The following is a 144,179-nucleotide window of genomic DNA, read 5'->3' as shown; positions in this document are numbered from 1 at the left end:
AAAGCCGTCTTCATCCTGAAACAAAGAGAACATATCACAGGCTCAGAGCTAAGTGCTGGATGGATGAATCGTGGAGATTTATCCGCAGAGATGCAGTAGCAGAATAGGGTGATTTATGTAGATGCTAGCTACACAACGGCATTTCATGTAGAATAGCTGGTGCTCTACCACACCAGAGTGAGTTACGTAGATATTTTAGCTAGCAGATGAGAGGCTCTATCTGTAAACTATACATATATACAGTGACTGCAAGAGAAAAGAGAGTCAGTGTCTTCAATGTTTACTCTTTACTTTCCCTGGCCTGCCACATCTTCTCGTTAGACCCCCTCACCCAGGACCCTGGGTGGTAAATGGAACCAGACACAAAAACAGCTCTTTATCTCAACACCTCTGGGGCTTTTCTTATGCATCATTCCTTCCACACAATCATATTTATTCTGTATCATTATGGATGTTAATACACATTGTTCAAAGTGTGCCGGTTTAGGTTTTCACAAACCCAATGTGAATATACAGTACAGTACTGTAGAGCAACAGTACCAGCACATTAGACATGGAAGGAACCACATATCCTTCTTCATGTTGTTGCGTATAATCACTTGACCTCTTCTTCAAAATAATATTTTAGCAGGGTTCCGAGCTAATATTTGGCTTGTGGGCATCGACGGACACGCTTGTAGTGAGGGCAAAGGAAATAATGTCACAGTATTCAGCCATGATTATCGCAGTGAATGAGGGACTGCTGGCAACAGCAACAGAAAATGGAGCTTTGACTAATTCCACTTTTGACACACTTATTGACAAAACGCAATGAGAAACTAATTATGTTTCATCTTTAGCCTCATTTCAAATGGCTGGAGGTCTAATGTCTTGCTTTGGTATAACGCAAAAAGAGCTGCTGGATCAGAGCACGGAGAACAGAGGAAACCTTGCTGTAGGAACGTCCGTTAAGTCTCTGCCGGTATTGTGAAAGACCACATAAAGAAGAAATAGTCCACACCAAAGAGTATCACTGAACACAAGATTCTTACTCTGCTATAGAAATGTATGATAACAGGATTCCTAACTAACAGGCCCAGCATGTTCGTCATGCTATGCATACAGTATGACCATTTCCATGGCAGCTAGCAGAACACCATAGACTTCCCATGAACTGTAGGCTTCTCCTGCTGAGCAGCCCCCCCACCCCTCCAGAGGGCCCTCTGGGTTGTATGTGTAGTATACTGTGTACCTGTTGTGTGGCTCGGTCCAGATGTAGAGGGTGTGGCGGATCCACTCCTCCGGGTGGAAGGGCTCCTGGGCAGGCACCAGGTGGTCACACACACCCAGGAGCCAGTGAGAAAAGCTTCTCTCCCAGCTTGGGTCCCGGTCAGGCAGCCCGATGCAGGCCAGCACAGCCCCCTTGCAGACACACACACACACAACCAGGCAGGCACCGTGACCATGCTGCTGAGGTGGACAGAGCAGAACCACAGTGTCGGAGCCCCTAAAGGGAACTACCCTCAGCTATCTATCTCCCCTCAAACACTACTCACTCTCATTCCAGGTGACTTCTGATAGAACTGAATAGGCATACGTGGGAAGCACATGTGCATCCACCTCATACCCAATAAGCATGCACACACACCCACCATTCAGCTCTCTCCCATTCCTACTCATCCACTCTCCTCTCCAGTGCTGTGCCCAGAGGGTTGATCCCACTGGGCAGTGTTGCCCCCCTGTTGGCCAAGCAAACACTGCCCCCTAGTGGGCTGGGGATTTACAGGAGTCCTGTCCAACCCATTTGTTCTCTGTATCCTTCCAGTACTATAGTCAGATGGATAAAACATAAATACACTGTATATATCTGTTCAGTCTTTCTCTGCAGTCTTTCACAGACATGGATGAAGTATTGTGACTCCTCACGGGGCAGTAGCCTGGTGTTATAGTCCTTAATGCTGTAGGTTTTATGTTTTATCTCCTCCATATTGTTTCAACCACTCAGTGCTCTCCAACAATCTCACCATTCCTCATGTAACAGTATAGCTTCCGTCCCTCTCCTCGTCCCTACCTGGGCTCGAACCAGGGACCCTCTGCACACATAGACAACAGTCACCCTTGAAGCATCGCTACAGATCACTCCACAAAAGCCGCGGCCCTTGCAGAGCAAGGGGAACAAGTACTTCAAGGTCTCAGAGCGAGTGACGTCACAGATTGAAACGCTATTAGCGCGCACCCCGCCAACTAGCTAGCCATTTCACATCGGTTACACTCACTTTCTACCCAGTCCATTGTTGTCCTCTTCATTCATTCTCTCCCTTTCTCACTCGTCCATTCAGTCAATCCATACATTCTCAATAAAGAAAGACACTGTATGTATCTCTATGGTATTCTCTCCCTCCCTTCTCTCCCAGTGACTCACTGTTGAGAGAAGTTGTGAGAGAGGAACTGCTCCAGACTGAAGGTGTCTTTCTCCTCAATGTGGACCGGGTCCCACCAGCGCCCTGGGAAGTGAACCCCAGGGTGATGCTGGCCCAGCTTGGCCACGTACCAGCTGTACGTCATCATCTGGAAGAGCAGAGAGGTCAACAAACAGGAGCCTTACTAGGATCTTCTACTGTCTATCATGTACGACCTCTGTTTACAATGCTGTTATCATAACGCTGAATGAATGGAAGTCCTGACCTGGACTTAAAACCAATGCAAATTACCTTAAGTGGCAAAGTAGTAAACTCCTGGTCAACGAGGCATACGTCAGGCCAGAGCCCCTGTCAGTAGTGCAGGGAGTTCCCTGGGAGGTCTCCCCGGGTCAGGATGATAGAGTCTGGAGGGACAGAGACCAGAAGCTCCCGCCCAAACTGCTCCACCACACTGTTACTGCTCTGATCACACTCCCTGGGAGGGATGCAGCACAAACCTCTACAAGTCAACAGGAGTTAACATATATTTTCTTACAACTGTGTGTCTGTGTACATTTCTTTTGAGTGGAGTTATGTTTGTCCATCTCCACTACTGAGGATGGTCTCCGTGTGTGTGTGTGTTTGTACTGTATGTATGTATGCCTTCAAGTGCCTCTGTGGTAAGTTGTCAGTCCCCCGCCCCAGCTCTGTCTATCTAATCGTGGGTAGACAGGTGTGATGGGTCTGACAGCGTATGCCCTCCCCCTGATCAAAGCAGCTGTGTGATGCTCCCTCAGTCTGCCTGGCAGAGCGCAGCACCACACTGGTGTAATCTGCTACCTCTCACAGCTAACATCTCACACTCAGCATTCACAGTGGAATCTATGTGCTAACCGTGCCTCTCTTTAGCCCCTACCATGGGATGAGGAGAGACGGGAGAATAAAATACCTGGCATGTGGAGTGCAGGGCCCCAGTTTGAAGTACAGAGAAAATTATTGGGTTAGCTCAGGTGAAACAAGTGCATAGATATTTGTCAGTAAAATTCTCAAGATGTTTTGTGTGTGACCCTCTAGCTCAGGGGTATCAAACTCAGTTTGTCCCTCGGGCTGCATTCTGTCTCCATCGAGGTCCGGAGGACCGCATTTAAAATGGATTATATTTTCTTGCCGGCTAAATCTGCAAAAAAATGGTCCTCTTTCCATCGCTTTAAAATTGTTCGATGCTCCCTGGCTGTCAAGCTTTCGTTTGATGACTGTTAGTGAGCTGGACAGAGTGAGGAGACTATAAACGTAGGTCATTATCATTTCTACACAGTTTTGATTTAGTTTAAGTCATTTCAATGTCGCCTGAGATCGTTATTTCCCGCAAAAATAAATATTATTGAGTTTGACACGTGCTTAAGCTACAAGACAACATTTATTTTCCAGTTTGTCGGTCATCCTGAAATCAGTTGGTGCAGGTAAAGATACTACAGTGTTATAACACCACACCCAGGATGGTGCCATCAAGCCAAAGTCAGTTGATTTTACTGGATACGATGTCTACCGATGGTTGGAGCGCATCATGTGTACCAGGAGACCTATAGTGAAGAGCCAGCCTCCGGCCCTCCACAGACCCCCATGGCCTAGCCTCCTCTCCAGGCCTGTGTGTGTCCATTTCAGGCCCAGACAGCACACACACCACAGCATCACTCTGAAGCCAGAACCGCTCCACCTGCAGAGAGACTAAACACACAACACAGCCTTTACCTGGGGCAGAGGAGACTGTGGCAGCCTAACTCAGGCCCATCCAGTCACCTCCCAGCAGTAGGGGTCTGCTGGTGTCCAGGTTGGCTCTCCAGGTGAAGAACAGGAAGTAGAGTAGCAGCATGGCCATCAGAAGCCAGGGAACAACACCCTGCGTCCTGAAGGGACGCATTCATCACCGTAAGACCACTGGCCTTACACATAGTTACAGTATATAGACAGAAATACCATATACAGTGCTTTGCGTAATTATTGGGACAGTAACACATTTTTGTTTTGTTTTACCTCTGTACTCCAGAACTTTGGATTTGAAATGATACAATGACTGAGATTAAAGTGCAGACTGTCAGCTTTAATTTGAGGGTAATTTCATCCAAATCGGGTGAACCGTATAGGAATTACAGCACTTTTGTACATAGTCCCCCCATTTTAGGTGACCAAAGTATATGGACAAATTCACTTATATGTATTAAAGTAGTCAAAAGTGTAGTATTTGGTCCCATATTCTTAGCACACAATGACTACATCATTGTAAGAATATGGGACCAAATACTACACTTTTGACTACTTTAATACATATAAGTGAATTTGTCCCATTACTTTTGGTCCCCTAAAATGGGGGGACTATGTACAAAAAGTGCTGTAATTTCTAAACGGTTCACCCGATTTGGATGAAAATACCTTGAAATGAAATCTGACAGTCTGCACTTTAATCTCAGTCATTGTATCATTTAAAATCTGAAGTGCTGGAGTACAGAACCAAAACAACAAAAAATGTGTATCTCACTCTCTCAATACATGTGCAGGGTACCTGTTCATTTAACAAATCACATTTATTTTCAATCTCATAATCAGTACATGAAAATACAGTACATGCAGTGCAATTCCCTCCCAAATGTATCGAGGTACAGGAGAGATAACATCCCTCCGCCTGTAGACAGCCACACTATCACAGCTAACATGTTCTGGTGCCCACAGCATGATTGCTTTCCTAATGCTGGGTCTGGATGACAGAGTGTGAGTCACTGTGTGATGGGGCCTACCACTCTGCCTCACATCAACATTACAACACAGAGGACTGTTGTAAATGTTTTTTATAAAATAACGACAAAACACTATCCCCTAGTGGTAATCTAAACACATATGCAATTTGAAAACAAAAAGTGGAAATAAAAGTACATATTTATTTGTGCTGTATTTCAGAAAACTTTGCTGACATTTTCATGGAATTTCAATGGAATGACCCACGTATGTTTGCGAGTGTGTTTGCGCACGTACATGCTTGTGTGTCTGTGTGTGTGTAAAGCCAAGTGTCTGGGTGCCCCCCAGGGAAGGCAGGGGGAGGCAGGGGGTTGGCAGTGCCCTGGGGACTGCCTGGCTCTGCTCTGCCTTATCAGTGGCACCCAACCGACCCCAGCATAGCACTACTGTAATGAATTACTGCATCAGAGAGCACTGCTACATACAGATACATACATTCACATCATTACAACTAGTAGACAAACACACACATCAAAATCTCCCTTTCTTCTTTTAATTGTACAGTGCCATAGCAGCACGACAGGTCGAATAGTTCATTTTCATGTTAAAAGCACTTGGCAATGGTTTTATTTCTCTAGAAGGAATGAAGTGAGTGAAAATGGACTTGGATTGTGCCTGTCTGAGAGAGTGATTTCTGTCTGTCTGGTGTGTTTCCTTACCTGTCCCAGGAGGAGAGGAACAGGCCCAGTCCAGCCAGGACCAGCACAGGGAGGGACAGGTCAGCCATACAGTGGGTCAGCTGAGCCCTGACACACACACACACACACACACACACCAAAAACCTCTGATTAGCAGACACCAATGTCTCCATGACCGCATCCCTCTAACCTCCATCAAACTGAAGGACACCAATTATTGAATAACCTCCCACTTCCCTTTCTTGTGACTGGAAGACACAAATAACTGACCCCTCCCCAATCAAACAGACTAACTCTAATGACTGTATGCACCCTTCCATCCGATTGACAGACACCAATGAATGTGTCCTCCACCCAACCCCTGTCAGAGAGCCTGTCAGTCAGAGAGCCTGTCAGTCAGAGAGCCTGTCAGTCAGAGAGCCTGTCAGTCAGAGAGCCTGTCAGTCAGAGACACTTCCCCAGAGCAGAGATAGCTCCCTGCCTCTTCTTTAATACCCATCTCTTTCTGACAGCGTATTGAGTCTCTATATCATTGAGTGTAGACCGATGTGTGTGTGTGTTATGTGCATATGTGCGTAAGACTGTGTCAGCTTCTCTAGGGAGGTTTACGTTCCCAATGTGACATGTTTGTCATGTTTGCCTCTCTCCCTCGTCTTGAATGTATGTTTGTCCATCAACCAGCGGGGGTGATGGAAGTGGGTGGGGCAAGGGCTGAGGGGGTTGGTGGTGGGGGGTCTTAAGAAGCATCAGCCGTAGAAAAATACCAGAAGTAGGATGACGGGGGGGTAGAGGGGGTTGTTGGAGGAAAACACAATCTCTCCAGCTATATTACAGTGTCTGTCATCACAGCTTGTCATGCTTAAACACCAGAGCAGAGTGATCATTTCAAACTGCTGGAGAAACAGAACACAGAGATGTGGTCCTCTAAGCAGGTTCAGTTATGCTTTGATGGTAGAGAGGGGAGCGGGAAGAACAAAAGCTGGGGAGAGAGGAGAAAGAGAGGGAGAAAGAGAGGGAGAAAGAGAGGGAGAAAGAGAGGGAGAGACAGGCTCCAGTACTGGCGCTGGATGGATTCCCTCCTTCAGAACAGAACTGATGGGTTTCTGTGTGATGTTTAAACCTGTCTGTCTAGAGCTAAAAGCATCAGAAAACAACTCTTTCACTTCTACAAATCACATTATCCAATAAATAACCTTCAATATTCAACATTTAATGTAATATACCAGAAAACTGTTTCGAAATAAAATACCCTAAAAGCTCAAATAAATGGAAACAATGTGTAAAACAAACTGTTCAATTAAAATTCATGCTATAGCAATGACTTCATCTGTAAAATAAAGTGAATAACACTCACTACCATATCTCCCACACTAGAGTTTGTGGTAAAGCTCCAATATCCTGTAATGTATGTTGGTACAGTATATGTAAATGTATATAAGTGTGTACCAGGCTAAAGCCGCCGTACTCAGTCCTCTGTAGGCGAGTGAGGAGGCCTGAGAGGGAAGTCTGGCCCCCCCAGCTCCAGCGACCTATGTCCAGGTAAGAGACAGGCAGGAAACCCCCCAGAAAACACAGTCCCAGAGACATCAGCCCACATACAGACAGCTCCTGACACAATCACACAATAACATCTATTCAGCATCCTTACAGATAGGCCAGTTCTTCTACCTGGTTGTGTTACGTCTCTATGGCCACTCAGATGGAGAAGAGTGGTGTGTCGTTATACTTCCTCTGTTAGAGCAGAGGTGGGGCAGGACCCTGGGAATGATGACCACCACGCACAACACCAGTGTGCTGGTTACACGGGCCCAGGCCACAGCACAGCGCCCCCCAATGGGCAACCTGACAACAACAAGACGAGACTTAAAGGAGTAGTTAGATGGTTCCTCACCCTGAAAGTAGTCTATGGGCCAGTATTAACTGTAACCCATGGGTCAGTTCTCTTTAAACAGCCACTACAAACTTCAGTTAACTTTGGCCACCACAAGCTAACAATTAATGAAGTGATGTGAGCATGTTTTAAAAAAGAATTATGGCCAATTCACCTTTAAGTAACTGCAAACCAAATATGGAGTTGATTTGATTTCAGGTGATTTCAACATCATTTTGTAAAAACATGCTCACATGCCCCCATCACATCCATTGATTGTTAGCTTGTGGTGGCTAAGGTTAGCAGACGTTTGTAGTGGCTGTCTAAAGAAAAGTAAAACCTGGATTAGTTTCTCTTGGCCCATAGACTACTTTCAGGGTAAGGCACCATCTAACATCAAGTTGTAAAATCGTGAACAACTCCTTAAATGTATCAATATAAGGCATTTGTCATTGAAAAAATAAACAGTCTAAATTCACATACCATATTTCTATAAATTGTACCATATAGTTTCCTCAGGCACACAGTTGTGATATCACAATGGAACAGTCTATCTGGTTTCTAGTGGCTGATATGCATGTCTTGTCCTGTGTGAGGGTGGATGGTATAGGAGGGTGTAGTTACCTTACTCCTCTGGGGGGCACTATTTGCACAGTGGAAGCTGGCAGTCAGGGAGAAGAGCACCAACGAAGAGGTTGAGGGAGAAGACCTCACCCACCACCGACCACTGTCAGCAGGGCCTGGACACAGCAAACACCCCCCAGCCAGCAACGCACCTGGCCCCGGGTCTGCCAGTCTGGAGGAGTGGCAGGGGGATCAGGTACGGGGGTGACCACATGTCCAACCCCAGGTATGGGTAAGGGTATGGTTCGTGGCTATCCAAAGTTAGAAAACTCATATTGATGATAGACGGATATTGTTGACCACGACTGCAAAACAAAATCATTGACATATTTTTGAAAATGTCCAAGTACCTGTCATTGAAACAATTCTATTTTCATAGCCAGAGGTACTATCTAAAGCTCTGACCATTCCCATACCACATCCTTCAGGCCTCTCTCTCCAGAAGCAAATTCATCCGCCAGCCTGACATAGATAACCACTGTGGGAGATATACTCCTTTACTTCAAAAGTTTCCCCCCCTTCTTCCTCTCCTGCCTCCATCTCTTTAGTGGTAACTGAAGCAAACTTGGGATAAATCTGTCATATGCAAGACCCACCACTTACTAAAAAGAGACACAGAGGGAGAGGGACGACAAATGATGAGGAGGAGAAGGGGAAGACAACTCAAATAGTACAGAGATGTGTGAGTGGGGGGGTCAGAGTACGTGAGGATGAAATGAAGAAAACAGAGAAAAAAGTTGGAGGAGAGGGGGAAAAAAGAGTAAGAAAAAAAAGCCGCCCAGTCCCTGGCACGCTGGCTCTGAAATATGAGCGGGCTCCACAATTAAGGAAGTCAGGCAGTATGGCCGTTTCCGCCATTGTGCAGAGTGGCTTAGAGTCCTCATCAGCCTATCAGCTAACTGACAGGCAGAGAGCTGCTCTATTCAGCACGGCAGATACAAGCTGCAGGCCAAACGGCTGCCAGGTCCCTTATGACCCCACAATCCCTTGCCGGTGACAGCTTCAAGCTCCATGGCAAATTAGGCGCTCTCACATTACAATCGCAGAAGACAGATTCCATTAACGGTATCTGAAATTGAGTAGAGAGCAGGCCCGTTATCAGACCTGACTCATAAGTACCGTCATTAATCACAAGGCATGATACCATTTATACATTTCCAGCTCTCTGCCTGCCGCTGTGATAGTCAGCCACAAAAGGCCTGATGAGACTTAGGCTAGGGGAACAATGGAGCTTTCTGAGGAAAGCGCCGTAAATCAGAAAAAAAGGAGAGGGAGGAGAGTAAAAAAAAGTATTGCTTGCTGACGACTTTTTTCCTTCATTTTTTCCCCTCTCCTTTCTGCCAGTCTTTTTGCTCTGTGTTCTATGTGATGCGGGATTGGGTGGGGGGTGTCTAGTGGTGGGAGTGGGGGGGTCAGTCTTAGTAAGAGATAGCAGCGTCTTTCTCACTGCATCGCTCCAGGAATTAGCTGCAACTTGAATGGCAGGAGAAGGGGGTGGGGGGCGGATGGGGACTTTTCTTGAGACGCTCCTCACCCTCAATTCTACCCCCCTGAGCGGCAATTAACCCCCAGCCCACACGCTTAGCAGGGGTGCTGGTTTTGGGGTAAAGCAGGGTGCTGAGCAGTAGTGGGGGTCCTTGGAAGTAATATGGATATTACACCAGGCTCGCTATGGCTTCTACGGACATGCCTGTCTAGACACAGACTCACACACACTCCTGTCCTCTCTTTCTGAGAGGCTGACATCTCTCTCTCTCAGGGCCTGTCAGTGTGTTAAAACTCAGTGATGTGTGTACACTCAGGTTTAAATGACCTGTCTGTCTGCAGAGGACCACCTGGGTCCCAGTCAGCCTCTCTATGGCTCATTCTCTGGGCTGGGGATGGGGCTAGCTGCTCCCATGGTAGGGAGATGAAGAGGGAGGGAATATGACACAATTGTGGCCATGTTTCCTGTTATCAAAGCTCAATGTGGTGCAGGGTTCTGCTGTTCTGTAATGTAGTGGCTCAGTGACAATAGCTGTCTGGTTGAGACATGGCAGGAGAATAATATGTTCTCAGTGAGGGTATTTTACCCTGAACTGATCCAGCTTGCCAGAATGTCTCAGTCTCATCACTTGGGTAATTAACTGGATGACATAGGAATTCTAAACAGAAATTTTGTAAATAAATTGTATTTCATGAATTGGGAGATCTTAGCTCTGCAAAAAACATACAAAACACTTAATAGAAATGAATTTCATTAAAATATGTTTTTAAATCCTGGGAATTTGAACCATAATCATCAAGCTCTTATATGACACCATTAAAATAAATCTACCAAAATCATATAATAATTCACTTTCTAAAATAAAATATCCTAAAAAAGAGTATATCAGTCAGTAACCAGAACAAGAAAAAATACCTTCAAGGAAACACAAATACCCATAAATACTCCTAACCACAAACCCTGTAGACATTGTCCTCAAACCAACGCCGACATTCAGTGCATTCGGAAAGTATTCAGACCCCTTCGCTTTTTGTTACGTTACAGCCTTAATCTAAAATGTATTTTCAAAAATCCCCTCATCAATCTACATACAATTTCCCATAACGACAAAGCAAAAACAGGTCTTTAGAATTTTTTGCACATTTTTAAAAACAAAATAATGAAATATCACATTTACATACAGTACCAGTCAAATGTTTGGACACACCTACTCATTCCAGGGTTTTCTTTATTTTTACTATTTTCTACATTGTAGAATAATAGTGAAGACATCAAAACTATGAAATACCACATATGGAATCATGTAGTAAACAAAAAAGTGTTAAAACAAATCAAAATATATTTGAGATTCTTCAAAGTAACCACCCTTTGCCTTGATGACAGCTTTGCCCACTCTTGGCATTCTCTCAACCAGCTTCACCTGGAATACTTTTCCAACAGTCTTGAAGGAGTTCCCACATATGCTGAGCAATTGTTGGCTGCTTTTCCTTCTCTGCGGTCCAACTCATCTCAATTGGGTTGAGGTCGGGTAATTGTGGAGGCCGGGTCATCTGATGCAGCACTCCATCACTCTCCTTTTTGGTCAAATAGACCTTACACAGCCTGGAGGTGTGTTCGGTCATTGTCCTGTTGAAAAACAAATAGTCTCACTAAGCGCAAACCAGATGGGATGGCGTATCGCTACAGAATGCTGTGGTAGCCATGCTGGTTAAGTGTGCCTTGAATTCTAAATGAATCAATCATTGAGTGTCACCAGCAAAGCAAGCCCACACACCATCACACCTCCTCCTCCATGCTTCACGGTGGGAACCACATATGCGGAGATCATCCATTCACTTACTCTCCATCTCACAAAGCAAATTTGGAATCATCAGACCAAAGGACGGATTTCCACCGGTCTAATGTCCATTTCTCATGTTTCTTGGCCCAAGCAAGTCTCTTCTTAATGGTGTCCTTTAGTAGTGGTTTCTTTATAGCAATTCGACCATGAAGGCCAGATTCACGCAATCTCCTCTGAACAGTTGATGTTGAGATGTGTCGTTTACTTGAACTCCGTGAAGCATTTATTTGGGCTGTAATCTGAGGTTCAGTTAACTCTAAAGAACTTATCCTCTGCAGCAGAGGTAACTGGGTCTTCCTTTCCTGTGACGGTCCTCATGAGAGGCAGTTTCATTATAGCGCTTGATGGTTTTTGCGACTGCACTTGAAGAAACGTTCAAAGTTCTTGAAATTGTACTTATTGACTGACCATCATGTCTTAATTTAATGATGGACTGTCATTTCTCTTTGCTTATTTGAGCTGTTATTGCCATAATATGGACATGGTGTTCTACAAAATAGGGCTAACTTCTCTATACCACCCCTACCTTGTCACAACACATATGATTGTCTCGAAACACATTAAAAGGAAAGAAAATCCCCAAATAAACCTTTTATTTTATTTTTATGTAACCTTTATTTAACTAGGCTTTTAGCAAGGCACACCTGATAATTGAAATGCATTCCAGGTGACTACATTATGAAGCTGGTTGAGACAATGCCAAGAGTGGGCAAAGCTTAACACTTTTTTGGTTACTACATGATTCCATGCGTTATTTCATAGTTTTGATGTCTTCACTATTTTCCCACAATGTATAAAATAGTAAAAATAAAGAAAAACCCTTGAATGGGAGTTAAATCTTGGTTTTATCAGACCAGAGAGTCTTGTTTATTTTTATTTTATTTCACCTTTATTTAACCAGGTAGGCTAGTTGAGAACAAGTTCTCATTTACAACTGCAACCTGGCCAAGATAAAGCAAAGCAGTGTGACACAGACAACAACAGAGTTACACATGGAATAAACAATAAACAAGCCAATAACACAATAAACAAGTCAATGACACAGTAGAAAAAAAAGAAAGTCTATATACAGTGTGTGCAAAAGGCATGAGGTAGGCAATAAATAGGCCATAGTAGCGAAGAATGACAATTTAGCAGATTAACACTGGAGTGATAAATGAGCAGATGATGATGGCAAGTAGAGATACTGGTGTGCAAAAGAGCAGAAAAGTAAATAAAAACAGTATGGGGATGAGGTAGGTAGATTGGGTGGGCTATTTACAGATGGACTATGTACAGCTGCAGCGATCGGTTAGCTGCTCAGATAGCTGATGTTTAAAGTTGGTGAGGGAAATAAAAGTCTCCAGCTTCAGCGATTTTTGCAATTCGTTCCAGTCACTGGCAGCAGAGATCTGGAAGGAAAGGCGGCCAAATGAGGTGTTGGCTTTACGGATGATCAGTGAGATATACCTGCTGGAACGTGTGCTACGGATGGGTGTTGTTATCTTGACCTGTGAACTGAGATAAGGCGGAGCTTTACCTAGCATAGACTTATAGATTTATCTTATGGTCTGAGTCCTTTTTGGTGCCTTTTGGTGAACTCCAAGTGGGCTGTCATATGCCTTTTACTCAGGCGAGCCTCCTGTCTGGCCACTCTACCATTAAGGCCTGATTGGTGGAGTGCTGCAGAGATGGTTGTCCTTCTGGAAGGTTCTCCCATATCCACAGAGGAACTCTGGAGCTCTGTCAGAGTGACCATCAGGTTCTTGGTCACCTCCCTGACCAAGGCCCTTCTCCCCGATTTGCTCAGTTCGGCTGGGCGGCCAGCTCTAGGAAGAGTCTTGGTGGTTCCAAACGTCTTCCATTTAAGAATGATGGAGGCCACTGTGTTCTTGGACCTTCAATGCTGTAGAAATATTTTGGTACCCTTCCCGAGATTTGTGCCTCGACACAATCCTGTCTCGGAGCTCTACGGACAATTCCTTCGACCTCATGGCTTGGTTTTTGCTCTGACATGCACTGTCAACTGTGGGACCTTACATAGACAGGTGTGTGCCTTTACAAATCATGTCCAATCAATTGAATTTACCACAGGTGGACTCAAATCAAGTTGTAGAAACATCTCAAGGATTATCAATGGAAACAGGATGCACCTGAGCCCAATTTCGAATCTCATAGCAAAGGGTCTGAATAATTATGTAAATAAGGTATTTGTTTTTTTATGTTTAATACAACTGCTTTTCACTTCGTCATTATGGGGTATTGTGTGTAGATTGATGAGAAAAAAAACAAAATTATAATAATTTAATCCATTTAGAATAAGGCTGTAAGGTAACAAAATGTGGAAAAAGTAAATGGTTCTGAATACTTTCCGAATGCACTGTTGTTACCAGTGTCTTCCACAAGGACAGACAGTAGGACACTAATAGCATGCCACTGTCACATTGAAGAGTCAAAGCAGAAACTGCCTCATTTACCCCCTCAGTTCCTAAACATGGGCCAGAGGCTTGCCAGCACTACACTGCAGCCCAGCACCAAATGCCTGCCTGTCTGGGCTGGCCACAATAATACCACACAAAGCGCCACCACCAGCGGCAGCAGCCGTCTGTAGTGAATGTGTAGTGAATGAGGCAACACAAAGGGCCAGACCAGGGGATGGACTGTCACACAACACCCCAGGGACCACACAATGCCACAGCTGTGCCATCGCAGATCAGCCCACCACTGTTCCCTCACCCAGAGAGTGGCGCTTTGAGAGGGACATGGCTGGAAAAGAATCACACATTCCTGAAGAGGCTAGGATGAAGCCCATGAAGTGGTGTCCCGGCCTGGTCTGGTGCGAAGAGGGTTCCAGCTGGCCTTGGCTCAGTAACACTGACACCCCAGGGCTTAGCTGTGGCCAGGACAGGACAGTGGGCTGAACACTGAGGATCTTTAGATAATATGACAGTGTTTGTGGCTTAGTGCTCTGTTGTATCACATTTGGAAAGCAGACATGCAAACCTGTTTTTGGGCCAAGCTAGGAGAAATAGGGGTAACAATTTAACTACCGTAATTTCCGGACTATTAAGCGCACCTGAATATAAGCCGCACCCACTGAATTTAAAAATATATATTATTTTGAACATAAATAAGCCGCACGTCTATAAGCCGCAGGTGCCTATTGGTACATTGAAACAAATGAACTTTACACAAGCTTTAACGAAACACGGCTTGTAACAAAAATAAATAGGCTTTAACGAAACATGACTTCTAACAAAAATAAAAAATTTGCAGTAAGCTTTAGTTGTCTTTTTGCACTGAGTCAATTCCTCACGCTGCTGTTTCCAACGTCTTATCATCGACTCATTAAGACCAAGCTCCCGTGCAGCAGCTCTATTTCCTTTTCCAACAGCCAGATCAATCGCCTTCAACTTGAAAGCTGCATCATATGCATTTCTCCGTGTCTTTGCCATGATGAGGGTGACAAAATGACTACCGTAATCAGAATGATGGGAAGTTTGAGAGCGCTCAATTTAATTTAAACAGTAAACAAAAAAGTTGTTTGACCTTAACCCGTTCGGCAATTTCATTGGTCTAAGTCGCTCTGGATAAGAGCGTCTGCTAAATGACTTAAATGTAAATGTAATGAAAGCTTCATCCCGCCAAAAAACTGAGCACGTCACAGAATGTGTTTTTTTGGAGAAAAAAAAATTGAAAGCGGGAAAAATCCATATATTAGCCGCGTCATTGTTTAAGCCGCAAGGTTCAAAGCGTGGTAAAAAAGTTGCGGCTTATAGTCCGGAATTTACGGTATATCATATAAAGCATACAGTACATTACACATGTATAGTAGATCATGAATATGATTGTATGGCTGCTACATACAGTAAAAACTCATTCCAGGGTTTTTATTTTTATTATTTTCTACATTGTAGAATAATAGTTAAGACATCAAAACTATGAAATAACACATATGTAATCATGTAGTAACCAAAAAAGTGTTAAAACAAATCAAAATATATATTAGATTCTTCAAAGTAGCCACCCTTTGCCTTGGCATTCTCTCAACCAGCTACATGAGGAATACTTTTCCAACAGTCTTGAAGGAGTTCCCACATATGCTGAGCACTTGTTGGCTGACTTTTCTTGACTCTGCGGTCCAACTCATCCCAAACCATCTCAGTTGGGTTGAGTTCGGGTGATTGTGGAGGCCAGGTTATCTGATGCAGCACCATCACTCTCTTTCTTGGTCAAATAGCCCTTACACAGTCTGGAGGTGTGTTGGGTCATTGTCCTGTAGAAAAACAAATAATAGTCCCACTAAGCGCAAACCAGATGGGATGGCGTATTGCTGCAGAATGCTGTGGTAGCCATGTTGGTTAAGTGTGCCTTGAATTCTAAATAAATCACTGACAGTGTCACCAGCAAAGCACCCCCAAACCTCCTCCTCTATGCTTCACGGTGGGAACTACACATGCGGAGATCATCTGTTCACCTACTCTGTGTCTCACAAAGACACGGTGGTTGGAACCAAAAATCTCACATTTGGACTCATCAGATGAAAGGACAGATTTCCACTGGTCTAATTTTCTTGGCCCAAGCAAGTCTCTTCTCCTTATTGGTGTCCTTTAGTAGTGGTTTCTTTGCAGCAATTTGACCGTGAAGGCCTGATTCACGCAGTTTCCTCTGAACAGTTGATGTTGAGATGTGGCTGTTTTGCTATCACAGACTGGAACATGTTCCGGGATTCTTCCAATGGCATTGATGAGTACGCCACATCAGTCACTTACTTTATCAATAAGTGCATCGAGGACGTCGTCCCCACAGTGACTGTACGTACATACCCCAACCAGAAGCCATGGATTACAGGCAACATTCGCACTGAGCTAAAGGGTAGAGCTGCCGCTTCAAGGTGCGGGACTCTAACCCGGAAGCTTACAAGAAATCCTGCTGTGCCCTGCGACGAACCATCAAACAGGCAAAGCGTCAATACAGGGCTAAGATTGAATCATACTACACTGGCTTCGATGCTTGTCTTATGTGGCAGAGCTTACAAACTATTACAGACTACAAAGGGAAGCACAGCCGCGAGCTGCCCAGTGACACGAGCCTACCAGACGAGCTAAATCACTTCTATGCTCGCTTCGAGGCAAGAAACACTGAGGCATGCATGAGAGCATCAGCTGTTCCAGACGACTGTGCGATCACACTCTCCGTAGTCGACGTGAGAAAGACCTTTAAACAGGTCAACATACACAAGGCTGCGCGGCCAGACGGATTACCAGGACGTGTGCTCTGGGCATGTGCTGACCAACTGGCAGGTGTCTTCACTGACATTTTCAACATATCCCTGATTAAGTCTGTAATACCAACATGTTTCAAGCAGACCACAATTATCCCTGTGCCCAAGAGCACTAAGGCAACCTGCCTAAATGACTACAGACCCGTAGCACTCACGTCCGTAGCCATGAAGTGCTTTGAAAGGTTGGTAATGGCTCCCATAAACACCATTATCCCAGAAACCCTAGATCCACTCCAATTTCAATACCGCCCAAACAGATCCACAGATGATGCAATCTCTATTGCACTACACACTGCCCTTTCCCACCTGGACAAAAGGAACACCTATGTGAGAACGCTATTCATTGACTACAGCTCAGCGTTCAACACCATAGTACCCTCAAAGCTCATCACTAAGCTAAGGAACCTGGGACTAAACACCTCCCTCTGCAACTGGATCCTGGACTTCCTGACAAGCCGCCCCCAGGTGGTGAGGGTAGGTAGCAACACATCTGCCACGCTGATCCTCAACACTGGAGCTCCCCACGACTGCATGGCCAGGCATGACTCCAACACCATCATTAAGTTTGCAGACGACACAACAGTGGTAGGCCTGATCACCGACGACGACGAGACAGCCTATAGGGAGGAAGTCAGAGACCTGGTGCCAGAATAACAACCTATCCCTCAACGTAACCAAGACAAAGGAGATTATTGTGGACTACAGGAAAAGGAGGACCGAGCACGCCCCCATTCTCATCGACGGGGCTGTAGTGGAGCAGGTTGATAGCTTCAAGTTCCTTGATGTCCACATTAACAACAAACTAGAATGTTCCAAACACACCAAGACAGTTGTGAAGAGGGCACGACAAAGCCTATTCCCCCTCAGGAAACTAAAAAGATTTGGCATGGGTCCTGAGATCCTCAAAAGGTTCTACAGCTGCAACATCGAGAGCATGCTGACTGGTTGCATCACTGCCTGGTACGGCAATTGCTCGGGCCTCTGACCGCAAGGCACTACAGAGGGTAGTGCGTACAGCCCAGTACATCACTGGGGCTAAGCTGCCTACCATCCAGGACCTCTACACCAGGCGGTGTCAGAGGAAGGCCCTAAAAATTGTCAAAGACCCCAGCCACCCCAGTCGTAGACTGTTCTCTCTATTACTGCATGACAAGCGGTACCGGAGTGCCAAGTCTAGGACAAAAAGGCTTCTCAACAGTTTTTACCCCCAAGCCATAAGACTCCTGAACTGGTAATCAAATGGATACCCAGACTATTTGCATTGTGTGCCCCCCCCAACCCCTCTTTTACGCTGCTGCTACTCTCTGTTTATCATATATGCATAGTCACTTTAAGTATATATTCATGTACATACTACCTCAATTGGGCCGACCAACCAGTGCTCCCGCACATTGGCTAACCGGGCTATCTGCATTGTGTCCCACCCACCACCCCCTCTTTTACGCTACTGCTACTCTCTGTTCATCATATATGCATAGTCACTTTAACCATATCTACATGTACATACTACCTCAATCAGCCTGACTAACCGGTGTCTGTATGTAACCTCACTACTTTTATAGACTCGCTACTGTATATAGCCTGTCTTTTTACTGTTGTTTTATTTCTTTACCTACCAATTGTTCACCTAATACCTTTTTTGCACTATTGGTTAGAGCCTGTAAGTAAGCATTTCACTGTAAGGTCTACACCTGTTGTATTCGGCGCACATGACAAATAAACTTTGATTTGATCTCTGTGAAGCATTTATTTGGGCTGCAATCTAAGGCTGGTAACTCTAAGGAACTTATCCTCTGCAGCAGAGGTAACTCTGGATATTTCTTTCCTGTGGCAGTCCTCATGAGAGCCAGTTTGGTTGAAGACATGGATGTCGATTAAGGCAGCCCCCCACACCTCTTTAATTCACCCCCTTTCCCTTTCATCAAAGCACTTGATGGTTTTTGTGACTGCACTTGAAGAAACGTTCAAAGTTCTTGACATTTTCCGGATTGACTGACCTTCATGTCTTAAAGTAATGATGGGCTGTCATTTCTCTTTGCTTATTTGAGCTGCTATTGCCATAATATGGACTTACCTTTTACCAAATAGGGTTATCTTCTGTATACCACCCCTACCTTGTCACAACACAACTGATTGGCTCAAACGCATTGAGGAAAGAAATTCCACAAATTAACTTTCAATAAGGCACACCTGTTAATTGAAATGCATTCCAGGTGACTACCTCATGAAGCTGGTTGAGAGAATGCCAAGATTGTGCAAAGCTGTTATCAAGGCAAAGGGTGGCTACTTTGAAGAATCTGAAATATATGATTTGTTTAACATTTGTTTGGTTACTACATATTTCATAGTTTTGATGTCTTCACTACAATGTAGAAAAAAGTAAAAATAAAGAAAAACCCTATAATGATTAGGTGTGTCCAAGCTTTTGACTGTTACTGTGTATAATTATTATAACATAATAAATGTATTCATAATGCCTAGTATGTGCCTTCCAACAGCTAGTAAACTAACCTTCCTCAATATGCACCCATTTCTGTTTAAACTCTCCAATCAGGCAGAGGCAGCATCAGCACCAAAGAGAGGAGCGATGAGAAGAGGAGAGAGGTAAAAAGGACCTGAGAGCGGAATGAGGCTCAGACACCCCTCCTCCAGGAGAGCGCCCGCCCGAACGCGCGTGCAAAATTAATCACCACAATCCTGCTCAAACAATGCAGCCTATGATATGACAATTTGTCCCAGAATGCCATCTTAATCTCCAGACCAACACACAAAAATTACATAAAACAGAAAAAAACAAATTACAGAAATCCTATGTTTATGCAATTCATAGAAAGCCATTTTTATACCGCTGCTGCTGCTATTTTAACAAAGCCATTAGGCAGCCACCACTGATATATAAATGTTGCTCTACAGATTCCATTAACTAATTCTGGAAGAATTGTAATTGCCGAGTGTGATCCATCTCCTAGCCTGGTGCCTTATTAAGACTGCCTGTGGTGGGTGAGGGATGTAATATTGACGTCCGAGGCCGACACAATCTCAGGCCCACGGGCGAGAGGAATATTAAAACTGGTACTTTGTTATGCTGTCTATCTACCCCACTCTACCCCCCTCCTACCCCATCCCACTGCCAGTAATGAGGAAATAACATCTTCATTAAACATCTGTTTAACTGCGTTACAGAATGAGTCCTGGGGGGAACCATTGGTCATGCTGAGGATGGGGGTGAGAGGAGCAGGAGGCCTCATGTCTTAGGAGACAGGATATCATACAGACAGGGCAAAGGTCCAAACATAGGAGCTTTTAAATAGGTTATCAAACAATACAACTCCCCACTTCAATCTATGGTTGAGAGAAGCTATGGCTCTGAACAGCGGATGGGGATAGAGGGAGATGTTCAGCTGTTAACCCCTATAAAACCCCGGACAAAAACCCACATAAGCACCCAAAAAGACACATACACAGACTGATCCAGTGATGACCCTGCCACACATGTCCCTCCAGCAGCACCAGCCCTGTGGAAAAACAACCCATCTGAGGGAGCAGCAAAGGGAAGGGGTTGCACAATCAGGACCATGTGGTGGAGGCCCGTTTAAGGGGCCTGGGCCACAGCACTGGGCACTAGGCAGGGTCTGGCACACTGCCCGCCCCTGCCGGTCCACTGAGTTATCAGCTGGTCCACAGAGGCCTGCTCTTGGCATTTGATTGTCTCGCAGGTGTACCTTTGGGACAAGGGAGGGGTATGGGGCCCATCTGGTGAGCCTCACAAATCCTGTTGTTTTGTAATCTTACTATCACACAACGTGTCAAAAGTGCTGATTGTTGGATGTTAGTGGTTGTAACAGACAATGTTGTTGTTGTTTTAGCGTTCCTCTGGCTGTGTCCGTGTGCTCTGTCTCTCTCTGGTCTCTCAGGATTACCATGGGAATGAAGTGAGAGAGATTCCTCCCAGGTAGCACAGTTTCAGAGGAGCTTTAGCAGATAAACTGTGAAATGAGGGAGCACCAAATACTGAGCTCTCTGGATTATCATCTAAGACTGATAGGGCCCCATATTATTCCTACGAAGTTTCAAGTGCAATCGATACTAATTATTATCATTATGGCCACCATCTTCAAAGGCCTATCAAGTCCTGGTGTGAAAACATAACGAGATGTGCAATTTGGCCATCAAACCATGTGATCAAGCCAAGTGTGCTGTAATTGACAAATCAAAGGGAAGCTAAGTGCTACATCTTAAACTTATGCAACTGGCAGTTTAGGGAGAAATGGCTTCCAAGCCTATCAACTTACATTCCACCACATTAAACACGGCAATCTGTCCAACTCATTTAAATTGATACATCAAAGGCTTGCTATGTTGGCAATATTCCAGACAAATTTCAAGGTCTTGCAATTTACTGTTCATGAGAAACTAACATTTCAAGTAAAAAAAAAAAAAAGTGCATAACATGTAATAACTTCAATGCAATAGGTCTGCAGACAATTGATACTAAGTCCCTATGCATTTAAAACTGTGACTATTCCTCTGGTGCACCCACTTCCATAACCACTCTCAAAATTGTGCTGGGGTACAAACAAAACTTATGCAAATTGGATACAAACCAGGGGAAATGCCAATCACAGCCATATTATAGGCATTACTAGAATTCCACTTATTTGAGCTTAACTAAAATGTCCCTGAGAGGGCTAGGCAGGTAGGAAGTGCAGACTGGTCAGGTTTGGCATATAGTCTGAAGGACCGGTCTGGCCGGAGGGACCCCCACAGGGGAGTAGCATGCCATCTCTGCCACCCTACCGGGCACGGGCGAAGCACCCAAGGCCCCCAGACAACCATTCCGGAAACCATCTACCCCCTTGCCCCCTCAAACCCTACCAGTACCACACCAAGTCTGCCAGCTGAACTCCAGCCACGGGCTAAACCCAAACCAAGCCCCAAACAGATAATGACTAAAACCTTTTATGCCTATTTTTCAAATTGAAAAGCTAGATTATACATACTTAAGAGCTTACAGGGTGTGGGTTGGTGCTCTGGCTGAAGTCCTCAGTGCCCATCAGCCCAGTGGGGGGGGGGGGGGGGGGGTCTACATAATGACTTTTCACTTAGTCTAACTATAATCCAAAATTGGATCTAAATCCTTAGAGATTACAAACAGGGCTGCACTTTGCATGCGCTGTGGTCCAAATATCTTCAGACAGCATGCATAGCTGCTGGCTCCAGAAATCACAGTATGGAAGTGGCTAGCCAGAGCTTAGTGAAATGGTGCTATTGAAATGGTGCTAACAAATTCCAAAATGGAGTTGAGTCCATATCAGAGAGACAGAGACTCAGAGAAAGAGATCCACAGAGCCCAAACAACAACAGAACAGCTCCAGAGCAGTGAGTAAGAGTGGAAAGGAAAGGGAGAGGCAGGGCAGGGGCTAAGGCTGCAGTCAGTCAGTCCGGGCTGAGGGCCAGTCCACATGGGGAGAGCACTTCCTCCTCAGCCCCTGTCCTGCTCCAGCCTCCAGCAGGGCTAACCCTGTACCCTGACCCCTCCAGCACACCTGCCACCTAGCCCATCACCGACCAAGCACACAGGAAATGGACCCAGCCCACTGCAGCCCACATGGGAGCAGTGACACTCCCAGCCCTGTATCACCTGCTTTCTCTGGCCCAAAACAGCTTGCTGATAAGTACTGTATCTGTGCTAAAACACTTTTTAACATATGCCACAACTAATTTGTTGGATCGGTAAATCAAACACAGCGTATGGTATATATTTAAAATAGCACTGCATGCATAAATGGGCTTTGTAAGATGTAAAACTATGTCAAAGGGGAAACATTCTAACACTAAACTGCCACCAACGGTGCACAGTGCACACAAGTAGGAAACTACCTCAATCAGAAAACGGTTATGCAAGGTATGCCAGCCGACAGTGTGAGATAAACACACACAAAGAGAGAGAGTGGAAAAGATTCATTTCATGATGGGGTCAGCAGGCAGGCTGAGCTGTAGGAGGAGCACCACAGGCGGGGTGGCATGGGAATGTGCAGAGACACAGTAACATAACACATTCTGAGCTCATGATTGAGGGAGGGGGGGAGGGAGGGAGAGCGAGGGAGGGAGGGACAGCAAGGGAGGAGTGGTGATCCTGTCCGTCTTAGACCCAGGAGGGCAGAAGGGGAGAGATTAGAAATCGTGCCATGTCAGGATTGGGAGCATGCTGGGCGATGGGAGGGGGGTCAGGCACTTGGAGGGGGCGTGACTGTGTGACACACAAACACACACACACAGTGACAATGGGAGGGCAATGGGTAAACAGGCTGGGTGTGTTTGTGGGTGAGGAGTGTGGTGGAACTCTGTTCTGAATACAGAACAGGGGATCAGAAACACTACTAGCTGAAAGAGACTACCCACAAATATCACCAACCCTTTCTCTAAGCAGCAAGATGCAAACGTCAGTTGGAAAATGTTCAGGGATTACAGAATTATTATTACTGCTCTTTGGGAGTTGAAATGTTGTGATAAAATGCCATTTGTTGGCTCATTTAGTAATTGACCAGGTTAGTTATTAGGCCAACCTAAACATACATTATCTATTAAAAACAAGAAGGTTTGTTTTTTAGTTCCATGTTTTTTACACCGGAGGTTGATTTTCTTTTAAAAGAGCATTATAAAACTTTTCCAAATGCAAAGCCTGATTTTTTTAAGCAACCAAAAGGCCGTCATTGGCAGTGCTATTGTAACCTGTAATGCGGCATCTGACAAAAGGTCTGGACCTTAATTAATGGCACAGGTGGTGTACTTGCATAACTGCAAAGGTTGCTGGTTTAAACCCTGGTCTGCTGGCTTTTGCCTTCTAATAGCTCAAATAAAAGTTGAACTAACTATTAAAGTATGTGTAGAATTTACCACTGATAGTCAAAAGTAATTGTCTGCAGGTTTCAGAAGGTGATCGCTCAAGTAAAAAGAAAGAAAACTGTTTTATGTCATTCACTTTTGAAAGTCATATAACTCAGCCATAGAGACTAAACAAAGATATCTCCATTTACACTAGAGGTGTGTCTTTCCTGTGCCTTTTACAGCTTGTTTCTAGCCTAAGCGTTGCAGCGTTATGCATCCTATACATTTATATAATCCAAGCCCTCTCCCCTAGAGCTGTACACAGCAGAGTTGTTGACAAAGATCCAACACATGGCAGAATTGCTAGTTTGGCACACATTTGGATAAAGATTTCAAGAAGACAAGTGAAGGAGCGTACTGGAATTTATTATGGATGGTAGAAACTGGTGAGTTTTTCTGATGCTAAAAAGCATGCATTTGACTAGTGTACAACTAAGGCACTGTTACATGTGGAGTTAGCTAGCAATTCTCAGTATGAGTTGTGTCCTTTCTGACAGTGAAATGTGTCAGGCAGACTAGCTAGCTATGTTTTGTGGAAAAATGTAGCACTGGAATTTGTACATGAGCTAACATTAGCTAGCTTCTGTGTTGAGGTCAGCTGTAGTTGTCTGGCTCTAGCTAGCTAGCTAGCTAATGGATGAAGGAATTTGTTTAAAAACCTTAAATAACCAAATATAGCTAACTACCTTTCTTTGCCTTTCTAGCTAGCTTTCAGCTGACTGGTGTTAGCTAGCTACAGAGCCTAGCTGCTGCACTCACTAACATTAGCTAGATAGCTACCAAGCTAATCAAATGATCTGTTTGCATTTATTGATAAACCTCAGCTTAAATACCACCATATAGCTAGCTATCTACAGTAGCCGAGGTTTGTTCTCATACACTTCTTATGATTGGCAGCCTGGTGAAGCAGCACCTGTGAGTTTCCAAGCAACCAAGTTGCTCGACCTGGTGTTAGAACTCTGAGCTTGGGCTGAAAAAGATATGAGCTTCGTCAGAAATGCTACAAAAAGGTAGCACATAGCTGGTTTTCTATTGGCAGGTGAGAGTGATAAATGATCAATTTAAATCAAAACTGTTGCCCCTACAAACTTATTCAGTCTGAAAGGTGGCAAGTCTAATGGTCACTTTATGGATGCTGTAGTCTCCTTCTTATCCGAGGCCTAGATATTGCGCTAAGATGGGGCAAGAAAGTGCCTTATTCCTAATGCTAACGACCCTGTTAAAAATCCGGTATGTGGTTCTTGGTAACGGTCTGACAGCTCATGACGAGAGGAGGGAGTTTATTGTGTACCTCCAAACAAGGTGATTTGCGAATTTTCATCAACATTGGCGTCATAATGGCTTAGATATGATGATAGGAGATTTGAATGTAACATTGACCTTCAAGCCTACTATTGTTGCGGCGGTCCATTAACAGACGTGTAACTGCAGAATACCAGAGTTACAGCACTATTGGATGCAGCAGACTAATCATGTTGACTATGATGAGTAGATGAGAAGGACCAGGAGTTTTCACTGACTAGGTGGCCTGACCAGAACTCCTGGCCTTGGCGTTAAGTTGTAGTCCTACCTGTAGACAGTGAAGCAGAGGGCCCTGCTGGCCCTGGCAGGCTGCTCAGTAGGTTGACACTGTGGGCCGGAGACATGGAGAGGTAGGGCAGCAGGGACAGAGCCAGGCGGGCCAGCAGGGTGAAGACGGGGTAGTGGGTAGCCCGGGGGGTGAGCCACCTGCCCCGACCAACACAGAGAGAGAGAGGACACGTCAGTAACCAGGGGAGGGATTATGAAGAGAGAGACCGGAGAAAGCCAGCTATCAGTCCCAGACTGAGAACATCAGGGTATAGGTAGATGTTTTTCCTGGTCAATTCAGGAAATACTCTTGGCCCTGGATATCAGGCTAAAGAGTTTGAGGAGTGCAAAATGAAGTGCGGTGGAAGAATACAGTGAGGGAAAGAGAGGGGGCATGGGGCTGAGGCAGGATGAAAGGGAGAGAGGGTAGAAGGGTAATGAAAGCCTGCCATTTTAATGAGCCCCACTGCCACCAGCGCTGTATGTGAGCTGCACCTTTGTCTGCAGTGAGTGTGTGACCCTGGGGGAGCGGTGGTAGAGGTGAAGGGATGGATGGAGTGGCAGGCCTGGCCTAGAGAGCCATAGTGTTACTGTGTGACCTGACCGCTGACTGACTCCTCAATGAGAGGGCCTCCCAACCCTCTTTCTGCTCTCTCCCTCTCTCTACACAACCCATTCCTCCTTCTCTTCCTCCCCTCATCACTTCCCAAGGACAAGGCACCTCTCTGGAGTCCGTGCTGTAGCACGTGGTGCTCTCCGGCCCTGGACCCAAACTACCTCGGTGCCGCAGCCACTCCCGCCCTAGGGATCCCAGAAATCACTGCAATTAGCCGCTAAGTCTCCTCCAGGCCGATAAGGGCTCAGTCATTAAACACAGACTCATTCCCTGGCACTGATAAGGCTGGGCCAGCCAGGGAGCAGGGGCAGCTCTTCAAATGGAGCCGCCACTGAGAGGTGAGAGTGTGATTACCCCACCAATCATCACGGACACTGCCGAGGGTCAATGACCCTTGGCCAGTTCCACAACAACCAGCCAGGTCTGAGGAGAGACTGGAGGAGCTTTTAAAGCTAGGGAGGTAAATGAATGGTCAAAGGGAACGAGACAAGGAGAGTGGATGGTAAAAAGGAAGAGTGAAAGGGGAGGAGCCCGAGAACGAGCAATGAGAGAGAGGAAAGAGACAGACAGCAAAGAAAGAAAGAAAAATAAGGGAAGACATTCAAAAATCCCAGTTTGGTAAACAGATGGTTGTATCAGACAGGCAGGCAAACATGAGGTGGAGGTAGGAAAGAGGGGATGTTGGGGCAGATTTAGACGGACAGGCTCTTAGTTAAAGAATGAAAGGACAGCGGAGGGGAACCAAGGCCACGGGAAGCTGTGGGCAGAGGTGAGCTCCAGAGCTCTGGGGATTGGAGGGAAGGGCCGGAGGCCCTGGGCCCAGTGAGGCCCTCCGAACCCTGGGGAGGCCTGACAGGCAGACGGGAAGGCCACACGGACTGCGGCACTAACGACAGGATTACTGGCATAGTGACACTGACACAGCCTCCCTAAAAGGATCACAGCGGCGTAATAAACTTTATTAAATAATACAACTTATTATAACTGTTAACCCGATTTAGTTCATTCTTCGCGGCTTACACACACATACACACACAAAAAGAGGGGTGGATATAATAAGCCTTATACCCTACATAAGGCAAAGCCTACAAAAGCCATCGCCTTACCATTGACTTTAATTGGATTTAAAAAACGGGATGCAAATTATAGCATTCTCCACTTCTAACTTGGTAAAATAAGTGTATTGAAAAGAATGGGAAAAAAATGTGGACTTAAAGTGAATTAATCTGCTTTCTGCCCATGCTTAATTAAACTCCCTTAATGCTTATAAGAGTTAATGAGTGAATTGATTAAACAATACGGCTAATTCTTACCCCCAGCTCACAAGCAGCGGTGATCAGCTCTCCTGTGGAAGTGAATAGGGGAGGAAATGAATGTAAACCCAATCATTATTATTAAGAGACGAGTCTGCTCCAAAGTTTTTCCCAAATCAAATACTTGCACTGGGGTTTTGCATTAATTTGCCTGGATGAAAACCTGCAAATCTTCCCAGTGTGACATTTCCTAAGCGGCACGCTCATTCTCTTCATCTCTTGCTTCTCCCCTGACTCCCCCCTCCCCACACACACACAACTCCCATCTCCGCCACACACACTTACACGCACCATAACACTCCCTCCCCAATGCTCCACCACACAGGCATACACGTAGGCTGATCTGAGAGTATTGCTCAAAGTCCTCCCCATGCACCAGGTCCCTTCTCTTCCTATTCCTTTCTCTCTCTGTTCCCACACTCCCAGCCTCTCCTTTGGTCCAGAGAGGACACAGAAACAGTATTGGTGACAATGAAAGCATGATGAGGTAAGCTTAAGGACACAAGAGCTGGTTGCAAAGTTTCTAACTGTCTCTACCTCTGTGTGGGGAGCAGCGTAAACCGCATACAACCCACGCTATTTAAGGATGCCTCAGATCATTTTGGGCACAAACCCATGTGCCAGAATACACCCAAAGCGCGTTCAATTAAACTGATTTTTCACCCAATGTTTGCATCTCCCACTCATGAAAATTGAAATTCTGTTCAGATTAAATTGATAAATGTGTGGGTCTTACACATAGCACCCTCTACTGGTGCTATATATATATATATATATATATATATATATATATATATATATATATATATATATATATATATATATATATATATATACACATATACACACACACACACACACACACACACACACACACACACACACACACACACACACACACACACAGAGTGCATTCGGAAAGCATTCAGACCTCTTGTAAAAAAGTTATAATATCATCAATCTACACACAATATCCCATAATGACAACGCAAAAACAGGTTTTTACAAAAAATAACATTTATTACAAATAAAAAAACAGAAATACCTTATTTACATAAGTATTCAGAACCTTTGCTATGACACTCGAAACTGAGCCCAGGTGCATCCTGTTTCCATTGATCATATTTGAGATGTTTCTAAAACTTGATTGAGTCGATCTGTGGTAAATTCAATTGATCGGACATGATTTGGAAAGGTACACACACCCATATAAGGTCCCACAGTTGGCAGTGCATGTCAGAGAAAAAAAACAAGCCATGAGATCAAAGGACTTGTCCGTAGAGCTCTGAGACAGGATTATGTCGAAGGCACAGATCTGGGGAAGGGTACAAAAACATTTCTGCAGCATTGAAGGTCCCCAAGAACACAGTGGTCTCCATCATTCTTAAATGGAAGAAGTTTGGAACCACCAAGACTCTTCCTAGAGCTGGACGCACAGCCAAACTGAGCAATCGGAGGAGAAAGGCCTTGGTCAGGGAGGTGACCAAGAACCCGATGGTCACACAGTTCCTCTGTGGAGCTGGGAAAACCTTCCAGAAGGACATCCATCTCTGCAGCACTCCACCAATCAGGCCTCTATGGTAGAGTGGCCAGACAGAAGCCACTCCTTGGTAAAAGGCACGACAGCCCACTTGGAGTTCGCCAAAAGGACTCTCAGATCATGAGAAGCAAGATTGAACTCTTTGGCCTGAATGCCAAGCACCACGTCTGGAGGAAACCTGGCACCATCCCTACGGTGAAGCATGGTGGTGGCAACATCATGCTGTGGGCATGTTTTTCAACTCATCCTTGACCGCTGGCTACGTCCCTTCCGTCTTCAAGAGAGCGAGAGTTGCACCCCTTCTGAAAAAACCTACACTCGATCCCTCCGATGTCAACAACTACAGACCAGTATCCCTTCTTTCTTTTCTCTCCAAAACTCTTGAACGTGCCGTCCTTGGCCAGCTCTCCTGCTATCTCTCTCAGAACGACCTTCTTGATCCTAATCAGTCAGGTTTCAAGACTGGGCATTCAACTGAGACTGCTCTTCTCTGTGTCACGGAGGCTCTCCGCACTGCTAAAGCTAACTCTCTCTCCTCTGCTCTCATCCTTCTAGACCTATCTGCTGCCTTTGATACTGTGAACCATCAGATCCTCCTCTCCACCCTCTCCGAGCTGGGCATCTCCGGCGCGGCCCACGCTTGGATTGCGTCCTACCTGACAGGTCGCTCCTACCAGGTGGCGTGGCGAGAATCTGTCTCCGCACCACGTGCTCTCACCACTGGTGTCCCCCAGGGCTCTGTTCTAGGCCCTCTCCTATTCTCGCTATACACCAAGTCACTTGGCTCTGTCATATCCTCACACGGTCTCTCCTATCATTGCTATGCAGACGACACATAATTAATCTTCTCCTTTCCCCCTTCTGACAACCAGGTGGCGAATCGCATCTCTGCATGTCTGGCAGACATATCAGTGTGGATGACGGATCACCACCTCAAGCTGAACCTCGGCAAGACGGAGCTGCTCTTCCTCCCGGGGAAGGACTGCCCGTTCCATGATCTCGCCATCACGGTTGACAACTCCCTTGTGTCCTCCTCCCAGAGTGCTAAGAACCTTGGCGTGATCCTGGACAACACCCTGTCGTTCTCCACTAACATCAAGGCGGTGACCCGATCCTGTAGGTTCATGCTCTACAACATTCGCAGAGTACGACCCTGCCTCACACAGGAAGCGGCGCAGGTCCTAATCCAGGCACTTGTCATCTCCCGTCTGGATTACTGCAACTCGCTGTTGGCTGGGCTCCCTGCCTGTGCCATCAAACCCCTACAACTCATCCAGAACGCCGCAGCCCGTCTGGTGTTCAACCTTCCCAAGTTCTCTCACGTCACCCCGCTCCTCCGCTCTCTCCACTGGCTTCCAGTTGAAGCTCGCATCCGCTACAAGACCATGGTGCTTGCCTACGGAGCTGTGAGGGGAACGGCACCTCCGTACCTTCAGGCTTTGATCAGGCCCTACACCCAAACAAGGGCACTGCGTTCATCCACCTCTGACCTGCTCGCCTCCCTACCTCTGAGGAAGCACAGTTCCCGCTCAGCCCAGTCAAAACTGTTCGCTGCTCTGGCACCCCAATGGTGGAACAAGCTCCCTCACGATGCCAGGACAGCGGAGTCAATCACCAGTCAGGATTGAGGGAAAGATGAACGGAGCAAAGTACAGAGAGATCCTTGATGAAAACCTGCTCCAGAGAACTCAGGACCTCAGACTGGGGCAAAGGTTTACCTTCCAACAGGACAATGACCCTAAGCACACAGCCAAGACAACACAGGAGTGGCTTCTCTGAATGTTCTTGAGAGCCCAGCCAGAGGCTGGACTTGAACCCGATCAAGCATCTCTGGAGAGACCTGAAAATAGCTGTGCAGCGAGGCTCCCCATCCAACCTGACAGAGCGTGAAAGGATCTGCAGAGAAGAATGGGAGAAATAGCCCAAAAACAGGTGTGCCAAGCTTGTAGTGTCATACCCAAGAAGACTCGAGGCTGTAATCGCTGCCAAAGGTGCTTCAACAAAGTACTGAGTAAAGGGTCTGAATACTTATGTAAATGTGATATTTCCGGGTTTTATTTTTTATACATTTGCTAAAATGTCTAAAAACCTGTTTTTGCCTTGTCATTATGGGGTATTGTGTTTAGCCTTCCCTGTAGCTCAGTTGGTAGAGCATGGTGTTTGCAACGCCAGGGTTGTGGGTTCGATTCCCACGGGGGGCCAGCACAGAAAAAAAATGTATGAAATGTATGCATTCACTACTGTAAGTCGCTCTGGATAAGAGCGTCTGCTAAATGACTAAAATGTAGATTGATGAGGGGGAAAAAAACTATTTAATACATTTTAGAATAAGGCTGTAGCGTAACAAAATGTAGAAAAAGTCAAGGGGTCTGAACACTTTCCGAATGAACTGTATCTATTAGAGGTCGACGATTATGATTTTTCACCGCCGGTACCGATTATTGGAGGACCAAAAAAGGCCGGTACCGATTAAATCGGCAGATTTTTTTTGACATGTATTTATTTGTAATAATGACAATTACAACAATACTGAATAAACACTTATTATAACTTAATATAATACATCAATAAAATCAATTTAGCCTCAAATAAATAATGAAACATGTTCAATTTGGTTTAAATAGTGCAAAAACAAAAGTGTTGGAGAAGAAAGTAAAAGTGCAATATGTGCCATGTAAAAAAGCTAACGTTTAAGTTCCTTGCTCAGAACATACACTGCTCAAAAAATAAAGGGAACACTTAAACAACACAATGTAACTCCAAGTCAATCACACTTCTGTGAAATCAAACTGTCCACTTAGGAAGCAACACTGATTGACAATACATTTCACATGCTGTTGTGCAAATGGAATAGACAACAGGTGGAAATTATAGGCAATTAGCAAGACACCCCCAATAAAGGAGTGGTTCTGCAGCTGGTGACCACAGACCACTTCTCAGTTCCTATGCTTCCTGGCTGATGTTTTGGTCACTTTTGAATGCTGGCAGTGCTTTCACTCTAGTGGTAGCATGAGACGGAGTCTACAACCCACACAAGTGGCTCAGGTAGTGCAGCTCATCCAGGATGGCACATCAATGTGAGCTGTGGCAAGAAGGTTTGCTGTGTCTGTCAGCGTAGTGTCCAGAGCATGGAGGCGCTACCAGGAGACAGGCCAGTACATCAGGAGACGTGGAGGAGGCCGTAGGAGGGCAACAACCCAGCAGCAGGACCGCTACCTCCGCCTTTGTGCAAGGAGGAGCAGGAGGAGCACTGCCAGAGCCCTGCAAAATGACCTCCAGCAGGCCACAAATGTGCATGTGTCTGCTCAAACGGTCAGAAACAGACTCCATGAGGGTGGTATGAGGGCCCGACGTCCACAGGTGGGGGTTGTGCTTACAGCCCAACACCGTGCAGGACGTTTGGCATTTGCCAGAGAACACCAAGATTGGCAAATTCGCCACTGGCGCCCTGTGCTCTTCACAGATGAAAGCAGGTTCACACTGAGCACGTGACAGACGTGACAGAGTCTGGAGACGCCGTGGAGAACGTTCTGCTGCCTGCAACATCCTCTAGCATGACCGGTTTGGCGGTGGGTCAGTCATGGTGTGGGGTGGCATTTCTTTGGGGGGCCGCACAGCCCTCCATGTGCTCGCCAGAGGTAGCCTGACTGCCATTAGGTACCGAGATGAGATCCTCAGACCCCTTGTGAGACCATATGCTGGTGTGGTTGGCCCTGGGTTCCTCCTAATGCAAGACAATGCTAGACCTCATGTGGCTGGAGTGTGTCAGCAGTTCCTGCAAGAGGAAGGCATTGATGCTATGGACTGGCCCGCCCGTTCCCCAGACCTGAATCCAATTGAGCACATCTGGGACATCATGTCTCGCTCCATCCACCAACGCCACGTTGCACCACAGACTGTCCAGGAGTTGGCGGATGCTTTAGTCCAGGTCTGGGAGGAGATCCCTCAGGAGACCATCCGCCACCTCATCAGGAGCATGCCCAGGCGTTGTAGGGAGGTCATACAGGCACGTGGAGGCCACACACACTACTGAGCCTCATTTTGACTTGTTTTAAGGACATTACATCAAAGTTGGATCAGCCTGTAGTGTGGTTTTCCACTTTAATTTTGAGTGTGACTCCAAATCCAGACCTCCATGGATTGATAAATTGGATTTCCATTGATTATTTTTGTGTGATTTTGTTGTCAGCACATTCAACTATGTAAAGAAAAAAGTATTTAATAAGATTATTTCATTCATTCAGATCTAGGATGTGTTATTTTAGTGTTCCCTTTATTTTTTTGAGCAGTGTATGAAAGCTGATGTTTCCTTTTAACATGAGTCTTCAATATTCCCAGGTAAGAAGTTATAGGTTGTAGTTATTATAGGAATTATAGGACTATTTCTGTCTTTACGATTTGTATTTCATATACCTTTGACTATTGGATGTTCTTATAGGCACTTTAGTATTGCCAGTGTAACAGTATAGCTTCCGTCCCTATCCTCGCTCCTACCTGGGCTAGAACCAGGAACACATCGACAACAGCCACCCTTGAAGCAGCGTTACCCATGTAGAGCAAGGGGAACAACTACTCCAAATCTCAGAGCGAGTGACGTTTGAAACGCTATTAGCGCGCACCCGCTAACTAGCTAGCCATTTCACATCGGTTACACCAGCCTAATCTTGGGAGTTGACAGGCTTGAAGTCATAAACAGTGCAATGCATTGCGAAGGGCTTCTGGCAAACGCACGAAAGTGCTGTTTGAGTGAACGCTTACGAGCCTGCTGCTGCCTACCATCGCTCAGTTAGGCTGCTCTATCAAATCATAGACTTAATTATAACATAATAACACACAGAAATACGAGCCTTAGGTCATTAATGTGGTCGAATCCGGAAACTATCATCTGGAAAACAAAACGTTTTTCCGGTCAGTGAAATACGGAACCGTTCCGTATTTTATCTAACGGATGGCATCCCTCAATCTAAATATTCCTGTTACATTGCACAACCTTCAATGTTATGTCATAATTACGTAAAATTCTGGCAAATTAGTTCGCAACGAGCCAGGCGGCCCAAACTGTTCCATATACCCTGACTCTGCGTGCAATGAAAGCAAAATGACACAATTTCACCTGGTTAATATTGCCTGCTAACCTGGATTTCTTTTAGCTAAATATGCAGGTTTAAAAATATATACTTCTGTGTATTGATTTTAAGAAAGGCATTGATGTTTATGGTTAGGTACAGTCGTGCAACGATTGTGCTTTTTTCGCAAATGCGCTTTTGTTAAATCATCCCCCGTTTGGCGAAGTCGGCTGTCTTTGTTAGGAAGAAATAGTATTCACACAGTTCGCAACGAGCCAGGTGGCCCAAACTGCTGCATATACCCTGACTCTGTTTGAAAGAGAAGTGACACATTTTCCCTAGTTAAAAAAAATTCATGTTAGCAGGCAATATTAACTAAATATGCAGGTTTAAAAATATATACTTGTGTATTGATTTTAAGAAAGGCATTGATGTTTATGGTTGGAGCAACGTGTACCTAAGCGATTATATGCAACGCAGGACAGGCTACATAAACTAGTAATATCATCAACCATGTGTAGTTAACTAGTGATTATGATTGATTGATTGTTTTTTTATAAGATAAGTTTAATACTAGCTAGGAACTTACCGTGGCTTCTTACTGCATTCGCGTAACAGGCAGGCTCCTCGTGGAGTGCAATGTAAAGCAGGTGGTTACTGCGTTGGACTAGTTAACCGTAAGGTTGCAAGATTGAATCCCCGAGCTGACAAGGTAAAAATCTATCATTCTGCCCCTGAACAAGGCAGTTCACCCACCGTTCCTAGGCAGTCTTTGAAAATAAGAATGTGTTCTTAACTGACTTGCCTAGTTAAATAAAGGTCCACTTTTTATTTTTTTTATAAATAAATAAAAAAGGCCAAATCGGCGTCCAAAAATACCGATTTCCGAAAATCAGCCCTAATTAATTGGCCATTCCGATTAATCGGTCAAACTCTAGTATCTATACATATTATGTTGATTACGGTTTTGCATGAAATATAACTTGACCAATGCATTACTGTGGATAAGATTCTTTCCAAGTATTGTAGAAAATGTCTATATGTAATTGTATTGAATGTGGTCAATTTGCAATAAAAATCGGTAGGCTAAATAGTTGTAAATAGTTAGTTATTCCAGTTCTATGCTATATTTACCAGAAATGATTGAATTGCAAGAACTAGGGTTTTTATGCAATACCAAAATTACAGAACATTGCAGTATAATTTCATTTGCATTTAACCTCTGTGATACACTGCATCATCACATTTGAGTTTCTGGAGCATGAAGCATCCTCAGTCGTATCAGTTTAATAGGCCATGAAACCACAACCCTATTCAACTGCACAGCTCAAATATTTCCATTGGTCCATTTCACCTGGCATGAGAACTTCCTGCCATCATTTTTCATCACTCTTTCATCCTCCATCAATTTCACACAAAACGACATATTCCATATTGTACACTTTTACACACCAACATTAAATTCTAACAAATATAAGGGCAGAACATCAGAGTGGCAGATGCACAGAGATGCACTGCTACGGCCCCATTACTAAAATGGGAAAATATATCAGTCGACAGGGTAGCAGCACGGGCGCCAAGAGTCTTTGTGATAGCAGAGCATGGGCACCCACACCAGTCTTCCCATAATCCCGGTCATTTCCACACTCCACATTCCTAGACAACAGCGTTCCTGCGGGGCTGCGCTCAAGCCTCTCTGGGGCGCATCACACCTAAAGAGATTAGGACATGGAGACCTGGAGAATTGGGAAGGGTGTTCAGCTGGCACTATCAGAGCGGGCATCCTGCACCATCCCTAAATGCTGTGAAGGGGCTGGACGTTTTTTCTAAGGCCCAGGCCGCTCGGCAGCAGCACAACCAGCAGGGCTACTCAGGGTTTTTCTCCTGCGCTAACCCCTGCCCCCCCATATCTGGCCCAGGCTTTTCAAAATGGTTCCATCTTGCAAAATGCAGTTTCAATGTACTTCCCCTTTGCAAAATGTATGCCAGGACTACACAAACCTACTGAGCAAAGCATTCATGTCCCCAAGTCCACTTTCACTGTCTCTGAACCTACCGGTATGTTCTTTCTAAGCACAGTCTGTAGCCTACTTGTACAGTCTGTAGCCTACTTACACTGGGCATGAAATCATAATCAAAAGAGGATTTAGTATTGACATTTGTTACCATGCATCAAGAATACCTGCAATTATCCCTGCAACAACATATAAACTACAGCCTACCTACACTAAACAACCATTGATTTCTCTCTGTAACAAAAGTGCTATTAATTAGGCATTTTAGTAGCTACTGTACATCGAGTTTAAATGTTAAACTTGGTAAAGTAAGACAACACAAAACCATTTTTCTTACAGAGAGAAATGTTTGGATCTTGTTCTTATTGAGAGGTTTTTGAAGGAATTGCAGTTTCTCTAAGGAAATAGACCCTCACTATGTTATTAACAATGCAAATGGTGGAAGGAGGCTTATGACACTAAAGCCTGACAAAAATACTGTGGTAGAATAATAGATGTCACAGTCCCCCATCCATGATCATCTATGCGTCAGTAATCCTGACAGTGAAGTAATTCCCTGTCTCAGCCAGAAGGCAAGCAGAGAGACACCTCTGCTTGCTGAATACATTACTGAACAACTTTAGACGCAGCTCCTTGTCGCTTCATTGTCATAATTAGAATGAAAAATATACTTTATCACCAAATTAATATGCACTGCCAACCTTCACTTTATGCCAAAATAATCCCCTCTGATAGGAACGTTTTTAAAGTAAGCACCTAAAGAGACAGAGGGAGCCCAAGAGACCACAAATAGCAGATTTGGTAGAAGTAGTAAATTGCATTGAATTTGACTTGCACATTTGAACAAGTAGGCCTATTAAACTGCCTAGATGTTTACAGTATGTTTGCATGGACACATGAAAAACATTCAGCACCATGGACAGTATAGCATCAAAGGACTCGATCGCCAATTCAGCACCACGACCACTGAACAGCGCTGCACGCAGGCAGCTCATAACAAGAGAAGATTCAACACACTGGGATGTCACCACCAAAAAGATGTACACTGAATATAATAGAACACTTTCTGGATGTATCAGAGTGGAGAACATTTGAATGCAAAGAGTAGGGAACTCAACTCACATTAGCTACAATACTTCTGCAGGCACACTGAAAAAGTTGATGCAAAAGTTATTCGCTCACACACCATGAATACCTATTATCCCTTTAATGTCCATGGCGTTATCCTTAACCATGGCAGTACTAATGTACCTGTCAGATCACGAGTAGATGATACGTCACCACCAGTCATTGATAAGGAAGCCAAAACGGATCATCAAGAAGGACAATAACCACCCGAGCCACTACCAGTTCACCCGACTTCCATCCAGAGGGCGAGGTCAGTGCATGTGCATCTGAGCTGGGACAGAGATTTAAAAAGCAGCTTCTATCTCAAGGCCATCAGATTGTTAAACAGCCACCACTAGCACAGAGAGGCAGCTGCCTACCTACAGACTTGATATCATTGGCCACTTTAATAAATGGAACACTAGTCACTTTAATAATGCCACTTTAAGAATGTTTACATATCTCACATTACTCATCTCATATGTATATACTGTATCCTTCACTATCTATTCTTTACCATCTATTGCATCTTAGCCGATCTGTCACTGCTCATCCATATATGTTATGCTTATATATTCTCATCCCATTCCTTTACTAGATTGTGCGTATTAAGTTTTGTTGTGGAATTTATTAGATACTGCTGCACTGTCGGATGTGGATGCATAAGCATTTCGTTACACTCGTAATAACATCTGCTAACCATGTGTATGTGACCAATAAAATTTGATTTGATAAACCATGGCTGCATAAGCTTAACCTGAGTCTCCTCCGGGGACAGCCTTATGCGTGCAGGGCAGGTAAAGTAAAGAGCCGCGACACAGGCGCCAGTCAGCCGCCAGGTTCTCTGCTCCACCACCACCGCTAGTCAGATAGCAAAAACAAACACGATTTGTTAACTAGCACAATTAACCGGAAAGCTAAGCTAGCTGGCTATCACTGAAACAATGAGTAGATTTCTAGCTAGCTTTAGGCTTCAATGCTAACACCCCGAACTCTATTTACAAATATCTTCTTTTTTTCCCATCATCTTTATCTTCATCTTTAAAACACAGCCTAGCTAACGTAGCCTAGCCTTGACATATCTGTACCCCAGACCTACGTTTATTATATTGCTCCTCTACACAGGCGCGTGCTTATTAAGTATTTTTAATCAAATGTCTTACTGTAAGAAAAACAAATAGCTAGCTCCCAAAAAGTACTTGCATGGTCCACAACAGGTTATGGTCTGCCCTATCAGCAGCATTCTCCAATGGACCTTGGGACAACCAGAGGAAATTGGAGTAGCACTGCAGTTAGGAGGACCAGAGATGTTCTCTTGATAAGTGCGTGCATGAATTGGACCATTTTCTTTCCTGCTTAGCATTAAAAATGTAATGACTTTAGTTATGTAGTTAAGTAAAAGTTGTCAAAAATATAAATAAAGTAACCCAAAAAAATTACAGTGCATTTGGAAAGTATTCAGACGCCTTGACTTTTTCCACATTTTGTTACATTACAGCCTTATTCTAAAATGTATTTTTTTTTAAAACCTTCATCAATCTACACACAATACCCCATAATGACAAAGCAAAACCAGGGTTTTAGAAATGTTTTGCAAATGTATTAAAAATAAAAAAAACTGAAATACCTGATACATTTTTAATACATTTGCAAAAATGTCTAAAAACCTGTTTTCGCTTTGTCATTATGGGGTACAGTGTGTAGATTGATGAGGGGGGAAAACGATTTCATCCATTTTGAAATAAGGCTGTAACGCAACAAAATGTGGAAAAAGTCAAGGGGTCTGAAATCTTTCCGAATGCACTGTAAGTAAAAATTCTTTAAAGTACTACTTATCACTGCTGGGTGGCCAACACTGATTTCGTTAGTCACTCTCACTCAGATATCATATTCAAAACTGCAAACATTTCTCTCCACACTATGGCTAAATGAGTAGAATTGCATGAAATAAGCTATAAAATTGAAAAATCTTCAGTCCGCCCTTGGCAAAATGTGTAGAATTGCATCAAAAATGCTTTAAAGCTGCAACATTTTCTCTACGCCCCATGGCAAAATTGCAGGAAATTAACTTTAAAACAACAACCAAAAATCTCTCTGCTGTCAAGAGGGGGGCCACTAAAATATTTTGCTCACAGGGTAAGCAACATAATTTCAGTTAAGGTCCCCAAAAGGCTAGGTGTGGGTATGGATGTGTGTGTGCAGATCTGCTCATAACTGCTGCCCTTCATGATGAGTTCAGATTTTTTGTGACCCCCACCACCATCAATGTTGCCCATCTCTGGGATAGGCCTACCTGATACATCAATTGAATCACCGAACTGAGTCACACAGATGTGAGCCCACTGCCCCATTTACCTGAGGTAACAAATTATATATACAGTTGAAGTCGGAAGATTACATACACTTAGGTTGGAGTCATTAAAAACTCGTTTTTCAACCACTCCACAAATTTCTTGTTAATAAACTATAGTTTTGGCAAGTCGGTTAGGACATCTACTTTGTGCATGACACAAGTAATTTTTCCAACAATTGTTTCCCTACAGATTATTTCACTGTATCACAATTCCAGTGGGTCAGAAGTTTACATACACTAAGTTGACTGTGTCTCTAAACAGCTTGGAAAATTCCAGAAAATGCTGTCATGGCTTTAGAAGCTTCTGATAGGCTAATTGACATAATTTGAGTCAATTGGAAGTGTAACTGTGGATGTATTTCAAGGCCTACCTTCAAACTCAGTGTCTCTTTGCTTGACATCATGGGAAAATCAAAAGAAATCGGCCAAGACCTCAGAAAAAAATTGTAGACCTCCACAAATCTGGTTCATCCTTGTGAGTAATTTCCAAACGCCTGAAGGTACTACGTTCATCTGTACAAACAATAATATGCAAGTATAAACACCATGGGACCAGGCAGCCGTCATACCGCTCAGGAAGGAGACGCGTTCTGTCTCCTAGAGATGAACGTACTTTGGTGCGAAAAGTGCAAATCAATCCCAGAACAACAGCAAAGGACCTTGTGAAAATGCTGGCGGAAACAGGTACAAAAGTATCTATATCCACAGTAAAACGAGTCCTATATCGACATAACCTGAAAGGCCGCTCAGCAAGGAAGAAGCCACTGCTACAAAACCACCATAAAAATGCCAGACTATGGTTTGCAACTGCACATGGGGACAAAGATTGCACTTTTTGGAGAAATGATCTCTGCTCTGATGAAACAAAAATAGAACTGTTTGACCATAATGACCATCGTGAAGCACGGGGGTGGCAGCATCATGTTGTGGGGGTGCTTTGGTGCAGGAGGGACTGGTGCACTTCAAAATAGATGGCATCATAAGGGAGGAAAAGTATGTACTAATTGAGTGTATGTAAACTTCTGACCCACTGGGAATGTGATGAAAGAAATAAAAGCTGAAATCACTCTACTATTATTCTGACATTTCACATTCTTAAAATAAAGTGGTGATCCTAACTGACCTAAGACAGGGAATTTCACTAGGATTAAAAGTCAGGAATTGTGAAAAACTGAGTTTAAATGTATTTGGCTAAGTTGTATGTAAACTTCCGACTTCAACTGTATATTTGGGTAAAAGAGGAGTGCCATCAACCAACCATTAGCCTCGAGTGCAAGGCTGTTGTTTTTGGCTGTTGCCGTTGCTGATCTACATGTGTAAAGGCCCAACCTTTAAAAGCATCAATAGGATAAACTGACAAATTAGACAGGCATGTCAGTCTGTTAGCGCTTCATCAAATGTCGAACCAGATTTCTATAGCGTCTTTGTCTCTGTCGTTACGCACAATCAGCTGTTGATGATCGGAATTTGCCACCATTAAGGCAACCACATACAGTCAGTCAGTCGGTCGTTGTTACCTGTTGATGATCGAGGCCAGGCAAGCCTCATGTGGAATCAACAATTTATTGATCATAGGAAACAAACCAAAAGTAGCCTAGAGCATAACATTTATTTCTTGTCTTTATGTGAAACAAACAAACCACATCCATCAAACCACATCCATTTATAGCATAGATATTCTTTACTAAAATACAGACACCAATCACCCAGCACCTCCCTTATCAGTCTCTGCAGAGTGATTAGTGGCTATCATATTTGGATAAAGCCACTTTGGTTGCCATGTATGACTGAAGGAAAAAAGTTATTTTAACCTATATTTAGGTATGTTCTTTCTGTGTGGTCAAAATCATTTTCCTTGTAATAATCATCAGGCTCCATAAAATGTGAAGATTGAAGATGTTTATAACAGAGGTGTTTAGGGAAATTGAGAAAGAAAGGGTAGAGCAAAACTAGGTTGTCCTGTAGTTTGCTCAATATGCTGAGAATGGGGACCATTTCTCCCTGTCTTTTTTGTATCTTCTAACCTGATTTTGAGCTTGTAAATCAATGATGGACTACTCTGTACAAGTCAGAGGAGGAAGCACAATGCATTACAAGGGAGCCCATACACCGGGCCAGCTTAAGAATGTTGACAAACCAGGTAAACCTAAAGTCAAACATAGCCGACCGCCTTATCGGATTTAGAGCCTTTTGAAAGAAGCTATACGCCACGGTCATCCGAGCCCCCTTTAAACCTGGTGAGGTGTTAAAGAATGACTGAACGAAGCTGTATTTGTCTTGCTTTCCCTAACGGGGGTGTTGATACAGTCAATCAAGCTGAAAAAGGCTCTAAATTGTTAAATGATGGAGAAAGAAGAGATTAGCATCTCCACTAATATATGCACAGTGTAACATACAGCCGATGATAATTAGTCAGCATCTTCTCAGATCAAATCATATGTTCACTTGTGTAGAATGTAGATGGTGCAGATTCATTTGAACAGTTCTACAAATCTGTTCATAAAATTGACTAAAATAGTCAAGTGTTTTGTTCACTTTAGGCATTAAAACATGGTTGTGAGGGAAGTGTAACCACATAATGCTAGGGAGTAAAGTATATACTGTACTTTCCCAATATTTTATAGCTGCATAGCTAGATCCCTTGTTCTATATGTCCAGCTACATCTATGTATAGGTTCAAATGCGGGCTACTGCGCAATAATATACTGTACCTTTCAATGATTCTGAAATGAGGTGTACATGCGTCCTTAAATGTCTGACAAGTGTCCGCGTTCCAAAGTTGAAGGGTTACCCTAATAAATAAATTGCCCTATTGAACTGCTAATAATCCCACTACTATCATAAATGAGTCTGATCCCTCAGTAAATTGAGCCCTTGGTGAGGTGGAGTGGTGTCAGCACCTAAAGAACTCAGAGATGGTTCTGTCTAATCAGTCTTACACACACACACACACACACACACACCCTTCTTCACTCTCAGCTCAGCTATCTCTTCAATGTGATGTCACTCTTAATCCACGCTTGGTTATCCGCTGGGCTGCAGTGCTGGCAGAGGGATATGAGGGAGGGGGGGGCTTCGTTCAGGCACACCAGGAAGCATTCCTTCTAAACTGCCTGTTCCATTACCCTCACAAATCCCAGCACATAGAAAAGGGGGATTTACGGCAGACCGTATAGATGCACAGATGAATGGTAGTGTAATTAAAATACACACAGATTCCAGTGATCTTCCAAACAACAGGGTTGTCAACAGAGGAATTCTCCAAGGGGATCGTTGGACAATGCAGAACTGCTGCCACTCTGTATTTTCCCATTTTCTAGCTTGAAACATGTTTCATTAGTTATTTGGAATGTCTCTCTTGGCTAGGAAACCCAAATTGGCCCACCACACCACAACTATTCACCTCTATTTGTCTCATGTTGCATTTATGATATTTGTATACAGACCATGCTAGGCTGTTAGTGTAGCTACAAATTCGACAGTGTGTACAAAGTACAGAGGCATGTCTGTACAGTATGTGGCAGGTTGGCAGGCCACATTAGTGACATAGAGAACTCATCCCAGAGCCTGAGGGATTATGCAGCATCCCCAACGCTTGCTGAAAATGCAATGCGTTTTTATTGACAGCTTGTCCAAAGATGCCCCGGTTACATATTAGCAAAACATTGCTACTCTGTAATGGCTGTGGTATTACATTCATTATCTTTGTATGTGTGTGTAGAGAGAAAGTTAATGTATTAGCAAGGGGAATTTGTCAAGTGCAGTGATAGGGTAAGGGCATCCACTTTAAATGGTAGTGGTGGTTACGGGTCCTAGATAAAGTAGGCTAGAGCTTGTGGGTTAGTGCCTGGCATCTGAACTAGAATTCAGTTTTTTTGTCTATCTTGTTACAGCACTATTCTCCTGTACAGTATGTTCATTGGGCACGTTGTAAGCTGCTCTAAAGTCTCACTAGGATGGAGTAATCAATGGCCTCTATGTGACAAAGACCCATATGTTGAAAATGGGAAAGAGCACTCTTGATAGTATTGCATGAGTACTTGGTCATGTTGTTTTTTCAGGACAATCTGATGACACTGGTGCTCTCCCCACCCTTGTCAGAGTGTAGCCCATCATTAATATCCACAATGTACACTACTGTTCAAAAGTTTGGGGTCACTTAGAAATGTCATTGTTTTTGAAAGAAAAGTACATTAGAGTGTCTTGTTTGAGAAATAGACGCCTCACAAGTCCTCAGCTGGCAGCTTCATTAAATAGTACCTGCAAAACACCAGTCTCAACGTCAACAGTGAAGAGGTGACTCCGGGATGCTGGCATTCTAGGCAGAGTTCCTCTGTCCAGTGGCTGTGTTCTTTTGCCCATCTTAATCTTTTCTTTTTATTGGCCAGTCTGAGATATGGCTTTTTCTTTGCAACTCTGCCTAGAAGGCCAGCATCCTGGAGTCGCCTCTTCACTGTTGACGTTCAGACTGGTGTTTTGCAGGTACTATTTAATGAAGCTGCCAGTTGAGGACTAGTGAGGCTTCTGTTTCTCAAACTAGACACTCTAATGTACTTGTCCTCTTGCTCAGTTGTGCACCGGGGCCTCCCACTCCTCTTTCTATTCTGGTTAGAGACAGTTTGTGCTGTTCTGTGAAGGGAGTAGTACACAGCATTGTACGAGATCTTAAGTTTCTTGGAAATTTCTCGCATGGAACAGCCTTCATTTCTCAGAACAAGAATAGACTGACAAGTTTCAAAAGAAAGTTATTTGTTTCTGGCCATTTTGAGCCTGTAATCGAACCCACAAATGCTGATGCTCCAGATACTAAACTAGTCTAAAGAAGGCACAGTTTTCAGCTGTGCTAACATAATTGCAAAAGGGTTTTCTAATGATCAAATTAGCCTTTAAAATTATAAACTTGGATTAGTTAACACAATGTGCCATTGGAACACAGGAGTGATGGTTGCTGATAATGGGCCAATATACGCCAATATAGATATTCCATAAAGAATCTTCCGTTTCCAGCTATAATAGTCATTTACAACATGAATAATGTCTACACTGCATTTCTGATCAATTTGACGTTATTTTAATGGACAAAAAATAATAATATTTCAAAAACAAGGACATTTCTAAGTGACCCCAAACTTTTGAAAGGTAGTGTATATGTCTTACATGGTCAAATACCCATACAGAGCTTATAAACTACACACTCATACAGACAAATGGCTACTCAAAGAGATCTATTTGATCAGACTTCCCTCCTCTTACTGTGATTTACTATACATCTGTTTTAATCTTACCTTAAGCATCCTGCAAACCCTGTGTAATCCACTAAAGCCTCTGTGAAATATGCTTCACAGTCCTAATAGAATTGTTCATCCTCCCACCAAACAGTTGCACACACAGACTAAGTGATACTGTCTACAAGTACAGGCCGACTGCCAGGAATCAGACATGGTGTATATCCATAGAGATCCAGAGATTCATATACTGCCAGAATTCAGACACGGTGTATATCCATAGAGATCCAGAGATTCATATACTGCCAGAATTCAGACATGGTGTATATCCATAGAGATACAGAGATTCATATACTGCCAGGAATCAGACACAGTGTATATCCATAGAGATCCAGAGATTCATATACTGCCAGAATTCAGACATGGTGTATATTCATAGAGATCCAGAGATTCATATACTGCCAGGAATCAGACACAGTGTATATCCATAGAGATCCAGAGATTCATATACTGCCAGAATTCAGACATGGTGTATATTCATAGAGATCCAGAGATTCATATACTGCCAGGATCCAGACACCGTGTATATCCATAGAGATCCAGAGATTCATATACTGCCAGGATCCAGACATGGTGTATATTCATAGAGATCCAGAGATTCATATACTGCCAGGATCCAGACACTGTGTATATCCATAGAGATCCAGAGATTCATATACTGCCAGAATTCAGACATGGTGTATATTCATAGAGATCCAGAGATTCCTATACTGCCAGGATCCAGACACTGTGTATATCCATAGAGATCCAGAGATTCATATACTGCCAGGATTCAGACACTGTGTATATCCATAGAGATACAGAGATTCATATACTGCCAGGATTCAGACACTGTGTATATCCATAGAGATACAGAGATTCATATACTGCCAGGATTCAGACATGGTGTATATTCATAGAGATCCAGAGATTTATATACTGCCAGGATCCAGACACTGTGTATATCCATAGAGATCCAGAGATTCATATACTGCCAGGATCCAGACATGGTGTATATTCATAGAGATCCAGAGATTAATATACTGCCAGGATCCAGACACTGTGTATATCCATAGAGATCCAGAGATTCATATACTGCCAGGATCCAGACACTGTGTATATCCATAGAGATCCAGAGATTCATATACTGCCAGAATTCAGACATGGTGTATATTCATAGAGATCCAGAGATTCCTATACTGCCAGGATCCAGACACTCTGTATATCCATAGAGATCCAGAGATTCATATACTGCCAGGATTCAGACACTGTGTATATCCATAGAGATACAGAGATTCATATACTGCCAGGATTCAGACACTGTGTATATCCATAGAGATCCAGAGATTCATATAATGCCAGGATTCAGACACTGTGTAGATCCATGGAGATCAAATGCAAACAAGCAGAAAGTCAGCCTCATACAAAAGCTGCACAGGGATGTATCGCTACACCAGAGAAACTCATCTTCTATGTCCAGAGGTGATAGCTAGGTCTACTGTATACTGAGTCTTTCTTTGTGCGTTCTGATAGGTGGTCTAAACACTGCAGGTGGCAAAGCCATTTCAGACGTGAGGATTCTCACAGATCCTGTTGTGATTCAAAAAGCAAATTAGGTACCACTCTCAACCTAAGTCTGTTTACAGGGGACACAAATACACACAGGTCTCAACACACTTGTGTATCAACTGAATGACAAGGATGTTGTAAACTAAAGCCAGCTGTTTTACCTTTGCACCATGTGGTTTACAAAATGTTTCTAAACTACACCGCAAGATGGAAAGGATAAGACAAATGATAATCAACATTTTGCACAATGGAACACAATGGGGTTGGGAGAACAGAGGACAACAAAGTGAGCCCTTGTTCCAATCGCCCAGAGCAGTACACTTAACGGAGACCAATTAAAATGTGAGGATTCAATTTTGCAAAACAACAGGAACCTGAAGATAAATCTTGTATCTCAGTTTGCAGTGAAGGCCACTCCCTTACTTTGGTTTCTATCATGTTTGTTGTGGCATTTCAGAAAAGCAGCTGGCTACTGACAGAGTTGGTCCAAACTACCCCTCCAAAATGGCACTAATCCTACTACACAATGCAGTTAGACGGGGAGAGGGAGAGAAGGGTGAGGAGAGAGAGAGAGAACAGGGCTGAGAGTATGAGAATAAAGGAAATAAGATGGTCTAGGACTGCGGTGTGGAGAATTTAGAAATAACAGGAGGGAGAGAGAGACTGAATGTCACAGTATGACTTCCATGTGGGAGCAATCCACTTACTTAAACTGATAAAGATTTAATTAACACACAACTCTGCAATTACTATGTAATTAAAGTAATTTGTCCCCTTGTTGGGATGAGTAGACTATATGCCACAGCTGCCACAAAATAGGAAATTGCAGAAGGTGGGAGTGACAGAGAAAAGAAAGAAGTGTGGGGGTGTAAAATCAGAACAATAAAGGCCATCTGCCCCCAAACAAATTTAGTTGATGACAAAAATACACATTCAGAGTAGGCCTATGCAAAATAACAGCGAAAAGGTCATAATCAAAGTCAAGGTCTTCTTAATGAGGTTGGGTCTGTTTTACGTTCCAATAGGCATATGCTGTATAGGGGAGAGTGGGGACAATTTTAATGACAAATGTGACATTTACATGTTTTTATTTATTTATTTATCCTTTATTTAACTAGGCAAGTCAGTTAAGAACAAATGATTATTTACAATGACGGCCTACACCGGCCAAACCAGGACGACGCTGGGCCAATTGTGCGCCGCCCTATGAGACTCCCAATCACGGCCGGTTGTGATACAGCCTGGAATCAAACCAGGGTGTCTGTAGTGACGCCTCTAGCACTGAGATGCAGTGGCTTAGAACGCTGCGCCACTCGGGTGCCCTACACTACATGACCAAAACATCTCATTCCAAAACCATGGGCATTAATACAGAATTGGTCCACCCTTTGCTGCTATAATAGCCTCCACTCTCCTGGGAAGGCTTTCCACTAGATGTTGGAGCATTGCTGCGGGGACGTGCTTCCATTCAGTCACAAGAGCATTAGTGAGGTTGGGCACTGATGTTGGCTGATTAGACCTGGCTTGCAGTCGGCGTTCCAATTCATCCCAAAGGTCTTCGATGGGTTGAGGTCAGGGCTCTGTGCAGGCCAGTCAAGTTCTTCCACATTGATCTCAACAAACCATTTCTGTATGGACCTTGCTTTGTGCACAGGGGCATTGTCATGCTGAAACAGGATAGGGCCTTACCCAAACTGTTGCCACAAAGTTGGAAGCACAGAATCATATAGAATGTCATTGTATTCTGTAGCGTTAAGATGTCTCTTCACTGGAACTAAGGGGCCTAGCCTGAACCATGAAAAACAGCCCCAGACCATGTGTTGCAACCGAGGACAGATTATTTTTACGCGCTACATGCTTCAGCACTCAGCAGTCTCGTTCTGTGTGCTTGTGTGGCCTACCACTTAGTGGCTGAGCCGTTGTTGCTCTTAGACGTTTCCACTTCACAATAACAGTGCTTACAGTTGACCAGCGCAGCTCTAACAGGGCAGACATTTGATGAATGGAGTTGTTGGAAATGTGGCATCCTATTGACAGGGCCACGTTGAAAGTCACTGAACTCTTCAGTACGGGCCATTCTACTGCCAATGTGTGTCTATGGAGATTGCATGGCTGTGTGCTCGATTTATACACCTGTCAGCAATGGGTGTGGCTGAAATAGCCAAATCCACTAATATGAAGGGGTGTCCACATAGTAATGTAAATATGTGACTCACCACCTGGATTCGGTCTTATGTAGCACAATTTGAAATTGTTTTTTTTAAATTGGTAAAAGGTTGAGAGTCAGAGCTACAAAATGTTATATCATACACTTCATTTTTGAGGAACAATGGGAAAGTAAATCTGCTTTGAAAGTTGATAAACTTGTAAACTTAATTTTGAGAAAAGGGCCTTTCACTGTTTTGGTAGCCACTGGAGAGCTCTCCTTTGTCTACACCCATTCAGCATTGTTCACACACTCTCATCTCTTTAAGGATTCACATGTGAGGTCATGTGCTAAACAGTGAGTAGTATAGTAAAGATTAAGACTAAAAGTGGTAGTAGCCTTCAATAAGGAAAAATACCAGGTAAACAGAAAGTGTCCAGATAAAAATATTTTATAAATATTAGATGACTCTTACCCAGACACACTTGTCTAAATTGATGGGTCATGTGAAAGAAACGCTAGAACCCCCATCCACATCCAGTGGTGGAAAAAGTACTAAATTCTCATACTTAGTAAAGATACCTTAATAGAAAATGACTGAAGTAAAAGTCACCCAGTAAAATACTACATGAGTAAAAGTATTTGGTTTTAAAAACGTGATATATGTATATATATATTTATTTTTTTTAAGTTAAAACGGCTCTCCTGTGAAGTCATGACTTGCGACATACGCCTAGTTTCCTGAAACGCGTCACATATAGTGTATTAAAAACATATAGTTTATTAAAAACCAATAGAATCGTAGAGCAATACTGTCACATGTAATATTCAAACTAGACCTAGAGTAGGCTATGCCTATTTTATGAGACGCTGGGATCCTACTGTTACATATATCAAGGAAAATAAAGGTTGGGATTTCAGGAAAAAAAAAACCCATTAAAATACCTTTTCTACCCCTCTCTTATTTGCAGAGGTGCTCAACCATGGGGCCCCGGGAAGCGTGGACGGCTGCTGGGCTGGCTGGCTGCTGACTGGTGCGTATTTCGAGGTAAATATAACTTTGGTTGAATACCGGGTGTTGATAATTAATGAGACGTTTTCCGCAGCAAACAGTGACTAATTGCGCAACACGGATATAGCGAAGAATTAATAACATTCATCCAACGCTTGCCACGATCCCCTACCGGTTCAATTTGCCAGGAGATTAAAACGACTGCCAAATTTACTCAATTAAAAAGCAGGGAAACAAACGTTTGTCTTGTTGTGTTTGTGCGTGAGTTGGTGTGCGTGTGTTGTTACTTCATTTTTTTAAAGCGAGGGGGGAGAACCCTATCTCTTATTTACAGACGATGATCTGCATATCATTTGCCTCGGCCGCATGCTGGGAGAGGTAAATATCACAGCCTCCAACTCGCCGGCTAAGGTGTCCTATTGATAGCTTGGCGTGCAGCCTCTAGCCACCTGTGGCATTTCGCATGCCAGTTCACCGGGTCTTGGACAGAAAATAGATCAGGAGACAAAGAGACATGAGGGTGGTTACACCATTCAGACACAGCAAGTGAGATGGCGTCTCCAGCAAGGATAATAAGGTTTACAGGACAACATAGCTGCATGGCGACATTGCATTATACTCTGCCGCTCACCATACATACCCCATGGCCATCTATTCTAAACCATTTTCAAGTTGGCTAAAACCTAGCATTTATCCCACTCTCCCCTACTATTTGATTATTATCCACCACTATCATGCTATTATTTTATATTTTTTACTTATCTAAATATGTAGGCCTATGTGGCATCAATACATTTTATTTAGACTCACACTTTCTGTAAGATGGATATTGATGTAATTTTTGTGGTTTTGTAATGGACTGCAAATGATAATTAATGATATCCCCACTCTCTTCCCCAACCTGGACTCAGGGGTAGATGTAACATAGTAAATGTAAATCCAGGACACTCCCACTTAGTATGATATGTTACGTTTGATATGGTGTGTATTCATTTGTGACGGTCGTCCATCATCCATTTATTATACGTTACAAATTACAGTTTGAATAGTATGTTACGACTTTACAAAACATATACAGTACCAGTCAAAAGTTTGGACAAACATACTCATTCAATTTGGACTCATCAGACCAAAGGACAGATTTCCACCGGTCTAATGTCCATTTCTCATGTTTCTTGGCCCAAGCAAGTCTCTTCTTATTATTGGTGTCATTTAGTAGTGGTTTCTTTGTAGCAATTCGACCATGAAGGCCTGATTCACACAGTCTCCTCTGAACAGTTGATGTTGAGATGTGTCTGTTACTTGAACTGTGTGAAGCATTTATTTGGGCTGCAATCTGAGGCTGGTAACTCTAATGAATTTATCCTCTGCAGCAGAGGTAACTCTGGGTCTTCCATTCCTGTGGTGGTCCTCATGAGAGCCAGTTTCATCATAGCGCTTGATGGTTTTTGTGATTGCACTTGAAGAAACGTTCAAAGTTGTTGACATATTCCAGATTGACTGACCTTCATGTCTTAAAGTAATGATGGACTCTCTTTGCTTATTTGAGCTGTTCTTGCCATAATATAGACTTGGTATTTTACCAAATAGGGCTATCTTCTATATACCACCACTACCTTGTCACAACAACTGATTGAGTCAAACACATTAAGAAGGAAAGTAATTCCACAAATTAACTTTTAACAAGGCACATCTGTTAATTGAAATGCATTCCAGGTGACTACCTCATGAAGCTGGTTGACAGAATGCCAAGTGTACAAGCTGTCATCAAGGCAAAGGGTGGTGAAGAATCTCAAATATAAAATATATGTTATGTTTAACACTTTTTTGGTTACTACATGAATCCATGTGCAATTTCATAGTTTTGATGTCTTCACTATTATTCTACAATGTATGTGTCCAAACATTTAACTTGTACTGTATGTTATTGGTTCCAGTTTGTTGTGTCTAATTTTAGCTAGGTGGCTAGGTAGCTAACACCAACGTTATCTAAGTGGCCAACACTTCCACCTCGACCACCCATCCCCCTACTTTCATTTTTGCCTTAAGTAACCTTCTGTCTAATGTAACCATACCAAACGTAACATATCAAGCAAATTTGAGTGTCTCGGATTTACATTTACTAATGTTACGTTTAGTCTATAAGACCAGGCTGTCTTCCCAATATAATTTACCCACCATTCAGAGGTTGACATCTTCTGATCTCCTCTTAAAACTGCCCCACCATCCTCACCCACTGCCAGCTTCCCATCTAAACACCTGTCCAACAGCTGTTAAAACACACATGTATCCCTACTCATCAAACACTGTTCACCTGATCACTTCAAAAGATGCTTTAATACAACATGAAAGGGAGGGGTGATGTAGTCAAGGTTATCAGAAGGAAGAGGACACAGACTCGGTTGTCTGTTCTGGTTTCAATCTGCTTCCTTGGGTGCCTGCATCTCTCCTTTTGTGGGCACCTGAATCTCAGACTGATAGGATGTGACATATCCTGTCTCCGTCTTTGATCCTGCAGGTACGGGCCTCTTGTGAAGACAGGCATCCTGACTGAGTCTGTCAGTGGGCTGAAATAATCACACACATTGTATCGGTCTACCTTTCTGTTTGTGGTGTACTCTTGACGTACCGCTCAGCAACGCCACACAAACCGTGAAGCCTCTACAGCACAGAGGCACTAAGCTCCACACTTCCAGAGACCAAAGCGGCTGTCAGTCTACTAATGGCTTATGTCCATCTTGATGGTTAATGCTTCAACATTGTATCATCACTCCCACCAAAACTTCTGCTGTATTACTAGCTTAAGACTAAAGCAATACTGTTTAGGAGGATACATGGTAGAGACATTTAGTGTACACAAAAAAGGAATACTTTCTTGGCAAATGGCAAAAAAACAATGTGCTGCTTTAATCTATAATGTTAATATGCACAAGTTATTGTTAAAATGGACTATATGAATTAAGGGCAGTTCTAATTCACTGCTTGTTTTCAACATTTTCTTTCCTATGTCAAGGGCTGATGAAATTAAACTGTTTATATCACTCTTTTACCAATAGTAAATGTATAATAAAGTCTATATAAAACAGCTCATTCACATTTAGAAACTGTCACTGTTTAAGTCTCATTCATTTGCATAACCCTGCCCCGCTTAAAGCAGGAAAGCCAACCAGTGATCTCCCAAATTAGCATTCTGTCACCTTCAGTGTCTCCTCTGTCATTCAGAAAAACAGGCGAGGGTGCAAACACATGAACCCCCTCACATCCACAGGAGTAATGTTAATTAGGAGGCATGGCATCCCACTGCTCTATCCTCCTCCTCAAACTGACTAAATGACATGTTATGTATTTAAATCCTTTCATGCGCCCTTAGTTTAGAGGGGAGCAAGTTAAATGTGTTTGAGGGAAAATGTCACCGTCATTGTACAATGTTTCTACATGAATACAATTATTCTACAATGTCAAGAAAACTCAATGACATGACTTGGGTCCATGATTTGCACTGGTATAGCTAGCTTCTATAAATTGCATCATGAGGAATGCCAAGGAATTATACATTACCTCCCCAGCCCATGTGACCTTGTACTTTTCACATATTAATATCGTCAATTTAGGAAAAAGCATGACATCTATATTCAATCTTGATGTGCCGTCTATCATAAATATTATTCATCATTTGTTGTAAATGTATTCCTTCTCTTTTATCTGTGTCATCCACTGCTGCCATGGGTTGTGGGTCCAATAGTTCTAATGGACATCATTCGCTCCTTACAGGACTCTGGGTAGCGCCATATCCATAGTTGGGGGAATAGTGTCCTCTAGTGGTTGGTAAGGTGACCTGCACAAACAGAGGAAACAAAGGGTCAGGAAATGTTCCTATTATTCTTTTTTTTCAGTTAAAAATGAGGCCTATACTAACTTGCTATGACCATTTTGAAACAACGATAGTATCAGGAACTGTTGCTGATGTGTTCTGTATGGTAAAATAATGTCGCTGATGAGATATGACACGTACAAAGAAAGCTGCAATCTTTTTTTCTCCATCTTATCTCAAATTGTAACTCTTTTATAGAGCCAACTTTATTTACATATGCTTGTATGAAGATTGGGAATGATGCAACATGTTAGCAACTATGAAGAAAGCCTCCGTGAGATGCAGTAATGCCTGTTATCCTGTGGAGGAGCCAGAGAATCCCAGCCAGGTCACTTCAGGCTAGTCGTCAAAAATAAACCTTGGGACTGCTGTCACTCAGAACTGGAATCTTCTTCCCACAGTGTTTTAACATGGTCACCATTCTGCAGAGCCTGTCTTAACTTACATGTGCTCCTGAGTATTATCTTTCAAAAAGGCTTTAGTAGCCTAAATGTGAGCCTTACCTTTTACAATTGAAGTGATTTTGATCATAGATATAGGCAATGGGCATCTAATAACCTTTACACACGATTATCAGTTGGCTCATACTGTTGTAGAAATACTAACGTATACTTGCCTGGCAGGGGAGATCCAGTGAGGCTCGGCCATTGCACTCCTACAATGCTGGCCCCCCCTGCGAATTTCCCAAATGTGGGAATCACAACTGCATAATTTGTGGTAGTTGGGGACTGCTTGCGTCTAGCCTGGCTGATGCAACTCACGTGATACACAGCAAATACACAGTGTTGGAGTTTGGTGTCAGCCAGACTAGACTGTGTCTGAGCTCTCCCCTGGAGAGAAAAAAATACTAACGTGTAGTGAGATCCTACACCGAACTGAAACCAAACAAAGACAAGCAACATTGTTTTAAACGAATGTTTTATTTTTGCAAGTAGGCTTTGGGAGCGTCAGTGCAGGCTATGACCTGGTTACAGAGTTCAGAGACAGGTCCTTGAGTGAACAACAGGACCCCTCCACCATTGCAGCATGAAGATGCTTGGGGATGGGGTGCTGCATTTCTTTGGAGACGTGCTACATCGGTCCACTATTTCAGGACTCTTAAAAGGACCAGTGCACTACTTTAGTGAGACATTTTGTTAGTTTTTTGTTGCGTTCTGATTTTTCAGGGGGTGCTACAGCACCCTCACTTTCCACAGCTATGCCTCCCAAGTATTCAGGGAGAAATGTTTGTGCTACATTACAGCTGTTCCAGAGCAGGGTTTTTATCTGTGTACTGTCAGCACTGACTGGGCACAGTAGGGGGAATACTAGTGTAAGATACCCTTCCTTTACACTGCTACTTAGCACCTGTTATGTCACCATATCTGTCCTACTGTTAGCTTCATACTACCAAGGTCATGTCTTTACCCTCCAGACTGGAGGGGGAACCTCTGCAGTCCACCAACAAAGGAGAGGACACACCACTTCTGTACTGTATTTGAGCCCATGTGCATTTTAGAGACACACGTGACATGTCACTATATTATTTGGCTTCTCAGTGTAGCTGAAAAGAATAGCTCTCTTCCAACATATTCATTACTTATGCAACTTGAACATAGCTACAGTAAGAACACTTGCCATCTCAGGATCATGATGCGCACAATCCTTACCCATTAATACGGTGGTGGTTTGTATACAGTACCAGTCAAAAGGTTAGAGACACCTACTCATGCCAGGATTTCTTTATTTTAACTATTTTCTACATTGCAGAATAATAGTGAAAACATCAAAACTATGAAAGAACACATGGAATCATGTAACCAAAAGTGTTAAAACCAAAATATTTTATTTTTGAGATTCTTCAAAGCAGCCACCCTTTGTCTTGACAGCTTTGCAAACTCTTGGCATTCTCTCAACCAGCTTCATGAGGTAGTCACCTGGAATGCATTTCAATGAACATGTGTGCCTTGTTAAAAGTGAAATTACTTTTTCTTAATGCGTTTGAACCAATCAATTGTGTTGTGACAAGGTACGGGCGGTATACAGAAGATAGCCCTATTTGGTAAAATACCAAGTCCATATTCTGGCAAGAACAGCTCAAATAAGCAAAAGAGAAACGACAGTCCATCATTACTTTAAGACACGGTCAGTCAATGCGGAAAATTAAGAACTTTGAACGTTTCTTCAAGTGCAGTCGCAAAAACCATCAAGCGCCATGATGAAACTGGCTCTCATGAGGACCGCAACAGGAAAGGAAGACCCCGTTACCTCTGCTGCAGAGGATAAGTCCATTGGAGTTAACTGCACCTCAGATTGCAGCCCAAATAAATGCTTCACAGAGTTCAAGTAACAGACACATCTCAATATCAACTGATGAGGAGACTGTGTGAATCAGGCCTTCATGGTTGAATTGCTGCAAAGAAACCACTACTAAAGGACACCAATAAGAAGAAGAGACTTGCTTGGGCCAAGAAATACGCGCAATGGACATTAGACCAGTGGAAATCTGTCCTTTGGTCTGACGAGTTCAAATTGGAGATTTTGGTTCTAACCTCTGTGTCTTTGTGAGACGCAGAGTAGTTGAACGGATGATCTCCGCATGTGTGGTTCCCACCGTGAAGCATGGAGGAGGTGTGATGGTGCTTAGCTGGTGACACGGTCTGATTTATTTAGAATTCAAGGCACACTTAACCAACATGGCTACCACAGAATTTTGCAGCGATACGCCATCCCATCTGGTTTACGCTTAGTGGGACTATCATTTGTTTTTATTTGACCAAGAAGGAGAGTGATGCATCAGATGACCTACACAATTCCCCAACCCAATTGAGATGGTTTGGGATGAGTTGGACTGCAGAGTGAAGGAAAAGCAGCCAACAAGTGCTCAGAATATGTGGGAACTCCTTCAAGACTGTTGGAAAAGCATTCCAGGTGAAGCTGTTAGAAAGAATGCCAAGAGTGTGCAAAGCTATCATCAAGGCAGTGTGGCTACTTTGAAGAATCTAAAATATATTTAGATTTCTTTAATACTTTTTTGGTTTCTACAGGATTCCATGTGTTATTTAATAGTTTGATGTCTTCACTATTATTCTGGAATGTAGAAAATAGTAAAAAAAGAACACTTGAATGAGTAGGTGTCCAAACATTTGACAGGTACTATATGCTGAGCTACACTCTACATACACGGGTACAGTCAAACTCGCCCGCATCGACGAAGAGTGCATTTGATTTGATTCAAATTCTTTAGTTTCAACTTATTTCCACCTCACAGCCCACCTACAACGTCATTTCTTATATCCATTCATACGCATTTGGCCCACTTGATCCATCTCCACAATTGGATTTGATAAATTTGGCGTTGGCACATGATAATATCCTTATGATAATGAGTACAAACAAATAGCTTTGACTGTCATCCTGAACTAGATTTGTATTCTACAATAGCAATTAGGTTTTTAATTTGCGTACAGTAACACTTTGCGTTGCAGGAAGCAGTTGTTGCATCAGAGAGAAAAGTCATTTTATATTTGGTATAATCCATCAATGCTGCAGTGACTGTGCCCAGGTTTGGGAGCAGACAAAAATCATTGGATAAAACCCAGCATGAGATAAAGCTACAAATTCAACAGTGCACACTGAGTATGGGAAAAGACTAAAGAAAGCTCACAGGTGTGAGTGAGTTACACTTCCAAAAGTTCATCTATTTCACAAGAGTTGACAAAGGCCTTACTGATATGAGACACCCGAGTTTTACAGTATATTAAGAAGGAACAGACCTAGCCATTCAGCAAAGCAATTGCATAATTTAGGCTAAAGCGCCAATGGTGAGGAGAGTATGTATTTTAATAGAGTCATTGTCATGACCCACAAGGTTGATGCCAGTGGCCTGTTGTTGCCTTTTGGTGGTTACTTCACAAGGGACTAATTTCTCCGTATGAGCCGGTGTTGACACATTCAAGCACACCCATGTGATCCAACCTACATGCACACAATAGTTACAAGACAAAAATATATTAACATATTCATTAAAAACATTTTTAAAAAAACAAAAAAAACTGTACACCTCAGTGTAGTAAAATACTTCTTAAAGAATAAAAAGATGGAAAATATTCTGTGGGTTAAATTTCTTTATACTTTATGTAAAACTCTCCCCCTCCCTCAACAAAATAGCTTTTTTCATTTAGTAAAAATATTCCCAGGGTTTTAGTGGGAGCCCCAGGCACTGGATAAATCTCTGTACAAGAGGAGAGAAAAACACTTGTTTTCTTTTAAGGATCTGTTCCCTGAACAGAACAGAGTTCAGCTCACCTCTGGAAAGGCTAAATGTTCTGGATACCATTAAAAACCAGATAAGAGCTGAGGAGCCAATGGAGAGCACTTAACTAGTTATCCATGAACCTTGCTGGCTCGCTCGGTCCTCCTCCCAGCCAACAGTCCAGCTGTCTGGCTCTGTGAAAATCATGCACCTCAGGCCCACCATGAACCCACCCCACCCAACCCCCACAGACCCTAACTACACCTACTCTCTGTAATCCGTTTGGAGTTTATGATCGAGAAACACGTTTTGTAGCCCTTCTACTTGAAATGAGCAGCCATTTTAGCTTGCACAGTCCAGAGAGTTAGCTCAGTTGAGTTGAAAGCTGATGGCTGGCAGCTGAAGAGTATGATGGTTTTTGTGGTTGTGCCTTAGGTCCACATCGCTGTGTGTACACTACGCCAGTGGCCATCCAGAGAACCAGAAGCCCAAACACTGTGTAATGGACCACTGCCTTCAGGCCCATCTCCACGGAAACTTGGAACACACTGTTGTAGTACACCATCAACCTTGTGAAGCGTTCCTCCTCTTTACAGTCCGGTGATAAAAAACAAAGCACTAAATAGTCTGAACAGTTTCACAGCATGTTGGCCCTCCTGCCTCGTTCTTTCCCCCACCCCAGGGCCTCGCAGCTCAGTCAATGGGGCCCTGGAAGATGAGCTTGGCACAGCCCTGGGTGAGGCTGAGCTGGGTGGCACAGAATGGGCAGGCGGCATGGAAGGCGTGGGTGCCATGGGGCAGAGGGATCTCCGCCCAGTACTTTGCCGACTTCTCTGAGCACACGTGACCGCACGGCACAAAGGCGTGTGTGGGGGCGCCCACGTCCACGTAGAAGGCGGGCTCACAGCCCAGCCACAGCGGCACGTAGGGGCCCACGGTCCGGCACATGGGGCACTCCCGCTGGGCACTGGGCTCCTGTTCCGAGCGGTGGCCCCAGTTGTGGTAGCCATGCACGTGGCCACAGGCCAGGTAGACCCAGGGCTGCTTGTCCTCCAGGGAGGAGAGGGCACGGCTGCGCTGCATGCTGGGGAAAGCCAGGGTGTTGAGGCCCACAGGGCACTGGGGGCGCGCTGCGTTGATCTCCTGCCGCAGGGCCTCCAGGTGCTTCTGGGTGGGTGTGTGGAAGAGGCCGTCAGCTGTGCGCCACAGCAGGGTGGCTCCACATAGGTCTACCAGGGAACCGTCCTGCAGCACGTTGCTCTCACACTCCACCTGCAGGGGGCAACGCAGCACACACAGCTCCATTAGGTTACACTGGGCTCAACACTGACAGCTGGGTTAGAGCACTAAGTCTATGGAAACTACGTTTTTAAGAGTATATGGTATGATGTTGAATGCTGTAATATTTTTTAAATGGTTCTTTATTTGACCTAAATGACTGACAACAGATTTCAAATCAGGGTAATGGTGGAGCATCATCAGTGCTACTGACCAGTTTGCCGCGGGTCTGAGCAGAGCGGGTCTCTCTCAGGGTGTAAACATCCCCACACACAGAGATCTCTCTCCATACTCCTGGCTTGGACTCCTCTGTGAACCCACCCCTGGGGTGCATCACCAGCACTCCATTGGTTGTCAGCCCGTCCATGTGACCATCCGGGTTCTTCCACTTGGCGGCTTTTTCCTGAGGATGGGACAGGGGGAAAGTCACACAGTAGTGGGCTTACATAACACTGGTGCTAGTATAAATTGTGTGCTAATCTAGTTGATTCTGTCTGGAATGCTAGACAAGCACATGCGAACCAGGCTCAGATTCTTAGGAGGAAAACAGGAGAAGTAAAAACATGCTAGAAGTGTTCCATTGTGCATTATTGTCATAAAATAAAGAATCTGAATACCAATCAACCCAGGAGACATTCCTAGCCCTGGGACAGCCCCCCGTGAGCCCAGTCTTACCCCCAGGAAGATGTTCTTGGAGGAGTCAAAGCCAGCAGCGTAGATGCGGGCGGTGTAGGGCAGGACCCGCTCACAGACGACACGACAGGCGAAGCGCGAGATGGTGCTCTGGGTGATGGGCGTCTCATCTCCCTCCTGACCCCCAGACACAGTGTCCGTCACCACAAAGTCTATGGGACTCTCTGTGGAGCGGCCAATCTGCAGGACAATATAGTCAGCCCTGGTTACAACAGACACCTGCACCATTAGGGTCTGAACATCCATTTGTAAAACAAGGTGGTTTAGAAAGTGTTTGTTTTTAGGTCAGTGCCTGCGTTCATGGGCTATTTCCTCAATAAATAGTAAAAACAGTAGGCTCAGATGCTGCCAGCATCAGAGATCACACAAAAACAATATATATATATATATATATATATATATATATATAAAAATAATGAATGAGAACATGTCAATGAATTCTCCATAGCCAGGATGAACAGTGACTGTATGGATATATAGTCCTCCATCAGCTAGCTAAGGATGCTATGTTTAATCAAACAAGGTCACAAACCAATAGAATTTGTATGCATTGTGATACAATAAGATACTGATTAAATAATGATATATCAATTTGAGCTTAACACAGAAAAGTAAATGCTTTGTCTTTCAACGTTTGTCCTTGTTTAACATTTTCCTAAATTTTTTTAATTGCCATTTTTAATGATGATTATACAGACAGAACAAGTACAGGGAAAAACACGCACGGATCTCCTCCCAGACCAAACCCAAATCAACCCCCCCATGCTCCAACAAAACCCCACCCTAAAACCAGACTTAAAGCAGGCATGATATAGAATTTAAGTAATATATATATATTTTATAAATAAAATAAAAAGTAGAATAAAAATAGTGATACAAATTTTAAATTATAGTTGGTTTATGGAGTTGTGAAATTAGCTGGTCCATGTCTTCTACAAAGGATAGGAAAGGTTGCCAGATATTATAAAATGTAATTGCAGATCCCCTAACGGAGCAGCGCATTTTCTCTAGCTTGAGATGTTGCATGCCTTCCTTTATCCAATCGTTAAAAGTAGGAGGAAACAGATCATTCCACTTAAATAGCATAAGACATCTACCTAGAAGACTAGTAAATTACCAGCATGTTGCCCATAGAACTGTTCAGAGGGGGCCTCCTATGGTGCCACTCCGAATAATGACTTTTTCATCAATCTACACACAATACCACATAATGATGAAGCAAAAAATGCTGAGAAAATTTTGCTAATTGAAATATCACATTTACATAAGTATTCAGACCCTTTACTCAGCACTTTGTTGAAGCACATTTGGCAGCGATTACAGCCTGGAGTCTTGTTGGGCTGGGCCGCCAGTTCTAGAAGAGTATTGGTGGTTCTAAACTTCTTCCATTTAAGAATGATGGAGGCCACTGTGTTATTCAGGACCTACAATGCTGCAAAAATGTTTTGGTACCCTTCCCCAGATCTGTGCCCCGACACAATCCCGTCTCTGAGCTCTACGGACATTTCCTTCGACCTCAATGCTTGGTTTTTTTAATACTTTTGTTTTCGCTTTGTCATTATGGAGTATTGTGTGTAAATGAATGAGGAAAATGTTTGAATATTGCTGTAACAAAATGTGGAAAAAGGGAAGGGGTCTGGGTACTTTCCGAAGGCACTATAGGTCTCTCCAGTATCTTAGAAAATGTCTCCTATTGTTATCCAGAAATCTGTCAATTTTGGGCATGTCCAAAACATGGCAGTAAAGTAGCAGGAGCCTGCTTACATCGGTCACAAGTGGGATCTATTTCTGGTCTAATCTTGGAAAACATTGCCTTTGACCAATGCAGACGATGAACTATTTTAAATTGAATTACAGCATGTCTTAGACATATAGATGAAGAATGGATTCTTTGAAGCATACTCATCTGAAAGTTGTTCACGTAAATCCTCTTCCCATTGGTTATTAAGAGAGTCCAGGGATTCCGGATTGTGCGAGTTTAATAACGTTTAGATCATGAACTAGATTCAGCCGCGGGCCAATTTTTTCTGGAGCGGATGGTCCGTGGGCCGGAACATAACTGCAAATTGATTGCAAGAAGCCCAAACAGATATGTTTAACTAAAACATAATCCTTTCTTACATTTGTGTGGAAAAACTTGGGAACAGATTTCTTAAATTAAAGTAAATTGGAGCCGATTTCCTGTTTCTACAGTCTTATGTCCAACAATAAAAATTCCACACAAAACATTACCATGCCAGCAGCATACCACCCTGCATCCCACTGCTGGCTTGCTTCTGAAGCTAAGCTGGGTTGGTCCTGTTCGGTCCCTAGATGGGAGACCAGACGCTGCTTGAAGTGGTGACAGAGGGCCAGTAGGAGGCACTCTTTCCTCTGGTCTAAAATAATATCCCAATGCCCCAGGGCAGTGATTGGGGACATTGCCCTGTGTATGGTGCTGTCTTTCGGATGGGATGTTAAACGGGTGTCCTGACTCTCTGAGGTCACTAAAGAGCCCATGGCTCTTATCATAAGAGTAGGGGTGTTAACCCTGGTGTCCTGGCTAAATTCCCAATCTGGCCCTCATTCCATCACGGTCACCTAATCATCCCCAGTTTACAAATGGCTCATTCAGCCCTCCTCTCCCCTGTAACTATTCCCCAGGTCGTTGCTGTAAATGAGAATGTGTTCTCAGTCAACTTACCTGGTAAAAAACATTATTAATAAAAGAATTTGCTCAGAAAAATGTGGACAGCCAGTTGGGGAACCCTGGTATAGACCATGCCTATGCCCCCTTTGATATAAGGATAAACTTATTTTATTACATAGGCAAGTCTTTACAGACAAAACTGCCCGATTCCAGCCTGGCTGAATCACCCTCAGATCATCACTGATCCTCCACCAAATTTCACAGTGGGTGCGAGACCCGGTGAGGCCTACAAGCCAGTGTCTCGCACCCACTGTGAAATTTCGTGGAGGATCGCTGATGATCTGGGGGTCCTTCAGCAAGGCTAGAATCGGGCAGTTATGTCTTTGTGAAGGACGCATGAATCAAGCCACATACAAGGTTGTCCTGGAAGAAAACTTGCTTCCTTCTGCTCTGACAATGTTCCCCAACTCTGAGGATTGTTTTTTTCCCAGCAGGACAATGCTCCATGCCACACAACCAGGTCAATCAAGGTGTGGATGGACGACCACCAGATCAAGACCCTGTCATGGCCAGCACAATCTCCAGACCTGAACCCCATTGAAAACCTCTGGAATGTGATCAAGAGGAAGATGGATGGTCACTAGCCATCAAACAAAGCCAAGCTGCTTGAATGTTTGCGCCAGGAGTGGCATAAAGTCACCCAACATCAATGTGAAAGACTGGTGGAGAGCATGCCAAGAAGTATTAAAGCTGTGGTTGAAAATCAGGGTTATTCCACCAAATATTGACTTCTGAATTGCCAAGTAAAAAAATGAGTATTGTGTTATTTAAAAATGAATATGAACGTATTTTCTTCGCATTATTCGAGGTCTGACAACACTGCATTTTTTTGTTATTTTGACCAGTTGTCATTTTCTGCAAATAAATGCTCTAAATGACAATATTTGTATTTGGGAGAAATGTCAGTAGTTTATAGAATAAACACATACCTATAAAATAGTAAAACCAGAGAAACTGATAATTTTGCAGGTCTCTTAATTCTTTCCAGAGCAAGCTATATTTGTTATATAATAGCATGTCATCCGCATAGAGTGAGACTTTATTCTCTAAGCCCCCTCTTCGAAAACCTTTGATAGTGGCGTTATAACGTATTGCTGTGGCTAAAGGCTTGATTGCGATGGCAAACAGCTGACGAACCCGGTCTTGTCCCACGTTGAAGTTGGAGATGGGATGAAAGGTTATTATTTGTGCATACTGCAGCCATAGAGGATGAAAGGTTATTATTTGTGCGTACTGCAGCCATAGAGGATGAAAGGTTATTATTTGTGCGTACTGCAGCCATAGAGGATGAAAGGTTATTATTTGTGCGTACTGCAGCCATAGAGGATGAAAGGTTATTATTTGTGCATACTGCAGCCATAGAGGATGAAAGGTTATTATTTGTGCATACTGCAGCCATAGAGGATGAAAGGTTATTATTTGTGCGTACTGCAGCCATAGAGGATGAAAGGTTATTATTTGTGCGTACTGCAGCCATAGAGGATGAAAGGTTATTATTTGTGCGTACTGCAGCCATAGAGGATGAAAGGTTATTATTTGTGCGTACTGCAGCCATAGAGGATGAAAGGTTATTATTTGTGCGTACTGCAGCCATAGAGGATGAAAGGTTATTATTTGTGCGTACTGCAGCCATAGAGGATGAAAGGTTATTATTTGTGCGTACTGCAGCCATAGAGGATGAAAGGTTATTATTTGTGCGTACTGCAGCCATAGAGGATGAAAGGTTATTATTTGTGCGTACTGCAGCCATAGAGGATGAAAGGTTATTATTTGTGCATACTGCAGCCATAGAGGATGAAAGGTTATTATTTGTGCGTACTGCAGCCATAGAGAATGAAAAGTTATTATTTGTGCATACTGCAGCCATAGAGGATGAAAGGTTATTATTTGTGCGTACTGCAGCCATAGAGAATGAAAAGTTATTATTTGTGCATACTGCAGCCATAGAGGATGAAAGGTTATTATTTGTGCGTACTGCAGCCATAGAGGATGAAAAGTTATTATTTGTGCGTACTGCAGCCATAGAGGATGAAAGGTTATTATTTGTGCATACTGCAGCCATAGAGGATGAAAGGTTATTATTTGTGCGTACTGCAGCCATAGAGGATGAAAGGTTATTATTTGTGCATACTGCAGCCATAGAGGATGAAAGGTTATTATTTGTGCGTACTGCAGCCATAGAGAATGAAAAGTTATTATTTGTGCATACTGCAGCCATAGAGGATGAAAGGTTATTATTTGTGCGTACTGCAGCCATAGAGAATGAAAAGTTATTATTTGTGCATACTGCAGCCATAGAGGATGAAAGGTTATTATTTGTGCGTACTGCAGCCATAGAGGATGAAAAGTTATTATTTGTGCGTACTGCAGCCATAGAGGATGAAAGGTTATTATTTGTGCGTACTGCAGCCATAGAGGAGTAAAGGACTTTGATCCAGGATATAAAATTTGGATCAAATCCAAATTACTTGAGTATAAAAAAAGATTGTTTTTATTTTACCTTTATTTAACTAGGCAAGTCAGTTAAGAACAAATTCTTATTTTCAATGACGGTCTAGGAACAGTGGGTAAAATGCCTTGTTCAGGGGCAGAACAACAGATTTTTGCCTTGTCAACTTGGGGATTCGATCTTGCAACCTTTCAGTTACTGGCCCAACGCTCTAACCACTAGGCTACCTACCAGGTAAAGAATATGATGAGAATGAATCCTCAAATACGGAAATCAAGAGAGGAAAAAGTTGATCTGAGAATTTTGTTAAGAATTCGCTCAGAAATCCACCAGGCCCAGAGGATTTATCACACTGCATAGATTTAATTGCCAACACAATCTCTTCTACAGAGAAATGTTCTTCCAATTCAGCAGCTACAGTATCTCAGGTTCAACTGTGGGAATATCTAAGTTTTAAAAGAAGGTGTTGAATAAGGTAGCGTTACCAGCGGATTCCAAAATGTATAATTGTGAGTAAAAGTTAAGAAAGCTTGAACTAATCTCTAAATGTTCAATACACCTCTTACCCAGCTCGTCTTTTATCTCAGGTATGGTTTGGTTCGCGGTTCTGACACAGCTGGTGTGCTAACATTTTCCCTAATTTCTCTCCATGTTCATCATTTTGGTATCGAGATTTACTAATACGATTTTCAGTTTGTAGAGTTGAAGATCAAACTGTCTGATGTGTCAAACGTTGTTTTAGTAGGCCAACGTTTGTCCTTGAGTGGGTTTTTAAACAGCTCTCTGCTGGGTATGGCTTTTGTTTACTTAGTGCCGTTTGCAGACACAGACACAATAAAGGTTAGAATGTAAAGCGTGTCTGGAGCAGTGGAACGTCTCCCTGGTGGGAGTGGAGCGGTCTCTGTGCTGTAGATTAACGCTAGGGGGAGAACAGCGTGCAGAACAGAACACGGGTTCACTTGAGGGAAGGAGAGTGGGGAGAAGACAAAGAAAGTGGGACAGACGATCACAGAGACCACAGTGCTATAGAAACACTGCCCAGCTTCATAGCAAACAATTCCATGGGGAAGACAGACTTCATTAAAGATTTAAATAAAACAGACCAGAGTTTTGTTAAAAATGCATTAACATGAATTGTATATTATTAAGCAGATTGCCTTATAAACTTATGGTTTGAGGGTTTTCAGTAAAAAGGATAATGAAATGGATCATCTGGAATATTGAAACGGGTGGACTTACCTGAAACATGTCTGTGTCTTTGTCATGGCAGTATTCCACCACTACTGTCTGGTTCCTGGACAGAGTGTAGGAAATACTGTGCTGCCCTTTGCAGTTCACCGCCTGAAACAACAGAAGATCAAAAGATGCATTCTACACATGTATATAATGGACTGATAATGACAGTCATCTTACATTGAAACTCTTAATAGGATATTAAGTAATTTGTAAATGACATTGTATGAGCTCATTACTAATGAAATCATACAAACCTATTGAAACAAAGGGCTTCTTCAGTGATATAAAGGTGATCAAATCAAATGTTTTGTCACACTCGCCGAATACAACAGGTGTAAACCTTATCATGAAATACTTACAAGCCCTTAACCAACAATGCAGTTAAGAAAAATATTTACGAAGTAAAAAATAAAAGAGCAACAAAATAACAATAACGAGGCTGTATGCAGGGGGTAACAGTAGCGAGTCAATGTGCGGGGACACAGGTTAGTCAAGGTAATATGTACATGTAGGTATGGTGACTATGCATAGATAATAAACAGCGAGTAGCAGCAGCAGCGGGGGGGGGGGGGGGGGTCAATGCAAATAGTCCGGGGTAGCCATTTGATTAGTCTTATGGGTTGGGGGTAGAAGCTGTAGAACTTTGAGGATCTGAGGACCCATGCCAAATCTTTTCAGTCTCCTGAGGGGGAATAGGGTTTGTCGTGCCCTCTTCACGACTGTCTTGGTGTGTTTGGACCATTCTAGTTTGTTGGTGATGTGGACACCAAGGAACTTGAAGCGCTCAACATGCTCTACTACAGCCCCGTCGATGAGAATGTGGGAGTGCTCGGTCCTCCTTTTCCTGTAGTCCACAATCATCTCCTTTGTCTTGATCACGTTGAGGGAGAGGTTGTTGTCCTGGCACCACACTGCCAGGTCTCGGACCTCCTCCCTATAGGCTGTCTCATCGTTGATCAGGCCTACCACTGTTGTGTCGTCAGCAAACTTACTGATGGTGTTGGAGTCGTGCTTGGCCACACAGTCATGGGTGAACAGGGAGTACAGGAGGGGACAAAGCACACATCCTCAACACGGGGGCTCCTCAGGGGTCAGCGTGGCAGATGTGTTGCTACCTACCCTCACCACCTGGGGGGGTCCGTCAGGAAGTCCAGGATCCAGTTGCAGAGGGTGTTTAGTCCCAGGGTCCTTAGCTTAGTGATGAGCTTTGAGGGCACTATGGTGTTGAACGTTGAGCTGTCGTCAATGAACAGCATTCTGACATAGGTGTTCCTTTTGTGTAGGTGGGAAAGGCCAGTGTGGAGTGCAATAGAGATTGCATCATCTTTGGATGTGTTGGGGCAGTATGCAAATTGGAGTGGGTCTAGGGTTTCTGGGATGATGGTGTTGATGTGAGCCATGACCAGACTTTCACATCACTGCATAGCTACAGACGTGAGTGTTATGGGTCGGTAGACATTTAGGCAGGTTACTATCGACCCGGTAGCATCTGATGACCACTGTTTGTTCTCACAACATTAGAGCAAAGAGCAGCCATGTACCAGGGAGTCACGAAGGGAACTAATGCTTTCCGCAACCGCTCCGCCACTCATGTTGGGGGAATCATTAGATGATTGCACAACCCCTTGATTATATCACTGGACAAAAACAAATAGGAGTTGGGACAGTAATACTCAGAATGGAACAGTAGGGATCAGTGTTCCTGTGATGTAACACTTCCATTACAGTGACCATGAACCAGCCTTTAGGCTCAGTCAACAAAGGCCAGGCTATCAGCTGAGCTTCGTGAAGGGGGATTCATTTCAAGCCTCTCAAACACAGCCCTGCGGCCACCCAGCCCTGCAGCCACCCAGCCCAACCACTCTAAATCGGAATCTAAATTCCATTTCCCCTAACAGCTCCATCACGTGAGCAAGGGAGAGGTAAAAGTGGGTCACTCACGATTGCTGTATTGTGCAGCTGCAGAAAAAAAGTAAAAAAAAAAAAAAAGAGATCCTGTAGCGAGACATACAGGGGCTTGTCTTAACACAGAGCACACTGCCAACATCCATCCACCGGTGTCTGTCTGGGCTCAGATACAGTTTATACTCAGTCACAGCCCTCCCACTACGCTAGGCACGGTCTACATACGTGCCGCGCTACGGGAGTCTGCAGGAGTAAGAAACAACCATGATAGAGTTAACTAACATTTTCAACAGAACATTTGGTTCTCCTTTTGGATTTCCGCATATCCAGTGCTAAAGTCCCACTAAAACCCCACGCAACCAAATGAGATCTGGAGAACAAAGTGGCCTAAACCGTATGTTAGGGAACACCCAAAGGAACACACACACACCCGGACAGACCCCTCTAATTGAGATCAAGTGGGCAGATTAGAGAGCAGGGCAGGATTTGAATAGGAGTCTGGCAGTGGCAGAGATCCTCATTATCTACCAGAGTGTGCATAGCCCCACTCACTCAGTCAGTCAGCTTTCTCATTATGTTCACATGGCGTGTGTGTCTTGAGTGAAAAACACATTCCTGCTGAGCGAGAGAAGGCATCGGGGGACACACACGGATATCCATAATAGTTGCCCTCTCAAATCTCTGCTTTCAAATAGAACTCTGTGCTGGCTCAAGGACAATAGGTATGTTGAACTCATTCACTGACAGTGGTAGGCTACGGAGGGCCACAAAAGGGAGAATTTCAAAACAAGGTTCCCTTTCTTGCCTGCCAGAAAGAACAGCCATTTCATCTCTGTGTGTACAGCTGTGAGCGGAAGGTCAGCCAACTGCAACAACTTCCTCCTCACTTCACCCGCTAAACCAAGCTTCATACAGGCCCTGATACCAGGGTGATAGCAGAGGGAAAGGGGAGGTGAAGGTGCTGGGGGGTTAATAAAGCCCAATCAATTTAAAACAGACAGTACATGACCTCCTACATAAACCTAACTTGTTCTAATGTGGTGTGTCATGTAGGGCTGTCTCCGACTCAAACTTTGTTGAATGAGTATCTGCTCGAAATTTTAAAACGTATTTTTCGCAGACACATCCTATGTGTTTTAATCAAATCAACTATATGCACTGAGCTTGCCTGATGCTTTAAGCGCTATGCTTGATGAAATGATGACACACAAATGACAAGAGGGAGTCCGACCGCAATTTGATTGTGCCAGGCCCAGAGTTGCTGCGCTGTGTAAAAAAAATAAAATATGACTGACTAGCAACCGTTGTCGGTCTCTCCTCCCTGCTGCAGCGACCACCACAGAACATCAAGTGTTTGTCACGCTGTTGCTGAAGCTGCAACATAATTACAACCATTTGAATGAAAAGTTTGATTACTGAAATCTCATTTGTTTAGGAAAAACATTTCTCTATTCCCTCAACCCTTGCTCTCTTCACATGACACATGTATGCATCGCATGCACATGACCAATAAGGTCTGACTTATAGCATATCAATAAATAGGTTATAACAAACTCCGAACACATGAAGAGGACGTTACAAATAAACTCGAAATGGGAGAATGTTCACTGGTTGCTCTGTGGAATAAATTTGACTAGTTGTGGAAAATACTGGAGATCAAGAAAAAGAAGAAACATGCACTGCATGCATATTATAGATTACAATAGAATTTCTTCTGACCATTTGGAACAATGTAAACACAAAATAAATTAAAAGCGTACCAGAAAGTCTGTTGTTTAAGCCTTTATTACAGCAAAGACTAAAAACAGTCTCATGCTTTTTTTATTTAACCAGGTAAGCTAGTTGAGAACAAGTTCTCATTTACAACTGCGACCTGGACAAGATAAAGCAAAGCGACACAAACAGAGTTACATGGAATAAACAAGCGAAAAGTCAATAACACAAAAGAAAAAAAGAAAGTCTATATACAGTGTGTGCAAATGGCGGGAGGAGGTAAGGTAATAAACAGGCCATAGTAGCGAAGTAATTACAATTTAGCAGATTTAACACTGGAGTGATAAATGAGCAGATGATGATGTGCATGTAGAGATACTGGTGTGCAAAAGAGCAGAAAAGTAAATAAAAACAATATGGGGATGAGGTAGGTAGATTGGATGGGCTATTTACAGATGGACTATGTACAGCTGCAGCGATCAGTTAGCTGATGTTTAAAGTTGGTGAGGGAATTAAGTCTCCAGCTTCAGCGATTTTTGCAATTCATTCCAGTCACTGGCAGCAGAGAACTGGAAGGAAAGGCGGCCAAAGAAGTTGTTAGCTTTGGGGATGACCAGTGTGATATACGTGCTGGAGCGCGTGCTACGGGTGGGTGTTGTTATCGTGACCAGTGAGCTGAGATAAGGCGGATCTTTACCTAGCATAGACTTAGATGACCTGGAGCCAGTGGAGAACTAGAGCATACAGGTCGCAGTGGTGGGTGGTATAAGGGGCTTTGGTAACGAAACGGATGGCGCTGTGATAGCAAACTGGATGCAGTCTGAGTAGAGTATTGGAAGCTATTTTGTAGATGACGTCGCCGAAGTCGAGGATCGGTAGGATAGTGAGTTTTACTAGGGTAAGTTTGGCAGCGTGAGTGAAGGAGGCTTTGTTGCGAAATAGAAAGCCGATTCTAGATTTGATTTTGGATTGGAGATGTTTAATATGAGTCTGGAAGGAGAGTTTACAGTGTTCCAGACACCTAGGTATTTGTAGTTGTCCACATATTCTAAGTCAGAACCGTCCAGAGTAGTGATGCTAGTCGGGCGGGTGGGTGCGGACAGCGAACGGTTGAAAAGCATGCATTTGGTTTTACTAGCGTTTAAGAGCAGTTGGAGGCCACGGAAGGAGAGCTGTATGGCATTGAAGCTCGTTTGAAGGTTAGTTAACACAGTGTCCAAAGAAGGGTCAGATATATACAGAATGGTGTCGTCTGCGTAGAGGTGGATCAGAGAATCACCCACAGCAAGAGCGACATCATTGATATATACACCGAGAAAAGAGTCGGCCTGAGAATTGAACCCTGTGGTACCCCCATAGAGACTGCCAGAGGTCCGGACAACAGGCCCTCCGACTTGACACACTGAACTCTATCTGAGAAGTAGTTGGTGAACCAGGCGAGGCATTCATTTGAGAAACCAAAGCTATTTGAGTCTGCCGATAAGAATACGGTGATTGACAGAGTCGAAAACCTTGGCCAGGTCGATGAAGACGGCTGCAAAGTAGTCTTTTATCGATGCCGGTTATGATATCGTTTAGTACCTTGAGTGTGGCTGAAGTGCACCCGTGACCAGCTCGGAAACCGGATTCCACAGCGGAGAAGGTACGGTGGGATTCGAAATGGTCTGTGATCTGTTTATTAACTTGGCTTTCGAAGACTTTAGAGAGGCAGGGCAGGATGGATATAGGTCTAACAGTTTGGGTCTAATGTGTCACCCCCTTTGAAGAGGGGGATGACCGCGGTAGCTTTCCAATCTTTAGGGATCTTGGATGATATGAAAGAGAGGTTGAACAGACTGGTAATAGGGGTTGCAACAATAATTTTAGAAAGAGAGGGTCCAGAGGCCTACGGCTCGATGGTGGTTATACAAGGCTGCTATACTAAGCCTATTAATGATATTGCTTCTTATAATGATCATAATAGTAATGATAACAATAAGGAGATCAAGAAAAAGGAGGGTTATTATTGTTAATATAATTTCTGACAATTTGAAAGTGTAAACACTAAATAAATAACACCAGAGAGCCTGTTTTAATTAAAATAACAGTAAAGCTTTTATAGCATAGCAACGATTAAAAAAACAGCCGAATTGGTGAAATAGTTTATCAACCGACGTGTTGTGAGGCTTGATGCTCACTGAATCAGTAGACTATTAAACAAACACTCAAACTGCCAACACTAGCTAGATCTGTCTTATTTCTGTAGATACACTACATAACCAAAAGTATGTGGACACCTGCTCAACAAACATCTCATTCCAAAATCATGGGAATGAAAATGGAGTTGGTCCCCCCCCTTTACTGCTATAAACAGCCTCCACTCTTCTGGGAAGGTTTTCCACTAGTTGTTGAAACATTGCTGCGGGGACTTGCTTCCATTCAGCCACAAAAGCATTAGTAAGGTTGGGCACAGATGTTGGGCGATTAGGCCTGGCTCACAGTCAGTGTTCCAATTCATCCCAAAGGTGTTCGATGGGGTTGAGGTCAGGGCTCTGTGCAGGCCAGTCAAGTTCTTCCACACCGATCTCAATAAGCCATTTCTGTCTGGACCTTGCTTTATGCACAGGGACATTGTCCTGCTGAAACAGGATAGGGCAATCCCCAAACTGTTGCCACAAAGTTGGAAGCACAGAATCGTCTGGAATGCCATTGTATGCTGTAGCTTTAAGATTTCCCTTCAATGGAACTATGGGGCCTAGCTTGAACCATGAAAAACAGTCCCAGACCATTATTCCTCCACCAAACGTCACAGTTGGCATTATGCATTGGGGCAGGTAGCGTTTTCCTGGCATCCGCCAAACGCAAATTCATCCGACACTAGGCACTGCACATGGTGATCTTAGGCTTGTACGTGGCTGCTCGGCCATGGAAACCCATTTCATCAAGCTCCCGACGAACAGTTCTTGTGTTGACGTTGCTTTCAGAGGCAGTTTGGAACTCGGTAGCGAGAGTTGCAACCGAGGACAGACAATTTGCTTCAGCGGTCTCGTTCTGAGAGTTTGTGTGGCCTACCACTTCGCGGCTGAGCCGTTGTTGCTCCTAGACGTTTCAACTTCACAATAACAGCACTTACAGTTGACAAGGGCATCTCTAGCGGGGCAGAAATTTGAGAAACTGACTTGTTGGAAAGGTGGCATGCTATGACGGTGCCACATTGAAAGTCACTGAGCTCTTCAGTAAGGTCATTTTACTGCCAATGTTTGTCTATGAGATTGCATGACTGTGTGCTCGATTGTATACAACTGTCAGCAACAAGTGTCGCTGAAATAGCAACTCTACTAATTTGAAGGTGTGCACATACACTATATATATATATATATACAAAGTCTATGGATAATTTAAAAAGCCAGGCACATTTAACAGTTATGACTATTTATTATCGACCAAATTAAGTTGGAGTTTCCTCTCCTCAATTTTCCTAGACAATTAAGGCAAGGGCTGTTTTCTCGTCTTCTTACTCCGCTGCTGCCTCTGCCGCATTGTTCTCAACATCAATATGCTGGTTAACTTTGCTATTATCCACATTGCAACATGATCTAGTAAAAGGCACTAATTCAACACCTCACTGATGTTTCAGAACCGCGGACAGCAACCGCTATCAAACGTTAGAAAGCACATGTTATAAAATATTATTTTTAGTGTTACACCATTGTCCTTAACCATATACAAATACAGTAGGACATGTTTTAGAGTGATGGACTGTGCCCTCCCCATGGATTAGTCCACTCAGACAGAAACAAATCAGACAGGTGTCTGGTACACTGTTTTTTTTTTTTTGCAACTGCTTGACTAAAGAAATCTTGGTCGACCAACAGCCTATCGACCAAACAATCGACTAAATGGGGTCAGCCCTAGTGTCATGAAACAGCACAGACAAGAGCACAGTAAAGTAAACAGGCCGTCAGAGATTACACAGCCTTTATCAGCTAGCGCCTAACCTTCTCCCAGTAAGAGCAACCAGCCAGCAGACTTCACAGTCAGGCTACAGGGTGGGAGACCAACCCAGACTCGGGCCTGAAGCCAGAAGACGCAAACTTCAAAAAGGAGAAGTACTCCGAAATGTGTGCTTGATTTATCTAGGAGACCAATTGCAAGAGGGCAGACATATACAGGATTGGGAAGTTTACTAGCTGCAGTCTGCAGCTTTTGTGTAGTAAATGTCACCGATCTATCAACAGAGCAGCAATATTTTCTTGACTGGGATTCCAACGTAGATACATGAAAAATCTTGTGTGTAAAAGAAAATGTTTAAAAATGACTATCAATTTGATAAGTGGGGCCATAACATATTTATGAGAACTCATCAAGTATTAATCCAACCAATGACTTAGTTCATTCATGAATAGCCTACATGAGTAGCCTAGGTTCCTGGTTTACCTTGCTGGCCTGTGGCGTGTTGAGGATATGGACGGTGCTGGGTTTAACACCGTTGGCTTTGCTTCTCTTGTACAGGGCAAAGCGGCTTTTCCTTCTGCCCCGGTCTCCGTTCGGGAGGGAGCCATTGTACCTGTCAGAAACAAGAGGAGAAAGACGTGAGTTTTCAACATTTGAGACAACGGGAATTAATTGTCCACAAAGGGTGGGTAAACATATGCTTCCAGGAGAGAAAAGGTCTTAGAGAATATGTTACAGAACACACGTCTGGAAATGAATGTGTGATGAATAATAAAATGTGATCTTGGGGTTTTAGAGAAGGGCCATTTCTATCCACTTTCATTAATCCACCACCAGAAATCCCATTCATTTTATTTGTGATATAAGCATCACCTTGGATTATTACTGAGTTATTACATAATGCACTTTAAATGCTTTCCCCGTCTAAGCTAGCCACGATGTAGCTCCAGCTGTTGATCTATACTAGCCTTTAGCAGAGCAGAGTTTTGAATGTGCGTCAGGTCTCCTGCTGCACTTTCAAATCAAAGTTTACTTGTCACGTGTGCCAAATACAACAGGTGTAGACCTTACAGTGAAATGCTTACTTACAGGCTCTAACCAATAGTGCGGGAAAAAAAAGGCATGTATGTATGTATGTATGTATGTATGCATGCAAGTAAAGAAATAGAACAGTAAAAAGACATTTGAAAATAAGAGTAGCGAGGCTATATACAGACACCGGTTAGTCAGGCTTATTGAGGTAGTATGTACATGTGGATATGGTTAAAGTCTATGCATATATGATGAACAGAGAGTAGCAGTAGCGTAAAAGAGGGGTTGGTGGGTGGTGGGACACAATGCAGATAGCCCGGTTAGCCAATGTGCAGGAGCACTGGTTGGTCGGCCCAATTGAGGTAGTATGTACATGAATGTATAGTTAGTGACTATGTATATAAGATAAACAGAGAGTAGCAGTAGCGTAAAAGAGGGGTTGGGGGGGGCACACAATGCAAATAGTCCAGGTAGCCATTTGATTACCAGTTCAGGAGTCTTATGGCTTGGGGGTAAAAACTGTTGAGAAGCCTTTTTGTCATAGACTTGGCACTCCGGTACCACTTGTCATGCAGTAATAGAGAGAACAGTCTATGACTGGGGTGGCTGGGGTCTTTGACAATTTTTAGGGCCTTCCTCTGACACCGCCTGGTGTAGAGGTCCTGGATGGCAGGCAGCTTTGCCCCATTGATGTACTGGGCCATACACACTACCCTCTGTAGTGCCTTGCGGTCAGAGGCCGAGCAATTGCTGTACCAGGCAGTGACGCAACCAGTCAGGATGCTCTCGATGTTGCAGCTGTAGAACCTTTTGAGGATCTGAGGACCCATGCCAAATCTTTTTAGTTTCCCGAGGGGAAATAGGCTTTGTCGTGCCCTCTTCACAACTGTCTTGGTGTGTTTGGACCATTCTAATTTGTTGTTGACGTGGACACCAAGGAATTTGAAGCTCTCAACCTGCTCCACTACAGCCCCGTCGATGAGAATGGGGACGTGCTCGGTGCTCCTTTTCCTGTAGTCCACAATCATCTCCTTAGTCTTGGACTGTCCAGCCTCGCCGGAGTGTCCAGACCGGCGAGGCTCTCTGACTCACATGAAGGTTCAACAGCGTAATAGCTCTACCGTATTAGTCACAATAACTTGGAACCTGAACTGTCTGACTCATAAAAACACAGGACAAAATGGCCTCATCATAACAATTGTGTGGTTCACAATTCCATCTTGGTGCCCCCTTGTGATGCCCAGTCTCTCAGTCTGCTGTTACTACAAGCCTGGTCTGCCTGGTGAATGGAGACGCCCCTTCCAGAACAATTACATCCACCAGCTGGCCCCTACAGCTGGGAAACCCCATGCGCTCCTCCCATCCAACACAGGCCTATCACCCACCCACCCACAATGATCATGCAAATAAGAGAGTTCAGACTGACACGTAGACTGAGATCACAGTATTTCAGAATGAATTATGTTCACTAAGTAAATCAGTCAACCTCCTTTATTTTAATTAGTGAATGGGCTAAACAACAAACCATTACACTGTAATCCCCAAAGCCCCCTTAATGCAACACTGATGCAACAGCAGCGAGTGACCCCCCCCCCACACTCCTCCGTCCTGCCCGGGCCACCTGTCCCCACAGCCAGGCAAACACATGGCCTCAGTCAGAACAGGGTAGAGCTGGTCTGCGCGACACAACCCTCTCACAGGGGAATATGTTATCTCTGCCATCACTGACTGACTGCAAACAAGTACGATCAATATGAAACAAGTCACAACCGCAGTGATCAGTCCACAATCAGGCAGGATCAATTGCACTCTTCTTTTAGCCTTCGGCAGCCACCTGTCTCTAAAGCGGTTATTGTCCTTGGTACCAGGACAACAGTACCATACTGTTCTCTCTACCACCGCACAGCAAGCAGGACCGATGCACCATGTCTGGAACCAACAGGACACTGAACTGCTTCTACCCCCAAGCAATAAGATGGCTAAAAAGTTAAATAGCTACAGTGAGATCCAAAAAGTATTGGGACATTGACACATTTTTATTGTTTTGGTTCTGTTCGCCAACACTTTGGATTTGAAATTAAATAATGGACTATGATGTTAGTGTATTTTCATCGATACCTGTTGGATGCATGTTGCCATTTCAGATTATTTTGTACACAAACATAAATGCTAAATATTGTAGTGTCATTTGGAGTCACTTTTATTGTAAATAAGAATATGTTTCTAAACACTTCTACATTATGTAGACGCTAGTAGGGTTTGGGCAGTATCCAGATGTTCATATCGTCCTACTGTCCTCTTATCCCTGGTTTTACGGTATTACCAGTTTAGTACACAAGGGGGCGCCAACAAAATGCATAAAAGCCCATTGGGCATCTATTAGCAGAATGCTAACAAAACTTGCACAAGTAATAGTGAATTTTCATGGAGGCTGCTAGGTAAATAAAACACTTTTTTTTATAGCAAAGACATGCAGTCCAGCTCATAAAGTTATACATATATAGGTAGGAGCTAACGAATGTCATTTTTTGTGTTGTGAACCAGAGACATTGAGCAGCCTGTATACATGCGGTGTCTGTATGGAGTCTGGAGTCGCTAGGGCAACGGGCCTGCCTGCTCTGCTCGGAGAAGATGGGGAGGAGCAGACGGGCCGAGAACAGAGAGGAGGGCAAAAAAACAAGGAAATCAAAAGATAGCAGTAGCAGCTGTACAGATAACTCCTTCAAAGAGCTTTGGCTTCTCAAACACAGCAGAAAGCCAACACAATACGATGCCCCGTCACCTTATCTAAGTATGTGGCTGAATTAATAAGTTAAACTTTGGGGTCACGTTAAAGCAGAATGTGTTTTTCACACAGGAAAAAAAGATACAACACATAAGAAATATCTTATGTGTTGTATCGCAGATCTAAAAATCTTCTTATTGTAAATTCTGCTTGGCATCAGACTCAATTTGTGGTTCAGTTGCACTTCTCCACTTGGTTGAGAATTCACGAACAGGTATTCTATCAGCAGACAGCACTCTGACTGATGTGTAGCCAGACTACATACATGGAGCGGCAGGTAGCCTAGTGGTTAGAGCGTTGGACTAGTAACCGAAAAGTTGCAAGATCAAATCCCCGAGCTGACAAGGTACAAATCTGTCGTTCTGCCCCTGAACAAGGTAGTTAACCCACTTTTCCTAGGCCGTCATTGAAAATAAGAATTTGTTCTTAACTGACTTGCCAAATTGAATAAAGGTAAAATAAATACAAATGTAAAAAAATCCTCCAGTAAAATGCAAGATTAACTTTAGGAAATGCAGATGGCTACATTCTTTCTATGAGAAACAGAAAAATGATGGCCATGCATAGTTTTCATTTATTATTGTAAGCTCACTTAGCCTACATGTATGGCTGCCAGCCAAATAGCTTTGCACTTCTGTTGTCATCTGTGAAAGAAAACTATAGTTGCACGTCTCTGATCACTCTATCGAAGCAAAGAAAAACACACACAAAAAAAACACTTGACTATCAATACAAAACGCGACCCCTGTCAATACACAGCTGGACTCACCTGATCCCACTTTCTCCAGGTGTGCTATTTACAAACAAACAAATGACTGGCTCAACTGTTCTGGGGAACTAGAGTAAGCTTCGTAATACGACAGGTGAAATGAAGAACGAAATCTTCATCTCCTAACATATTATACAAATTGACTGCAGGTATTTACTTAAAAAGTAGCTAATAATATAAAAATGTATAGTTTCTAAATGTATTGACGCTATTGAAAAACCATCTTGTGGCTATTTTCAAACACCCTGGTATACGGTATACCGCCAAAGCCTATATGCTACCATGATTAGGGAAAATCATGAATGAATAGTGAATAATGATGAGTGAGAAAGTTAGACGCACAAATATCACAGCCCCAAGACATGCTAACCTCTCACCAATACAATAACAGGGGAGGTTAGCATTTTATATCATACCCCCAAGACATGCTAACCTCTCACCAATACAATAACAGGGGAGGTTAGCATTTTATATCATACCCCCAAGACATGCTAACCTCTCACCAATACAATAACAGGGGAGGTTAGCATTTTATATCATACCCCCAAGACATGCTAACCTCTCACCAATACAATAACAGGGGAGGTTAGCATTTTATATCATACCCCCAAGACATGCTAACCTCTCACCAATACAATAACAGGGGAGGTTAGCATTTTGGGGGTATGATATTTATGTCTCTAATTTCCACACACCATTATCTCTAGTCATGGTAGCATCCACATGAATGTAGAAGTGTTTATAAACATTCTATTCACTATAGTCCCGTGTCGCTCAGTTGGTAGAGCATGGTGCTTGCAATGCCAGGGTTGTGGGTTTGATTCCCACAGGGGACCAGTATGAAAAAAAGTATGAAAATATGTAAGTCACTGGATAAAAGAATCTGCTAAATTACTCAAATGTACTGTAAAAGTGACTTCAAAATGACAATACATAATTTCTATTGGGCACAAAATAATCTGAGAACCAAAACAACCAGCAAATGTGTAGTCTCAAGCTTGATGTAGTTGTTGAATGCAAAACCAAATACTTGGAACTTTTTAATACACATAAGTTAATTTGTTCCATTACTTCTGCTCCCCTAAAAATGGGGGGGACTATGTACAACAAGTGCTGTCATTTCTAAATGGTTCACCTGATATGGATTAAAAAAATACCCTCAAATGAAAGCTGTCAGTCTGTACTTTAACCTCACAGTCATTGTAGAATTTCAAATCCAAAGTGCTGGAGTACAGAACCGAAACAAAAAAATTGTCACTGTCCCAATAATTTTGGAGTTCACTATGGGCATTGACCAGCCTTTGCATGAATTATTTTTGGACTCATCACATACGCTGCTGCTACTGCCCAGTCACTTTACCCATACCCATATGTACATATCCATCTCAATTACTTCATACCCCTGCACATCGACTCGGTACCCTGTGAATCCAGCCAAGTTATCGTTACTCATTGTGTATGTATTCCTTGTGTCTTCTATTACTTTTCTATTTCTCTCAACATTGTTGGGATGGGCATTTCACTGTTCGTAAACAACAGGTATAGACTAAGCATGTGACATAACAGTTGACCTCTCCCTAGCTTGATGCTACTGGGCCATAACATCTCTCCCCTACTCCAGTTAAGCCATTTGGGGTCAGATGGGAAGACTGGACATAAATACCAGTCCATTATCAATCTTTAAGGACAGGAAGTGAAGTATGTAATGTCACCTGGAACCATCTTCATCGTTGCATTAGCTGGGACAGCATTCTGTGCTGTAGCTATTGTAATCCCTTTCCCTTTTGACCTGGCCCAGACAGATAGCGGATTTTGCCTTTGGATAATAGCAGGGATTAGACTAGAGACTGAGCAGCCTAGTTCAACAGCCTTGTCATTCACAGGAAAGAGTCATCTGCACTCCCCTAGTCACTGTGACAGAGTTGGGGGGGCTTTAGGTCACAACCAGTCCAAACTGTGACAATGTACAGCAACATTTCTGGTTCATCCTCAACAGCAGATGTCATCTACAGTTAGTCACCACCCTCCCGTATTGGTGGTTTGGAGGTTTGTGCGCCACCTACCCGGAGAAGTCCCAGTCGAATACAAGTTTCCCTCACAGAGCTGTTCCTAGGAGACTCACAATGCAGTCAATAGCCTCAGTCCCACAGGCACAATGAATAGACAGAGAGGAGACAGAGGAGAGGCAGAGGCTTTATCCTGATCAATCCCCATTTTCATTCCCTAAGACCCACTCACCCAGCCAGCCCGCTGCCAGGCAAAGCATCTATGCCACCACCAGTTTAAGACAAACCGTGTGAGAATGGCTATTAAAAAACAGGTCTTGTATGCTCTACTTTGCACCGTTCATCTTTCCCTCGATCCTGACTAGTCTCCCAGTCCCTGCCACTGAAAAACATTCCCACAACATGATGCTGCCACCACCATGCTTCACCGTAGGGATTCAGGCCAAAGAGTTCAATCTTGGTTTTATCCAGTGGTGTAAAGTATTTAAGTAAAAATACTTTAAAGTACTACTAAAGTAGTTTTTTGGGGTATTTGTACTTCACCATTCATATTTTTGCCTACTTTTACTTCCCTACATGCCTAAAGAAAATAATGCACTTTTTACTCCATACATTTTCCTTGACACCCAAAAGTACTTGTTACATTTTGAAGGCTAAGTAGGACAGGAAAGTGGTCCAATTCATGCACTCAAGAGAACATCCCTGGTCATCGCTACTGCCTCAGATCTGGCGGACTCACTAAATGCACATGCTTCCTTTGTAAATTATGTTGGAATGTTTTAATGTGCCTCTGGTTATCCGCAAATAAATAAATAAAACAAAATGGTGCCGTCTGGTTAGCTTAATTTAAGGAATTTTGGTAATTACATTTACTTTTGATACTTAAGTATATTTTAAACCAAATACTTTTACTCAAGTAGAATTTTACTAGGTGACTTTCACTTGAGTAGTTTTCTATTAAGGTATCTTTACTTTACTCAAGTATGACAATTGAGCACTTTTTGTACCACTGGTTTTATCAGACCAAAGAATCTTATTTTTCATGGTCTAAGAGTCTTTTAGGTGCCTTTTGGGAAACTCCAAGCAGGCTGTCATGTGCCTTTTACTGAGGAGAGCCTTCCGTCTGGTCACTGTACCATAAAGGCCTGATTGGAGGAGTGCTGCAGAGATCCTTCTGGAGATGGAACCTTCCACAGAGGAACTCTGGAGCGCTGTCAGAGTGACAATCGGGTTCTTGGTCACCTCTCTGACCAAGGCCCTTCTCCCCCGATTGCTCAGTTTGGCCAGGCAGCCAGCTCTAGGAAGAGTCTTGGTGGTTCCAAACTTCTTCCATTTAAGAATGATGAAGGCCACTGAGTTCTTGGGGACCATCAATGCTGCAGACATTTTTTGGTACCTTTCCCCAGATCTGTGCTTCGACACAATCCTGTCTCGGAGCTCTACGGACAATTTTTTCGACCTCATGGCTTGGTTTTTGCTCTGACATGCACTGTCAACTGTGGGACCTTATATAGACAAGTGTGTGCATTTCCAAATAATGTCCAATCAATTTAATTTACCACAGGTTGACTCCAATCAAGTTGTAGAAATATCTCAAGGATGATCAATGGAAACAGGATGCACCTGGGCTCAGTTTTGTGTGTCATAGCAAAGGGTCTGAATACTTCTGTAAATAAGGTATCTGTTTTTTATTTGTAATCAATGTTAAAAAATGTAAAAACCTGTTTTTGTGTTGTCATTATGGGATATTGTGTGTAGCTCAATTTTGAGTCTCATAGCAAAGGGTCTGAATACTTATATAAAGAAGCTATTTCTGTTATTTTTATTACATGTGCACATTTTTTTTTTGCTTTGTCATTACGGGCTATTGTGTGTAGATTGAGTGAAAACATGTATTTAATCAATTTTAGAATAAGGCTGTAATGTAACAAAATGTGGAAAAAGTCAAGGGGTCTAAATACTTTCCGAATGCACTGTATATTAACAATATCCGTAAATGATACAAAGTTCTATCTTGAAGCGATGGGTAGACCTACAGTAGCTACAGGACAGCAGTTTAAAGCTACAGTCTGGGATCTGGGAATAATGGTCATTTCAATATGGAACCATTGATTCTATTATTGGATAATAAAATGTACACCAAGGTAATTCTTTGTCATGCCTCATTTTAAGAGGCTCAGATGGTGACAGGGATCACAGCAGGGTCAGGCAGCCAGGGAAGACCAGTCTGATGGAGGTGAGGTGTTTTTTTCAGATATAACACTTGTTCTCTCTGTGCAGCAAACACTGGACAAGCCAGATGCTATTTTAAAGCAACAAACCTCCAAAGTTGATTTCCAAACTGTATCAAGGGTTGATAGAGGCTTTTCCTGATGACACAAAACACATCTAACAAAAATGTAAGGAAGAGTTGTTCATTTGTTAGGCAATTGGTTAAAGGTGCAACACAATATTTATTATTGAATTACCTTTGATTTAGCTCAGTCTTATTAATCACAAACATATGTAATAATTATATCTTACCTAGCTTAATGACTGTGGGCATATTTTGACTTTTTGTTCTAAATAGAGACGACATATTGGATTGTGTAAAAATGCAGGAAATTAGCTTTAGATGCCCAAAACCATTCTGGGGGAGGACCCCCAGACCCATGCCACTTTATGCCCCCCCACTTCTACAACCAAAGTGGCATCCCTGCTATCATCAATTGGTGCTAAAAGTAGTTTTAGCATCTATGAATGGTAGACCTACTTACTGTATAACATTTAATGTATAAACGGAACAAACATGTCCACTGGTGTTCTGGATGTTCCGAAAATATGTCAGTAAGAGATGAATCAAGGAGTCTTACATTCCCTAAATGGCATTTGTATCGATTGAGAACATAGTTGATTACTTTTTTTCTGTGGGTAGTGCTCCTGTCAGTTCCCCCCAAAAAAGTTGTGAGCACTAAAACATTAAAGACTATATTATCGCTGAAACAGTTTACATGAAATGTAAAAAAAAAACACAAAGAGGGTTAAAATTTGGAACATAGAAGCAGGCCTACGTTAGCCGAAGTCTGAGCCTTCATTAAAGTCGCGTGGAAACACTAGCATACTCTGATGCTATGAGAGATGACTTTATCACGTAAGCAAAGCAACATGTTAGGAAAAAAGTTAGGATGGGGGGGATGGGGGAAATCGCCACTTCCGAATTCCTCATCCGCCCTGAATCCAGTCATTACTTGTGAGCAACTTTTATTGGAACAAAAATATACAACACAGGCGCTAAAAGAACACTGTTGCAAGGTTGGGAATTCTGTGATTTACTCATATGTACTATTATCTCAAACCCTTCCACCACAATCTACACCTGCATTGTGGGTTACGTTGTAAATAAATAGAACGTTTATACCGTTTCCGAAAAAGTAAATGAAAACAAATCGCTACTAAACCGTTACACATTTCTGATTTGTTGAGTAACGTGGGCGCGTCAAATTCTCTGTGGCCTCTAACGATAGCAGTGTACCTAGGAAAAGTTTGTTTACATATCTTAATCGAAGTAACTAAAGCGTTAATTTTATTCACGGCGAAGACCGCTAACTCCAGTCTGTTTTCAGTGCTGGAAAAAAGTTCAATCAGTCACAAACATAGCCTCGACTTCTCCAACTGGCCTACAAATTGTTAGCCAGCTAACTTGTTGACTTTCTAAAATACCAACACTTACGTTTAGTAAGTTACGGAAGTTTTTCTTCAACTTACCCTAATACTACCAACTCCCCGTATTTTATTGGGTCTTTTGTAGGGGCGCACTGCTCCTCCTGGCTTGGCGAAAACATGAGGCTTCTTGCTTCAATGGACAGCAGGCGCCCCTCGATCTCAATGCACTCTCTCAAATTCAGAGGGAAAAGAACACAAGGGATTCCCTACAAAGAGTGTACGCAACTGCCATTTCACTGTATATCTCGTTGCATACGTATTTACGACTATATAGAGCAGTCTTTCTTTTAAAATTAATGGAACAAAAACGTTGTTTTGTGAGTCCTAGTTAACGCAACTCGGTGGTTCAATCCGCTTTAAAAGCAGATCCAAAAACAGCCAGGAGCAGAGGGTGGACCATACCATTCAGTTGTCCTTTACTTTATATGGGGGTGGGGGGGACTTTAGACACATTCCACACTTTTTTTTAAACCCATTTATTGATCAAACACTTTATCGATGTATACTGATATCTTGATTTGATATTGTTTTGTTCATCATTTGATTTCTATAATAATTATTTTGTTAAAGAAATTCTACAAATGACAGACTTCCCTTGTTTGTCTACATCACATGATGGGTATGGCTAGATATGAGGCGGCACCTTCTATTATGTAAACAAAGAGTACAATCTGGAAATTCATAAAGGGATCATAGCTTCCACTTTCCACATCATTTTGAAAGAACAGAACTTTCGAAACTCACCGACATAGATGAAACCTGTCCAAATCTGGGCAGGGGGTCCAGGTGGATTCCTATGTTAATATAGCTTTCAGGGTGCAGTATGATTCTTTTAGGCTGGCAGGCGTGCCTGGATGTGTCTGTAAGGGGACCCAGCTAGCAATGAGGACGCGACCCTATTTCCGCGCGCCGGGACTGATTTAATCGGCCCGAATCCGGGTGCCGGGCTCGGACTGCCCAGAGTAAGCCAGAACTAAGCCGACACTGCCGGTGTTTTGCCAGAATCCCTCCAGAAGTGTCCTGATGCAAATTCATATTACTATTACCCATCCACCCCACTGATAGTTCTCAATTCAGTTTCATTACACTATAAAAAATACAAATAGCTGTAAACTAACAACCTTACACAATGAACAAGTAGACATGTACTCATTGGGTTTTTTAACTATAAAAAAATGGAAAGATATTACATTTCATACAACAGTACAATGTAGGTAGGTAGTAGGGAACAGAGCCCTGAGCCAAACATCCACAGCAGCAGTGTCCCCTTATACGGTGTCTCCCCAATTATATGTGACATATGAATTGTCTATTTTTTATGCTCTTCTATATGTTCCTTGTTAATTGATTCCCTATTCGCCAGTCTCTAATCCACTATCTGCTTGCACCTGTTGGGCCTGTTACGGACAGCATCTTCTTAATTTGTTTGTTGTTTGTACAGCACTGATGAAGGCATAACATTCTGAACACATATAATTGGAAAGAGATGTAACATGGTGACTACAAGTAACATGCTGACCACACCACTCGCGTGGCTTGCTTGGGTGTTGCAAAATAAATGTACACATACATGTCAATCATTGCACCCACACTGCTCGCGCGCGTCAACGAACGTCTGCATAGCCAGCTGCTAAAATAGAACTTAGTTCTATTTGTGATGCTTGACGAGCTGCAAGTCCCACCTCTCCCATCTCCTCATTGTTTTTGAGCGGCATTTACCCACGTGGGTGATTGAAAGATGAACTGAGGTCCACAATCCAGACCAGTTGGTGGTGGTAATGCACCTTAAAGTTGGTTGCCAACCGCCATATAAAGTCCAAAGAAGAAGAAGAAGCCTGAAGGAGGAGAGATTACTATAAACGAACTCGGCTTACCCTTTTATCTGTGGATTAATTGTCAGAGTAGGTAAAATAACAACCCAATGTTTATATCCCAGGACAAATTAGCTAGCAACAGCAAGCTAGCTAGCTAAATTGCCATAAATGTTTAATGCTTTTCGACCTGTCCCCAAATGAATATAGTTGGTTCAGAGTTTGTTTTGATATTTCAACACGCGTGTCCTGATCGCATCTGGTGTGGGTGGACAAAAGCAACATGCGGGCAGACGCACGCGAGCGGTGTGGTCAGCATGTAAGGCCGAAACAAATGCTCTGTTCCATTTTTTTTATTAGCACCTTGCGCTTTCACTTTTTGTATTATTTTGAGCATGGATTAAATTAAGCCTCCTTTGGTTATTCCTTTTCATGGTTTTGAGTGCTAGTACTTTTTGAACTCTACAGATATTTTCTCTCTCACGCACCATCCGCTTTTCATTTTAGCCTGAGCGCAAACCCTCTGACTGGCTTTCTAAACATATTATGACAAATTATTTTTAATGCAGCGTGAAACTGAGCAGACCCAAATTATATCCTCTCGGTTTTGTGTTGAGAGTGAGTGATGAAAATGTAAATACTGTTGGCTGCTGTGACTAACTATGGGGGGCCACAGTGCTGACGGGCCGAATCAGAACATTCTCTCTCTGGTCAAAGACAAAGTCAGCAGTTCTGCCTCAAGTGAATAACACAGAAACTGCATGCTCACTAAAATATACATTAGACACCCAGTCCAAGGCTGCAATTGGTTGGCTATTTATAATGGGGGGAGCTGGGGCAAAGTTCCCTGTTACCTCCAGGAGTGAATATCTCTGACTTACACCTTCCAGCAAGCATCTAGCCTCACTTCAATGTGATTCGCTGTTACCCAATGATAAAATGCCATTCACTGTCAGTCTTACTGAGCTAAAAGTGGCAGCAGCCAAACCAATGTAAAATTAATCTCACATTTTCAACTAGGAAATCCCTCCACTTCCCCTATCCTTTATGTCCAGTCGTTGTCACACCTTTCTGATGAATGTGCCACTTCTACACTTCTGTCTACCACCCTCATCAATACTTGGCTGTCTCTGTTGTTTTCACAAGGCTCTGCTTGGCTAAGTGCCCCATTCCTCCTAACTCTCCATTGTAAATAGCGCATTGAGCCCCCCTTCAGTGGTGTGCTCTACTCTGCTATTACAACCTGTTTGAAGTGGTGTTCAGTTTAAAAGTGCAATAACAGTTAACACAAAAACAAAATGGTAGTGAGGGCAACCACGGCGGTGTAATGCATCACCAAAAAGAGTTGTGACAACTTGATGTTATTTTTGATGTACTAATCCTGTCTATTCATCTGTAAGTAATACAACAACCCCCTTTAAACCATGGCATTTGTTGGTTACGTTCATGGTTCTCCATATCAGTCCATTAATACTACTGTTACTACAGATAAACCTCTATGTCTGTCTGTATATTAGGATCAAGCTGCTTGTGCTATATACCCCAACTGTCTTCCTCTCAGGCTAGTCTTAACAGCCTGGGGTATAATAACTACAGCCCTTTTGTGTGAGACAGTCTTTGTCCCCCCATTTCATAGAGAGGGTATTGTCTGTTTAAAAGAGCACCATGAGACTCCCTTTCAATACCCCCCCCCCCCCCCATCCCCACCAACAAACATACACAAGCCCAAACACAAAGCGGGGAGATCAAAAGCTCTCTAGCACATACCACACTGATGGGGAGCAGATGCAGAGAGAGCTGCTCTGTGGAGGTGGGTCTTGCTTGAGTGTGTGTGTGTGTGTGTGTACAAAGTCAGATGTTTCTTGGTAATAGGCATGGAACAGTGACTAACTGTATGAGCCATGATGACGTATTGAAGACAAAGCTCCTATTTTCCTTCCTAGTTCCTCCATGCCCTCCCCCTGCAGCCTCCTCTATATCAGGAGTGGTCAAGTTCCCTGGACGTCTTAGACTGTGAGAGAGAGTGTGTACATGTGTTAAGAACTTGTGGGAATGGGATGTGATTGTAGAGTACTATTTCGGTGACAGCTACATAAACTTCACATGGAACTCATTTAAACTACTTTTCCTCTCATATATTTTTGTTATTTATTTCACCTTTATTTAACTAGGTAGGCTAGTTGAGAACAAGTTATCATTTGCAACTGCGACCTGGCCAAGATAAAGCAAAGCAGTTCGACACATACAACACAGAGTTACACATGCAATAAACAAACATACAGTCAATAATACAGTAGAAAAGTCTATATACAGTATGTGCAAATGAGGTAGGATAAGAGAGGTAAGGCAATAAATAGGCCATGGTGGCGAAGTAATTACAATATAGCAATCAAACACTGGAATGGTAGATGTGCAGAATATATATACTGCTCAAAAAAATAAAGCGAACACTTAAACAACACATCCTAGATCTGAATGAAATAAATAATCTTATTAAATACTTTTTTCTTTACATAGTTGAATGTGCTGACAACAAAATCACACAAAAATAATCAGTGGAAATCCAATTTATCAACCTATGGAGGTCTGGATTTGGAGTCACACTCAAAATTAAAGTGGAAAACCACACTACAGGCTGATCCAACTTTGATGTAATGTCCTTAAAACAAGTCAAAATGAGGCTCAGTAGTGTGTGTGGCCTCCACGTGCCTGTATGACCTCCCTACAACGCCTGGGCATGCTCCTGATGAGGTGGCGGATGGTCTCCTGAGGGATCTCCTCCCAGACCTGGACTAAAGCATCCGCCAACTCCTGGACAGTCTGTGGTGCAACGTGGCGTTGGTGGATGGAGCGAGACATGATGTCCCAGATGTGCTCAATTGGATTCAGGTCTGGGGAATGGGCGGGCCAGTCCATAGCATCAATGCCTTCCTCTTGCAGGAACTGCTGACACACTCCAGCCACATGAGGTCTAGCATTGTCTTGCATTAGGAGGTACCCAGGGCCAACCGCACCAGCATATGGTCTCACAAGGGGTCTGAGGATCTCATCTCGGTACCTAATGGCAGTCAGGCTACCTCTGGCGAGCACATGGAGGGCTGTGCGGCCACCCAAAGAAATGCCACCCCACACCATGACTGACCCACCGCCAAACCGGTCATGCTGGAGGATGTTGCAGGCCGCAGAACGTTCTCCATGGCGTCTCCAGACTCTGTCACGTCTGTCACATGTGCTCAGTGTGAACCTGCTTTCATCTGTGAAGAGCACAGGGCGCCAGTGGCGAATTTGCCAATCTTGGTGTTCTCTGGCAAATGCCAAACGTCCTGCACGGTGTTGGGCTGTAAGCACAACCCCCACCTGTGGACGTCGGGCCCTCATACCACCCTCATGGAGTCTGTTTCTGACCGTTTGAGCAGACACATGCACATTTGTGGCCTGCTGGAGGTCATTTTGCAGGGCTCTGGCAGTGCTCCTCCTGCTCCTCCTTGCACAAAGGCGGAGGTAGCGGTCCTGCTGCTGGGTTGTTGCCCTCCTACGACCTCCTCCACATCTCCTGATGTACTGGCTTGTCTCCTAGTAGCGCCTCCATGCTCTGGACACTACGCTGACAGACACAGCAAACCTTCTTGCCACAGCTCGCATTGATGTGCCATCCTGGATGAGCTGCACTACCTGAGCCACTTGTGTGGGTTGTAGACTCCGTCTCATGCTACCACTAGAGTGAAAGCACCGCCAGCATTCAAAAGTGACCAAAACATCAGCCAGGAAGCATAGGAACTGAGAAGTGGTCTGTGGTCCCCACCTTCAGAACCACTCCTTTATTGGGGGTGTCTTGCTAATTGCCTATAATTTCCACCTGTTGTCTATTCCATTTGCACAACAGCATGTGAAATGTATTGTCAGTCAGTGTTGCTTCCTAAGTGGACAGTTTGATTTCACATTAGTGTGATTGACTTGGAGTTACATTGTGTTGTTTAAGTGTTCCCTTTATTTTTTTGAGCAGTGTATATATATATATACATATACACATATATATATATATTTATATATATATATATATATATAAATGTGCAGGTAGAGATACTGGGGTGCAAAGGAGCAAAATAAATAAATACAGTATGAGGATGAGGTACTTGGATGGGCTATTTAGAGATTGGCTATGTACAGGTGCAGTAATCTGTGAGCTGCTCTGACAACTGGTGCTTAAAGCTAGTGAGGGAGATATGAGTCTCCAGCTTCAGTGATTTTTGCAGTTCATTCCAGTCATTGGCAGCAGAGAACTGGAAGGAAAGGCGGCCAAAGGAAGAATTGGCTTTGGGGGTGACCAGTGAGATATACCTGCTGGAGCGCGTGCTACGGGTGGGTGCTGCTATGGTGACCAGTGAGCTGAGAAAAGGCGGGGCTTTACCTAGCAGAGACTTGTAGATGACCTGGAGTCAGTGGGTTTGGTGACGAGTATGAAGTGAGGACCAGCCAACGAAAGCGTACAGGTCGCAGTGGTGGGTAGCATATGGGGCTTTGGTGACAAAACGGATGGCACTGTGATAGACTGCCATCATTTTGTTGAGTAGAGTGTTGGAGGCTATTTTGTAAATGACATCGCCGAAGTCGAGGATCAGTAGGAGGGTCAGTTTTACGAGGGTATGTTTGGCAGCATTAGTGAAGGAGGCTTTGTTGTGAAATAGGAAGACGATTCTAGATTTAATTTTGGATTGGAGATGCTTAATGTGAGTCTGGAAGGAGAGTTTACAGTCTAACCAGACACCTAGGTATTTGTAGTTGTCCACATATTCAAAGTCAGAACCGTCCAGAGTAGTGATGCTGGACGGGCGGGCAGGTGTGGGCAGCGATCGGTTGAAGAGCACGTGTTTAGTTTTACTTGCATTTAAGACCAGTTGGAGGCCACGGAAGGAGAGCTGTATGGCATTGAAGCTCGTCTGGAGGTTAGTTAACACAGTGTCCAAAGAAGGGCCAGAGGTATACAGAATGGTGTCGTCTGCGTAGAGGTGGAATCAGAGAATCACCAGCAGCAAGAGCGACATCATTGATGTTTTCAGAGAAGAGAGTCGGCCTGAGAATTGAACCCTGTGGCACACCCATAGAGACTGCCAGAGGTCCGGACAACAGGCCCTCCGATTTGACACACTGAACTCTATCTGAGAAGTAGTTGGTGAACCAGGGGAGGCAATCATTTGAGAAACCAAGGCTGTTGAGTCTCCCGATAAGGATATGGTGATTAACAGAGTCGAAAGCCTTGGCCAGGTCGATAAATACGGCTGCACAGTGGGCATAAGGGCATATATGGGCATAAGACTTCCAAGAACAGACTAGTCATTATTTAAACTGAGTGAGATATACTTCACAGAACAATGCATGTGTGTGAGAAATCTAGAGACGGGATTCCTGGAGATCTGCATCATAGGAAAGTGAAGCAACTATGTTTATTAAGGTGTTTGACAGAGGCACTGATGTACGGTCCTGTATCATATCAGGGTAGAGGGGTATGCTGAGGTTATGGTGTGGTGCCTGTTTTGTCGCTAGCTAGGTCTCCATGATGGCTAAGGCCCTTAATCAGCTGACTGCAGCATGACAGTGGGAGAATTTTAGGAATGTGCTGATCCTGTCCTTCTTTCTCCCCTGACCCCAGTGCTGAACAAAAGTCCTGTTGTTATTCTTCAGTCTTGAAGGACCACATGCAGGTTTACAGGTGACAAGCGCAGAGCAATGAGTGTACTACATTGACTCACACACACATGTCAATTCCTCTTTGATCATGCCATTTTAGAACTGGTGTTTCCTCTCCGTCTTAGCTAAAGTAAAGTCGGAAACAAACACTCAAGGCTAATTCTTAAATGAACTACAGTATATGGGAAAGGGATACCTAGTCATTCAACCGAAAAGTGTCTTCAGCATTTAACGCAACCCCTCTGAATCATCTGAATGTGGTCAGAAGTATGTGCCAGAGATGCGATGTCCTCCCTCCCTCCCTAACATGTTGAACTCCACCGGGAACGGGAGGTAAAAGCAGGATATGTAATTCACTGATCCACTGCTTGTACAGCTGCCAGTGACAAACCTGATATAATTTCCAGTTGTAAAGTTTCCAGATAACAGTAGGGGGCAGTTGTCCTTCTTGGCGATCCATTATGTCGTCACTAGTTACCACAGCCACAAAGTCATTATTCTAGCTAAACCCCACCTATTTATACCATTTCAGCCCACACAGCCATACTTCCACTAAACTATAGCATGATGAATCAACGTGTTGCACAATGTTTTGCAAGAATGCGGAATTAACCTGTTGAGTAACGTTTCCGGGTCACACAAAGTTTCATAATTGAGGCGTCATGCTAACACACCACAATCACACGAATACCCCCGTGTCCTAAAATTACTCACCACATGACAGCAACATGTTTGTCTTGAAAGGGGAGGACAGCCTTACATTATTCTATTTATTAGTCATGCACTCCTTAAAACGTTGGGCATCAGCGTAAAAACTGAGCAGAGTTAATGGCCTTCCCTTTGTTTAGTTAGGGTCTAAATTAAATTGAATGCCTCATTGTGGAGATACATGTGCATCTAGCCCAAAAGTGAACTCCTAGACTGCCTGATGGCTCTTCATAGGTCTGAAAGTATCCGATAGATGAAAGCAACGACAAAAGCTTCCCTCAACCCTCAGGTAGGCACTACATTTCAAGGTGGTTTCTAGATGTGGTGAGGGGTTGATTTTGTAAGCGTAGGATGGACAAAATTGCAACGAACAAGGCCCCATCTTTGCTCTTAAAAAGCAGAGATAAGGTCTGGGAGATTGGTGCCCCACAGTGGTATAGCAAAGAAAGAGCAGTCAACACAAGCGGAACTGAAGACAGGACACGAAGCAGATTTTTCAAGCATCCCTTTTACTAACGATCACCTGTTACAAAAAACCCCCGAAATATTCAGTGTTAATGAAATTACCAACAATATAGCGAGCGTTGATTACAGATATGGGATTCCTCTAATAGTTACAGAAGGATTAAAAACCTCAGCTCAGTAGACCTGTCGTTCTGCTCCCACAGCTAGGCAGGGCCACAGCCTCCCTCCTACTGGCTCTGCACTTAGACTTCCTCTACGGATCTCCATGGTTACAGTTACTTAGTGTCCCATCTGACATGCTGGGACCCTCCCCTATCCCCTTGCCCTCCCTCCCAATACCCAGCCAAAGTATGCATGTACAGTAGCTATGTATTCATGAATCAACACATGTACAGTACGTGTTTGAGTTGTCAGGACAGGAGTCAAAGAGATCAACAATTGTCGTGTACAGTCAGCAGGTCCTAACAGTTACTTTTTTAAACAATACATTTTTCCTTTAACTTAAAAGGACAAACAACCCAAAGTTCATTTTGGAATCCACTTCATCGCCCTCTTGACAAAGAAAACTAACAGAGAAATACGATTTATTCAAAGCGTTCCATTGAAAAAAAGGGGGTACTAAACAGGGGGGGGGGGGGGGGGGGGGGGTGCCACACAGTCAATGTGTAGGATGCCTTTAGTTCTGGCTGTGCTGTTGGGGTCATGAGGAATGTGGTGGGACTTTGCAGTAGTAAGGTCTGGTTTGGTGTTCGGCGTGTTTGTAGTTTGAGGGAGCCCCTCTGCTCTGGGGCCCAGCCAGGTCTCTCCCTGACCCTGCTGAGGAGGAGCAGGTGGGGGTCAGAGGTTATAGGTCAGCGCTGGGCATGGGGTCAGCAAGAGGCTGCCTACAGTACAGGTGAAAGGGAAAGCGAGGAGTGTAGCAGGAGAGGATGAGAGTGCATGATAGGAGAGGTGGAGAGGTTGTCTCTGTAGAGAGGGTCCATCCTCCCCTCCCTATACTTCAGGCGAGTCTGATTCCTGCAAGAAAGCACAGTTCAATATCTCTTTAGAGTTACAACGAAGACTTACATGCCAGTTATACCCTCCATTTATTGTAAATTGACTCCTATATTTCAAAGCCTTCTTTTGATTGCTGTGTTATCCAATGTCCTACCGCCTCTTGTCCCTTGGTGAGTTGCCGGTTGACAGCCAGCAGCAGCTGCTGCAGTTCCCTAACAGTTTGGTTTAGGCCTGCCGTCTTCTTTTCCTTCCTGTCAATCTCCTCCTGAGGGACATAGTGACAGTTAAGTTACCCCCCTCTCTGGTCACTTTCAATAAAACTACCCCTACTGGTCAATATAACTACCCCTAGGTAAAGACTGGTTACATTTAATATACAACTACAATACCACGGGGGGGCCAGTACAAAAATGCATGAAATGAAATGTATGCATTCACTACTGTAAGTCGCTCTGGATAAGAGCGTCTGCTAAATGACTAAAATGTAAATGTAAAACTACAACTACTCATAGCTACCTGTGTTTTTAGCATGAATGTACACTACCTACATCATATGACTGACTTCAAAACAAATATTTAAAATAAAAAAAATCCACCCAGCCACAAAGTTCCCCTCCAGTAATTCTTACGTGTGATGAGAGGCTGCTGTTCTCTATCAGGTCACCCTGGCCAGTCTCTTTGCAGATCTCCTCCTGGATCATGTCCAGAGACTGCTGGGCCTGTGGTAGAGCAGGATGGGGGAAATTACAAGAAACATTTAAGCTTACATTTCAGGTAATATAAGTGTGTTCAACACATCCACGTATTCCAACTGTTCAGAGTGTATTTAGCTCCTAGTGTTTCATTCTAGACTTGGGACTGGTAAACTATTTCTCTAAGAACAATGTACATCCAAACAAACTTAACATAGTCCAATCCTGAGGGGCTGTCTTACCTTATAGAGATTCCCAGCCACCTTCTGCCTCTCACGCTCCTCGGTCTCCAGTTTAGACAGAGTCTCAGTCAGCTGGGTCTTCAGCTGCAACCAAACGCCAGAGAGACGAGACACTTAACACATGACAATGACCGTTCCACTCCTGATAAAATCTGATCTCAAACTGTTTGGAGGGGGGAATTTGCATATACACAAGGTGATATATTTGTATATTTCTACCAATAAAATGTAAACATCTGTTTTGCATACACCAAAACTTTTTTTCACTTGGCTTTTAGAGCAGTCGAGGTAGACATGTAGCTATATCTGCTAAACTAATAATAATTAGCGAGACACTGACATTTTATTATTATTTTTTTTTAATGCATTGTCAAATGAAAAACCATAAAATGTTCAGGTATCCTTGAAGGCATTCACAGACAGAAGGGTGGCAAGACAAGAGACAGACGTCAAAACAGAGACAGACGTTGAAAATGTTTCAACTGCGTGTGGAGGCAAATAAAGGACAATATGATGTGTGTGCGTGCAGTTGAAGGCATAGAATGTATCCCCAAAGATGGCCGACATGGAGAAGCTCATTGGCCTGTACAGGAGTAGCAGAAAGCCACCGTAAGCCTTTTAGTGGTAGTGATGGGATAGTGCAGGGGTATTCAACTCTTACTCTATGAGGTCCGGAGCCTGCTGGTTTTCTGTTCTACCTGATAATTGCACCCACCTAAATCAGTCCCTGACAATAGGAGAACAGGGGGGTGGGGGGGGGGGGGCAGTGGAACTGGCTTCAAGGTCTAGAGTTGAGATTGGGGGGGGATAGTGGATAGTGTGCAGGATGGAAACAGTAGTTTTTTAAGTCTGTCCTCTCACGAGTAAGGAAGGTCCATCTATAACCAATGATACTAATAGCTCAGTCTATCGTTACACTAAGAATATAACTGCCTCCTAAAAAGCTAAGAAAACCCACGTTACACATGCATATAAAAACAGCTTAGCCTGTTGTATTTAAGCTTATATCACTACTGTATCCAGAGGTTGTAGAAAGATGGAATGACACCCAAAGGACATTGAGAACCTTTATTCTCCAGGCAGGTGATGACCCCAGAGATAACGTTGGGTGGTGGTGGTGAAGTAGGGAGGAGGGACAGGCTCTACCTATATGGGTGAGCAAGGCTTACCAAATCCAACTCCTCATTCTGCCTGACTGCTTCTGTATAAGCGCCATCAAGTTAGCTCTGCAGTTCAGTCAACAGATCTTTAAACTGAAATGAAGTGTGAGATGTTTTTAACGAGCGGCTGTGGGACCCGGGGAAACAACGCTACACAGCTGAAGCAAGGGAACGGCTTGGGTGATCAGCTGCAAGTGTCCTAGTAGTGAATTAGGGTGTGAGTGTCCTAGTAGTGAATTAGGGTGTGAGTGTCCTAGTAGAGAATTAGGGTGTGAGTGTCCTAGTAGTGAATTAGGGTGTGAGTGTCCTAGTAGTGAATTAGGGTGTGAGTGTCCTAGTAGAGAATTAGGGTGTGAGTGTCCTAGTAGAGAATTAGGGTGTGAGTGTCCTAGTAGTGAATTAGGGTGTGAGTGTCCTAGTAGAGAATTAGGGTGTGAGTGTCCTAGTAGTGAATTAGGGTGTGAGTGTCCTAGTAGAGAATTAGGGTGTGAGTGTCCTAGTAGTGAATTAGGGTGTGAGTGTCCTAGTAGAGAATTAGGGTGTGAGTGTCCTAGTAGTGAATTAGGGTGTGAGTGTCCTAGTAGTGAATTAGGGTGTGAGTGTCCTAGTAGTGAATTAGGGTGTGAGTGTCCTAGTAGTGAATTAGGGTGTGAGTGTCCTAGTAGTGAATTAGGGTGTGAGTGTCCTAGTAGTGAATTAGGGTGTGAGTGTCCTAGTAGTGAATTAGGGTGTGAGTGTCCTAGTAGTGAATTAGGGTGTGAGTGTCCTAGTAGAGAATTAGGGTGTGAGTGTCCTAGAATTAGGGTGTGAGTGTAATAGCATCTAAAGCTGTTTAGGAGAGTTCGATTGTTCTAGATCTGACCAATGATCTACAGCGACCTAGATAAAATACTCTCACTCTCTGGAGAAACTTGTGATGATATAAATGAATGCAGCTGGAATGTTTCTGTTGTGTGCCTGCAAAGGGACTCCATTGATTTAACAGGAAACAACTAGAAAAACATGAAGTGCTGTAAGTTACTGTGTGAAGTTCGTAAACCCTCTAAAACAGAGCATTCTACAATGAAAAATGTGTGTTGTGTGTATGAATGTAATGTCCAACTGTTGCATGTACTAACACAATGGTGGATACCACAAACAGTAAACAAAGAGACATGCTCCATAAACATATAGTAAGTACAGGAACACCCATAAACAATGCAGAGGGGAATGACTACATTTGCATTTTATCTGACGCTCTTATCCAGAGTAATTAGGGTTAAGTGCCATGCTTAAGGGCACAGACAGACTTTTCACCTAGTCATCTCGGGGATTCGAACCAACAACATTTTGGTTACTGGTCCAACGCTCTTAACCACTAGGCTACCTGCCGCCCCTATGACTATATAGATGGATAACCACTACGACATGACCGAGTATGACAGGTAGATGACAGGAAGTTGAGTCAGCTCACCTCGCTAACCTCCGTCACATAGGTGGCGCTCTCGTACTCTGCTCTCTCCAGCTCAGACTCAAGGTACTGCTTGTCTCTTCTCAACTATGGACAAACAAAATATTGCATTTTTAGCTATATATGAAAATCAATTAAAGTGAATGAGTCAACTGATGTAAAGTGCCTAAATAATACAATTGCTGAGCGGTATGTAAAGTGTTAAACTGAAGGACTGACGTTGTCCAGCTCCCCGAGGTCGCTCATTCTGTCCACCTCCTGCTCCAGTGTTGCCACTTTCACACTCATCTAGGAAAGAAAGGGCAGGAGAGTGACTATAAGCACCACACCAGTGGATGCTGGTGGAAGGAGCTATAGGAGGTCATTGTAATGGCGGGAATGAAGGAACTGAGTCAAACGTGGTTTCCATGTGTTTGATGCTGTCCCATTTATTCCATTCCAGCCTTACAATGAGCCCATCCTCCTATAGCTCTTCCCACCAGCCTCCACTGCACCCCACATACCAATGATATTGTTAAAAGTGCAATAAACACAACTTGAGGTTAATTGAATGTTCTTCAGTGTTCACCTCTTTCAGCTCTGTCTGTGACAGATTCAGCTTCACCTTCCAGCGAGACTCCTCCTGCTCCACACTGCTCTGGAGGCGCTGCAGGATGCCCTCCTGTGGACAGTAGATGGTATTACAGGTTAGTTTCACAGCCTCCTAATGACACATTTTTAACGTAATCTACAGGACACTGATAGAGAGCGTCGCCTCACCGTCTCAGCCAACACTTTCTTGTATGTCTCACAATCTTTCTGTAGAACCTTCTGGGCCTCTTCTGATTCCTTCAGCTTATCAGCCAATATCTGGTGAACAGAACAGCCCTGGTTTCACTTCTTTCCACCACAGTTCTCAGACATTTTAAAACATACAAGTCTTTTTTATAGGAAACCTTGGTGTCCTCTGAGCCCCCTGGAGCTGGAGGTCTGGGCTCTGCTGCTAGGGTCACCTCTGCTGCCGGGGCCTCTTTCACTGCAGTCTCAAACCTCTGCAGCCACTCCTGGTGGTTCTGAGAGATACACAACAATAGACCATGTGGAACAGATTAGAATTGAATATCACATCATGTGGTTCTCTGAAGCTCAGTTGGTAGAGCATGGCTCTTGCAACGCCAGTGGTTCAATTCCCGGGACACCCATACGTAAAACGTATGCATGCATGACTGAGTCGCTTTGGGTGAAAGTGTTTGCTAAATGGCATATTATATACTGTATTATGTGAGACCTTACATGTTCAGTGGGAAGAGGCACGTTGGGTAGCAGTCTGTGCAAAACATCTCGACACTCTACCTGAGCTGTCTCCAGGGCTGTCTGGTGCTCCTGAAGAGGTAGAGGGAGAAGGAGGAAGAGAAAAGGGGACGTTCAACATGGACTACACTCAGGGCTCTCTCTCACACACACACACAGCTGTGCAGGGAAACATCCAACACCTCAAATCGCTACCTCTGCTCGCTTGGTTTCAGCCCTCCCATCTCAGAGTGCATACAGGAGCATGGCCTGTGACAAATGCAACTCCCTCTCGACGACACTCCAGTGTAACAAACAGCGGCTCAATTATTTAGTGTGCTTCAAGCAAGTATTCATCCACCCCAGTGTTCAGCAGCCACACACCACCACGAGACGAGTTCATTAAGTTTAGACCCTGCTCTGCTCTCCACAGGTTCACAAAGTTCACATTGGTCTCCTTTCAAGGAGGAACGTGTTACTCACTCTTGTTCACTCAGTTGCAGTAATGCCCCGGAGGAGCTAACATTTTTCCCATGGAGCACCACACGTGCTTCCATTATGAAGAACCACCAAACAAAACACACTACGTTGGTACCATTAATCACACTAGCTGCACAGGGCTCGAAACTCTCAGGAGGAGAGAGATGTCTTGTATAACCCATCTTACCCGCCGATGGAGTGAGTCCTGTAAGGGACCGCTGGTGCAGTCACCTCTACTCTCATTAACACCTTGTGTTGTAAGGGGAAAGGGATCTACGCTGTGACATATGCTTTGGATTGTGTATGAGCATGCATTTTCCTGAGAGCACACAACAGGTGTCCAGGAACTCCTACACTCAGCTTAAATGAAGGCCATTTTTACTGTACCAAGATGGCCGAGAGCAGCTGCTGGGAAAATCAGTTCACTATGTACCCGGTCTGCTTTATGGACATGAGGAGCGAGTCACTAGGGGTTAGAACTGTGGCAAAAATATACCGAGCCCCCCACAACTGTTTATAGTAGGAGAGCAATCTGTTAGTCTATGGTTTATTAGTGGGTCCCTAAATACACACGGCTAAGCAAAGGGTCATGGCAGATCATATTCTCACTGATGAAGAAGACTAGAAAAACCCCTAGGAAACAGCTGGGTGGATATTAACAGCAGCTACAGCAGAAGACCTTGTGTCAATATTACAGTCTGCTTTCTACACTAAACTAAAATATAAAAAGCAACACGTAAAATGTTGGTCCCATATTTCATGAGCTGAAATAAAAGATCAAGAACAAAATAGCGTATTTCTCGCATATCTGCACAAATCTCTGCAGTTGTCACACAATACGTTACAGATGCCAAAAGTTGAGGGAGCGTGCAATTGGCAAGCTGACTGCAGGAATGTCCACCAGAGCTGTTGCCAGAGAATTGAATGCTCATTTCTCTACCGTAGGCCGCCTCCAATGTCATTTGAGAGAATTTGACAGTACGTCCAACCGGCTTCACAATCGCAGACCACGTGTATGGCATCATGTGGGCGAGCAGTTTGCTGATGTCAGTGTTGTGAACAGAGTGCCCCATGGTGGTGGTGGGGTTTTGGGCAGGCATAAGCTACGGACAACGAACAGAATTGCACTGTATCAATGGCAATTTGAATGCCCAGAGATACCGTGACGAGTTCCCGAGGTCCATTGTCATGCCATTCATCCGCCGCCATCACCTCATGTTTCTTCAGCATGACAATGCACGGCCGCATATCGCAAGGGTCTGTACAAAATTCCTGGAAGCTGAAAATGTTCCAGTTCTTCCTTGGCCTGCATACTCACCAGACATGTCACCCATTGAGCAGGTTTGGGATGCTCTGGATCGACCTGTATGACAGTATGTTCCAGTTCCCGCCAATATCCAGCAACTACGCTCAGTGGGACAACATTCCACAATCAACAGCCTGATCAACTCTATGCGAAGGAGATGTGTCACACTGCATGAGGCAAATGGTGTCACACCAGATATTAACTGGTTCTGATCCACACCCCTACCTTTTTTTTTAAGGTACAGCATGTGACTAACAGATGCACATCTGTATTCCCATTCTCATATGAAATCCATAGATTAGAGCCTCATTTATTTATTTCAATTGGTGTAAAGTACTTAAGTAAAAATACTTTAAAGTACTAAAGTCGTTTTTTTTGTAGATCTGTACTTTATTTATATTTGACAACTTTTACCTAACTACATTCCTAAATAAAAGGATGCAATTTTTACGCCATACATTTTCCCTGGTCCAATTCACACACTTATCAAGAGAGCGCCCCTGGTCAGCCCCACTGCCTCTGATCTGGCGGAGTCACTAAATACACATGCTGTTTGTAAATGTGTTTGAGTGTTGGAGTGTACCCTTGGCTATCAGTAAATAAAATAAAATTGTGTCTACTGGTTTGCTTAATATAAGGAACTTCAAATGATTCATACTTTTGATACTTAAGTATATTTTACTCAAGTAGTATTTACTGGGTGACTTTTACTTGAGTCATTTTCTATTAAGGCATCTTTACTTTTACTCAAGTATGGCAATTGGGCACTTTTTCCACCACTGCTGATTTAAAATCGTGGCATGCTGTGTTTATATTTTTGTTCAGTATATTAGTCAATGCAGTAAGGTGGTAGCGTACACAAATTGAAAGATTTCTGTATGTTGATCAATAGTATCACTGTTATTTTATCATGTTTTCAAAAATGATTTTACACAAAATAATGATGTTGACTGATTGCACATATTCTGGACATCATTTTCTAAAACGGCAATTCTGCAGGATCAAATTTCTTTAGAAAATCTTGGAAAAGAATTTCACTAGCGGCTGATGGCTGTATTGATGTCAGTATATATACATCACAAAGCATAATGGAACACATGCAGAATTGGGGAAAGGAAATGAGAGAAGCACATGGCAGGAAGTGAGAGGAGCATCACGAAGATCATGGATCTCAAACTCATTATGACCATCCAGCTACATGAAATCTGGAGTCAGTCACTGCACACTCATTTTCAATTCCCAGTTTTTCTTTGTACTGGAATTTAGGTAGTTATATAACTGTACAAGTAAAGCAGATTCTAGCGCAGAATAGCAAGCAGAACTCAAGAACAGGAGTGGTAAAGTTCTACATAAAATTCATTAGTCTTTCTGAAATTCCTGAGGGGAATAGCTAATGGAGACAATTATTCAGGGCCAGAGTGCAGAAAGAGGGGAGAAATCAGTATGCAGCAGCATATGTATGAATAATGGAGTAATCTCACTGGTCGATTATGGCAATAGCTGTTTGGGGATGAATCAGGTTTTCAATCTAGAGTAAAGCAGACTGGAAGCAGCGTCCGAACCTTGAGGGCTTTGCCAAGTTTCCCCTGAAGCATGGACTCGGTGGCTGCCAGAGCCTCCATAGCGCTCCAGTTTTTCACCCGAAGCTCCTGGTCAGTTTCAAAAGAGATACGACTTTCAGTTCAGCCTCAGGGAAAAGTATGCAGTGACCCACAAACACAATTCATATAGGGACGAACAGAGAACCATTAGTTAATACTATTTTCTACTCTCCTTTTCTGTACAGCTGTCCTGTCCTATCCTGTTTCTGAGTGTAGGTTTAAAAGAAAATCCTCACTGTACTTTACCTGTAAACCAGTCTAAGGGTCAAGCGCAGCTTAACATGAGCTGCCCATCTAACGATTGAGTCTTTAAAAAGGATCGGCCACTAAATTGTATCGGCAAAAACAAACAAACAAACGGCAAAAACAAACAAACAACAATTTGTAAGTCGCTCTGGATAAGAGCGTCTGCTAAATGACTTAAATGTTTGTCATTCAGTAGAGGTCTTTGGGATAGACACTGAAAGAATATGAAGGATGAGAGCTGCAGCTCACTGCCAAAAAAGTAAAATGTACCTAAATAGGAAAAGCCAAATCACATTATATAGAGCTAGTCAACAAGGTAGCTCTCGGTCTCTGTAAAACAAGGCTGTTGTTATAATGTGGACACAGAAATAGGGACTCCTTGTAAACATGGCCAAGAACAGAGCAGAGTAGACTGACAGCCCTTAAGCATGGAATTTCAAATTAACAGAACTAAAATGTAATGGTAGAGAAATCATTGACTTGAATAATTTCAAGTAGCTTTATTAATTTCATTCATAGTCTGACAAAATGCAATTTATCCACTTGGGAAAATGAGTACAGTGAGATTATTCATTTGAAGCAGAGGTGCACAGGACTGCAGATGCATGGGTAGAGTGACATAACTGAGAGATGTGGTTTAGGGCAGTGGTTCTCAAACCTCTCCTCAGGGACCCCTCAGAAATCACCATTTTGTTGTAGCCCTTTTCTAACTCATCTGATTCACCTAGTCTTGATAATTAGTTGACAAGTTGAATCAGGTGTGTTAGCTCCAGAATAGTTGAAATACATAGAATGGCTGGGGGGTCCCTGAGGAAGGGTTTGAGAACCCCTGGTTTAGCAGAGTATATACAGGATGAGGTCTGCAGATGTATGTCAGGGCTAGACTGGAGAGGTAGGTAGTGTGGGTGTGGGCTGGGGAAGCAGCAGGACTGTCTGCAACACAGGACGGGACACCTACGTTGTTCTTGCTCCTGTGAAGCTCCAGGGACTCCCTCAGCTTAGCCAGCTCTCCCTGGAGATCAGACACCTGCTTCTCCTTCTCTGCCAACCTGGAGGACAGAACACCACCACACATACATTACCAAGCATAACGCTGCTGGATAGCCCCATGCCAAGGGACACCTACTGTATACTGAAGGGAATTCTGTGAAGTATTGCTGTTACTCACGCTGTCAGCAGTTCCGGGCTTGGGGCCTCTGTGTGGGTCAGCTAGAACAAGAAGTTACTTACTTAACTTGTTATTCTTCACCCTCTCCCATTCAGCCAATACAGATGACTACCACCTCTTCCCTCACCTGTTGCTGCTGTAGTTCCTGCACCTTGTCGCTCACCTCCTTGGCCCTCGCCTCCAACTCACTCTGTAGGGTCTGGATCTCCTGGTCCTTAGCAACAAGCCTGCAACAAAGTGTGTGTCAGTCTAATTTCTCAGGGTACAATGCCGTAATCGAGTAGGAAAGAGTAGTACAATAGGCTTAAGGATAGTACAGTAGGCTTACTGTGTCTGTAGTTCTAGGAGCTGGTTTCTGGCACTGGTGGTGTCCTCAGCCTCCTTCTGTCTCAGCTGCTCCAGCCCCACCACCTGCTGCTCCAGAGACTGCAGGGACAACAAACACAGGGTCACACCAAACACCCAGCAGGGAGACACAGCACAGTCTAGAACCAAAACAGTAACATTGGGAAAAGTCTAAACACATGCCAATAAAGCCCTTAACTTGAATTTTGAAAGAGAGAGAGAGAGAGAGAGAGAGAGAGAGACTATGAACACACACCTCAATGGTCATCCCATTGCTGGAGTCACTCGCCTGTGCTTCCTGTAGGCTCTCCTCCATTGACTTAATCTGCTCATCTTTCTCTTGGATCCTTGAAACACAGAACAACAAAACTTGGCGAACACAGAAGAAATTGTCCATGAATATGGCAAGCTGTTTCATAGCAGTTGCTAGGGAAAAATAGGTATTTTCATTGACTTACTTGCTCTGTAGTGCGTCCACTATCGAATCGGACAATTTCTGAGAGTAGGAAAAGGAAAAGAGGGAGAATCCATGAGGGAACGGAGTTGAGACTATCAAAATAAAAAGAGACAGCAGATCCATGTGGGGGGGGGAAGTGTGCGTAACATACCTGTTCAGTAGTCTGAAGCTTTAAAGCCACCATCTCTTGTTTCAAAACCTCCTTCTCTTCTCTTACAGTCTGACCGAGAAAGCAATTTGATTTCAAACACTTCAACATCATTTTTGTTTACAAAATGCACGATCAAAACTGTGTTTATCTGGTGGGGTGATCAAGCTCATTCCCCTGAACACTGCTCACCTTCAATTCCTCCTCCTTATTGGCCACCTCAATCAGCCCCATCTTCAGCAGGTCCTCCACAGTCTTGATGTTCTCCTCCCGCTCTTGGAAACTGTGTGTGGCGGTGGGGGGGATAACAACAACACAAAGAGACAGTGAGACAGGGTCAATGTGAAGTATAGCATTGTTTTCTGGTGTGGTCTTAATGCTCTCCGTTCTCACATACCTCCTCTGGAACTGGTCCAAGGCCAGCTGAGAAGCAGTCTAGATGGGGAGAGAGGGTGTGTCAGAGAGTTATGCATACTGAGGAACTGGTAGATCACAGCAGGAGTTCCATCTAAGAAAACAGGTGTGTTTCACTTCTGACCTGTTCAGAAATCTGAGCCTGCAGATTCTGGAGCTCTACCTTCAGTGACATGTTCTCATTGTGCATGGCCTGTGGAGGAGAGAGGAGGGTGAGGGCAGGAAGCCCAGATTCAACAACATTCATCTCACACAAAGGAGATATCACTATTCATTTGACAGTGTGCATGTAGGTCTACAGTAGTTTGATAATATCTTTATCCTAATGACCATTTTCAGCTAATTTACTTTGTTTTAATGAACAAAGGCGGCCCAGAGGGCTTATCATAGTTCTGTTTTATAACTGTACTAGCTACTATGCTTCACAAATAAATAACTTCCATGTATAGTAAGCCCACAAATCAATCCACTGTACTGTGAGCAGCATTCCTACAGCTCAACACATTCCATCCGGTTAACAGACCGTATTTTACAGAGCTGGTGTAATAATGGGGGTTTAGACAGTATTACAGAGTATTACTGGAGGTACCTGCATGTTAGTTTCCCTGCTGGCGCCACTGCTCCTCTCACCATTCAGGGAGTCCTCCAGACTCTTCCTCTGCAGTTCCTTCTCAGCCAGCCTGGACACAACCACACAGGGCAAGAGTCAGCAACACAACCCATATGACAGGGACAAGAGTCAGAGAGGACATTATATGGAACAGACAGACATTCAAGGATCAGGCTACACAGATGTGCAAGTGGGCTGGGGAAACACTTACAGCTTCTGTAGCTCCTCAAAGTGGGATACAGTAGTGACCTGAAAGAGGAGGGAAGACAGTGGTCACAACACACTCACATATACAGTACCAGTCAAAAAGGTTGGACACCTACTCATTCAAGGGTTTTTCTTTATCTTTTACTATTTTCTACATTGTAGAATAATAGTAAAGACATCAAATTATGAAATAACACATATGGAATTATGGAATTACCAAAAAAAGTGTTAAATAAATCAAAATATATTTTATATTTGGGATTCTTCAAAGTAGCCACCCTTTGCCTTGATGACAGCTTTGCACACTCTTGGCATTATCTCAACCAGCTTCATGAGGTAGTCACCTGGAATATATTTCAATTAACAGGTGTGCCTTGTTAAAAGTTAATTTGTGGAATTTCTTTCCTTCTTAATGCGTTTGAGCCAATCAATTGTGTTGTGACAAGGTAGGGGAGGTATACAGAAGATAGCCCTATTTGGTAAAAGACCAAGTCCATATTATGGCAAGAACAGCTCAAATAAGCAAAGAGAAACGACAGTCCATCATTACTTTAAGACATGAAGGTCAGTCAAACTGGAAAATTTCAAGAACTTTGAACGTTTCTTCAAGTGCCATCAAGAGCTATGATGAAACTGGCTCTCATGAGGACTGTCACAGGAAAGGAAGACCCAGTTACCTCTGCTGCAGAGGATAAGTTCTTTAGAGTTAACTGCACCTCAGATTGCAGCCCAAACAAACTCTTCAGAGAGTTCACGTAACAGACAGTCTCCTCTGAACAGTTGATGTTGAGTGAGTCAGGCCTCCATGGTCAAATTTCTGCAAAGAAACCCACTACTAAAAGGACACCAATAAGAAAAAGAGACTTGCTTGGGCCACGAAACACAGGCAATGTCCAAATGTGAGATTTTTGGTTCCAACCGCCATGTCTTTGTGAGATGCAGAGTAGGTGAACGGGTGATCTCAGCATGTATGGTTCCCACTGAGAAGTATGGAGGAGGTGTGATGTAGGGTGCTTTGCTGGTGATACTGTTGGGGATTTATTTAGAATTCAAGTCACACTTAACCAGCATGGCTACCACAGTATTCTGCAGTGATATGCCATCCCATCTGGTTTGAGCTTAGTGGGACTATCATTTGTTTTTCAACAGGACAATTACCCAAAACACACCTCCAGGCTGTGTAAGGGCTATTTGACCAAGAAGGAGAGTGATGGAGTGCTGCATCAGATAACCTGGCCTCCACAATCACCCGACCTCAACCCAATTAAGATGGTTTGGGATGAGTTGGACTGCAGAGTGAAGGAAAAGCAGCCAACAAGTTTTGGTTACTACATGAGTCCATGTGTTATTTCATAGTTTTGATGTCTTCACCATTATTCTACAATGTAGAAAATAGTAAAAATAAAAGAAAAACCCTTGAATGAGTAGGTATGTCCAAACCTTTTTGACTGGTAATGTACATAGAAACATATGAACTCTTGTTGATGAACTAAAGGGTGAAACATGTTGAAACATACCTGTGAGCTCAACTGGTTCTGCAGAGTCTCAATCTGGGCCTGAAGGCCACTGTTTTCCCTTAGGAGATCCTGTCAGGATTAAAAGGATGTTATGTTCAGTGCATACCAGAATATGAAAAATACAAATACAAAAATAATTCAAATATTTGGCCCATTTCAGTCTCTCAACTAAAACAGTTTCCCTTTAACTACTTCTCTCCCTCGTTTCCAAATGGTTTGAGTGTGAAGTCCTGTTTATACGTGGCACAATAACTTTAACATCCAAGTTTAACTGTCAACCATTGGTGAATGTAAACACTAGGGAATGTGTTATTGTTATACACATCACATCTGTCATTACAACAATAAGGGCTGTGTTCCCCTACCTGGACCTGCGCTGAGTTGTCAGCCAGGCTGTGCTGGGACACCTCCAGCAGCTGCATCACCTTCTGCTCCACCTGGTCCTTGGACACTATGGTGTCGGTCAGGCTGCTGTGCAGCGTCTGGATCTCCTTGTTCTTGTTGCTCATCTCCGTCTCCACCGCCAGCAGCTGGCTCTGCAGCTCTGAGAGAGGAGAGACACCAGACCCAGTCATATCACATTCATCATATGTAACATTTCTTACATATTGGCAATGAGTCGCGCATTAGTTTGCGTTTCAGAGGTCTGTTTATAGAATCTTTGTGAGCACCTTCTTTAGCAGCATGAAGTTTCTCCCTCTCTGCGTTGACGTTGTGGAGGTAGTTCTGGAGCTCGTCCCAGCGGCGCTTAGCTTCCTGCAGTTGAGCCTGGTGATCATGGGACAACACTTGGCACTTTGACAGTGAACATACACTGACACAACCTCAGAATCCATCTCACTGTACTGGGGTTATGGTGATGAACACAGGAAAGGCTGACCTGGGTGTCTGTTGCAGGGAAGCAGTGTTCATACTGAGCACAAAGCCTCAAACAGACCCACTTCCTGAGCTAACACAATCCTCCACTTCCCTGTTCTATTACACACCACCCAGACCCCTCCCTTAGGAAGGGTGGACACAGGCCCTCCCATGGTTACAGTGAGAAACCCGAAACAGTCCAGGTCTGACCACGAAGGAGAGATTCCTTTGTGTTTAATCTCTGTGGGGCAACCTAGTAAACTATGGGCTGAATAAATAACTAAATTAGATGCCCATGTGAGTCATAGCCCCTCCCCTGACAAACCGCATACCTCCAGCTGAGACACATTCTGCTTGTAGTTGACCTCCAGCGACTTCCTCTGGTGCTCCTCCTGCTGCAGCTTGTTGTTGTTCTCCGTCAGCTCTTTCATCAGACCAGAGTACTCAGAGCGCAGCTGGTTCAGCTCTGACGACTGCCTGCCATGCACACCACAACCACTATTACAACCAACACACTCATCCATGCCGTGCCTCAAAGGCAACTAGTATTCTTACAGTGCAATACAATACCAATCAAAGAACTTAACATCTTTATAATCTAGAAAACAGATGGCTGGGAGGTGGCACTCACTTGCTCTCCATCTGGTTGGTGGCAGAGCTGACTGCATCTCTCAGGATGCCGTTCTCCTGCTGCAGCCTGGCGATCTGACCCTCCAGCTGCTCCCTCAGCTTCTGAAACTACACAACATTGGGAGTCAGTACCACCAAACAGACAGCATCAGACAGAAACACTCGTCTATACTGCCTCAGGACTGATGTTGGAGTATAAAGCATGACAGTAAAAAGTGAGGGTAGTTGAGGTTTGGCCTGTTTAAGTAAAGGTATCAGAGTGGTGGATGGTGGTCACCTTCATCTGTATGCCTTGGAGCTCTCCCTGGGATTTAGCCTGCATGACATTCAGCTCCTTCTCCAGTGCCCCACGCTGGTCCCTCAGAACAGCCTCCGCCCTCACAGTCTTCTGCTTCTCCTGCTGCAGCTCCTAACAGCGGACAGGGCAGAAATGGAAGCGAATCAGCATTGGAATGAAATGGCACCAAGCCACGGCCAGAGTCCACAGGTAATAAACCAGTGATGTAGTCAATGAATATATATTATGGTACCGGTATGGTCGGGTTAAGGTCATCTTATGATTATGTATAGCTGCACCTTGCTGAGCTGCTGGACCTTGTCCTTGGCGATGGAGGCCTCCTCCTGCAGAGTGGTGAGGAGCCTCTCTCTCTCCAGGGATGAGGGGTCAGCCTTAGCTGCAGACTTCTGCCAAGCGTCCAGGGCAGACGGGTTCTTCTCTTTTAGCACAGTGACCACACTGACAGCCTCTGCCTGTGACAGGGCCAGACTTCCCAGGCCCACCAGCAGCTCTTTCAGCTTCACCTCAGAGTTCTCTACAAATACACACACATACAGGCAGAGGATGAACTATGATGTGTTATACAAGTGTTGCATGGCAGCGGAGTGGAATAGAATGATGCAGTTTAAATAGATTTATCAGATATAATTGTTCATATGTCAGGTTTAAAACATGATATAGTAGCTATATATTGGAGTGTAGGTTACTCACCTTTATCCATCTCATTCTTCTGTTTCTTGACACTTCCCTTAGAGGGCGCATCACCATGGTGGTTAGCAGGACCTGCAGAGTCAGGCTGGATATCATCTACTTGGGCTGAGGGAGACCGAAACACATTGTCATGTTTGGGGCCAGACAAGGCACACAAATTGAGAGTGGGCCCAAGGATTTGATAAATAAATACATTTAAAAAAAAGGCAGAGTAAGATTTGTTTTGCTTTCTGCTAGCAGCTTTGAACAATGTCTGAACCTGCTCTGACTTTGATTAACCTGCAGTATCAGTAGGTCTACATCATCCTTACCATGCTCAGTCTTCTGCTTCTTGGCAGAGTTCTTCTTCTTGCCACTGGTTGAGGTGGTGGCTGGGGGGGCCGCTCCATCCTGGGCTTTGGTTTCCACCGGCACGGGAACCTCCTTTTTGACTGGAGCTGGAGCTTTATCCACCTTAATCTCTTCTTCCACTAGACAGGAACCAACACAAGGACAATTAGGCTTTAGAGATGGAGGAAAAGAGGATGCCATTATGATGGCCTTGTGATCCATTTGTGTAGAAGGTCCTGCTCACTACTCATACTGGGCTTTAAATAATCTGATTTGATTCGGGAGGATAGATGTGCACTCAGACACTAACGAGTGGCCCCCGTTGAAGACACAGGCAAGCGCATAGTGAACCACATCCTCTTATCCTATGAAAGCCACCCTGGCCTTCTACTCACCAGCCTCTGTCTTCTGCTTCTTCTCCTTCTTCTTCTTGCCAGAGGACTGGGGGGGGGTCTGAGCCTGGGCTGGGGGCTGAGGGTCAGGCTGGGCTATGGGGGGACTGGGTTTAGCCACTGCGGCAGGGGGCTCTGCTTTGTGGCCAGCTTGCTTGGAGCCATTCACCGAAGGTATCTCGGCAGGGGGAGCGGCTGCAGCGGCAGCTGCCTTTGCGGCTTTCTTCTCCTTCTTCCTCTCCCTCACCCCTGTAGGGGCCTCGGCTGGCGCTGCCACAGGGGCAGAAACAGGGGTGGGTGGAGCCACAAGGACAGCCTCCTCCTCCTCCTCCTCCTCCGCAGTTGAGCTGCTCACAGCGTCAGCCACGTCAAAGTCTCGCAGGTCTTCCTCAGACTCTCCTCCTTCCCCTCTACTACTGCTCTCTTTCTTCTTGCTCTTTCTCTTATCGTTCTTCTTGCGGGTTTCTGGTTTGGAGGGTGGCAGCTTGAGGTCTCGTTTCTGCCTGGCCAGCACCTCGTCATAGGAGGTCTCCTTCATGAAGAGCCAGAAGAAGAGGAAGATGAGGGCGATGACCAGGGATGGGGCCAGGATCACCAGGTACTGAGAGTCATAGATGTCCAGCGCCATTCTGAAGAGAGAGCAAGAATGAGTCTTTGGTATCATGCACGTCATAAACACATAACCAACTTTCAACATAGCCAAGAAATAAAATAAATACGAATGCTGCATAGCTGCAAATATTGAATAGCAAAATAGCTGATCAGTTCATGCCCAAATGTCCTATATCTCTTTGTTGACACATTTTAGATTTTTTTTAAAAGTTGGTTTAAGTCCAAACTTCAAGGCCAGCCAGACACTGGCACAGCCCCATCCAATGCCAGAGCAGCCCAGTGAAAGGGAAATGGGCTAACGTGAAATGGGGCGGATGGTAGCCTCTAGGTTAGAGCACTGGGGCCAGTAACCGAAAGGTCGCTGGTTTGAATACTGGACCCGACGAGGTGAAAAATCTGTTACTCTGCCCTTGAGCAAGGCACTTAACCTAGTTCCAGTGGCGCTGTACAATGTGACCCCACTCCCTGTGGGTGTCTCAGTGGGAGTTGGGATAGGCAAAAACACACATTTGCGCACACACGTGTATAACAGGACATATATAATCCCGCCCCCAAATTATTATTAAAACAGCTTTGGGTACTTCCACCCAGCCTGATATGAATGCCAGAAGGCATTCCACCTCACTCCCAGTGCCTCCCTGATGGTGACACTTCCTCAATACTTTATGGGTTTGATATACTACAGCAGAAAAGCTAATGCCTTTTCCCACACCGCATTAATCGATTTGTAATAAATATAACTCAATTACTTTTTCTAGAGGTTGTCTGCTGAATGAGAGAACCAGCTCTGTGCAGTGAGAATGTATGTGTGTGAGTGACAGCGAGTGTGGGGTGATAGTGATGATAGTGTGTGTCCTCCCTCACTCGTCTCTGTGATATGATCCTATTAGACTACACTGTCCCGGCCCACAGCCTACCTTCTTTACACACACACACACACACACACCACGTTTTCCACAAGTGCATAGAGTAGCCAGCCAAATAGAAAAGTAGCCAGCCAAGCGCCCTGGGGGGTCTGCCAGGGTTATTTAAAAACTTAAATACTACATTTAGATGTATTCATACCCTTTTACTCAGTACTTTGTTGAAGCACCTTTGGCAGCGATTACAGCCTCAAGTCTTCTTGGGTATGATGCTACAAGCTTGGCACAGCTGTATTTTGGGAGTTTCTCCCATGGCCACTCAAGGACATTCAGAGACTTGTCCCGATAGGCACTCCTGCGTTGTCTTGGCTGTGTGCTTAGGGTCGTTGTCCTGTTGGAAGGTGAACCTTCACCCCAGTCTGAGGTCCTGAGTGCTCCAGGCATTTCATCAAGGATCTCTGTACTTTGCTCCGTTCATCTTTGCCTTGATCCTGACTAGTCTCCAAGTCCCTGCCGCTGAAAAACATCCCCACAGTATGATGCTGCCACCACAGGGATGGTGCCAGGTTTCCGACAGACATGACACTTGGCATTCAGGCCAAAGAGTTAAATCTTGGTTTCACCAGACCAGAGAATCTTGTTTCTCATGGTCTGAGTCTTTTAGGTGCCTTTTGGCAAACTCCAAGCGGGCTGCCATGTGCCCTTTACTGAGGAGTGTCTTCCATCTGGCCACCCTACCATAAAGGCTTGATTGTTGGAGAGCTGCAGAGATGGTTGTCCTTCTGGAAGATTCTCCCATCTCCACAGAGGAGCTCTGTCAGAGTGACCAAGGCCCTTCTCCCCAGATTGCTCAGTTTGACCAGACGGCCAGCTCTAGGAAGTGTCTTGGAAGTTCCAAACTTCTTCCATTTAAGAATGATGGAGACCACTGTGTTCTTGGGGGACCATCAATGCTGCAGAAATGTTTCGGTACCCTTCCCCAGATCTGTGCCTCGACACAATCCTGTCTCGGAGCTCTATGGACAATTTCTTCGACCTCATGGCTTAATATTTGCTCTGACATGCATTGTCAACTGTGGGACATTATATCGACAAGTGGGTGCGTTTCCAAATCATGTCTAATCAATTGAATTTACCACAGGTGGACTCCAATCAAGTTGTAGAAACATCTCAAGGATGATCAATGGAAACAGGATGCACCTGAGCTCAATTTCGAGTCTCATAGCAAAGGGTCTGAATACTTATGCAAATAAGGTATCTGTTTTGTATTTTTAATACATTTGCAAACTTCTAAAAACCAGTTTTTGCTTTGTCATTATGAGGTATTGTGAGGATTTTTTATTTAAGCCATTTTAGATTAAGGCTAAAACATTACAAAATGTGGAAACACACACACACACACACACACACACACAGAGAGAGAGAGTAAAAAAAAAAGCAAGTGCCATTTAAGATGAATTTATTGAAACCTAATGTCAAATGGTTATATTATATTAAGGAACACAATCTTCAAAAATGCAGTAACCTCAACAGCATAGCGTTGCTTTGTTAATTTAGAAGAAAAGCCGCTGCTATTTCCAGAGCCCTTATCACAGTCAAGACATATATTTTATAGTAAAAAACGTGTAATATAAAAATAATAAAATGGAACTGAATATTTTTCAAAAGGAAGTTGTGTGTCTGGAACAGTTGTTCTTAAAAAGTGATCATTCAAACCGGGCTCAATTTGGCAAGTTGAAATTTTAAAAAAAATGTACCAACAAAAATCTGTCTTTTCGATATACAGGCTTTAGATTTAGTTTACCTGGTTTTTAGAGGTTTCTAACAATTACACATTGAACACTGCATGGGGATGAATTACGGCCACGACATCCGTTTGGTAAGTAGGCCTACACTTAAATATGCGCAGTCTTTATCAAACTAATGTTGTCACGTATTTTCAGTGTGGAACCTGTATGTTTAGGGGGGTTATAGCATAGGCTAATCAATTTGAAAAAGATACAAGTAGTTTGCAAAGTAGCCCAAGAGGAAAATAGACAGGACACACTTATTCCAAAACTGCAGCTCATTGTTGGAACACATTTTCCTACTTCAAAATCAACCAATTTGTGATAGAACATATCATTTTGCAAGGAATGTAGCTTGTGTATCCCATTAGTCATGCCAGCAGCATACCACCCTGCATCCCACTGCTGGCTTGCTTCTGAAGCTAAGCAGGGTTGGTCCTGGTCAGTCCCTGGATGGGAGACCAGATGCTGCTGGAAGTGGCGACGGAGGGCCAGTAGGAGGTACCCTTTCCTCTGGTCTAAAGATATATATCCCAATGCCCCAGGACATTGCCTTGTGTAGGGTGAGATGTTAAATGGGTGTCCTGACTCTTTGTGGTCACTAAAGACCCCATGGCACTTATTGTAAGAGTAGGAACACCCCAGTGTCCTGGCTAAATTCCCAATCTGGCACTCATACCATCACCTAATCATCCCCAGTTTACAATTGGCTCATTCATCCCTTCTGTAACTATTCCCCAGGACATTGCTGTAAATGAGAATATGTTCCTAGTCAACTTACCTGGTAAAATAAAGGGATTAAAAAAAAGTTAGATATGTTTTTATAGGCATTTATTTATGTGGGAGCAGTCGGAACGCAATTGAGTGAATGAGACACGGAGGAGGAAGGGAATTTAGGTAAAAATTAAATAAATGCTTGGCTTCTTGTTTGTTTTGCCACGCAAATGCACATGTACAAATGGAACACTAGAGTCAAAGCAAGTTGTCTTTAACTTCTTATGGGCAGGTGGGATGGTAGCGTCCCACGTGGCCAACATCCGGTGAAATTGCAGAGCGCGAAATTCAAACTACAGAATTATAAATATTTAACTTTCATAAAATCACAAGTGTAATACATCAAAATAAAGCTTAATTTCTTGTTAATCCAGCCGCTGTATCAGATTTCAAAAAGGCTTTACGGTGAAAGCACACCATGCGATTATCTGAGGCCAGCACCCTGCATACAAAAGCATGAAAAACATTTCAACCAGGCAGGTCCAAAAGGTCCCAGATGCATCACAAATGGTCCTTTGTTCGATAATGTCCTTCTTTATATCCATAAAAACTCAGTTTAGTTGGTGCGCTTCAGTCAATAATCCACCCAGTTTCCCTCCATCAAAATGCATACAAAATGAATCCCAAAGGTTACTAATAAACTTTTCCAAATAAGTCAAACAACGTTTATAATCAAACCTTAGGTACCCTAATACGTAAATAAACGATCAAATTTAAGACGGAGAATCGTTATTGTCTTTACCGGAGAAAAATGCCAAAGAACGCGCTCTCTTCCACACGCTTGGAAACACTACAGACAAAATGGGAGCCACCTAGAAAAACTACAATTTCTGGCTCATTTTTCCAAAAACCAGCATGAAACTGTCTAAAGACTGTTGAAATCTAGTCGAAGCCCTAGGAAGTACAATCTGGGAGAATTTTGCCTTATAATAAAAGTGACAGCCATTTAAAAACAGTGGTAGGCTGAATTTTTTTTGGGGGGGGATGGTTTGTCCTCGGGGTATCGCCTGCCAATCAGTTGTTATACTCACAGACATCATTTTAACAGTTTTAGAAACTGTTGTGTTTTCTATCCAAATCTACCAATTATATGCATATCCTAGCTTCTGGGCCTGAGTAACAGGCAGTTTACTTTGGGCACGCTTTTCATCCGGACGTGAAAACCTCTTGGGTAGGAGGCAGTATTAACATTGGCTCTCAAAACTACCTCCAACTTCCTTCACACTAGACACAGAGCCATAAAAATGGTATTCACGAGTTCATCTTACTCTAGGGAAGTAGATTAAGGGCCCCATTGCCAAAATCCCATATTATCCCTCTAAGTATTCGACGTGGTACAGTGTGGAAATTATAATAAAAAAAGTGCAGGAAATGCAGAAAATAATTGCTTAGAGTTAGATTGAACAGTATAAATGGAGAAAACCCCATTGAAATCACTTATAAATGTAAACTCAGTAAAAAAAGAAACGTCCCTTTTTCAGGACCCCGTCTTTCAAAGATAATTCATAAAAATCCAAATAAATTCACAGATCTTCATTGTAAAAGGGTTTAAACACTGTTTCCCATGCTTGTTCAATGAACCATAAACAATGAATGAAAATGCACCTGTGGAACTGTCGTTAATTGCCTACTGTCTGTAAGCTTACAGGTAATTTCCGGACTATTAAGCGCACCTGAATATAAGCCGCACCCACTGAATTTAAAAAAATATATATTATTTTGAACATAAATAAAGCCGCACATGTCTATAAGCCGCAGGTGCCTACCGGTACATTGAAACAAATTAACTTTACACAGGCTTTAACGAAACACGGCTTGTAAAAAAATAAAATAAAAATTTGCAGTAAGCTTTGTCTTTTTGCACTGAGTCAATTCCTCACGCTGCTGTTTCCAACGTCTTATCGACTCATTAAGACCAAGCTCCCGTGCAGCAGCTCCATTTCCTTTTCCAACAGCCAGATCGATCGCCTTCAACTTGAAAGCTGCATCATATGCATTTCTCCGTGTCTTTGCCATGATGAGGGTGACAAAATGACTACCGTAATCAGAATGATGGGAAGTTTGAGAGCGCTCGATTTAATCTAAACAGTAAACAAAAAAGTTGTTTGACCTTAACCCGTTCGGCAATTTCATTGGTCTAATGAAAGCTTCATGCCGCCAAAAAAACTGAGCACGTCACAGAATGTGTTTTTTTGGGGGAAAAAATTTTGAAAGCGGGAAAAATCCATATATTAGCCGCGTCATTGTTTAAGCCGCGAGGTTCAAAGCATGGGAAAAAAGTTGCGGCTTATAGCCCGGAATTTACGGTAAGGTAACAGTTATGAAAACTTAGGACACTAAAGAGGCCTTTCTACTGACTCTGAAAAACACCAAAAGAAAGATGCCCAGGGTCCCTGCTCATCTGCGTGAAAGTGCCTTAGGCATGCTGCAAGGAGGCATGAGGACTGCAGATGTGGCCAGGGCAATAAATTGCAATGTCCGTACTGTGAGACGCCTAAGACAGCGCTACAGGGAGACAGGACGGACAGCTGATCAAACTCGCAGTGGCAGACCACGTGTAACACCTGCACAGGATCGGTACATCACACCTGCAGGACAGGTACAGGATGGCAACAACACCTGCCCAAGTTACACCAGGAACGCACAATCTCTCCATCAGTGCTCAGACTGTCCGTAATAGGCTGAGAGAGGCTGGACTGAGGGCTTGTAGGCCTGTTGTAAGGCAGGTTCTCACCAGACATCACCGGCAACAACGTCGCCTATAGTCCCAAACCCACCGTTGCTGGACCAGACAGGTCTGGCAAAAAATGCTTGTCACTGACGAGTCGCGGTTTTGTCTCACCAGGGGTGATGGTCGGATTCGCGTTTATCGTCGAAGGAATGAACGTTACACCGAGGCCTGTACTCTGGAGCGGGATCGATTTGGAGGTGGAGGGTTCGTCATGGCCTGGGGCGGTGTGTCACAGCATCATCGGACTGAGCTTGTTGTCATTGCAGGCAATCTCAACTCTGTGCGTTACAGGGAAGACATCCTCCACCCTCATGTGGTACCCTTCCTGCAGGCTCATCCTGACAGGACCCTCCAGCATGACAATGCCACCAGCCATACTGCTCGTTCTGTGTGTGATTTCCTTCAAGACAGGAATGTCAGTGTTCAGCCATGGCCAGCGAAGAGCCCGGATCTCAATCCCATTGAGCACGTCTGGGACGTGTTGGATCGGAGGGTGAGGGCTAGGGCCATCCCCCCCAGAAATGTCTGGGAACTTGCAGGTGCCTTGGCGGAAGACTTGGGTAACATCTCACAGCAAGAACTGGGCAAGGCTGGCCTGGGGGCGGTATACTGCCCGCGGAATCATGCTCAGATCAAAGAAAATGCGATAATGTTTTGAAAAACGCATTTGATATTCAAGCCCAATGAATACTCGCCTTTGTGTAATGATTTCACTCCCACCGCTTGTGGGACATTTATTTTGAAGGCACGTATAAATAACAACTGCATGAGGACAGACTGACTGACAGGCTGACACACAGTCACAGTAGCTAGCTAGAAATTGGGCAAAAATTACCCACCAAGTAGAAGCCAACAATCTCACCCACCTTCTGACACTACTAGTCTGTTCCCTATCAGATGACCAGCGGGAGAAGTATACATCGCTGCTGCGTGCTTTGAACGGTGAGTTCTCTCGTCGTTTTGAGGATTTCAAAGTGTTGGAAAATGACATGCTGTTGGTTTCCTTTCCTTTCACCTTCAATGTGGATAACGCTCCCACTGACCTGCAACTTGAGCTTATCGATCTTCAGTCTGATGCAGTGATTGGAGAACTATTTAAAACAATGTCATTGACGAGGTTCTATGTATCTCTCGATCAACAAAACTTTCCAAAGATGAGTCATGCTCAGAAGATGTTTGCACTGTTTGGGTCAAACTATGCATGTTAAGACATTTTCAGTGATGAAATATAACAAGTCAAGGCATAGATCATCTCTAATGACTCACCTCTCAGCAATCCTGCGCATAGTGACGTCAGAAACTATACCTGACTTTACTGCTCTAGTCAATGCCCATCAGATACTTCCCTCCTCACATGGACTGAGTAGTTTAAATGTAATGTTGAGCTCTCTTTCTTGTTCGGTCTGTGGTGCTGAATGCAGTGTACTTTTCCCTCCGTGTAGTTCATTGCATGTTTAATAATAAAAATACCTACAAAAAGGAGAACATGGATCTGGTTTATTTCTGTGCATGTTAAAGTAAAATAAGTAACATATCTGGACGTGATTTACTGTAGATATCTGTCAACACAGTCATACACAATGTATAATCCTGTAACATCTTTCTGGCCTGGGATGGCAAAAATATATTCTAATGTGGCCCTCCATGGAATACAACTGACCAGGCCTGTTATAGAGGGAGAGGGCTCGACAGTGGGCTCATCGGAATAACAAATTAAAACTTGGAAATGAAAAGTAGTTCATATGAAGTGGAAAAAGTAGCACGCTGAAAATTAGTCTGTAACCAGCTATTTAGCTGACGCTAATGGAAAACACTGACACAGGGTAGACTAGCTACAACAGTTTGTACTTAAAACAATACACAATGACTTAAGCAGTCTGTTAGCTAGCTGCTAAACCTTTAGATGAGGGACACAGAAATTGACATCCTGCTGGATTGACCCTCTCCGTGGTTAATCCACTCCCCTTCCTCAATGCACTTGCAGGGTAAGATGACATTCTTAACTTAATACAGAAGTGCTTTGCAAGGGCCAAAAATAATACCAACATGTAAATGTCACATCAGTACTGCAGTTTTGAACCAGCCCGTTATGAGGTTAAAGGAGAAAAGGCTCCTCTTGCCCTGCCAGGCCAGGACACAGCAATATGTCGTCATCAGCCAGCGTAAAGCCTACGCATGTCACCTAGCTCCTACATTGGATGGAGATATCACCAAGGGTTAAATAAAAAGGCCTATATTGTCTGACATCACAGCCTTGGACACCTGGAATTTAGTAATATGAGTTTGTGGTAGGAAAGGGAACGAAGGAGACCAACAATCGATGCAAACATAGTAGGCTCTATTGGTTACAAGAAACCACAAGTGGAGAGACGATAGTGGTAAAAAGAAGAACCATTACAAGGAAATGCCTGTCCAGTGATCATCTGAACAGAGATTGTTTCACTCAGTCAGGCATCACTTTATTTGTAAGCCACCGAGCGGAAATAAAACATTTCAGCCCTGGGTCATGGTCTAGATTGAAGTGTACTATTATTGTCAAAATTACAAACAGTGCCGCTGACAGTGGCTGACCTGGCAATACCCGCCTGCTCTGAATTCAGATTGGTGTCAGCAATAGCACAGGACTCAGCTCTGTCTAGCAGATACATGCTGGGCCTCTTAGGTAGGCCCTAATTTGGATAAATCAGATTACCCATGATAATACATTTAAGAATAACCTTCTGCTGCAGTGATGCTCTGGGCCTGATCAGAGATTTTAACTGGTGAGGGCCCAAAAAGGCGACTAATTTAGCACGGATAAACACAAAATCTGTGTCAACTGCAAGAAAATGTGCCCATTTTCAGAATGAGCTTGTCACAATACCAACATTTTACTAACAATGTGATACCACGCCAAGAATCAAGATACCAAGTGGTATCGTGATACCACGGGGTCAGACACTTAACATCTCTAAGTAGAAAAACCAGAAAGGACATTTCTCTCAGAGCAATAATGCATATGGGCATTTCCATGTAAAAAGACCAATGAGTACCAACATTTGAAGTCCATCGGAGCATTGGAAATTTGTAGAGACGGCAATATAGTGATGCAGGTCTTTTGATGTTGTACACATGAAATTGTCATTCCAACTTTATCCACAACATTATAATCCATTTTGTTGCGACTCGAGCGATACTCTCAATTTTATAGGCAACTCCCAAAATAAAGGAAACGAGGGATACAAAGTATATTGAAAGCATGAGGCGCTTCCACACAGGAAGCTCCAGACACTGGAAAAATCTATGCCAAGGCGCATAGAAGCTGTTCTGTTGGCCCAACGCCCTATTAAGACACTGTTGACATTTCCTTTATTTTGTTCAGGGATCCCATTAGGGCGGGGTGATATACATTCAAATTAATTCTTAGCGCAATGTTTCAAATGCCTGTATTGCTAGTTTCAAGGTTTGTCTGTTTGATCTCCTTGGCTTCTTCTGTGCACCTTCCCACACGTACAAACACCAAATTAACTTTAGATTTTGTTTCTTGCAGTTAAAATATATTTTGGGCCATAATTACACAACTAAAAACAGACATTTCTGTTTTTCTAAAACAAGAAATGTATTACTTGTAAGTAGTAATGGGTAGAGGTCGACCGATTATGATTTTTCAACACCGATACCGATTATTGGAGGACCAAAAAAGGCCGGTGCCGATTAAAATCGGCCATTTTTTAATTCATTTATAATAATGACAATTACAACAATACTGAATGAACACTTATTTTAACTTAATATAACACAAATACTATCAATTTAGCCGCAAATAAATAATGAAACATGTTCAATTGTTTAAATAATGCAAAAACAAAGTGTTGGAGAAGAAAGTAAAAGTGCAATGTGTGCCATGTAAAAAAGCTAAGGTTTAAGTTCCTTGCTCAGAACATGAGAACATATGAAAGCTGGTGGTTCCTTTTAACATCTTCAATATTCCCAGGTAAGAAGTTTTAGGTTGTAGTTATTATAGGACTCTCTATACGATGTATTTCATATACCTTTGACTATTGGATGTTCTTATAGACACTTTAGTATTGCCAGTAACAGTATAGCTTCCGTCCCCCTCCTCGCTCCTACCTGGGCTCGAACCAGGAACACATCGACAACAGCCACCCTCGAAGCAGCGTTACCCATGTAGAGCAAGGGGAACAACTACTCCAAGTCTCAGAGCGAGTGATGTTTGAAACGCTATTAGCGCGCACCCGCTAACTAGCTAGCCATTTCACATCGGTTACACCAGCCTAATCTTGGGAGTTGATAGGCTTGAAGTCATAAACAGCGCAATGCTTGAAGAATTGCAAAGAGCTGCTGGCAAAACGCACAAAGGTGCTGTTTGAATGAATGCTTACGAGCCTGCTGCTGCCTACCATCGCTCAGTCAGACTGCTCTATCAAATCATAGACTTAATTATAACATAATAACACACACAAATACGAGCCTTTGGTCATTAATATGGTCGAATCCGGAAACTATCATTTCGAAAACTAAACGTTTATTATTTCAGTGGAAATACAGAACCGTTCTGTATTTTATCTAACGGGTAGCATCCCTAAGTCTAAATATTCCTGTTACATTGCACAACCTTCAATGTTATGTCATAATTATGTACAATTCTGGCAAATTAATTCTGACCTTTGTTAGGAATAAATGGACTTCACACAGTCCGCAATGAGCCAGGCGGCCCAAACTGCTGTATATACCCTGACTGCTTGCAATGAACGCTAGAGAAGTGACAGATTCATGTTAGCAGGCAATATTAACTAAATATGCAGGTTTAAAAATATATACTTGTGTATTGATTTTAAAGAAAGGCATTGATGTTTATGGATAGGTACATCGGTGCAACGACAGTGCTTTTTTCACAAATGCGCTTGTTAAATCATCACCCGTTTGTCGATGTAGGCTGTGATTCAATGAGAAATTAACAGGCACCGCATCGATTATATGCAACGCAGGACACGTTAGATATTACTAGTTTATCATCAACCATGTGTAGTTAACTAGTGATTATGTTAAGATTGATCGTTTTTTTATAAAATAAGTTTAATGCTAGCTAGCAACTTACCTTGGCTTCTTGCTGCCCTCGCGTAACAGGTAGTCAGCCTCCCATGCAGGCTCCTCGTGGAGTGCAATGTAAGGCAGGTGGTTATAGCGTTGGACTAGTAACCGGAAGGTTGCAAAAACGAATCCCCCCTGAACAAGGCAGTTAACCCCTGTTCCTAGGCTGTCATTGTGTTCTTAATCTGACTTGCCTAGTTAAATAAAGGTGTAAAAAAAAAAAAAATGTTTTTAGTTTTTTTTAAAAATAATTCGGAGGCCAAAAATACCCATTGTTATGAAAACTTCAAAATCTGCCCTAATTAAAATCGCCCATTCCGATTAAAATCGGTCGACCTCTAGAAATGGGGTATATTGATACATTTCATTTTTGTGACCTGCGTCTTTTAATCAATGTATGTTAAAATAAATAATTTAGATACTATAGTCAAATCAGAAACAGTTCTACAACTGAATATCAATAATCAAAAAGTGCCTAACCTGCCACAAAAGTCTGAGTGATATGGCTTATTATTAGTTCAGGGACCTACACTGACATTTTTACAAGGAGAACATGTGCTCCTAAGTAGAAATGTACAAGCACACAAATAAATCTAGGACAGTGGTTCCCAAACTTTTTATAGTCCCGTACTCCTTCAAAACATTCAACCTCCAGCTGCGTACCCCCTCTAGCACCAGGGTCAGCACTCAAATGTTTTTTTGCCATCATTGTAAGCCTGCCACACACACACACACACACACATTTATTAAAACATAATGACTGCGAGTTGTCATCACAACCCGGCTCATGGGAAGTGACAAAGAGCTCTTAAAAGACAAAGGCACAAATAATCAATACTTCTGCTCTTTATTTAACCATCATACATATAAAACCTAATTTGTTCATCAAATTGTGAATAACTCACCACAGGTTAATGAGAAGGGTGTGCTTGAAAGGATGCACATTGTGGCTTGCGAAAGTATTTATCGCCTTGGCATTTTTTTCTATTCTGTTGCCTTACAACCTGGAATTAAAATTGATGTTTTGTGGGGTTTGTATCATTTGATTTACACAACATTCCTAACACTTTGAAATATTTGTGAAACAAAAAAAAAGACAAAAAAAACAGAAAACTTGAGCGTGCTTAACTATTCACCCTCCCAAAGTCAATATTTTGTAGAGCCACCTTCTGTAGCAATTACAGCTGCAAGTCTCTTGGGGTATGTCTCTATAAGCTTGGCACATCTAGCCGCTGGGATTTTTGCCCATTCTTCAAGGCAAAACTGCTCCAGCTCATTCAAGTTGGATGGGTTCCGCTCGTGTAGAGCAATCTTTAAGTCATACCACAGATTCTCAATTGGATTGAGGTCTGGGCATTGACTAGGCCATTCCAAGACATTTAAACATTTCCCCTTAATCCACTTGAGTGTTGCTTTAGCAGTATGCTTAGGGTCATTGGCCTGCTGGAAGGTGAATCTCCTTCCCAGTCTCAAATCTCTGGAAGACTGAAACAGGTTTCCCCTCAATAATTTCCCTGTATTTAGCACCAACCCTCCAATTCTGACCCGTTTCCCAGTCCCTGCCGATGAAAAACATCCCCACGGCATGATGCTGCCACCACGCTTCACTGTGGGGATGGTGTTCTCAGGGTGAGGTGGTGTTGGGTTTGCGCCAGACATAGTGTTTCCCTTGATGGCCAAAAAGGCTACATTTTAGTCTCATCTAACCAGAGTACCTTCATCCATATGGTTGGGGAGTCTCCCACATGCCTTTTGGCGAACACCAAACGTGTTTGCTTATTTTTTTCTTAAAGCAATGGCTTTTTCTGGCCACTCTTCCGTAAAGCCCAGCTCTGTGGAGTGTACGGCTTAAACTGGTCCTATGGACAAACACTTCAATCTCTGCTGTGGAGCTTTGCAGCTCCTTCAGGGTTATCTTTGGCCTCTTTGTGATTTGCTGTTTAGGGCAAGTTTCTCCAAAACAAGTGATACCACAAAAAAAATAAAAGGACCCTTCTATACCATTTACGTCAAATATTCTAAAAAGAAAACTTCTAATTTAAAAAGGCATTTTTTTCTGCCATTCTCAATCCTAAAAATGACTGAAAAATCTAGCAGAATGACTGCAATTGAATAAATCAATGGGAAATCATAGTAGTCACAAACCACAGTTGGGTCACCTGCTACTGTCCTCCCTTCCACTGGCATACTGGTATGTTCAGCTGAAGAGTGTGAAAATTATTTATTTCAACCAGCATCCTCACCCACTGAACACCGGACATTCATGGATGTTGAAAAGTAGTTAAGTCCGCCCTGGCCTTTATTTCAATGTCCACAGTCGTAGACTTTGTCTGAACCAATAACAGTTCATGTTTCACAAGTTCGGACAGCACAGTACTGTAGTGTCCAGTAGAGCAGTGGTTCTAGGACACCTGGGGGTACTTGGCCTTTTCACAAGGGGTACTTGACAAGACTCGAGAGACCATAAGCTTACTGGTAAAATGCGCACGAGTGTGTTTTCTGGGCAGAGAGCAATTCAGTTGGTGGTAACAGTAACTGAAAAAGGTTGGGAACCATTGCAGTAGAGCACACTAAAGTAATGTACACTGTGTTGACTATACTCTACTGCACTGTACTCTATTGAGCTGTCCAAACAGGCATATATGATTGAATAAATTGTGTTCTTGTTAAAATTGCCTGGGTGTCAAATAATACCCAAATATGCAAAGGAGGATACTGCATATTTCTACCATTGTACCTAATCAGGACACATCATCATAAAGAGAACGACATTCATATCCATAATTACGCATTTCTGTGTAGTACAGATCAGGGACCCATGTCTTCATTCTGTTACAGGGTGTTGATCCACTTCACTTACTGTAGTTCAATAACCAAAATAGATGTTTTTCTACCCCAAGGTGTCACGTCACAGCCGACACCCCATTCTTTCTGCAGACATCTTTGAATCTTAATTTGGAGTAGATATTTAACAGAGCTTTTGGAAAACTTGGTCACAAACAGTCTGAGATTTTATCATCCTTCTGGTACCAAACTTCACATCTGCATTGTTCCAAGTAAACGTGTTTTTGGAAAATGTTCAGTCTAAACTTCATGAATTTGCCCCTATTCAAACCCCATAATGGTTAATGTGCCAGTTTCTAGTTGATAAGAAGAGGAAATATTGGCACAAGGTTTTTTGCCACATCTCTTTGTTGAATAAGATTTGCTTATCTGTTGAGTAAAATGAGCTTATTGGATACCTCATTTGAAAGTACTTCATCCATATTGCACATGATACCAGCGGTAAAAGCAACTAGAGGCTTTCAAGGCTAACAATATGAACCAAAGTTGCTCAATAACAAGAGCTGGGAGTAAAAGGGCATGATTGGGCATAGGACAATGTACTCAATGGAAGAATTCACATTTTGAATACAAGGTCACACAGACACACAAAGAAACCATAATATATATACGTGCAAAAGCCAACACTGATTAGCAAGGGGCTGGGCCACAAACCCTTTCAGGACCAAACCGGAGCAGCCACCGTAACATTTACTTCACCAGGAAACACCCTAGGCGGGACAACTGGAGCTGTGAAAGTAAACACCTCTTAAGCAGAAAAGAACACTAAGGCAGTGTGGACAGGATGGGTGGGGTAAATCGCATCATGCTTGCCTGCTTGCTTTCAGCCCTAGCTATGTTTTAGACTGGAGGGTGAAAAAGTTTCCCAGTACAACAGGAGCCATGTCCCAGCATGGAAATGAGCCCAGAAGACAAAGCCCTCTCGGGCCATTGGCTCTCCGGAATCCAGCCACTGGCTAGCTGGAGCTCCTGCTTTGGCAGGAACAGACATTGTGGCCTCTGTGTCAGGAACCCTTTATAAACTATCAGTCCTCAAGGAGAGAAAACAGAACATGACAAACCAGCCTTTAAGGGCACACTACACCTGACCTGTATCTGTAATATGTGTCAGTAATACCGTCTTCCGAAATAACAGCAGTAAACTTATTTTTAGTCTTCAAGAATATATCCTACTGAAATATTAGCATAGGCCAAAACATGCAGAATTTAAGTCTTGCAAATAAACCCAACAGACAGAGATACTGAGAGGGAGACATTGATAAGAACAAGCCATTACATTCCTCAGTATCCAGGTTAAGCCATGAGGTTTACTGCAGCGCCTCTCTGAAGCCAGAGGCTGATAAGGTATCTCAGCAGTCAGCCCTGTGGGTGCCAACAAATAGAACCACCACCCCTTCAAGCCATATCTGGAATAAGACTCACAAGAGAAGGCTGCCATTCACACCCCACACACACACACACACACACCTAACTGACCAATCACTACTGGGTTGTATTAATTACGCCGAATCTGTTGCAAAACGTTTCTTAAACGGTGGCAAACGGGGGAAGAACCTAACTGAATTTGTCCAATAGAAACTCTTGTTTTAGTTGCAAAACTTCTTTGGGCTAATAATTACAACCCTAATGTAAGGAAATGGACCAGGGGTCTGGACGTATATCGCCTACTGCAAAAATACCTCATATGGCTGCAACATAAGGAGAGCATTTACCAAATGTCATGCAATACAGATTTTGTAGATGGCCCCTGTCAACACAAGTCGCTGGGTAATGAATAAGAGCACTTGGGGGACTTTATCCAGTTAAAATGTTAGACATGACAAGCAGAGATCATCTTAAATACTGGAGTAGCCTAGCTAGTTAAACACAAACGTCAAGGATCACTCATTCTTCACAACAGCTACAGATGGTGGGAGAGAAATGCACACTGATGTGAGGCTCACAACAATCATTGTATTAGACAATTAGAGATCACATAAGCCCAACAACCATTTAGGTGCAGATGACTGGAAAAATTCAAAACAGTCATCCCTCCACCCATTAAAACAGTGTAATGCTGTGAATGTAACCAGCTTGCTAATGAAACTATTCTACAGATAAAGTAGTAATTTCCTTCACCCACAAAACTGCCTACAATGGGTGTTTTGGGCCATGCTTAATATGAGAACAGGCTCTGTTCTAAGCAAAACTCCCCTAGCTAGTATTGCATAAGGCCTAGCCCCTAGGCTAATCAGTTCTGTTTCAAGGTGATGAAATGTTCCGTCTCTGCTAGAATGCCTTCCATGTCCTTGCGCGTAAGTTTGCAAGCAGCACTTGTGGTTAGATATTGTTCTGCTATTATCTTACTAACCATAATGCGAATGTATTATCTATACTGAACAAAAACAAATGCAACAATTAAAGATTTTACTGAGCAACTGTGCATAAGGAAATAAGTCCATTTAAATAAATTAATTAGGCCCCAATCTATGGATTTCATTTGACTGGGAATACAGATATGCAAAAAAGGTAGGAGCATGGATCAGTAAACCAGTTAGTATCTGGTGTGACCACCATTTGCCTCATGCAGCGCAACATCTTCGCATAAAGTTGATCAGGCGGTTGATTGTGGCCTGTGGAGTGTTGTCCCACTCGTCTTCAATAGCTGTGCGAAGTTGCTGGATATTGGCAGGAACATGCTGTCGTACACGTTGATCCAGAGCATCCCTAACAAGCTCAATGGGTGACATGTCTGGTGAATATGCAGGTCATGGAAGAACTGGGACATTTTCAGCTTCCATGCGACGTGGGGCCGTGCATTATCATGCTGAAACATGAGGTGGTGGCAGAGATGAATGGCATGAATGGGCCTCAGGATCACTTCACAGTCTCTCTGTGCATTCAAATTGCCATTGATAAAATGCAACTGTGTTTGTTGTCTGTAGCTTTTGCCTGTCCATACCCCCACCATGGGATACTCGGTTCACATTAGCAAACCGCTCGCCCACACGATGCCATACATGTGGTCTGCGGTTATGAGGCTGGTTGGAAATAGTGACAAAGTAAATAAAACGACGTTGGAGAGAGCTTATGGTAGAGACATTAACAATAAATTCCCTGGTAACAGCTCTGGTGGACATTCATGCAGTCAGAATGCCAGTTGCACACGCCCTCAAAACATGAGATATGTGGCATTGTGTTGAGTGACAAAAGTGCATATTTTAGTGGTCTTTTGTACCCAACACAAGGTGCACTTGTGTAGTGATAATGCCATTTAAATCACCTTGATATGCCACACCTGTCTGGTGGATCACATATTGGCAAAGGAGAAATGCAAACTAATTTTAGCACATTTGAGAGAAGCTTTTTGTGAGTTTGGAACATTTCTGGGTTATTTTGTTTCAGCTCATGAAACAAGGAACCAACACTTTACATGTTGCGTTTATATATTTGTTCATTGTAACTTGCTAGCAACGTACATCTGAATGGTGGACACGATACTGACTGGAGGGATTTGGTAAGGCCTTGCTTTGGATACTAACTGGCTAGTTACAAAGCCGTACTGTCATTATTTAACTAGGGGCCCACATGTTTGTGGGTAGTTAATGGATAACTAACCACTCCGGCTTTTCCAGTGAAGCCTACCTTACTTTAGCCACAAACGAAGTACGCCATCTTTTTTGGGTCAGGGCGTTTAGCTAGCTAAGTAGTTTGCTGTCCAAGGTAAGCTAGCTAGCCAGCCAGCAATAAATGAAGTGATTAACGTTACGTTAGTTAGGCAGTTCCATCTGTGTCAACGTGCTACAAATCATGACACTTGCGGGAAAACTTGTCTGGTCAGTGAGTGACGTCTCGATACGCACGGACATAGTTATTATATTTTAAACAGGTGAAATGCTGGAAACAATAATTTGTAGTTTACAAATAACGTTCCCAAAACAGCTACTAACCCAGGAGTACAGCACCTGAGAAGCCAATCCCAACAAAAAGGCCTCGCCTTTAAAGTCATCCAGCCCTCTGTCCTGAAATCTGACCCGCTCTTGCGTCCCGATTTTCCGGCAGTGCGTTGGGGCTAGTGCAAGGCCCAGATTACTGTTTCATCTAAGCAAAGCCTTGCGTGACTAGCTCGTTTTAAAAATAAATAATAATGTATGAGAAAATGCAATGTACATACCCTGAGGTGTTTTAGTGCCGCAGTTTCCTAAATGTTGAAATTAAATGGAGAGTTCCCCAGAGCAGCACAACTCAATGCTGCCTGTGTATCTTGTTTCGCGGGGGCGGGTCGATATGTCTCAGCACACCGGGTATAATAAAATGAAGAGAGGACTGGAGATGAGGATATAGAAAAGGCAGGGCCTTCTTCTCTGATAGGGGTTTTGAAGCAACGTGGGTGTTTAAAATGTTGGCCCCTCCCTTGTGCCGCTCCATGTTAATAATAGACACTTAGAAAATATAAAAATGTTTTATTTAAATATTACAGATTAACATTGAAAACAAATACTACAAATATCTAACAAGGTCATTGAATATCATTATAGAAGATAGTCAAACAGCATCACTCATAAGTCCACAAGCTTCCTTAAAATTCCTCTCTCCTCACCATCTCATCGCCCCCTTCCCACCCTTTGACATCCCTTTCCTCATCTGACTCATTCTTCCTCTGTCTCCATGGACACAGGCTCTCCTATGACCTGCAGCTCTGCTTCATAGTGTCTCTTCAGGCCCTTCAGATAGATGCGCAGGCTGTCAGGGTCCAGCCTGGAGTTCCTGGCTGTCTGCAGGAGCCGAGTGGCCAGGTGGTACACTGCTCTCTGCCGTTGCGTTTCCGAATCACTGTGGTGCTTGGCCTGAGTTAGGGTAGGAGGAAGACGACAGGTTGACGGACAAGCAGGGACTACAGAGAATAAGATGATGGATAGTAAGTTAGATCTAAATAATGATACTGGAAAAGCATGGCCTACTGGAAAAGCATACCAAGAGCTGTTGGCTGACTTTAGAGCTAATCGCCTTTGCTTCTTGGATTATGGTTAAAGGCAGTGCAGTCATCTCTGCAGCCCTCAGACCTGCAAGTTGAACATTACAGTAAACCTTTTACAATTAAGGTGAATGATTGAGATTGGACAATGTTAAGTGTCTGATTGTATTTCCTTACCGTAGTTTCTTTCCTCAGAGCTTCCACGGCTCAGCAGGAAGGTATAGATGACACGCTCTGTACCTGTGTCACCAGTGCGGGTGTGCTGAACCTCCATGTGCTGGTTTTCCACATTGGGGTACAATGTCTCCAGCTCACATAGTTCCAGGAAGTGTGTGGCGAACAGCGTGAACGCCTGGGACCAGCAGGTAAACAGCTGAGCACACATATTTATCTTATGATAGATTGTGAACTGAGCAGTGCAAGTAACAGGAAGTCAAAGAAAAGAAAGGCCTCCATGATTCATACACAAAATCCAATTAATCATATATTGTTTCAGACAGGAGAGAGGTACTGTGCTAGTTGGCCACACCGTACCTACCCTGAGGCTAAGGAGGAATTCGCAGACAGAGTGACAGATGCCGACACCCTCCTCAGCACTAGTACCACGCCCAAGTTCGTCTATAATAATGAGAGACCTATCACTCACATTATGGATTAAATATGAGACCTTGGGAGTACAAAGAAATTAATCAGAATTACTTTGCGGTATTTCGAAAATACATACAAAACCACTGAGTGGCAAATATGTATGGGAAATGTACCTCCTTCATTTCCACCATAAAGGTTGAGGAGTTTGTCTCAAAGTCATCATCCACCCCGATTCTGGTGAAAATCTGGTCAGCAATGCGGAAGGAGGCATACTCAGCAGGGACAAAGGAACCTAGGAAAGATCAGATTCATTATATAAGTAGCCTGTGAATAAGCCTTTTGAATGGTTACAACACTGAAAATGAAGTTAATTATATAACTACATTCCATTTTAAATTAATTTTATGTTTTCTCCACCCACCTATCTGAGCCATGATCTGGCACAGCGCCACCTGTTTGAGGTAGGTGGACTTGCCGCTCATGTTGGGCCCAGTGATGATGACAAAGTTGCTGCCCTCAGAGATGTAGCTGTTGTTGGACACGGGCTGCTGGCCAACGATGCGCTCCAGAATGGGGTGACGACCCTGCTTGATGGCCAGTGTGTCTGTGAACTCAGGACGCACTGCAGGCACAGAGAAGGAAAACAACTTTAGGAAGAACACAATACAATTCAAATTCATAATTACATGGTTGGTAAATAAATGTTTTACTTGGTGTTGAATTGCTGTGGATGACATTCAGTTGGGTGTTATTTTATTACACATTTTATGAGAAAGTTCAAAACACTTCTAGCATGCAGTCGAAACATACATCTACAGTAGTCATGTCTTGCAGAAAGATTGGTCTGGTCAAATACAGTAATGGTTTCGTGACCAGGGTAATCTGAGAGTGAGATGACTGAGACAGAGAAGGCCGGCAGTCAGCACGTGTCTCTCCAGAGATCCTGTTTCAGACAGCTGTGGGCCATTGGTCACCACCCACATGGTTATGGGAGCTGCTGCCCAGACAACTTAAGCTAGCAGGACAACCAATGTTAAATAGAGAGCAGATCACAGCAGCCTCTTTGTCACTTATAGAGGAGAACAGAGGGTGCTGCTGCTGACACACTATTTACTCATGCTGCTATGACTGGCTGCTATGTGAGATGGATGAGTGGGTGGGTTTCTTCAGATACTGTCTAGACTCAGAGCGAGGTCAAACCACTCCAGGGATAGCTTGAATCTGACTGGATCATATAGTTAGCGTGAACTATGAATTTGAGCAACACATACTTTTTGCAGATATGTAGGGAGGAAATTAATAATTGATTACATTTAACTTTCTTGCTTGACTTACCATAGTCTGAGATGGTGCATGCATTGGCTAGTGACAGCAGCATGTCTAGCATGGACACAGCATCGGACAGTTTGTAAAGACAGTGGATATGCTCATGAACTGTATTCAGCAGCTGACACACCACCCTGGAAAGAGAAAGGTGGAAACAGGACAAAATGATTTACAATGTCAAACCAAACTCAATAGCCCCATCTACTGGGTAAACAATAGTAAGTCAATCCAACTTCCCTCAGTTATATTTTATGACACATGATCATAACAGAAATAAAGGGTAGGTTTGACAGATCAAAGCAAAGAATATATTTTTCTGTACACATTATACACTGAAAATGTAGCCTGATAATTGTGAGACTGAAGCTGTTCTTTACTCACACATAGGACATGTGAAATATTTCCCTCAGGGCCTCATCACAGCGATCATTCATCTTCATCAGGTCTGCTGTGGTGAAGCTGTAGTTGTTCTTGTGCTTCGTCACCTGAGGAAAGTGTGAATAAAACACAGCAAGAATGTGAAAATATATTACCATGGAGAATACCGAACAAGTTTTAGTGTAATATAGAGCCAAAGCAATTCTGACAGGTACAGCCATTTTAAACAATGAACATGAAGCTATATGACACTTTGTAATGGGTTTCTCTCACTTAATGCTCTGTATAATCCATTCACCATTGCCACAGTCCAGCATTGACAGATACAGAGGTATTCATCAAATAAGTTATTACCTTGATGAAGTCAGCTGGGAGTTCCCCATCAGGTAAAGCTACCCCCTCCAGTTTCATCTGGATGAAGAAGCCTCGAGCTGTGCTGAAGCTGGTGCGTATCGGCAAGGCATACTTCTCCCCCACCTGGTCAACCAGCTCTGTGCATCAACATCGTTCATTATGTAATTCCCACCAGGAAAGATTGACTGTAGGCTACACATAACACATCAGAGACTGTTTGAAATCAATTAGGGATAATCCGATAAGAGATTATACATTTGCATATCCCTTTAAAACATCATAACCATCTAGTGAACACCTGCAATGTCATCCACAATCTCAGTGTAGGCTCGCCGGGCGATGTCCAGGAACTCGTTGATGTTGGGGCGCACAGCGTAGCACTTCTGTGTGCGCATGTTGAGGCTCCCCTTCATGTAGCTGGTGTCATCATTAATCACTGACTTGATCTGCTCGAGGATCATGTCAAACCTGAGAACATAACAGGATCAATGGAGGCAATGTGCCTGAGAAGTGTTCCATCCAGAGGCTTGTTAATGGAAAACCCAATCCCTTCAGTGATTATGTACCTGTTGTCTTCCAGTGAGCTGCTGTAAGCCTTCAGCAGAGCAGTGTTACAGTTCTTCAGCACCATCTGTTTACACAATACTGGTAATAAAAAGGCACATGGTACAACAACAGTAATGATTTTGAATATATTATAAGGACACCGAGCACTTACCCTCAGTGGTGGTACCAACTCCAGAGTATGCTTCAGCTGAATCACATGTGTAATCTTTGACTCTGCAACTTGAACCTTCATTGAGAGGAAAATTGACAGATTCTAACATTACTCACTGTTCCATCATTATGGCTCTGACAACTCTTTTATCTTCAGGAAACCATATAAAAAAATCTATATGTACCGTTTCCTGCTTGGGGATCTGGACAAGAACAGAGAGCAGTTGGTCTATATCCAGAAAATGTCCAATGGCTGCAGTCACAGTAGAAATGAGCAAAGGAAATACACAAGTTCACACTAATCTGTACAGAATTGTCAATCAATATTGAAAACCTATCACTGTAATATAAGGTAGTGCAGTTAGTAGCTGTTACTAACCGTTCTTTAAGCCAAAGAAGAGCTCCTCGTCCTGTAACAGCTCTTGAATGGTGTCTAGACGTATGTTTATGGTATCGACATCCAGCAAGGGCTCTAGAATGTTAGAGCGCAGCCTCCTTCCCCCACCAGGGGTTTTGGTGTAGTTCAGCACCCCTAACAGGGTATGTTCACTCCTGCACACACACACACAAATGTACACACACACTGGATGTCACATACTCTCTTGATGTATTGACCATGTTTGAAATACTGATAAGTGAGACAGTTTCACATCCTTCTGCCACGTCACCATACCTGTGGTCCCTGTTGTTGACAACCAGCTCCAGGTTAGTGGCAGACGTTGAGTCGATCATGGCAGTATGCTCACTCCCTTTGAAGCTTACTTTCAGTGACTTTGGTGCATAGATGGAGTTCTGAATGAACTCAAAGTATTTCAGTAAAGCAGCCGCAGCTGCCAGGCAATAGTATCTGGGGATGAACACTGCAGTTTACTGGACAGGTTATTCTGCCTGATTGATTATTATTATGAAGTGACAGACTATTATTGTTGTGCTCTCTGAGCCCAGTGACATACTTAGCTTGCACCTCCATAATAACAGTGCTGTACTCTGGTGCAGACAGTTGCTGGATGTATTCCAGCCCTTTTCTCTCATTGAAGTACTTTCTCTGGATTGCAGTGAAAGCTACTGACTGAAACATAAAGAAGGTTAGGCAACAAATAACACATAAGACAAAAGTCTCACTTCAGCAGTATAGACAGACCACCTTGACTCAGTACCTGAAAGTTTTCTGTGATTAGGCTGTATAGCTTGGTCCCTTTGCCTTTCTCACTGGCAGTGTCTGGCATTAGTATCTCGAGTGGCACCAGTATGTGAAGCTTGGTGATAACCTGGTAGTGGATCAGACAAGTTTAACGCTCCTTTAGTGCTTTCAGTACACTGAGATAACCATGCACTTAGCTAAGCTGCATGGAGATGGATTTGCCTGTCTCTCCCTGTTCTGAGATACTGAAAACAGTAAACCAATTCAGCCTGTTTGTTTATTATGTTCTACCTTGGCATAGGTCCCAGTGTCTGCAAACTGATAGAGGACCAGCTCTGGGCATTTCAGGTTGATACTGGCCATGCCAATCTCCCCCCTGGCCAACCCACGCCCTTCTACCACCGCCACAATCACAGAGGCAGCAGTGGCCGATATCACGGAGGAGCAGCTAGTGGTCACTGCAGGAATGGAGAGAGCGGAATAATTCAATTCTCAAACTGAGACAGCCCAGTGAAAAACAACTCAGTTGCGTGTGTCTGTATGGCTTTACCAGAGGGTTCAGTCTGTGGCGTCCATGCAGGATGTATGCCTAGAGCCCCAGCTAAGCCTGGGGTCCTCCCCAGTCTGGGGGTCCCCCCCATGAGTCTGGGGGTCCCACAGAATGAGGAGCCACTGGATGGTGGGACAGATGAACTTGTCCTTCCCCCTCTGAAGCTGTGAGTCACTTGACCAGAGTCAAAGAAAGAGGCCATCAACTTGTAGACTACAACTCAATCTAAATAAGCCTACCTGGCTAAGTGCTTTGTAGCCTAGATAATGAAACATATGAACTTGTATATAAGCCTTATTTAGAGAATTTAGCAGTCCTCAACTTTGCCAACATGATTTCCATTTCATCAGAATCGTTAGTTTTGCTATCTAGCATGCTTGTTTACATAGCTAACGTTAAATAGTTTCTGTAGGCCTACCTCTTGTGAGCAGCCCTGCAGATGTTGATCCACGGCTGAGTGACACAGGCCCACTTTGTTTGCCTCGATGATCCAAAGGTGACAGCACCGAGCTTCTTCCGGAGTCCGTGGTGTTGCCAGGTGTCAACTCCTCTGTGCTACTTCGAAGCATTTAAAGAGTTTTGATGGTGATTCGGCACACAAATTTAGAGAAATTATAATAAATGTAGGACACGTCAGTTTGTTAACCTCAAGGAAGCCCTCGTTTGTAACTTTCCCGCCACGTCAGGTCAATGGGCGCGAGTCAGCTAACTTGTTCAGCGCGCGAGCGTAATACCAGGCACAGTTCACACACTAAGCTGCATCTGTAATTGCAAAGCAAACATTAATGATGCTTTCACAACAACTGGGATCTTGGGGGAAAAAAACCTAGGTCAAATCATCTCGCCATTGATACTCAGGTCAGAAAGTCGGGAGTTCTCGACTTGGAATTCCGAGTTGGATGACTGTTCAAAATATTTTCCCCAGTCGGAACTAGTTCATTTCCGAGTTTCCAGTTGTCCTGAACGCACTGAGGTCGGAGATGACCGAGTTCCCAGTTGATTTGAACGCAGCAGTAGACCAGACCCAGCTGCTATATCACGTTGGTATCTATGGGAGAGCCTCTGAGCACCCCCCCTGTCAGCCACCCTGATAGCCCTCCTGACAACCCCCCCCACACACACTGAGGACATACACAAGACACAGATTGTACTCCTCATGGACTCAAATGGGAAATTTATACAAGAAAAAAAACGTTTTCCCAAACACAGTGTGTCTAAACTCTGGTGTCCAAACACCCAACACGCCCTAGACATTCTGTCTGAGGACCAACTAGGTTCCAGCCACATAATAATACACACAGGCACAAACGACCTGAGAACACAGCAGGAAAGGCACTGAAAGGAGTGACTGAAAAAGCTTCTTCTACTTTCCCCAATGTACAAGTGGTTATCTCGACCCTGCTACCACGAAAAGACTTCCATCCTGCCACAATACAGCCGGGTAAACGCACATATTTCCCGTGACTGTGCCTCAAAACCAAATGTTTTCCTGGCCCACCACTCCACCCTGGACTTGAACAGCCTCTATGACCAGGTCCACCTATACAAGGCAGCAGTGCCCACCTTCGCCCGGACTCTAAAGGACATCGCTCTCAAACGTAGCCCCAACACTTCACATAGGAGCAACAGATCAATAGACACCCCGCCCAGACCAGCGAGAAACTCTCCCAGACCTGCGGGACCCCCCCTGGACCTACACATAGAGGACCCACGCCGAGAGGACTTACATCCAGACCACAACACCACCAGCCACATACACACCCCCACCCCAACCAATCAACACCCCCCAAGTCAACCATGCCCACACCCCATTTAGGCCCCCTCAGATCAGACCTATGCCCCTCCTGCCCACCCCATGCACCCCACCCCCGCAAAGAGGGCCTCAACATGGAAGTCACACATGCGCACACAGGCCCAACACCCACTCTTACACTAGCCCAGTCCTTCTCAAATAGTGGGGCGCGCCCCCCTGGGGGGGCTCGGAGCGATGCCAGGGGGGGCGCGTGACCCCGGGGAACACGCTTTTTTTTGCCGCGTAGTAGTTTTTTTTTTAACCGAACAAGAGCACACAGCAGGAGATATGAAGTGCAGATAACAAACCCTTAAGAGACACCATGGAAAAATATTTAACAGGGATGAGAAGAAAGGCGGAGAGAGACGGAGATAATGAGACAAACGTAAGTCTCCCGAAAGCTAAGACGAGGAAATATGACGACGCGTATGTCGCGCTTGGCTTCACTGTGACTACGGTGGGAGACGAGGAAAGACCGGTATGTTTACTGTGTCTAAAAATGTTGGCAGCGGACTGCGTGAAGCCAAATAAATTAAGGCGTCACTTAAAGACATTACACCCCAATCACGCTGATAAGCCGCTTGAGTTTTTTTCAGCGAAAACGTGCCGAATATTGTCAACAATCGTCCCGCTTTGTGAATGCTACTTCAGTAAACCAGCGAGCACTGTTAGCATCATATAAGGTGGCGTACCAAATTGCTCAGTGCAAAAAACCCCACTCCATAGCAGAGGAGCTGATACTGCCTGCAGCATTAGACATGGTCTCTGTCATGCTGGATGACGCAAGTGCTGCAAAAATAAAAACTATCCCTCTGTCCAATGACACTGTCGCCAGACGTATAAATGACATTGCTAACGATATTAAGAACAGCTGGTAGATAAACTCAAAGACAAACGTTTTGCCTTACAGTTCGATGAAGCAACTGACAGCAACAAAGACTGTTTGTTTATCGCTTATGTACGTTTTGACATGACAAACTCCCTGTGTGAGGATCTACTTTTTTGTAAATATGTCAGAGACAGAGCCACAGCTGAAGAGCTATTCAAAATGCTGGACTGCTTCCTGACTGAGAATTGGCTAAAGTGGGAGAACTGCATTGGTGTTTGCAGTGATGGTGCACAGACCATGGCAGGGATGAGAAAAGGACTTCGGGCACTCATCAAGAAGGCCTCACCTAATGCTGAGTGGACACACTGTGTTATACACAGAGAAGCACTGGCATCAAGGCACCTTTCCTCTGAATTAAGTGAGGTTATGACTGACATTGTAGGTGTAGTCAATTTTATAAAGACCAGACCACTAAAAACAAGAGTCTTCTCTGCTATCTGTGAGGAGATGGGAGCTGAACATCAAGCTGTGCTGTTTCACAGTGAAGCAAGGTGGCTGTCACGAGGAAAAGTCTTGTCCCGAGTTTTTGAGCTCAGAGAGCAGATAAGAATGTTTTTGGAGCAGGAGCACAAGTATGACATCACAGAAAAATGTAGTGATGAGAACTTCCTGGCAAAACTGGCCTACCTGAGTGACATATTTGGAAAGCTAAATGAACTAAATCTACAGCTTCAAGGGAAAGATAAACACCTCCCTCAGGTCACAGACAAGATCAGCTCTTTCACTCGAAAGCTTGCAATGTGGGGCAGGCGACTTGATGAAGGAAATACTGATTCATTCGAGAACCTGCATGAATTTGTTGACACTACTGACTATGATGCCACCTCAGTGATTCCATATATTAAGGAGCATATTTAATCACTGATGGGATTCTTTAAAAAGTACTTCCCTGAAAACAGTTCCCAATATGACTGGGTGAGAGATCCTTTCAATGCACCAGCTCCAACTGGTTTCAGCTCTGCAGAGGAGGACCAGTTCATTGATATGACGTCTGACTCCACATTGAGACTGAGGTTCACATCACAGACACTGAGTGAATTCTGGCTGAGTGTAGAGAGGCAGTATCCACTCTTAGGGCAGAGGGCCATGGGCATTCTTCTTCCTTTTGCAACATCTTATCTTTGTGAGACTGGCTTCTCTGCTGTTGCTGCACTGAAGACCAAGTACAGGTCCCAGCTAAACATTGAGCAGGAGCTGAGAGTTGCAGTATCATGCTTCAAACCCCGCTTCGAAAAGCTGTGCTCTGCAAAACGTGCTCATTGTAGCCATTAATCCTGACTTCCTCATTTTGATAAAAAAAAAAAATCAGCACAAATTGTTTTATTCATTTTTGTTTTATAGGTCAAAATGTTTCATATATTGTGCTCCTGAGTTAATGTTGCTGATCAATTTGAATTTATTATTATTTATTGATTATATTTAATTTTATTTTTCAGTATCAAATGGGCAAAAAATGTTTACAGTTTAAATAAGGGTTTAATTTTTTTTAAATTTCAGGCAAATTGATGCACTTGAAGTCTTTTCTGTTACAAACTAAAAAAAACAATGTTAATAAAGTTATTCTTTGTTGTAAGTTGATCTATATTTCTTTCTTTTTTCTTTTTCTTTAATGTTAATAAGGATACAATGTTATGCAGAGGTGTACTTATAACAATTTTATAGACAAATGATACTATTTACAGTCGCGGCGGAGAGTTGGGGGGGGCGCGAAATGTTTACTTCTTCCTAGGGGGGGCGTAACAGAAAATAATTGAGAAGCACTGCACTAGCCCAAGCCAATGGCATGTACCAGATGCTCAGCAGGCTCTGCTCACACTTACTGGCCTGAGGCCAAACCACACGACCAACAACATTGGACACTTTATGGAACACAAAGCCTTCACTATCTCATCCTAGAATATACAAGGCCTGAGGTCATCTGCCTTTGGCCTAAAGAGCAGGAACCTGGACTTCACCAAAGAAATACAGACATTGTCATCCTGCAAGAAACCTGATATAGAGGAGACGGACCCACTGGTTGCCCTCTAGGTTACAGAGAGCTGGTAGTCCCATCCACCAAACTACCAGGTGTGAAACAGGGAAGGGACTCAGGGGGTATGCTAATTTGGTATAGAGCAGACCTAACTCACTCCATTAAATTAATCAAAACAGGAACATTTTACATTTGGCTAGAAATTCAAAAGGAAATTATCTTAACAGAGAAAAATGTCCTCCTGTGTGCTAACTATATCCCCCCACTAGAATCCCCATACTTTAATGAAGACAGCTTCTCCATCCTGGAGGGGGAAATCAATCATTTCCAGGCCTAGGGACATGTACTAGTCTGTGGCGACCTAAATGCCAGAACTGGACGAGAACCCGACACCCTCACCACACAGGGGGACAAACACCTGCCTGCAGGTGACAGCATTCCCTCCCCCATATGCCCCCCTAGGCACAACTATGACAACATAACCAACAAAAACGAGTCACAACTCCTGCAGCTCTGTCGCATGCTGGGTATGTACATAGTCAATGGTAGGCAAAGGAACCAAGTAACATTAAGAAATGCTATATATAGAAGGAATGCAGTTTGGAAACCTACCAAAAAACAATTAGGCAACAACAAATTCAATCTCTTTTAGACAATTTCCTGGGTAAAACGTTCCACTGTAATAGTGAAGGTGTAAACTTGGCAGTAGAAAATCTTAACAGTATATTTGACCTCTCAGCTTCTCTATCAAATCTAACAATGACAAATGGTTTGATGAAGAATGCAAAAATCAAAGAAAGAAATTGAGAAACCTGTCCAACCAAAAACATAGAGACCTGGAAAATCTGAGTCTACGCCTTCACTATGGTGAATCGCTAAAACAATACAGAAAAAGAAGGAACAGCACGTCAGAAATCAGCTCAATGTAATTGAAGAATCCATAGACTCTAACCACTTCTGGGAAAATTGGAAAACACTAAAAAAAACAACAACTCAAAGAATTATCTATCCAAAATGGAGATGTATGGGTTAACCACTTCTCCAATCTTTTTCGCTCTATAACAAAGAGCAAAGAGCAAAAACGTATACATGATCAAATACAAATCTTAGAATCAACTATTAAAGACTACCAGAACCCACGGGATTCTCCAATTACCTTGAATGAGCTACAGGACAAAATAAAAACCCTCCAACCCAAAAAGGCATGTGGTGTTGATGGTATTCTCAATGAAATGATCAAATATTCAGACAACAAATTCCAATTGGCTATACTAAAACTCTTTAACATCATCCTTAGCTCTGGCATCTTCCCCAATATTTGGAACCAAGGACTGATCACCCCAATCCACAAAAGTGGAGACAAATTTGACCCCAATAACTACCGTGGGATACGCGTCAACAGCAACCTTGTGAAAATCCTCTGCATTATCATTAACAGCAGACTCGTACATTTCCTCAGTGAAAACAATGTACTGAGCACATATCAAATTGGCTTTTTTACCAAATTACGGTACAACAGACCATGTATTCACCCTGCACACCCTAATTGATAAACAAACAAACCAAAACAAAGGCAATGTCTTCTCATGCTTTGTTGATTTCAAAAAAGCCTTCGACTCAATTTGGCATGAGGGTCTGCTATACAAATTGATGGAAAGTGGTGTTGGGGGTAAAACATATGACATTATAAAATCCATGTACACAAACAACAAGTGTGCGGTTAAAATAGGCAAAAAACACACACATTTCTTCCCACAGGGCCGTGGGGTGAGACAGGGATGCAGCTTAAGCCCCACCCTCTTCAACATATATATCAACGAATTGGCGCGGGCACTAGAAAAGTCTGCAGCACCCAGCCTCACCCTACTAGAATCTGAAGTCAAATGTCTACTGTTTGCTGATGATCTGCTGCTTCTGTCACCAACCAAGGAGCGCCTACAGCAGCACCTATATATTCTGCACAGATTCTGCCAGACCTTGGCCCTGACAGTAAATCTCAGGAAGACCAAAATATTGTTGTTCCAAAAAAGGTCCAGTCACCAGGACCACAAATACAAATTCCATCTAGACACCGTTGCCCTAGAGCACACAAAAACTATACATACCTTGGCCTGAACATCAGCGCCACAGGTAACTTCCACAAAGCTGTGAACGATCTGAGAGACAAGGCAAGAAGGGCATTCTATGCCATCAAAAGGAACATAAAATACAACATACCAATTAGGATTTGGCTAAAAATACTTGAATCAGTTATAGAACCCATTGCCCTTTATGGTTGTGAGGTCTGGGGTCCGCTCACCAACCAAGAATTCACAAAATGGGACAAACACCAAATTGAGACTCTGCATGCAGAATTCTGCAAAAATATTCTCCGTGTACAATATAGAACACCAAATAATGCATGCAGAGCAGAATTAGGCCTATACCCGCTAATTATCAAAATCCAGAAAGAGCCGTTAAATTCTACAACCACCTAAAAGGAAGTGATTCCCAAATCTTCCATAACAAAGCCATCACCTACAGACAGAAGAACCTGGAGAAGAGTCCCCTAAACAAGCTCTGGGGCTCTGTTCACAAACACAAACAAACCCCACAGAGCCCCAGGACAGCAACACAATTAGACCCAACCAAATCATGAGAAAACAGAAAGATAATTACTTGACACATTGGAAAGAATTAACATAAAAACAGAGCAAACTAGAATGGTATTTGGCCCTAAACAGAGAGTACCAAGTGGCAGAATACCTGACCACTGTGACTGACCCAAACTTAAGGAAAGCTTTGACTATGTACAGACTCAGTGAGCATAGCCTTGCTATTGAGAAAGGCCGCCGTAGGCAGACATGGCTCTCAAGAGAAGACAGGCTATGTGCACACTGCCCACAAAATGAGGTGGAAACTGAGCTGCACTTCCTAACCTCCTGCCCAATGTATGACCATATTAGAGACACATATTTCCCTCAGATTACACAGATCCACAAAGAATTTGAAAACAAACCCGATTTTGATAAACTCCCTTATCTACTGGGTGAAATACCACAATGTGCCATCACCGCAGCAAGATTTGTGACCTGTTGCCACAAGAAAAGATCAACCAGTGAAGAACAAACACCATTGTAAATACAACCCATATTTATGCTTATTTATTTTCCCTTTTGTACATTAACCATTTGTACATCGTTACAACACTGTATATATACACAATATGACATTTGTAATGTCTTTATTCTTTTGAAACTTCTGTATGTTAAATGTTTACTGTTAATTTTTATTGTTTATTTCACTTTTGTATATTATCTACCTCACTTGCTTTGGCAATGTTAACATATGGTTCCCATGCCAATAAAACCCCTTGAATTGAATTGAGAGCCACCCCCTTAAATAGACCGGAATGGACTATTTTTTCCCAATGGTAAATGGCCTGAGTTACCTATCTTCATTTATCCACCATCTTCGGCAGCATTTCGCCAGGTGGGTGGTGCTACACGTCTAGGTGGGCGTGGATTAAATGGCGAAGAGTTCACAACACCAGAGAACAAGATATCGGAACAAACAGAACAATATACATATTTTGTAAGAGATGTTGAGAAAAACACCAGATTTAAAGCAGTGCTTTAAAGGATGACCCCAACATTATGTGATTGTGTTTAAAGGGTAGAGTACTAATATTGGAAGACCTCATCTAAAAATCCTTCCTATTATATACAGTACATTCAGAAAGTATTCAGATCCCTTTACCTTTTCCACATATTGTTACGTTAGAGCCTTATTCTAAAATATTCCCCCCCCTCTCATCAATCTACACACAATAGCCCATAATGAAAAAGCAAAAACAGTTTTTTGTAAAAAATTCACCCCTTTCCATGCGTGGAACGGATGTGGGTGGGGCTAGGTCTACATAGGGGTGCTGATTTAAAAAAAATCACAAAAGCTCTGACGAAGGCCGTGAGGCCGATACGTAAGCTTATTAAATATCAGTGATAATATCAAGAGCAGTGTGCGGTTTCCTTTAACCTTCATCCTGTTTCAACTGTTGCCATGCACCTGCAAAAAGATTGCTCAGATGTGCAAGTGCCTTTTGAATTTTGTCAAAAATTCATACAAAATAAACGGATATCATATTTACAAAAGTATTCAGACCCCTTACTCAGAACTTTGTTGAAGCACCTTTGGCAGCGATTACAGCCTCGAGTCTTCATGGGTATGACGCTACAAATCAAATCAAAGTTTATTTGTCACGTGCGTCGAATGCTTACTTACGGGCTCTAACCAACAGTGGAAAAAAGGTATTAGGTGAACAATAGGTAAGTAAAGAAATAAAAATAACAGTAAAAAAGACAGTGAAAAATAACAGTAGCGAGGCTATATACAGTAGCGAGGCTATAACAGTAGCGAGGCTATATACAGGCACTGGTTACTCGGGCTGATTGAGGTAGTATGTACATGTAGATATGGTTAAAGTGACTATGCACATATGATAAACAGAGAGTAGCAGTAGCGTAAAAGAGGGGTTGGGGGGGCACATGTAGCCATTTGATTACCTGTTCAGGAGTCTTATGGATTGGGGGTAAAAACTGTTGAGAAGCCTTTTTGTCCGAGACTTGACACTCCGGTAACACTTGCCATGCGATAGTAGAGAGAACAGTCTATGACTAGGGTGGCTGGGGTCTTTGACAAATTTTAGGGCCTTCCTCTGACACTGCCTGGTGTAGAGGTTCTGGATGGCAGGCAGCTTAGCCCCAGTGATGTACTGGGCTGTACGCACTACCCTCTGTAGTAGCTTGCGGTCGAGGCCGAGCAATTGCCGTACCAGGCAGTGATGCAACCGGTCAGGATGCTCTCGATGTTGCAGATGTAGAACCTTTTGAGGATCTGAGGACCCATGTCAAATCTTTTTAGTTTCCTGAGGGGGAATAGGCTTTGTCGTGCCCTCTTCACGACTGTCTTGGTGTGTTTGGACCATTCTAGTGTGTTGTTGATGTGGACACCAAGGAACTTG

At 43.5% G+C, this 144,179-nt stretch overlaps 3 protein-coding genes and 1 pseudogene across 9 annotated transcripts; 1 reads left to right on the top strand and 3 right to left on the bottom strand.

Annotated features, from left to right (window-relative positions):
• Positions 1-53,823: 53,823 nt before the first annotated feature.
• On the top strand, positions 53,824-53,963 carry LOC115162760 (uncharacterized; annotated as a pseudogene).
• A 2,459-nt stretch (positions 53,964-56,422) lies between these two features.
• On the bottom strand, positions 56,423-84,020 carry peli2 (pellino E3 ubiquitin protein ligase family member 2). Its single transcript, XM_029713457.1, has 6 exons — positions 83,682-84,020; positions 73,829-73,958; positions 65,798-65,899; positions 59,403-59,600; positions 58,942-59,130; positions 56,423-58,721 (listed from the first exon to the last, which is right to left on the bottom strand). Exons 1-6 carry the CDS (start codon positions 83,756-83,758, stop codon positions 58,143-58,145), a joined length of 1,275 nt encoding a protein of 424 aa, XP_029569317.1. The 5' UTR covers positions 83,759-84,020; the 3' UTR covers positions 56,423-58,142.
• Positions 84,021-92,331: 8,311 nt separating this feature from the next.
• ktn1 (kinectin 1) lies at positions 92,332-128,830 on the bottom strand. 3 transcript variants are annotated; one of them, XM_029713451.1, is made up of 34 exons: positions 128,673-128,830; positions 109,821-110,446; positions 109,407-109,565; positions 109,096-109,200; positions 108,684-108,919; positions 108,385-108,516; positions 108,109-108,215; positions 107,810-107,954; positions 107,291-107,387; positions 106,985-107,163; positions 106,620-106,688; positions 105,107-105,144; positions 104,875-104,965; positions 104,410-104,478; positions 104,269-104,306; positions 104,064-104,154; positions 103,875-103,943; positions 103,725-103,762; positions 103,523-103,613; positions 103,250-103,347; positions 103,049-103,148; positions 102,922-102,962; positions 102,712-102,802; positions 101,469-101,555; positions 98,124-98,213; positions 97,787-97,903; positions 97,611-97,700; positions 97,420-97,512; positions 97,071-97,139; positions 96,855-96,938; positions 94,242-94,325; positions 93,937-94,026; positions 93,462-93,572; positions 92,332-93,325 (listed from the first exon to the last, which is right to left on the bottom strand). In XM_029713451.1, the coding sequence occupies exons 2-34, from the start codon at positions 110,443-110,445 to the stop codon at positions 93,302-93,304; spliced, it is 3,648 nt and encodes a 1,215-aa protein (XP_029569311.1). In that variant the 5' UTR covers position 110,446; positions 128,673-128,830; the 3' UTR covers positions 92,332-93,301. The 3 variants fall into 3 exon arrangements, with proteins under 3 accessions (XP_029569311.1, XP_029569310.1, XP_029569312.1); XM_029713450.1 differs by lacking the exon at positions 128,673-128,830 and adding an exon at positions 128,449-128,578; XM_029713452.1 differs by lacking the exons at positions 101,469-101,555; positions 128,673-128,830 and adding an exon at positions 128,449-128,575.
• Positions 128,831-128,944: 114 nt separating this feature from the next.
• On the bottom strand, positions 128,945-135,619 carry LOC115162291 (mutS protein homolog 4). Of its 5 annotated transcripts, XM_029713455.1 has the most exons (21): positions 135,174-135,618; positions 134,946-135,082; positions 134,528-134,701; positions 134,269-134,435; positions 133,994-134,104; positions 133,790-133,905; positions 133,510-133,683; positions 133,216-133,388; positions 133,022-133,089; positions 132,838-132,912; positions 132,686-132,750; positions 132,418-132,587; positions 132,120-132,256; positions 131,769-131,872; positions 131,397-131,521; positions 130,483-130,683; positions 130,235-130,353; positions 130,012-130,140; positions 129,651-129,846; positions 129,473-129,561; positions 128,945-129,345 (listed from the first exon to the last, which is right to left on the bottom strand). In XM_029713455.1, exons 3-21 carry the CDS (start codon positions 134,616-134,618, stop codon positions 129,148-129,150), a joined length of 2,508 nt encoding a protein of 835 aa, XP_029569315.1. In that variant the 5' UTR covers positions 134,619-134,701; positions 134,946-135,082; positions 135,174-135,618; the 3' UTR covers positions 128,945-129,147. The 5 variants fall into 5 exon arrangements, 3 of the variants coding, with proteins under 3 accessions (XP_029569315.1, XP_029569313.1, XP_029569314.1); XM_029713453.1 differs by having other exon boundaries at positions 134,946-135,619; XM_029713454.1 differs by having other exon boundaries at positions 129,651-129,825; positions 134,946-135,618.
• Between the last annotated feature and the right edge of the window lie 8,560 nt (positions 135,620-144,179).

This window comes from Salmo trutta, chromosome 25 (genome assembly GCF_901001165.1).
Source record: "Salmo trutta chromosome 25, fSalTru1.1, whole genome shotgun sequence".
NCBI classification, from domain to species: domain Eukaryota; kingdom Metazoa; phylum Chordata; class Actinopteri; order Salmoniformes; family Salmonidae; genus Salmo; species Salmo trutta.
Note: the sequence above shows the minus strand (reverse complement) of the source record. Positions and strands in the feature narration are given on the sequence as shown.

Coding starts and splice junctions, on each gene's coding strand:
- LOC115162291 (XM_029713453.1), bottom strand. CDS start 135,096: ATGCTTCGAAGTAGCACAGAGGAGTTGACACCTGGCAACACCACGGAC. Junction 131,522..131,768: donor ATATTTCACATGTCCTATGT/GTGAGTAAAGAA, acceptor TTCTCTTTCCAG/GGTGGTGTGTCAGCTGCTGA. Junction 130,354..130,482: donor CCAGATCATGGCTCAGATAG/GTGGGTGGAGAA, acceptor GATCTTTCCTAG/GTTCCTTTGTCCCTGCTGAG.
- peli2 (XM_029713457.1), bottom strand. CDS start 83,758: ATGTTTTCGCCAAGCCAGGAGGAGCAGTGCGCCCCTACAAAAGACCCA. Junction 73,959..83,681: donor GGGGAGTTGGTAGTATTAGG/GTAAGTTGAAGA, acceptor TGTTTCTGACAG/GTACAATGGCTCCCTCCCGA. Junction 59,131..59,402: donor CCAAGAACATCTTCCTGGGG/GTAAGACTGGGC, acceptor TCCCATCCTCAG/GAAAAAGCCGCCAAGTGGAA.
- ktn1 (XM_029713450.1), bottom strand. CDS start 128,507: ATGACTTTAAAGGCGAGGCCTTTTTGTTGGGATTGGCTTCTCAGGTGC. Junction 103,614..103,724: donor GTGGACGCACTACAGAGCAA/GTAAGTCAATGA, acceptor CTGTGTTTCAAG/GATCCAAGAGAAAGATGAGC. Junction 93,573..93,936: donor ACAGCAGCCTCTCATCACAC/GTAAGAATTACT, acceptor TATGTCCCTCAG/GAGGAGATTGACAGGAAGGA.